Source organism: Lygodium microphyllum, chromosome 14 (assembly GCF_053477565.2).
Source record: "Lygodium microphyllum isolate KBCC chromosome 14, Lygodium_microphyllum_v1.1.10, whole genome shotgun sequence".
NCBI lineage: Eukaryota > Viridiplantae > Streptophyta > Polypodiopsida > Schizaeales > Lygodiaceae > Lygodium > Lygodium microphyllum.
In genome coordinates this window covers 89791070-89935248 of record NC_141148.1, presented here as the reverse complement: position 1 = coordinate 89935248, position 144179 = coordinate 89791070, and the positions used below count along the sequence as shown (strand labels likewise).

The 144179-nt window shown below is 41.3% G+C and overlaps 1 protein-coding gene and 1 pseudogene across 2 annotated transcripts; one reads left to right on the top strand and one right to left on the bottom strand.

Annotated features, from left to right (window-relative positions):
* Positions 1-72111: 72111 nt before the first annotated feature.
* Positions 72112-143470, top strand: LOC148025839 (exocyst complex component EXO70A1-like). Of its 2 annotated transcripts, XM_087693099.1 has the most exons (13): positions 72112-72406; positions 89672-89767; positions 89947-90152; positions 90962-91222; positions 91394-91462; positions 91644-91782; positions 91881-92093; positions 93384-93589; positions 125108-125308; positions 125415-125514; positions 125719-125822; positions 142973-143119; positions 143200-143470. In XM_087693099.1, exons 1-13 carry the CDS (start codon positions 72248-72250, stop codon positions 143315-143317), a joined length of 2019 nt encoding a protein of 672 aa, XP_087549225.1. In that variant the 5' UTR covers positions 72112-72247; the 3' UTR covers positions 143318-143470. The 2 variants fall into 2 exon arrangements, with proteins under 2 accessions (XP_087549225.1, XP_087549226.1); XM_087693100.1 differs by lacking the exon at positions 91394-91462 and having other exon boundaries at positions 72113-72406.
* On the bottom strand, positions 102264-111214 carry LOC148025840 (uncharacterized; annotated as a pseudogene).
* Positions 143471-144179: the final 709 nt, after the last annotated feature.

The following is a 144179-nucleotide window of genomic DNA, read 5'->3' as shown; positions in this document are numbered from 1 at the left end:
ACGAATCATAGTCTATGCAAGGTGAGAAATTAGGTGAGAGATCCATTCACATAGAAGAAGACATAAAACTTAGAAACAAATCTAATCCTCAAGTGTTGTTGAGAGTCTCTAGCCTTGGGTTTGCAAAAAAACATGGAAGAGAAGCACAAAGGCCCAAAGAAAGTCTCTTTGGATACCAAAGAGGTGTGCACCAATGTCATGAAATTCAACACACTAGCAATCCTTCACTAGAAAACCTCTAAGACCAATGGAGATGGCCACATGGGCATGTGACATCCCACCCATAAAGAAGCTTTGTTGATAAAATAATGTGAAGCATACTTGATTTTATTATTTTCAGCATAACTTTCATTATCAAAATATGAGTCGAATTGACTTACCCAAGAGAGAACCTTGCGATATCTTTAATATCATCATAAGTATTACATTTACAAGTATGTTTGCTTATCTTGGCCTCTTTGCGGATGAATTGTGCTTCAAGGGTGGCATTGATGGTGTAGACCATAGCATCTTTGGTAGAGAAAATTTGCGATGCATGATGCTTGAGAGATCGTAGCTTGAGTGCGTGTGAGAAGCGAGCTTTTCTGGGCAACCTCCATTTCTTGTTCCACATAGTCCACTTATTCCACCCCTTGATTTTTTTGACCTCCACCACCACCACTATAACATCTTCCTCCAGCACCATTGCCATCGCCACTACCGCCACCACCACGATGACTACCTCCACTACCACCACCACCATCATTGCCATCACCACTGTCACCACCTCCACCACCACTACCATTATCCCCACCACCTCCACGATTGTTGCACCACTACCTTCACTCTATGTACCTCTCTCTCTCTCTCTCTCTCTCTCTCTCTCTCTCTCTCTCTCTCTCTCTCTCTCTCTCTCTCTCTCTCTCTCTCTCTCTCTCTCTCTCTCTCTCATTCTCAGTTTCTCCCTCTACGTGCATATTCTCTTTTTCTCTTTCTAGCACACTTGATCAAATAGCACTCCATCTCGTGTAAACAATTTCTCTCTCTCTAGCACGTAACATGGATTCATTCATGCAATCATCCCGGAGGAATGGAACACCATGGCCTACACCTCTCTCTCTCTCTCTCTTTCTCTCTCTCTCCCACTATCTCTCTCTCACGAATTACTCCATGTCTTTACTCTCTCTCAGTTTAGGATTGTACATGCAATTTCTCCCTCTCACTCTACACATGTGTATATGTGTGTATGTATGTATGTAATAGGTGAGAGGGAGAAATTGCATGTACAATCCTAAACTGAGCATATATATATATATATGTTAGTCAATCAATCACTCTTCATATTTATCTCCCTCTCTCTCTCATGCATGTGATCAATCCACATTGTATCATAATGCCTCACATCAGATTATGGCATGTGTTATAACAAACACTTATCTTAAATCCTAAACATGCACGCGCGCGCGCGCACACACACACACACACACACACACACACACACACACACACACACATAATGTGAATGCTTGGGTAGCCACTTGGTGTTTTTAGAACTTTAATTTCAATGGATTGATAGCTCCCTCCCCTCCCCCCTCTCTCCCTTCCCCCCCTCTCCCTAACAAATATGATACAAGACAATTAATACAAGCAATCCAAATGTACATTTATATTGTGTTAACTCTAGAAAAAGTGCTTTTGCTTGTCAAATTAAGAGAGATAAGGTCACAAAAGGCTTGCTATCCGACTGGATTGTATAACGGTGACTTTCTCGGTAAAATAAAATGCGGTTGTGCTACGAGGTAGTGTTGGCATTGCATTGGTGGTCACTGTATAGGTGGTGTTGGAAACATTCTTCTGCTTCCAATTACAATGTGTAAGTTTTCTTCAATGAGTATGGGTTGGTGTATAAACATGTTGGAATTTGTATCCATCCCAAACACTTGGAGGTACACATAGTATAGGTGCTTGCATGCCAAATACGCTTTTCCTTCTACGGTACAGTCCATGAAATCCTGGCAATTACATGTTGGATTCTTTACAATGTGCACATCATAATACTCAAGCATGACACTTGAGTTAGCTGTCTCTATTTTGAAAACCTCATGCTTCAAGGGCTTCACCACTGTGTGGCCCTTCACAGCTGCATCTAGAGCCAACATTGAGTCTATCCTTTTCCCTGCAGCTTGTGAAACACCTCTTCAATATCTACACGAGCCCTCGTTAACATTTGTCTCTTGTGCCGCCTTTTGTAAAACAAACCCACCACTCTCCAACATGTGGATTTCTTCTACGGTCAAATTAGTGTCTTGTGCCACTGGCCATATTTGTGGAACCTTGGGCAATGTGTGATGAATGGAAGAACAAATGTTCCATGTATGGTCCACACTATCATTACAAAACCACATGAACTGACATCACATTCCATGTTGATTGCTAGCTTCTCCTCTTGAGCTAGACCACTCCATGATGCCCCAAAATGAAGGTGTAGGCACCCTATGTGACATATTTTTTATAGGTTTTTGGCATTTTCCCTCTCTAGCTCCCAACCATCATACATTGTGCATGGCTGCAAGCTGGAATCCTTCTTATAGCCCAAACGGTGTCATGAAGGACTATCTTCACCACCATTTCCTTCGAAAAATTTGGTGATACTGCCTTTGATTGGTCAGAAGGCAAAGGGTCCTCAAAGTTTAGTTTTCTTGTACCCTTTTTTCTAGGTATGTTTTCGGTCACATACTTAGGCCTGTGAGAGGTGTTGGCTTCCTCAGACTCCACTTTCCCATCAAACTTTCGTTTTCTTACTATAGTCACATTGTCCCCTAAAAAAACGGGATGTTTATGCGATTCAATTCCTCTTGCCACCTCCTCAACCATCCTTACCATTGCTCGAGGTGTGGGGCTAATTCCTTATTGTAGTCGACTTAAAATCTTCTTTGCACTGGGTCATGCACCATGGAACTTTCCACCAATGAATGCATGTTGTTTTGTGCTTTATAGTAGAGCATTGGCCAAATCACTGACACATGCATCGTACAAGTTGAGCATTGGCCAAATCACTGACACATGCATTGTACAAGGTGATAGATCCCTTGAATCCCTCCTCCCTGCCAACCAACTTGCATGCATTGGCTCTACCAAGTTTGTGGTTGGCATATGAGCAATGTCCTCCACCACTTGGACAAAAATACAGCACGAGAAGGTATGGAGCGTGAGAAAACAAATGCACCACACATCACATCCTACTATTATGAACTAGTATTACCCCAACAAAGTGCCGCCTCCAACGTGGATATCTAATATGCCACCAACTAAGCCAACAATCCACTGTTGGTATATTGCAATCCACAACTTTCCTTGAGGCCCACCAAGCCTGAATGAATAGATATTGCATTGTTGCATCATCTTCTGTGACTGCACATGTCCAGATGTGGTAGAAGCGTTTATGCTCATGTTGAAAAATCTTGTGCGTATACTGTGATGTGTGTATTTGGAGACTTTGTTCCCAATGAAATAAGCAAGATCTCTCCCTTCATTGCATTATGTTGTTTGGACCACCATTGAACATTGTGCGGATGGCCCTCCAATTGGCAGCTGCCTCGTCTGCCATGAATTCTCAAAAATCAGCACTTGGGTATCCACACTTCTCCATCACTTCATTTATTTTTGTCCAGAAAAGAACTTGTGCATCTATATCCTCTTCCTTCATCTCACATATTGCCAGAGTCATCAACTCTTGTACACCATGGAAACACAAGAAAGGAATGGGAGAGTAAGGAGAACTATGTTACTTAAGTTTGTGTTGTGACGGTAGAATCAAGTAAGAGAAACTACATTGGGTCATACACATGTGCTGCCATGGTGGTCCAATCATTAATTCGATGCACGTGGTTGAAGCATACCCAATTATTGTGTAGGTCCCCAGTGCCATTCCTTCACATACAATTCACTAGGTCAACCCCTGAAGCTGGCCTAGTTGTTGTTGATATTTTGAATATAAAGCACCTACTATCATTGTCAACGGCTTGCCCAAGAAATAGGCTACCATGGAAAAATCTATATGCACAACGTTGCTTTAACTTTAGAAGACGAGATTCCATTCCTTGATCACTCTCAATGGGTGTTGCACAGACCATGTGTTTGAACCTGCATGCACATTATATCGATCTTCATATGCATGGCTTTTGAATGATATTTTGGAATGTAATGTGGATGGAATAATATGTTACATGTTTCTCTGAATGAGTGGTTGGAGTTCCTCGAGCATCGTTGTCGAGAGTTTAGTGTCAGACATGGGGAAACCTTGCTCAAGAACCAAGGCACCCATCATTAGCCTTCTAGCCATAGTCATTTGCAGGTGTTGAGGTCCAGCTGCAGTAAAGTCTGTTACCATTTCCTCTACGGTCTTTTGCACCTCTTTAATATTAGCTCTACATGTGCCTCTTTGCACCTCATGGTTATGTGTGCCTTGATGAATAAATAGTCTTGGCATTGGGCTTGTTGGCATCACATAATACATTGCATACTTGCACTTGGAGAGTAGGATGGGGGGTTCTTACAATAGAAGCATCCAAGGCTTCCGAGACCATTAGCTGACATTCCAACAGTCGGTATGCTGGTATTGGGTTTACCTGCATGGCATGTATTGGGACTTGATTAGTGCGATTCACTTGCAATAGGGTACTAGAACCATGTCATGCGACTCTGCAATCATTTTAATGATAGTGGAGCGAATGAAGAATCTTGTACGTGTCCATGCCACCTTATTTGGGGAGCCAAAAATCGACCTGCCAATACAATCTCTATTGGGACACTCTAGCTCTCCGATACATTTGGTTCAACGAACAATACTGATGAATGCCATCAATGTTGACACGAACTTTGTCTAGCAATGGCCATCGTACTTTTGCTCCATACCCTCCATTGGACGCACATTGTCTACTATTGGTGGAAGCTCGTATGCCACATTGCCATCACAGAAAACTGGGATCTCCTCCATTCTCCCTATAGCACTCGTATTTTGAACCAAATGACGTGACTTGGTGTCAGCCCCTCGAATATATTATGTACTCAACCACACTTACAACATAAGAGATTGTCACATCCTCTCCTCTTCCACATCAAACATGATAGGGATGGTTTTGTTTTTCTTAATGTCCAAGGGGGGTGGTGAGGCTTCCATGGTGATTGTTGTTTTCTCAATGTTGCAAGGGCTTTAGGTGAGGTTTATGGTGGGGGAAGGCTACAATGTAGGCCCATTTCCTTGTTTGATAAGATAGTCTTGCGAGACCAAGGTATCTAGACATATACCTGGATAGTCTCATGGTCATTGTTACAATGGATCAACGTGCTTTGTATTCAACCATTTGCATGGGTGATAGCAAGAACATGGTAGCCATTGCCATTACAGATGTTTTCCTTCTTCAACATCAGGAACCGACTACTCGTGTAATGCATAATAGGTTTGGTAGAGAGGGACAATACATATATGCGGACCTCGCTATTTGGTGTAGCATTGGATGTTGGATCCATTTCCAAAGCTATCTACACATGTATAGATAATCATGTTAGATATGGGTGTCATTGAAAGACTTAGTGTGGGGGTGTATGTCATATACAAAAGAGATATATATATATATATATATATAAAGTGTGTGCATGAGAGAGAGAGATATATATATATATATATATATATATAGAGTGTGTGTGTGTGTGTGTGTGTGTGTGCATGAGAGAGAGAGAGAGAGAGAGAGAGAGCACCAAGAGGGAGCCAGGGAGAGAGACCAGGGGGTGATGGATAGAGTGAGGGGGAGGAGGGGAGAGAGAGAGAGAGAGAGAGAGAGAGAGAGAGAGAGAGAAGGAGACATGTGCCGTACGAAGAGAGAGATGTGAGAGGGGGGGTGCTAGTCATATTTTTCTACACCAAATATTGGGCCATCGGCGAACCCTTCTTTGGTAACAAAATGATCCCAGCCCACATGCACTCTCTCTCATCAGCCATCCTGGCCCACATGCACTCTCTCTCTCATACCCTGCACCCTAAACCCAAATAACTAAGATGCAGGTGCCGACAACCCCTTTCTCAGCAAGTAGAACAATCCTAATCCACATGCACTTGCACTCTCTCTTCATTCCCTCCAAAAAAAATCCCATACAACTAAGGTATTAATGTACAATCATATAAATTGATTAATTAGTATTACTATACTAACACATTGATTTATATGAAATGATTAATATTAATATATAAATTAATAAACAAGTTAAGTAATATTAATATGCAAATGGTTCACTTCATACTAATTGATTACTATAATAACTAATTTATCAATAAACTAGTTGATATACCTAAACTAAAAAACAAGCTAAGTATTATCAATTAAGAAATTAATTAATAAGTTAATTGATATAATTTGATCAATACAATAATTAATTAATCAATTTAAAAAATTGATACCATCTTCATGAATAATATTTGATTTAAATTAAATAATTAATACTTTAATTAAATATTAATATCGATTAATTTATTAATAAATAGTTTTAATTACTAAATAACTATGTGATAAAATTATTTAATATTTTTTACTAAACTAAAAATATAACATTAAAAGTAATCGTTACTACTTGAATTAAATATATTTATTAATTATTAATAACTAGTTTATAACTAATTAAATATATTTAAGTAATTTATAATTAATAAATAAAAAATAAATTATTAATTATTAGTTATTAATTTCAAATAATTATTTATTGATTTTAAGTAACTAGTTATTGGTTATTACTAATTGGTTTTTAGTTATTAGCTATTAATTTTAAGCAATTAGTTATTAATTTCAACTAATTGATCAATATGTAATTTTATTGGCTAAGTAATTGACTTAATAGCTATTAAAAAATAGTTATTTATTTAAATATTAATTTTAATAAACCAATTATTTAACTAATTAACTAATATAAAATCTAATTTTATTTGGTAATTAATAATTGATTTCTTAATTGGTTAGATCATTATTGAATTAGTTACTTGGTTTTTAATTAGATAATTAATTATTAATTGGTTATGAATAAATAAATTAATTAATTAGTTGTTCAAAAAAACTATTACTTAATTTTTATTAGTTATTAATTAATCATTAGATTGATTAGTAAGTGGATTTTATTAATAATTATTTAAATACTAAATAGGTAATTTGTTGATTTAGTTAATAGTTAATTTTGTTCTCTTATTATTTAACTCAATAGTTATTAAACTAATTAGTTACCTAATTACTATTAAATAGTAATTACTATTAATAATTACAATTACTGAATTACCAATTAATAGTAATTATTATTAGTTAATTAAATAATTTTAATTACTATTAGTAGAATAATAAGTACTAATTTATTTTATTAAATGACTACTAATTACCTAATTAATTAATAAGTTAATAGTTAATTTGGTTCGCTTATTATTTGATTGAATAGTTATTTACTATAATTAATTAATTTAATAACTCAACTAATGATTAGGTTAATTAGTTAGATTAATTAGTAATTAATTAATGAACTAACTAATTACTATTAAATAGTAAATAACTAGTTAATTAGTAAATTTATTAAATTTAATAATTACTAATTAATAGTAATTGCTATTAGTAACTACTATTAGTTATTTAACAAATTAATAATTACTTGATTAACTATTCATTGTAGAGTAATTACTATTAATTAATTTCTCAATTTAGGAGAAGAAAAAGTGTTTTTTTCTTTTTAAAATGTGTTTATATACATGTGTGAAGAGAGAGAGAGAGAGAGAGAGAGAGAGAGAGAGAGAACGCGGGCATGGGCAAACGTGGGGGCGGGCAAGCGAGCGGGCGCGGATAGGTCAGTCCAGTGCCAGGAAGGCCCCTTCCCCCCCCCCCCCCCCCAAATATCATACCTATTATATTAACATTTACTTATCCTACTGTCATTATATTAGAAAAAATGGTAGCCAAATAGATTGTCCAAACCTTGTAGCATGAATAAAAAGATAGGGTGACTTTATTTCTAAAGAGCTATTACAATTTTCTCTTTGAAGGATATCCAAGATGTGGGGGAGTGAGAGAAAGGGTGATGAGAGAGAGGACATGTGATATGTGTAAATTTTTCTCGCCAGAAAGGGATCGCTGGTAGCCCCTTATTGGACATAAATTTTTTTTGGCGAGCCATTCTTGGCAAGGGTAACTTTTCGCCCAACTAGATTTGTGGGTTTTCTTCACCCAATAAGGGGTTATTGGCGACCCCTTTTTGGCGAAAAAACAAACCACAATTCTAGGAATATACAGCATGGGAATAAGAGAGAGCAACAGAGTGTGGTTTTTCTTTTTGCCCAAGAAGGTGCTGTTAACGGCTATCCCTTCTTAGTAGAAAAAAATCCTACATGTCCAAGAATGCATGGGGAGAAGAGAGAGTAACAAAGTGATGGGAGAGGGATGTGAGAGAGAGACAACATGAAGAAAGCAATGTTTGAACGAGTGTGTATAAGCTTCTACTTTGTATGACTATCTCATTTTATGCTTCTAGGAGTGTAAAGATCTACTATTTAGAAAATTATCTCTCTCTCTCTTTTGCTCGTAAAGTTAATTAAGTAAATATTTGTTAATTAGTTGAGAAAATGGGGGAAGAGAGAGAAAGGGTGATGAGAGAGAGGGCATGTGATATGTATAATTTTTTCTCACGAGAAAGGGGTTGCCGAACAGTCCCTTACTGAACAATTTTTTTTTTCTGGCGACCCATTCCTTGTGAGAGTAACTTTTCACCCAGTTGGATTTGTGGGTTTTCTTTGCCCAATAAGAGGCTGCCGACGACCCCTTTTGGCAAAAAAACAAACCACAATTTTGAGAATAGACAACATGGGAAGAAGAGAAAGCAACGCAACATTTTTTTTTCACCCAAGAGCGGGAAAAAAACCTGTATCCTATTGGTCTCTATTCTCCCCATGCAGTATATTCTCGTAAAATTGTGGTTTGTTTTTTCGCCAAAAGGGGTCGCCAACAGCCCCTTATTGGGCGAAAATAAAACCACAAATCTAGTTGCGCCAAAATTTACTCTCTCCAAGAATGGGTCGCATCGAAAAAAAAAAACTGATAAGGGGCTGTTGGCGACTCCTTTTTTATGAGAAAAAATTACACATATCACATGCTCTCTCTCTTTCCCTCTCTCTTTCATCACTCTTTCTTCTCTCTCCCCCTATTTCCCCTCTCCTTCACTTGTAAAAGGACCCATCCCCTCCCTTTTCACATTGCAAATCGTTCCACTCTCGATATGTGACTCTCTCTCTCTCTCTCTCTATCCCTCCCTCACTCTCTCTCCTTTGTCTTTAAAAGGACCCCCCTCCTCTTATAATTCAAGTTGTTGTTTTTTGTCCCCTACTCTTAGCATGGTTCTGTCTCTCTCACACCTCTCTCTAACATAGTCACACATACTCTATCTCACTGTTCTATCTCAGGCTTTTCCCCTCTCACTCTCACTCTCACTCCCTCTCCCTCACACACACACACTCTCTCTCTCTCTCTCTCTCTCTCTCTCTCTCTCTTAATCTATCCCCACCTTCCTCCCCCCTCTCTCTGTCTCTCTCCCTCTCCCTCCCTCTCCCTCTCTCTCCTTGTCTTTCCCTCTCACTCACACTCTCTCTTTATCTCTTACTCTCTTATCCCAATGTCATCTCTCTCTCTCTCTCTCTCTCTCTCTCTCTCTCTCTCTCTCTCTCTCTCTCTCTCTCTCTCTCTCTCTCTCTCTCTCTCTCTCTCTCTCTCTCTCTCTCTCTCTCTCTCTCTCTCTCTCTCTCTCTCTCTCTCTCTCAATTGGTATTTCATTGGCAAGAAATTGAGGAAGCAATATATCTGAAGTAACCCTAAGCCCCTCTATCATGGCCAATCTGATTTCAAAATACAAGATCATGTCACCCTTTTATGAGGGCGAAGAAAGGATTGCACAAGGTTTAATTTGACAAATGTTCCCCTCATGGAGTAGCTTGCTCCCTGGAGGACGAGTGGGAGTTCTTATCACCATCGTGTATCAGAGGGGTGTGAAGGCCCATGGCAAACACAATACTGAGATTGACATTGAGGAAAACACAATTGTGCAATGGCCAATTGAACAGATGGTAAGCATCTCCTCTCTTGATTTTTGTTACGACTGCTCTATCTTCCCCTCTTACCCTATTTTGGATCATTATTTGCAAGAAAGAGAGTGACGATCGAACGAGTCTCTCGAGAACTCTAACTTGCCTCCACGATCTACATCAAGACAATATGCTATTGTCACTGGCAACATGTAATCACAAGGGGGGAGTCACCCTCTAAGAGCAAGATGGAGAGCAACACAAACACGATCATTGAATTTCGCCGAGCTATAGGCAACCATTGCAATTGCATGTGGGAAAGGAGTGGCATTAGAAGAAGGTGGGCACACTTTGATGACACATGCAAGGAAGGGCAAGAGAAAGCTTGTACTATTAGAGAGTGATAATGACGAGGAAAGTGATGACCATAAAAGCATCGAGTCCTTTAGTGCATAGCAAGGTCGTGGCCATACGCATACCAAGAAGAATCGAATGCAAAGAAACGAAAAGAAGCACATGACAGATGCTAGTGAAATGACTGGCGAGACCGCTCTCATAGTCACTTGCGATAAACGTATTGTGCAAGCATGCATAGAAGACTAGTTGGAAACATTGACGGCGATGAGTGCTTGTAAGAGATGGCAGCATGATTTAGATTATGTTTTTTATTTCTTTATGTTGATTGGACTTATTTAGATGTAGACATCCATCCCTTTGCCACCCATCCCATTATATCATTTGGTTTCCATGCCTACAATTAGACAAGTCACATTGAGGTACAAGCAACTCTCAGAAACCCTTTTTAGCAATAGGTACGTGAGAGGGATGGTTATATTCATAGTATTATTAGAGAATCCAAGACACTAGTGCAAGGAGGTTGATGATATGATTAGAAATGAGTGGGACCCCCATTGGCTAAAGAAGCATAAGGACTTTGAGGCAAAAATTAGCGGCACCAATTGGGTCTTATTGTCAAATTGCATGTTTTATGTTTGGGACAATAACCATCAGCTCACGACATGGATGAATGAGATATGCACATGTGAGTGACCCTAAACCGTCGGACCTTAACATTCTGTAATGTGTTTATTGCTTATGTCGTTAACATAATTGACTATTTGCAACAACCTTTCCAGATAACGCGAGGTAACATGTGCGTGTTGATTGTCGCCTTGTGAAAGTGACAAGTGTGGCAGGGGGAGATCTTGTCAACTTTTTCTCGTATAAACAGGTATGCAATGGACCATATTCATGAGATCCTAATATAGAATGTACAGAGGCTGGCACAAAAGGGGGTGGTCCAAACCTTGTTTATGAAGCAAGGATGCTAGGGTAGGCTAACCACGGAACTATTTTTGACAAGCTAAGTGATGAGGCAAAGGCATGGGTGCAAGCGCATAGAAAGTCGACACCCATTCCCGCATGGTACAAGGCACCATTGATTGCATTTGCCCACATTGTATGGAAGGTAGGTAGCTCTTCAAGATATCTTAACAATGTTTATGCAAGGATACTAGGGTAGGCTGACCACACAACTATTTTTTACAAGCTAACTGATGAGGCAAAGGCATGGGCGCAAGCACATAGAAAGTCAGCGCCCATGGGTAGGTTGACCATGCAACTATTTTTGACAAGCTAATTGATGAGGCAAAGGCATGGGTGCAAGCACATAGAAAGTCGGCGCCCATATCATAAGCTATCTTAACAATGGTTTTCCTGATGCATTTTTTACTAATCTAATAATATTATCCCTAATTACCAAAGTGCAGGACGAGTATGATATGATAGTGCAACCAATTGAACATAAATGGACACAGCTCTTTTTGACTCTTTGGAACTAAGTGGGGCGAGGCGCACTATAGTGTCAATGAAAAACTCGTCAAGAAAACTTGATGTTTGCTAAGAGTTGCAGACCCCAGCCTCAACCCTCGAAGAGAAGTAGTATCAGTAAGTTCCTACCTCTTTGTACTTGCCATGGCATGCCTGAATGTAGGTTATTCTTGTTCGTCTAAATTATGTGCATCATAAGTTTGACAAATTGGTATTAAATGACATAACTTTGATTCGAGTAGATGGAAATGCACCATTTCGAAGTTGGGTAAGACAAGAGACCTTTTGGGCTATGTTGTAAGATGGCGGAAAGAGATTGCCTTTGAGTTGGGAGGACTACTATAACATTCGAGTGGAATATATTTTATTCTTTCAATACACCTAGGAGATAACAAGAAAACATAGAGAGCAAATGTTTCGCATTGTCTTCCATGATTTCAAGCCAGACGAAGATATTGGTGCGCAGATCGGACGCAGGTAGCTCACGTAGTGAATTCCCAAAGGTCCCCAAGAACAAAATACTCTACTTTTTAGCACAAAGACCAATGTAAAAGCAAGCACGACATGAGACAAGAGACAAATTGGGTTGAATCTCCCCCATGCCTTGTGTGAGTGCTTCACAAAGCATGTATTTAATGTATATTTCCAATCTTTATGCTCAAAAATAGCCCAATTACAAAAATATACAAGCTTTTAGCTTTTGAGTTTGCTTTCTACCAAAAATAGGAAAATAAAGCTAATGGACGGTGCCCAAAGAGTCTGGCACGCCCAATCTCAATGTCCAAATAAAAATAACATATCCAGGCGCATAAGCGCATACAAAATAATAATAAATAGTCGATGTCTCTATAGACATAATCAAAATATAGGCGTGGCGCCTATCAAAATATAGTCCAAAGATCAGAAAACTCGCTAGACTCCAATGCTTTCCTCCGCCACTGCTGCTATCTCTACACATCAACTGAAGCATTCACAATCGTTAGTAAAATAACACAATTAAACCGACAAAAGTGAATACCTAGCAGTCTTCAGCTACATAAATAAATAAACTGGTTAGAAATAAATCCTAACCTTAATTTATTACGAGTGCGCACTCTAAACTCATAAACGTTTATTAATTTAATATGCATTTTGCGGAATCACCCGCTATGGAATCACCCATGTACACACTAAATTAATGAAACGCCCGAAAAGGACAGGCGTCCCCATCAACTTCTCGCACAAAGAATCCTCTTTGTGTATGAGCCCCGGTCATCTAAGTTTACGGAATCCACCGTAAAACCTCACGGAATCCACCGTGGAATATGCCTCCTGGCATCATACCCCCGGGGTGGGATAGCAATTGACCTCAATTGCTATTAGCTCAATGTGGAGCTAACAGAGTGGGGAAAGCATTTAGGTCTCTAGCGTGCATCCATTGTGCTTCTTCTACAGGATGGTTCTTAAATTTCACGAGATATCTAGAGTACCTTCGGCCAGTTCTAGTGGTCATGTAGTCAGTGTCTATGATGGCTTCTGGTTCAAGGATTTCAGTCTCTTCTTGTAATAAAGGTGGGTTTTCATAGACAGGGTGGATAGGTAATTGTCCTCTAAATGGTCTCAATAAACTAATATGAAAGGTATTATGAATTTTCCAATGAGATGGCAGTTCTAACTTGAATGCATTGTCATTAATCTTATGAATGATTCTAAATGGTCCGTAGAATCTAGGGGCTAATTTGACAACTGGATGTCTATCTACACTTTGCAGTCTACGCTTTTCTATTCTAAGCCAAACATAATCATCAACTTTGAAATTCATGGCTTGTCTTTTCTTGTTGGCTTGTTTGGTATATGATTGTTGGGCTTTAGCAATCATATCCTTGACCTCATCAAAAATAGTATTATGCATAACAGCAATATCATCGGCACTTTGTATTCTATTAGACAAAGAAGCAACAGGTGTAGATAATCTATATCCATAAATAACTTCAAAAGCTGCTTTCTTTGTAGATGTGTGCGGTGTATTGTTATATGCAAACTGTAATAAATGTAAATGAGTATCCCATGTCTGAGGTTTAGAGATAGTGTATGCACGTAAAAGATCTAAAATAGTGCTATTTGTGGCTTCTGTTTGTCCATTTGTTTCTGGATGAAATGCAGATGAGAAATCAATCTTTGTGCCTAGATTTGCAAACAGTGTAATCCAAAAATTATTACAAAATCTAGAATCTCTATCTGAAATAATCACTTTCGGCAATCCATGGTTAGTAAAAACAGTTTTCAAAAATAACTGTGCTGCTTGTGATGCTGTTAAAGTTTTCTTACATGCAATGAAATATGCTTGCTTACTAAATCTATCTACAATTGTCCAAATCATGTCATGGTTAGATTTAGTATTTGGTAAACCAGTAATGAAATCCATAGATATATGTTCCCAAGGTTTAGATGGAATAGATAAAGGCATTAATAATCCATACTGTTTACCATGATGTCTTTTTATTCTTTGACAAATCAAACATTCAGAAACAAAATTAGACACATCTGCATCCATATGCGGCCAATAAAAATCTTCAGTTAACATGCGTAATGTAGAAATGATACCTCTATGACCTTGATATGGGGGACAATGAATTTCATTCAAAACAAAAGATCGGAATGGAATAGTAACACACAGTCTCTTTTCAAAGAACATGAATCCATCATTATATGACAATGAATCAACAGGAATGAAATTATTTTGAACTAATTTTTGCCAATCAGAATGAAAAGTAATATCCTGGTGATATGTGTCTTTCATAGCAATCAAAGAATCAAAAGATATGATAGAAATGTTATGAATTGCAGGTCTTCTACTTAATGCATCAGCAACTACATTTTCTTTTCCAGGTTGGTATTGAATGATAGGATGGAAACTTTGAATGAATGAAGCCCATTTGATATGACGGTCAGAAATTTGGGGTTGGCTAAGTAGATGTCTAATGCTTTGCTGATCGGTCTTTATCATGAATTCTGAACCCATTAAATAATGCTTCCATTGTTTCAATGCTTGAACAACTGCTAAAAGTTCCTTGTCATAAGTGGAATATTTGAGCTCAGAGGGTTTCAGCTTAGAACTAGAATATGCTATTGGATGGTTATCTTGCATTAGCACGGCTCCTATTCCTGATCCGCTAGCATCAGTCACAACTAAAAAGAATGGTCTATTAAAGTCAGGCAATTGTAGAACAGGGGCATTGGTCAATGCACGTTTAAGTAAATCAAAGGATTTCTGCTGGTTTTCAGTCCATTGATAAACAATGCCTTTCTTAAGAAGTTTGGTCAATGGTAAAGCAAGTAATGAGAAATTACGTACAAACTTCCTATAGAAACTAGCAAGACCAAGGAATGAGCGTAATTCATGTACATTTTTAGGAATAGGCCAATGCAATATTGCGTCAATTTTCTTAGGATCAACTTTTATTCCTTCTTCTGATACAATATGACCTAGATATTCTATTTCTGTCTTAAAGAATTCACTCTTGTTAGGATTTGCAAACAATTGATTTTCTTTCAGTAATTGAAAAACTAATGATAAATGCTCATAATGCTCTTTTTCACTTTGACTGAACACTAAAATATCATCAAAGAAAACAATCACACAATACTGATATTTTAGAAAAATACGATTCATCATTCTACTGAAAGTAGCAGGTGCATTAGTTAATCCGAATGGCATAACTAAGAATTCGTAATGGCCAAACTGTGTCCTGAATGCAGTCTTAAATATGTCGGATCTATCTAACCTCACCTGATGATATCCAGACTTAAGGTCAATTTTACTAAATATAGAAGATCCTTGCAGTTTATCCATAAGGTCGTCAACTCTAGGTATAGGATACCTATTCTTTACAGTGATCTTGTTTAATGCTCGGTAGTCAATACACATCCGATAAGTATTATTCTTTTTCTTGACTAAGAGCACAGGTGCACCAAATGGGGAACTGCTAGGTCGAATTAAACCTCTATTTAGTAATTCTTCTACTTGAGTCTGGATTTCTTTTTGCTCTATTTGATTATGCCTATATGGGGCTTTGCAAGGTGGTTGTGTGCCAGGTATTAGGTCAATCTTATGGTCTTCTGGACGTGATGGTGGTAAACCTGGTGGTAAGTCTTCTGCAAAACAGTCCTTAAAATATGCAAGAAATTCCTTATGCCTAGGGTGCATATGAGTTTCTTTTGCGTGCAATTCATTCACCCAAATGAGATATGATTTAGTATTCTTGCGTAGTGCACGTTTTGCTTGAGTATGCGAAAGCAGTGGAAACATATGAGATGCATGCATACCAAATAATGTAATAGATTTTCCTTGAAAATTTATATTCATTGTGTGTGTGGAATAATCTATATTGGGATTATGTTGGTGTCTCCATGGCATTCCTAGAATAATGTCGCTAGACTGTAATGGGACAACTAAGAAATTTCTTCTTTCAATATATGGACCAATTTGAATTTCTAAATTTTGAACTTCTTGTGTGCCATTGTACCTAGTGCCTAAAAATGCAGCTTTTATGCGATAATGCGTAGGTACTGTATGCAATTTCAATTCCTTTACCAATTTTGCTGAAATAAAGTCATGCGTACTACCGTCATCATGCAATACAGTTCTTTCTTTTCCATGCACCATACATTTCATAGTCAACAATGAATGTAAAGTAGGCATACCTGGTAAAGTGTCGGAAGTAGTAGTAGGATCATCTTCTTCTTCAGTGAAGTCCGGCATATCCTCATGTTCGTCCTCGTCCATAGCTCCAAGGTAGTTGATATGTGCCGATGGCTTCTTTGAATGACAATTTGCTGCGAGATGGCCTGGCTGGTGACACTTGTAACATACGATGGGCTTGGCTTTGGTCACATTATTTGCAATGGCTGGGAGTCTGGGTATATTTGGATTTGCTTGTTGGATAGGCTTAGGATTTGGATTGACAGTGGATGGTAATGCAGGTGGTTTAGGCCAATTCTTGCGGAAAGATGGTGATGAAAAACGACCTGGATTAAACCTTCTGAAAATGGAATTGAATTGTTTAGATCCAAAATTACCGTTTGCTTGGAAAGGCTGTGGTCGTCGATCTCTTCCACGTAACTTATCTTCAGTGTCGTGAGCTAAGGAGATGGCATCTTCAAGGGTAGCAGGCTTGAACATATTCACCTCAGCGTAGTAATGTCCAAGAAGTCCAGACATGTACTTCCGCTTATGTGTCGTCTCTGGTACGTCTTCAAGCATGCGTAGCTGTAGGAGTGCATTCCAAAAACGCTCTGTATACTGTGGAATAGGCTCACGGTCGCGTTGTTGAAGTAAATCCCATTGCTTGATTGCCTTCTCATGAAATTGCGGTGGTAGGAAATTTTGCATGAACTTCTTTTTAAAATCTTCCCATGTAGCAGGACATTCTATGCTCTTGCGGACGACAGTCCACCAAAGTGATGCTCTATCTATCAGATGATTAGTAACACACTTGATTTTATCTTTCTCAAGATAAGTTTCCTCATGGAAATAGTCATCAAACTGGCTAATGAATGATAAAACAGTCTTTCCTTCTCTTATGCCATTGAAAGTGCGAAACTTGAAACTTCGTTTACTTATCTTGGATTCCTTGCGAATGGTTTGTGCTTCAAGAGTGGCGTCGATGGTACGGCGTATCAAATCTTCAGCTTGAGGTTCTTCTTTATCAGTGGACGCTCCTTGTAGCTTTGTCAATTGCGCTTGCAAGGCTTGCCTAGCTCTTCGCTCTTCGTCTAATTGCAACATGATAAGATCCAGCTTTTGCTCCATGGTAGGCTCGGGTAGGTCGTCTTCAGCCATAGGATCATCCATATGTGGGGTAGTCATCCTGTAAAACTCAACAAACCTTTCTCACTCAAAATCAGTTAGCGGGATGAGCGTAGCTCAAATTTGGGGTTACAAGGCTATGTATTTTTGGGTATTTTCTTCTTCAATTTTCAGAAATTCTGAAATATTTCTGTCTCTGTTTGCTGAAAGTACTTCAACGAACTTGCAGATAGGTAAAACAGCTTGCTGCGAACAACTTTCCAGTTCAGAGTTTTTGCAAACGAACAAGTCTTCTATGAGTTTCGAGCGTTAGTCAGTTCTGATTTAGTCTGACTTGCAGAGTTGCAGACTTATGTGACTTGCAGAGTTCCAGACTTGCAGAACTTATTCGACTTACGAGACTTGAAGAACTTGATCAGAAAATACTTGCAGAACTTGACTTCTGTGGTGTGACCTGGAGTTTATAGCTTGCAGAGGTGACTTGCCTTAGATGACTTAGGGGAGTAAGTAGCTTAGTGCTTCTCAGGAAGCGTCGCGTTTTTTAGGACAAGAGGATGTCCACGGCGGAATTCGCGGCCTTCAGAACAGCCCGCCGTCACGATTTGATTCGTTTTTTTATAGGCTTTAAGTCAATTAACTAAGCCTTTGAAACTTTGAGGTTTAAGCTTATTTAGCTATGGAAGATATGAGCTTATCTCTGATTGTCCACGACTTGATGAAGGAATTGAAGAAGTGGTCCTCCGCTGACAGAGAGTGGTCCTTCGCGATCTGAGAGTGGAAACAGGGGTTCTTGATTGCCAGAAGTCTGCCTGTATCGACGGTTCGCGACGAGATTGACTGTAGAGGCCGTTTGTTCCTGGAGCTCCGTCTTCGCCCGAGATTGGTAGCGATTGGAAGCCCTTGATCTCTGCTCCGCTCTGATACCACTGGTGCGCAGATCGGACGCAGGTAGCTCACGTAGTGAATTCCCAAAGGTCCCCAAGAACAAAATACTCTACTTTTTAGCACAAAGACCAATGTAAAAGCAAGCACGACATGAGACAAGAGACAAATTGGGTTGAATCTCCCCCATGCCTTGTGTGAGCGCTTCACAAAGCATGTATTTAATGTATATTTCCAATCTTTATGCTCAAAAATAGCCCAATTACAAAAATATACAAGCTTTTAGCTTTTGAGTTTGCTTTCTACCAAAAATAGGAAAATAAAGCTAATGGACGGTGCCCAAAGAGTCTGGCACGCCCAATCTCAATGTCCAAATAAAAATAACATATCCAGGCGCATAAGCGCATACAAAATAATAATAAATAGTCGATGTCTCTATAGACATAATCAAAATATAGGCGTGGCGCCTATCAAAATATAGTCCAAAGATCAGAAAACTCGCTAGACTCCAATGCTTTCCTCCGCCACTGCTGCTATCTCTACACATCAACTGAAGCATTCACAATCGTTAGTAAAATAACACAATTAAACCGACAAAAGTGAATACCTAGCAGTCTTCAGCTACATAAATAAATCAACTGGTTAGAAATAAATCCTAACCTTAATTTATTACGAGTGCGCACTCTAAACTCATAAACGTTTATTAATTTAATATGCATTTTGCGGAATCACCCGCTATGGAATCACCCATGTACACACTAAATTAATGAAACGCCCGAAAAGGACAGGCGTCCCCATCAACTTCTCGCACAAAGAATCCTCTTTGTGTATGAGCCCCGGTCATCTAAGTTTACGGAATCCACCGTAAAACCTCACGGAATCCACCGTGGAATATGCCTCCTGGCATCAGATATAGAGTCACAGAAGTCAACGAAGTTGGCAGCATGGAGGCTTCTATACAGGTAGTTCGCAATATCCTTATTTAGTAGAATGTTTGCAATGCTACCTTGCCAATCCATTCGGAAATTGTAATGGTGACTTTGCAAGTCAGGTTCATGAGCATAGAGAGGAGGGCTATATAAACTTTGCTAGGAGAGTGAGAGGACTCGGTAAACATGCAAGAGGTTCAGTGCATGTATGAGGATTGCGAGATAGAGCAAGAGTGGGACAAGGAGGAGGTATATCGAAGATGCCCTATTTTCCTCAAGTATTTAGAAGGTGAATACCCCTCCAATGAGAAAAGTTTATAAAAAAATACTCAAGGAAAAAACAAACACAAGAGACACAAGGATCTAGAGGCATGGTAAGTGAAATGAGTTGCATTCTTAGGAGTATATTGCACTTTGTTGTCTCTTAATGAAGAGACTATGATGGGTTTAGAGGAAACTGATACTAGTAGTGTGGTTATTGTAAAAAGAAAATAGAAGAGCAAGCACACATCCAATATTGTTGAAGAGAGGCCAAGCAAATATCGGCCCTCATCACCAATTAATTTGGTTTCTCCACATCTAAAAGGTTTGACCTTTTGAAGTACTATAGCTAAGACATACCTTGTGTCCCTCCAATGAAAATATTTCCTTGAATATGAATCATAGCCACCAAACCATGTAGGCCCCTTCGTTGATACCACTGAAGAGTAGATCACAATGGAAGGCATCACCGAGGAGGTCTGCAACATTGGCATGGATAGAAGGATACAACAAGTTCTTCTAGATATTGCAATGGAGAGTGTCACCTTACACACCGCTATAGAGAGATGCACGACAATGATGAGAACTAGTGAGGCATCACATCGAATTGACACACGTATTATAGAGCACAAAGATGGTAAGCTTGATTTTGTACAAAACTCATGATGTGAAGGCACGTAATTTTTGTTCATCACCAAAGTAACATCAAGAATACTTTTTAACGTGTAGAGGGTGGAAGAACTAAGTGTCTTGGATTTGAGGTCACATTGGATGTGGCGCATGCACAGAGAAGTAAAGAAACGATGCTCGTGAATTCCACACATGTCATGATTGGATGAAATCAGAGCTTTTAAATATTCTATCATTATATGATGTTAATAGTGATATGTATCCCTGTGTAGGGAAGGAAAGAATGTAAGAACATGGACTAGCCATGCTAGGGGACATGGCAACTACTGATAAACAAGCATGACTTGTGTTTTTATTTTTCCCACAATACAATCTCAATAAGAATGGCATGTGTTTTTGCAAAGGGAAATACAATTTTTGATTTTCAACCTATAATGCTGAAGGATGTGCCAACCACATACACTAGTGAACTAACGTGTCTCAATAATACTATCTACAATAACATTTTGAATGAAAAATATGTTTCTAATTATGAATTTATCACGCAAAGAGAGGGCCGTACTGAAAGTCACGTGGAAGCCCCCTTGCAAGACATCGTCTCCCATGAAGTTACAATGGTGCAAGATGTTCCAACCACAAATGCAGGTAAACAAACATGTAAGAAGAATATTATCTATTGTTAACATTCAGTAACAAGAATATGTTACTAATCGAGGAGTCAATGTGCAGATGTTCACAACATTGAAAGCCCCATGGAAGACCCTTTGAAAGTCACTGTCTCCCATGTTGCTATGATGGCGAAGGTGGAGTGGCGTACTTTGTTTTGTGTGACCCATTTGAGATCGTGCATGCATTGCAAAATGATCAGCCAAGTGAGGCATTCTCTCGATTGGTAGAGGCATTGGAGGAGGTCAACCAAAACAAGATGGTCGAGGTTGACGAAGAAACCATAAACACAACATGCGATATCACGGTGATTTATCTCTGTGAAGATAGTGTCGTGCATGGATTGTGGGATGGAATTCCGTCATTGAACTCCCATACTGAGGCAGAGTTAGTTGATGCCATGTATTTGACTAATCGTGTTCTCAAGGATGCAAGGATGTTACTTTTCCTTACCACAACACACTCCATGGTAGAGCTTGTCGAGCAGGTTGTGGAGGATGGACACCGATGGGGATGGAGTTAGGGCAGAAGTGTTGGGCCTTACGCATGGCACAGGTTGTTCATTGCAAGATGCCTGTATGTGTCATTGGAGGTAGAGAGGCAAGAGTTTTAAAGTCATGATATGGTCATGCTGGATAATGTTTATGTATCACACGTGTTGGCTCCGTTTAGTGAGTACAATTACTAAAATTAGTATTTCAAGCTTTAAATGCAGGTACATGTGCTATATATTCTAGCGTATATGCATTCAGATATCACTTACAATGGAATCATCCCTCCAAAGTTCACAGAAGATGACATTATTGCGAATAAAAGAAGGGGACACCATTTCAGATTGCAATGCAAGATGTAGTGACTTTGCATCGGTAGCGCTAAATTCCAATAGATATATTGCATGTTTGTATCACTTCATTGAAGATGGAAGATATTTAAGAGCAAAGGTAACATGTTTACATAAACTTGTACAATATCCGATTGTAATGTAGTGTTCTTTTTCGTCATACCAATACATGGGTGCTCACCCTTCTACATGTGCATGTACAACTACCTCCCACAACCCGAAAATTAATCGTGTTCGATATGAATAAGGTGCTTCTACATAGGTGGCCAAAGCAAAAGGGATTGTTAGCAGTGAAGACCCTAGAAGTGGGTAGGTGGGTGATTTTGCGGCCATGGCTTTGCTAGGTTTTTGAAGGAAATATCTACTTTGTTTTACATTGCTATCTGGAGCTCCATGAAGGAAGACAACTTAAGTGAGCTACTCCAATTAGTTAGAAGTGAATGTGTGAAGTTGTCAAAGCAAACACCAACCTTTGTATTCCAATATGGACAAGGAAAGTGCAGAGCAACTCCCACAACAACTTTTGCCAGAAGGGGTTGCACCAAGCCCCTTTTCATGAAATGTTTTGATGACATTGATTGGCCGCACAACAATGCTATTTGTGGATGATAGCATGGAGAAGATGCGGATGAACCTACCTAATGCCTTTATATGCCAACCCGCATTTGAGGGAAACCCCATGGACACTATCCTTCTAGAGCACATGCTTCCCTACTTGACCAAGCTATCGTGCTTCCATGGTTTAATCCTAGACATTGTTAGGGATCACCAATTCCACCCCCTAGCAATGGAACTCAATTATATTTGACGTGCATGATGAATATGTACTTTCAAAACTATTAGATTCTATTTATTTACAAGCGTAATAAAACAAGGATTAGAGGGAAGAGGAAAAAGAGAGAGGAATGTGCAAGTGAAGGATATTGTGTATAGGCATTCGCTCAATTGCAATACTACAAGATGTGTAAACAAAGCACGTGCAAAATATCTAGGGAAGGGTGGAGTGTAGAAACATGCATGCATGCGAATGTATATGTGCAAAGTGGATTGAGTAACAATGAGGTAATATTGTTGTCTTGATATTAACTATTTAAACAAAGTGGAAAACAATAGATATTGCACGCTATTGTAGTGAGTGTAACAAACTATTTGATACCCTATCCTCTTGTAGTAAGTCCACACAATAATACTCGATTGAAAGTAGCAAAAACATGTACGATGTAGTTTTACTTATGTATGCACAATGAAGTGATATATCAAGATATAATATCAAATCATGCAAATAAAAGTGAGAGGTACGTGAATGTATACATGCATGTGGGATAACAATGTGATATTCTTTTTGTCTTGATATTAATAGCTAAAAGTGTCTAAGACACTTTACCTCATGCAAACCCTTGACCCTTGTAATAATAAGAGGGTTGTAAAAAATAGATGGATGACCCTTTCAAAATTAAGAGGGGGAGAGAGAGAGAGAGTGGGTGTATATGTATTTGTGAGCAACACAAGGAGAGAGAGAGAGAGCAAGCGAGAGAGAAAGTGAGTGTAAATGAGGGAGAAGCGAGAAGTTGCCGAGAGAGAGAGAGAGAGAGAGAGAGAGAGAGAGAGAGAGAGAGAGAGAGAGAGAGAGAGAGAGAGAGAGAGAGAGAGAGAGAGAGAGAGAGAGAGAGAGAGAGAGAGATGGGGGAGGAGAGAAAATAAAGAGAGAATAATCGGTGGAAGATGGGGGATAGAGAGAGAGAGAGAGACACACACACACACACAGACTTGTACTTCAAGTAATTAACATGGGGGGAGAAACAGGGGAGGGGACGGTAGCGGTGGAAGTGGTAGTGACAGCGGCATTGGAGGCGGTGGTAGAGGTGGTGGTGGTAGTGGTGGAGATGGTGGTGGCAGTAGGGGCGGAAGTGGTGCTTGATATGTGCACAAGAGAATAGAAGGAATAAGTGGAACAAGAAATGGAGGTTGCCCAGAAAAGCTTGTTTAAATGCTTGCTCGAAAAGCTTGCTTCTTGCCCTTCCCCTCATAGCCCTTGATCCAATTGGACTCGATGTCGGCACTCTTCTTCTAGTTGCATGGCTAATAAATCCATGCATTGCTCCATGGTTGGTTTAGGAAGCGGTGATGCGGAATCAAAATTTGTAGCGCTGGATGGTCCTTCATGAGATGTGGTGATTGCTTTACGGCTTGGTGAAGATATCTGAATAATAAAGACTTCTTGTAATTAAAAAGTTTCTTCCCTCGTAATATGAAAATTTTGGGGTGTAAGCACCAAAATAAAGAGTGGCTCTTGATAAAATTAGGAGATGGAATAGGCAAGAAAGCCAAAAAATTTTGATGGTATTTTGATGAAGTTTCACAATCTTGGAGTGACCGCACATGAATCCCCTTTTGAAGACTAGAAGTCATTGGTGATTTACACAGATCAATGAAGTTTGTAGGTGACTTGGTGTAAGAGAGAATGGATTTTATTAAGTAGGAGATGATTAATCAATAAATGCCTTAATTTAAAATAAGGAACAAAATGACAAGGATGGAAAATCGCCATATGTAGTGTACAGGCGTATGGACAGTAAGTATAAGTAAATATAAGTAGTTAGACATAGGTGGCATTTAGCCAACGACAACTTTTCACTTAAAGGTGAATGTGCCTAAGTGTGAAAAAAGCAAGAAAAAAAGTGACAACATACAATGTGTGTATATAAGTATAACAGAATGAGAAATAGACCTCATCTCATCCTATGCCCATCACCTTTTTAAGGATAAATTACAATGTGTTTATATAAGTATAATAGGATGAGGAATAGATGTCATCTCATCCTACACCGATTACCTTTGTAAGACAGGCGTAACATTTTATTGGGAGAATTTTCATCAGTAGATCTATAGGATTCTCATAAGTCAAGATCTTAACAAGCTCTATTTACATGTTCACAATCACCTCTTTTTGAAGTGATAACGGATAACAATGTGGAGTTCCCACATCTTGTATCATATGAGCATCCTGCCCAATTTGCATCCGTGTATGCAATGAGTTTCAAGGGCTTATCTCTAAGCCCATACTCTACACATTATGATCCATTATCACTTCATCAAAGAGGTGATTGTGAACAAGTAAATAGAGCTTGTTAAGACCTTGACTTATGAGAATCATATAGATCTATTCATGAAAAGTCTCCTAGTGAAATGTTATGCCTTCCTTAGAAAGGTAATCAGTGTAGGATGAGATGACATCTATTTCTCATCCTATTGTGCTTATATATACACATTGTACATTGTCCTTAAGAAGGTGATGGGTGTAGGATGATATGACATCTATTTCTCATTCTATTATACTTATATATACACATTGTACATTGTCACTTTTTTTCTTGTTTTTTCCACAGTCAAGCACATTCACCATTAAGTGGGAAGTTGTCAAGGGTTAGAGGCCACATGTGTCTAACCACCTATATTTACTTGCACTTACTGCCGGCACACCTATGAACAACATGTGGCGATTCCCCATTACTGTCATTTTATTCTTCATTCTTTACATGAAAAGAGAATAAGGAAATATCCATCACACATTGTCACTGTTGGAGTTTCAACATATCATCTTGCTCTCTCTTTCTTGAACCTCCATTGCTCTTATGTCCACTCATGCTTCCACTCTTGCTCCGCCTTTTAAGAAAGAGGTTTTGAATGCTTGAGGAGATGGAGAAACATTAAATCTTTTCAAGAGAAGAGAAATCAACATTCTCTTTAGTGAAAATATTTCAAGCATTCAATTTGGAGCCATGCTATTCATTTTGAGTACACATGGAGCATGTTACAAAATTTGTGAACAACTATAGCGAATTGACAATACTTTTATATTTTAGCTAACTTTTACATACAATACCGAATTGAGGTGCTCTATACCTCAAAATGAAGAGCACAACAAGAGATAAATATTTAATCAATCACACTATTGATTTTGTGTAGTTTTTAGTTCTACACTTTATATAGAACATAATACTTCTATTTTGGATAACACTTTTGGATATCATCTTGCACTTAAAGGCTCTTAGATTACTCTCAAATTAGGATTGTACAAAAATTTTGATGGATTTATTAACTTGGAGGATTTACCATACTAGTTTATGCTCACTCTGTAGAGATAATGCGGGTTGAAATTGATTTGTGAAGACAGTTGGCATGTACTTAGTCTCCAAGTTATTCTATGATCAAAAGATAGCCAACATACTTGGGAAAGCTTAAACAAAATTCATATGCCTCTAGGAGTGCTAAAAGATCATTTTTGCATCAGTTCTATATTATTTTGATATTTGGGTAATCATTAATTGGCTTTGTAAGGCACTCCGTTGGTAGTTCATTGGTCTATTTTCAGCATGTAGTTAGATATTCCTTATTGTTTTTGGTGTGCATATATACTTAGTAAAGAATCAAGTACATACCTTGAGAGAGGAAGCCATGATGCCCTTAAAAAATAAACTGCTATAGGTATTGATATGGGCTAAAACAAGCTAAAGGGAAGCTCCTCAAACTTAGCTCTAATACCAGTTGAAGGGAGAAGTCCTGAGTGGAAGCATGCAACAAGAAGCAAGAGCTATGGTGGAAAAGAGCAGAGTAATAGATATAGAATGTGGGAACTCCACATCGTGATCCGTTATCACTTCATCAAAGAGGTGATTGCGGAGAAGTAAATAGATCTTATTAAGATCTTGACTTATGAGAATCATGTCGATCTATTCCTCATCATGTTATACTTATATATGCACATTGTACTTTGTCCTTAGGAAGGTGATGGGCGTAGGATGAGATGATGTCTATTCCTCATTTTGTTATAGCTATATTATATACACACTGTACGTTGTCACCTTTTTCTTGTTTTTTCCACACTCTGGCACATTCACCTTTAAGTGGGTAGTTGTCAGGGGTTAAAGGACATTTATGCCTAACCACCTCCATTTATTTCTACTTACTACCCACACACCTACACACGATGTTTGGTGATTGGTGATTTCCCATCACTGTCATTTTATTATTTATTCTTTACATGACAAGAGGATAAGGAAAGGTAGGTTACACATTGTCACTCTTGGAGTACCAAGCTCTATTTACTTGTTCACAATCACCTCTTTGCTGAAGTGATAACAAATCACAATGTGGAGTTCCCACATCTTGTATCTTTTGCTCTGCTCTCTTCCACCATAGCTCTTGCTTTTTCTCACATGCTTTCACTAAGGGCTTCTCCCTTCAATAGGTATTAGAGCTATGGTCAAGGAGCTTCTCTTTAGCTTATTTAAGCCCATATCAATACCTACAACAATTCAATTTTTAAGGGTAGCCATGGCTTCCCCTCTCAATGTATGTAGTTGATTCTTTACTAAGTATATATGCACATTTAAAAAAATAAGGAATATCTATCTACAAGCTGAAAATAGACCAATGAACTACAAACAAAGTGCCCTGCAAAGCCAAGTAACGATTAACTTATGAGAATCCTATAGATCTACTCATAAAAAGTCTCCGAGTGAAATGTTATGCCTATCTTAGAGAGGTAATCGGTGTAGGATGAGATGGCATCTATTTCTCATCCTGTTATACTTATGTATATACATTGTACATTGTCCTTAAGAAGGTGATGGGCATAGGATGAGATGAGGTCTATTCCTCATTCTGCTATACTTATATATACACATTGTACATTATCACTTATACATTGTACATTGTCCTTAAGAAGGTGATGTATATACTTATGTATATACATTGTACATTGTCCTTAAGAAGGTGATGTATGTACTTATGTATATATACCTTTCATATTTTAGCTAAAGTTTACATACAATATCAGATTAAGGTGCTTTATACCTCAAAATGAAGAGTGCAACAAGAGATAAAGATTTGAGGAATCACACTATTGATTTTGTGTAGTTTTTAGTTCTCCGCTTTATATGGAATAGAATAGTTCTAGTTTGAATAACACTTTGGGACATTAGCTCACACTTAAAGGCTCTTAGAGTACTCTCAAATTAGGATTGTACACAAGTTTTGATGGATTTATTAGCTTGAAGGATTTACCATACTAGTTTATGCTCACTACGTAAAGATAATGTGGCCTCAAATTGATTTGTGAAGATAGTTGGCATGTACTTAGTCTCTAAGTTGTTTTGTGATCAAAACATAGCTAGAATTCTTGGGAAAGCTTGAAAAATTTCATATTCCTTTGGGATTGCTAAAATATCGTTTTTGCATCAATTTTGTATTAGTTTGATATTCGGATAATCATGACTTGGCTTTGCATGGCACCCCGTTTGTAGTTCATTGGTCTATTTTCAGCTTGTAGATAGATATTCCTTATTGTTTTTTGTGTATATATACTTAGTAAAGAATCAACTACATACATTGAGAGAGGAAGCCATGGATGCCCTTTAAAAATGAATTGTTGTAGGTATTGATACGGGCTTAAACAAGCTATCTCTTTCTCTGCTCTCTTTCACCATAGCTTCTACTTCTGGTTGCATACTTCCACTCAAGACTTCTCCCTTCAAGTAATATTAGAGCTAAGTTTGAGGAGTTTCTCTTTCACTTGTTCCAGCCCATATCAATACCTACAACAATTCATTTTTTTAGAGTAGCCATGGCTTCCTTCCTCAAGGTATGTACTTGAATCTTTACTAAGTATACATGCACACCAAAAACAATAAGGAATATCTAACAACAATAAGTATCTATACAAGCTAAAAATAGACCAATGAACTACCAACAAAGTGCCTTGTAAAGCCAATTAACGATTAGCCAAATATCAAACTAATATAGAATTGATGCAAAAATGATATTTCAACACTCCCAAAGGCATATGAATTTTTTGTAAGCTTTCCCAAGTATCCTAAGTACATGCCAACTATCTTCAAAAATCAATTTTAGCCTGCATTATCTCTACACAATGAGCATAATCTAGTACGGTAAAAATCCTTGAAGTTAATAAATCCATCAAAATTTCTGTACAATCCTAGTTTGAGAGTAATCGAAGAGCCTTTAAGTGCGAGTTGATATTTAAAAGTGTTATCCAAACTAGAACAATCCCCCTTCTTACAAGATATACCTGGTAGTTGTAGATTGGATTTGATCAATTGATTGCTCACACTTGGCTTTGGGTTTTACTATCGTCATTAATTTTAGCTTGTTGTTATTTTAGGTTTATGCATCATTTATAAGGGCAGATGCCTTGACTTGACCATCATTCTTTGGTAGTTAGTGGATGTCCCTACTCTTTGCAGTTTTTCCTATGTTAGACACTACGTTGGCTATGCTTTTGGATTGTTTTGTTGTCATTTACAACAGCTTGTTTATCTTGGATTGTGCTTTCATTTCTTGCATTATGGTTGGTGGGTCGAATGATAGTGCTATCTTTAATATTGAGAAGTTGGATTGCATCAACTATAACTATCAAAAAGCACAAATTTCTCAAGTTCTAGTGTAGAAATTGCAAATCGAGCCATTTAGACATGAGGGTATAAACCTCGAACACGTTGATGTAGAGGATTGGTTGAATTGGATGAGTTATGTAAATCTACAATCATTTATTCACTCTCTAAGCACATTTAATAGAATGTTGTCTTTGACATGTAGACTACATGCTACTGGTAGCAGTTATGGGATTAGATTTGTAATGTTTGTAATAAGCAAAGCCATGTCTTTCAGATGTATCAGTTGAAGCAACTCATGGAGCTTTGTATGAAGGAGGGGACTTTTATGTTTGTCCACTTTAATAAGTTTTATTCTATTTTTAGCCACTTATCTTCACAGAGAATTGAATTTAAGGATAATCTTCCTCTCTTTTTTTGATAGTTATATTGCTTGAGTCATGGGACACATTACATACTACTGCGTGTGCAAATATACTTGCTGATGGGCTGAAATCACAAGATTTAGAGGGTGCACTCTTGAATGAAGAGGTTAATAAAAAAATGTAGATGCCTCCCACACCTCTCATGCTTTGACAGTTAGAGGCAATAATGGTAGGAGTGTTAAAGTTCGCTATGGGAGAGAATCTCAAAAGTCTCATTCTTAATCATGTGGACAATCTCATAGTAAGTATCATGGCCACAAGTCCACATTGACTTGTCATTATCATGGGAAGTAGGGTCATACTCAGCCACAATGCCATAAAATGTGTGATGATAAGCACAAAGAAAAGGGAAATGGTAAAGTGCAAGAAAAGAATGATAATGACAATATTATCCCTAGTAAGTTTAGTGTCAAGATTGAAGAGATTAATGTCATGTAGACTGATTTTGATGATAACTACATACTTGTAGCTTCTTCTCTTGATGTTTTACAGTCGATTGATGCCTTGTCCACCTATGCTTAGTGTTGACCGATTGATTCAGGGGCTTCATTTTATATCATCCCTCATTGAGAGTGGTTCCACTCCTATCACTGCATGACAAGATCTATCAAATTAGGCAATGATTTGCATTGGATATTGTCTATTTTGGTGATTCCTCATGGAAGCTTACCCATGAGAATCTCGTCTTGGCACAAGATGCCAAGTCTAGAACTCTTTATCCCTTACTTCTATCTAGGTCTATCAACCATGTTTTGGCAGTGTCTACGCAGTACCACATGTGTCATTATGGCATCATCACCTTGGGCACATATCATTAAAGGGAATGTAAATGCTTACTCATTTGCAGTATCTTCCACCATTTGACTATAAGTATTTTAGTATTTTGATTCCTATAATCATGGTCTTTATGGCAGGCAAACCTATAGTTCACATAAGAAATTTGGTATTACACTCATGGGTGAGAATCTGGCTCTTGTTCATTCTGATGTTTGTGGATCTATACCCTACAAGTCATTAGGTGGCGTGAAATATTTTGTTACTTTCATCATTGATGATTACTTGCATAAGGTTTGGACATACCCCACAAAGCAAAAAATAAATATATTGGCTACAACTTAGTGTTGGATTGCTTTTCTTGAGAGCCAATCTGGGCATAGGCTGAAATGCCTATGTTTTAACAATGGGGAAGAGTATGTCTCTAAAGCCTTTGAGAAGTTTTGTGATAAGAGGGGTATTAAATGATTGCCCCTTAGAATGGTATGGCAGTTGAACGTATGAATAGGACGATTTAGGAGCGAGTTCATAGTATGCTTAGCCACATAGGCTTATCGCAATATTTTTGGGCTAAGGAAATTTCTATTGCTATACACTTGATTGATTATTGTCCATGCACTGCTATTGACTATTAGGTTGTAGAGGAGGTATGGTCTATAAAACCTCCATCATATGCTAATTTACATGTCTTTGGTTGTGAGGCTTTTTGCTACATTCCCAAGGACAACTACAATAAGTTGGATCCTAAGTTCATAAAATGCATCTTTCTTGGTTATGGGGATGCAAGTGAGATGGGTTATCACCTATGGGATCCACATGCTCGGAAGGTCATTCGTAACCATGATGTTGTTTTCCTTGAAGAGAAAATGCACAAGTAGCCTAAGCATGTCATTAAGGTAGGTAGGGTGATATTTCAAGAGGAGCCTCTTGTTATTGTACAATCAACTAGATAATAGACTATAGCAGTTGATACTCCAGTGGCCTAGGACCATGTTGTTAGACAAGAGGTAAAGGTCCCACACTCTATGTTGTGGCAGTCTACTAGAGATAATCAACATGATTGGGGTTTGCACCCTCTATAGGTTATGTTATGGTGATAAATGTTGGTGAGCCTCTTACTTATGATGAGGCCATGCATAAAGGTGATAGTCACTCTTGGGAGAGGGCCATGCAATTAGAGTATGAATAACCATGTGAAGAGTAGATGAGAAGCAACATTTGATACTCTTCCATATGATCATTTCTTCCTCTATTGTTGTTGTTGGTAGTTTACTCTCCACCACCATTTTTTAAATTTTTGTTGCCCACACCCTCTTTGTTAGCTACCCTAGAATTTGATTTGCCAACCTTCACCCAAGATGACCTTGCGAGTTGTTGCATCTACTTGTTTCCCTCAATCTTCCCTAGAGGACATTCTTTGTAATAGTGACCCCATAGGGTACAATTTTACTTATACATGTAAATCTACTCCAAACCAAGTGTAGCTCGAGGCTTCCTACACAAGGGATTTCCAAATCAACAAAATTTGGTTTCTCTTCTCTAGCATCCCAAATCAAACAAATCTATTCTTGAAGGAGAAATATATAGAGAGTTTTGACTAGTCCTTTTGCAATTTCTGGAAGCATAAGCCAACAATTTAGGAGTTTTGACCCATATGGATCAATATTTTGTGATGTTGCATCTATTCCAATTCCACCAATTCCATTCCATAACATAGACAAGATCAAGTCCCCTGAAATAAAATACTTGGCTACCAGGACCTTTCGCACAATGTTAAGTTTGGTAAACATTAGTCCAAAAAACATTAAGTTTGGTAAACATTAGTCCAAAAAAGCTCCTGCCATCATAGTAAAATTGGCTAACCAATCCATCTCCTTTGAGCATAGTATTATGCAAGAGCACTAGCCGTCCTCTTATATGGGAAGCATTTTGTAAGAAGGTTCTCGCTAATTTTCTTCTTGCCCAATTCGAGTTTTGCATGCAACAACAATGGGATGTGTTTATGTAGGGAGAGCGAGAGACCATTCCTTAGTACTGTAAAATATTTTGGAGCACTTTGCTGTAACTTCAAATGGTTGAGCCTGTAGCTCAACTTTTAAAATGAAGTATATGTACAACCTTCTTCCATTTTTCCAAGCTGAAATCCACATATTTAAACCCAACACATTGGACGAGACTATCTCTTTGGCGCATGACGCCAAAAAGAAACAAACCAAAAATCGGTGATAACTTCTAGCATCCACAGGAAATAATGTGGATAACAACAACTCTCATTTTATTTATTTTTGTATCTCCAACTTTCAATTTGAAAAGAATCGTCCTAATCGTTGATCTTGGATAAGAAATTTTTATAATAATGTAGGCCAACCTACTTCAAATTCTAATCCCAAGATTTCTCATTTGCCTTCTAATTTGTCTAAGTTGTTTGAACCTAAAAATGTTAATCCAAGTGTCTCAAATAACAATTCTAAGAATGTAATTTGTTATAAATGCAATCACTCTAGCCATATTGCAAGTTGTTGTCCTCTAGGCAATACTCATGATTGGAAAAAGCCTACTGCACATTTCAATTATCTTGGAGTTGATGAAGCAACTGAAGACCTTGAAGCGACACCCGATTTTGATGAAGCCATGCTCATGGGAGAAAACATAAACAACACTAATGAACTTGTTGGCAAATTTTTTATCCATGCTTTATTGAAAATGAGATGTAAAATCCATAATAATGAAATGATTGTCTTGCGTGATGATGGCAACATGCATAACTTTGTTTCAAAAAAGATAGTAAAAAATGTACATCTTAAAACTATTCTGTCCACTTATAAATTTAAGGCTACATTTTTTGGAGCAACGATATAGTGGAACTAAAGAAGTACATGGATTAGAAATTTGCATTGGATCTTATAGAGAAAAATAAAAAATTTTAGTAGCACCATTATAATCTGCCAATGTAACTTTAGGTATGCCTTAATGGCATCAACTTAATCCTAATATTGATTATGACACACATTTGATGCATATTCAACATGAAGGTAAAATTATTTTTCTTGAAGGACTAACAGACACTGAGTTATACCCATTAATAGTTACACTCAGGAGAAGCATGTCATTTAAAAACCACCTAAAGCTTTTCTCATATTAATTAATGAAGTCAAAGCTTCTAAATCTAAGTCAACCATAAGATAGTAAAATTTTATTAATAAAATTTATACGTATTTTTTTTCTAACTTGCCTCTTCAACTTCCTCCATCACGACCCAAGGATCATCAAATCAACCTTCTACCTGGCAATCAATCTCCTTGTAAAGCTCCTTATCGCTATAATCAGGTAGAACAAAAAAATCCAAAAACAAGTTTAAAAACTATTAAATAGAGATTTAATCTGACCTAGCAATTCACCTTTTGGAGCTCCTGTTCTTATAGTAAAGAAAAAGAATCAAACCTACCGTATGTGTATAGTATACAAAGCTCTAAATAAAATTACTATTAAAAATCAATATCTAATTTCTTGTGTGGATGATCTGTTAGACAAATTGCAAGGTGCTAATGTGTTTAGCAAGATTAACCTTAAGTCCAACTATCATCAAGTCCGCATGGTTACATGTGACATTTGTGAAACTACCTTTAGGATCTAATTTGGCCATTACAAATTTTTAGTAATGCCTTTGGCCGCTTATTAATGCACCTACCACTTTCATTAGAATGATAAATCAAATATTTCTAAATTTTGAGCATTGAGTTATTATCTTTTTTTATGATATTCTTACTTTCAGTAAAACTGAAAAAGAATATGAAAACCATTTATCTTTAGTCTTTAGTTTACTAAAACAAAATTATCTTTTTGCTAACAAAAAAAGAGTACTTTGTTTCAAACAGAAACTAAATATTTAGGTGATATTGTGCCTATTAAAGAAAGACAAGTTGACCCATGTAAAATTGAGGCTATTAATACATGGCCTACACCCAAAAATGTGCATGAAGTCTACTCATTTTTAGGCCTAGCCAGTTTTTATCGTAAATTTATTAGAAACTTTTCATTACTTGCTTTGCCATTAACTTTGTTATTAAAGAAAGCTTTTGTATTTCATTGAGGTGACAACCAACAGTGATCCTTTGTTTTGCTAAAGCATGCATTAACTCACACACCTATTTTACAACTCCCTAATTTCAGTAGACCATTCTTTCTAGTCATTTATTGATGCTGGTGGTTTTGGCATTGATATTGTATTGATGCAAGATGACCATCCAATTGCATACTTTAGCTATAAATTAGAACCCTCTGAACTTAAGTATAGTACATATGACAATGAACTTTTAGCTGTAGTACATGCATTGCGAATATGAAAATATTACTTAATGGGCTAAGAATTTATGATTAAGATAGACCGACAAAGTATCAAACACCTTCTCTCTCAACCGCAAATTTTTGATAGGCATATTCGATGGGCATCTTTCATTCAGTATTTCCATCCTTTAATCCAATATCAACCCAATAAAGAAAATGTTGTAGCCGATGCATTAAGTCGTAGACCATGTGTAAATAATATGTCTATTCTTTCTACATCTTCATTAGATGCTATGAAAAATACTTATTTGCATGACTCTATATTATAATATGCTTGGTTGAATTTGTCTCAAAACCAATGGATTCTTGTTAATAATTTTTTTGTCTCTCATGGATTCCTCTTTTATGAGATATATTTGTATGTGACTCATCCCTTTCATCATTTTGTTCTCTAAGAAGTTCACGATCCACCTTATATGAGTCATTGTGGCATTACTTCTACTCTTCGTAGTTTACAATAAGATTTTTATTGGCCTCACATGAATCAATATGTTTCTGCCTTTGTTTTTTAATGTCATGTTTGCCAAATAATTAAAAGACATCATGGTAAGCAGTATGGTTTGTTAATGCCTTTACCTATGCTTCAATCACCTTGGAAACAAATCTCAATGGATTTTATTACTGGTTTGCCAATGACTTCTTTGCACAATAATATATATGCTTTGGACTATTATCAAACAATTTAGTAAGCAAGCATATTTTATTCCATGCAAGAAAACTATAACTACTTCTTCACAGGCTGCTAATCTTTTTCTTAAGCATATCTTTGTATATCATGGTCTGTCGAACATTATTGTATTTGATCATGATCCCCATTTTTGCAATAATTTTTGGATAACTCTATTCTCTAACCTTGGTACTGAATTTGATTTTAGTTTAGCCTTTCACCCTTTGGCAAAACTAAAGCTGTTAATAGTACCATTCTTGATTTAATTCATGCCTATACTGTCTCTTCACTTGGCACATGGAATCAATCTTTACATCTTTTACAATTTACCTACATTAATACACACCACTTTGCTCTACCAACAAAGCACCTTTTCAATATGTCTATGGTCACAAAATGTCAACACCAATATTTCATTTAAGTCATCAAGTACCGTCTACTGATGATTGGGTACATACTCATTTCATTATTTTTGAACAAGTTAAACAATTGATTGCTAAGTCCCAATAATCCTATGTTAAACAAGCTAATAAGAAACACCAAGCTATGCTTTTTAAAGAAGGTGATTATGTTTTTTTGCTCATTGAGAAATATAGATTGCGTAGTGTTGATCCTAATGTAAAACTTGCACCTAGATTTTATGAACCATTCAAAATTCTCTCCATTGTATCAATGATAATGCTTTTAGATTAGAATTGCTTGCCCATTGGAAAATTCATAACACCTTTCATATTAGTCTTCTCCATCCATTTAAAGGCTCATTACTTGCCCATCATGTGTATGATTCTCCACCCTTGCTTGAAGATGATCATGAACTTTTAATTCTTGAATCTATTATTGATACTGATTATATAACTACCCACACTGGCAATACTTATCCTCGCTATCTTGTAAATTTTCAAAATCATCTTATCGAGTAAGCTTAATGGATTACTGCATGTGCTTTGCATGGCTCTTCACATTTATTGACTCCATGTCTAGCCAATAGCACTTGAGGACAGTTGCTATCCTACCTCGCGGGTATGTTGCTATAGGTGGCACCTACATGAGGGGATGAGCACCTTCAATGGTTCTCCTTTTGTGTGCATATTGACAAGATGAGCGCTTTGAATGGTTCTTCGTTAGCGCAAGGCACATTCCTAAGAGTGAATTACTTTTCGTCTTGGGCAGAAGGTTGATGGGGGCGCCTATCCTTTCCGAGAGTGAGACTTGCACATGTTGTTAACCCCAAGTCAAGGTGGCGAAAAAATGAAGGAAAAAGCAAAAGGAAGATGGAAAAAGAGCAAAGACACGCAGGCGGCCTCTAAATATTAACCGGGGCAAAAACCGCAACTTTAAATGAAAAGGCGCCTCAAAAAACTCGAAAAACTCTTGTATAAGAGCGCCAGGCTCCCTCCTGTGCCAATTGTAAAATGTTAGATAGGTGTAGGCTAAAGACACAAGGCTAGAAGAGGGAAAGGGAAAAAGGACCTTGCCACAATGGCCGGTCATGTAGAAAAGGGATGGGTGCCCATGGGATTTTAGGGTTTGTATATATAAAAGTTCAAAAAGTGAATGAGAGCTCATTCTTTGGTGTGTGGCAACAAGAGTCTTCTTCTTATTCTCTCCTTCTCATCTTCTTGCTTGTGTGTGCTCTTGAGAGAGGAAGTGTGAGAGTGTGAGGGAGTGAGGGAGTGAGTGTGTGAGAGTGAGGGAACAAGAGGGTGAAGCTCTTCACCATCTCCCCTTCTCTTATTCTCTTCTCTTCTCTCTTCTTGCACGTGCGGCTATGGAGGATGGAGCTTGGAGGTGTAGGAGGCTTGAGGATGCTTGAGCTTGCATCTAGGATCATGGAGCTACCGGCATGTGTGAGAGAGGAGGCAAGTCATATCGGCACTAAGGTAAGCTCACTACACTCATAGGATCGACGGCGCGTCGGCTAGGTGAGAGATAGCCATTAGAGCTCGCTTGGAACACTTGAAACAATAAGCGGTTTGTGGGTCTTAGTGATTGAGCGAAAGCTCCCACATTTTGGTTTCGTTGTTTGCCGGGACCAACAGATTCAAGCTTGAGCACTTGCGCGCCTCATATTGAGCATCGAAATAAGGGATTCATCCCTGAAATGGAGCTTGGGATAGGTAGAAAGTTTGGGTATTTTTTATCTTCAAAACAAGTAAGTATTTTGGGTTATTTTGTTTGTTTGATGATTGGAAAACATGGAGAAATCATTTCAATGTTTTGCTTTCGATTCTTGTTGCATTTAGAGTAGGTTCGGATTTACTGTTCCAAAACAGGGCAAAACAGGGCAAAAATCGTGCAAAAAATGGCAAAAAGCTCGCTTGTGATGCCTAAGATCGGCAAGTGAGTGATTGGGGACACCAACACCATACCCGAGAAGGAGTATAAGAGCCAAGAGGCCAAGGGAAGACTCATTTGCAACCATTTCAGAGAGAGAGAGAGAGAGAGAGAGAGAGCTATTGCCCGATTTGATTCGATCGCACCAACGACGAGCCCACCACTCTATCTAGGTATATGAATCCCTTCCCTTACCCCCTTAGGTAGGATCTAGAGGTCTGTGCCTCATACGATTGAGTAAATCGCAAGGAATGATCGAAATCAAACTCGCGTTGTTGACGTGCGCCGCGCTCGGCCCATCCGAACGGTCACTTTTGGGCCGAGTCCCAGAATCGGCCCTCGACCTCTTACCATTTGGCCCACTCGGCCTAAACCCTAATCAGCATGTCCAAGTCTACCATTCGGACCGTGGACCAATTCGGCCCTCTGCCACGTGTCGAATTCGACCCTCGGCCCAATTGCCTCGGCCCATCCGAGCGACCTCATCCGAATTGACCACTCGGCCCGTCTGAGCCAATCTGTCCAAGTGACTTCATTCAAGTCCGCTCCTCGGCCCGTCCGAGTCCATCCTGTCCAAGTCCCAAATTCGGCCCTCGGCCCATGCGCCTCTGCCCATCCGAGTAACCCACTCGGACCTTGCAATTCGGACCAGTTGGGCCGCGTGTAGATTGTTACCAAATTTTCAGAAATTTGACCTGACCCGGCCAGAACTCAACAGCGTAAACTGTCGAAAGCCCTTAGGATGCTTAAAACTTGATTCTGGCACACGAAGGGGGCAAAATCGTAGGGCGCAGCCGCTTAGCAGCTAGAAGTAGGCGATTGCTAGACCCATAGGCTTAGACGCAAACTGTTGAGTTGTAAAGCCTGATTGGACCAAAAACGAACGAGGCAGCATATTAGAGAAACCCTAAACCATGCCAAGACTGCCAGAAAATTGACCAACAAGTCTATTAGGCTCGGAACAACGCAAGAGTGCGTAAGACGCCTAGAAATTGGCTGTTGCACTCACCCTGAATTTTCGCACTTGAAGTACACTTAAGGAAACTGAAAGCCTGATTGAGCACAAGTGCACAGGAAAATACACACACATTGAGTAGCCATAAATTGAGGATTGTATTCAATAACTGAAGGAACTCACCCAGATAAACCACTCAAGGAACCCACCAATAGGAGAGAACCCAAGACATAGACAAACCATCAACGCGCAAAAGTAGGACCAAGCAAGGGACGCCGACGAAGTGGATTTGACAAGTCTACTGAACCTAATCGATAGCTTGGTGGAGCACGATAACTCGACAATGGCAGAAGAAAGTTTAGACTGTAAATCTAACGAGGAATTCGACTTAGGAGCCTTTCTAGATGCTATTCAGCACTGGTCAGGAGTTACGACGCTCATGCCCGATATGAGCACCGCGGCAGGATGGCAGATGCTATCATCGCAGATCTAGAAGAGGAGAGAAAGATAGCCCGCAAAGCATTGCAAAGCATGGCTGAATACAATAGGGATCAGTAGGCTAGGAGCCAAAGGCAAAGTATGGAGTTGCAAGAGGTGCAGCGGGTGCTGAACCTGGCTGGCAGAAATCGAAGGGACCATGAGAGAGCACTAGAAGGAGACTTAACACTGAGTGAGCTTCTCATGAAGCGGCTGCTCAATAACACGGCTGCAGAGCAAAGTGCCACGGCTCTAGCGACATCACTGCTCACAGTATTAGGAGCAAACCAGGGCTCAAAGAGCCAGTCTAAAATCCCTATTGTTGCCAAGCAACTCGATAAGTACCAACCCCATAACGATCCATATAGCTTTATTCAGTAGTTTGAGCAAGTCTGCGAAGCCAACGGCCTCAATGACCTGACTCAACGCTCTCAAGCGTTCGGGCTTTGCTTGGCCGACAAGGGTAGGACGTGGTATACGAGCTTAGATAACGCAGAGCGAGCCAACTTCGATGGCCTCAAGGATCTCTTCATTAAGAGATTTACTGAACTCGGATACTCCGATAATCTACTAGTATGCTTGATGAATGTCAAGCAGAAGGAGGAGGACATTCGCAATTATGTGACCCATGTGCAGAGTCTCTTTAAGAGAATCCCTACTGGAGAACGGCCGACTGAAAGAGCAGTATCAACTGTATTCATCAACGGGATTCAGAATGAGGAACTATATAAGGCTTTGGCAGGCAACTTGAGCTTGCAGCGAGACGTGCTAGCTAGGGTCTTTGAGGAAGCCATCCGAGTTGACGATCAGCTAAAGGACTGGAGCTCTAGAAGCGCGAACCTAGAAGAGAACAAATCGTGAAGCTCAGAGAGAGCGTCAGCCTTGAGTGAGCGATCAGTCTCATCATCCCAGGATAAGGGGAAAACCATTGAGACAAACCAAGACTTGGCTGACGTTAAGATGGAACTAGCCAAGTTGCAAGACATGTTGAGACGACCAACGTGCCCACACATCCAATGCGTGTATTGTGGCGAAAACCACTTGCCAGTCGAGTGTCAAGACCCTAGGTCAAGACCTTGCGCTGACTGCAGTAGGTTCGGTCATGACGTCGCGCATTGTAGGTTGCCAAGAAGACTTCCATACTCACAACCATACGGCCAGCCTTACCTAGCGAACACGCCGCAGCCATTTTTCGGAAGGGGAGCCCCATTGGCCCTCCATGCGCCTAACGACATTAATCCGACTGTTCCTAGGATGGAAATAAATCCTACAGGCATTCCCAGACTGCCTGGTCCTTACATAACCCATCCATCGAGTGACGCTCCTGTCCACTATGTGGAAGAACCAAACGAGGAAGAAGCTTACATATGCCCTTACGTCTCGCATGACGATGAGGGCAACGTTGCCCTCATGGATTATCACCCCGTACCGGTGATGGCATTAGGAAGAGGATGAGGTAAAGGCCTAGGAGGGAAAGCGTAGGATCCAATCACCTGTTAGACTTGTGGTCACCCAGGTCATGTCTCGTCACGCTGCCCTGAAAGGGAGCAGCAAAACAGAGACAAGGATGACCAAAGGTGAACTGAGTGTGGAATCACCCATCTCATCGCCCAAAGGAAAGCCGTCTTCTAGCTCAGCCAATGTGCTATCTGTCCCATTAGATCTGTTTGGTGTCGAGAACCTCGATGGGGAGGCCACGCCCATCCCATTGCGGGTCATGACCCTTGCCCAAACGAAGGAGACCGACATCTCTCTACCATGACCTAGCAATCTTGATGCAACCTCGCTAGGGAAGAAGAGCCATAGATGGAGGAGGAAGAGGTCGGAAGCTAAAATCACACTAAAAACAGAGAGTGCCACAACTCTGCCTGCTGGAAAGAAGGTCTTTGACGCAGAGGCAGAGACGTCAGCCCCTAAGACGGTCTAAAAGGGAAGCGCTAAGGTAGGAGAATACCCGCATCCGAGGCGACTGTTAGAGGCCATAGAAAAGGTAAAGGAATGGGTGAAGGAAGCCCAAGAGCATCTAAAAGATGTTGAGCCCATCATAGAGGATGAGATCGATGATCTCTCCAGTATAAGCATGCCAACCTCACCTCCACAACCAAAGTCGGGAGAAGCAACTGCACCACAAGCAGTGCCGCTAAGGCCAAGCCTCGGCGCTACCAGGGCCGCAGTTCAGTCACGACTACTGGTCAGGACGATCCAGGTTAGGAGAGAGACGAACACCCAACGATCTCCTGACCACGTCAGTGACTACCCCTGTAACACTTAGCCTGGAAGATCTACTTAGGTAGCACCCCACCCTATGGCAAGATCTTAAGCAGTGGGTTGAAGGGTCACAAGAGTAGGTCACGGCAGACCCTCATGACCATGATGCAGAGACGCAAATACCAAGTTTGACGCTGCACTCTATGCCTAAATCCTTGCAAGTCAATGCCTTCTGGGAGGGTTCCGAGATGCATGCGATTTTACCGATTTTAGCCCTAGGCGATACAACGAGGAAGGGAATCGTGGACACGGGGGCTGGGGTTAGTGTGCTTAGTCACGCATTGCTTCAGACTTGGGGAAACCCACCCATTGAGACTGCTAGGTTTAATGTCACACTAGCAAACGATATGAGAGTCAAGCCATTCAGGGTGCTTAAGAATTGGCGAGTGAAGATTGCAGGTGTCTAGTTCTCCGTTGACTTTATAGTCATGAAGGGAGTGAACTACAACATCCTATTAGGCCGACCCTGGATGCGCAACGCTAGAGTCATTGAAGATTGGGGTAACGGCTTGATCTTCCTTGGCAATAGGACGGACACCGTGAGAGTGGAGATGGACACCTAGAAGACCTCACCAATCGACTTAGATGCCATCTCTGCTATGCTCAAGGGTAATGCCCAAGTCAAGAAGTCCTATGGGCCCTTGACCAAGTATATCCCATGCCCAGAGGACGAGCAGGATTGGATGCATGTCCTCGCTACAATTGACTTGCCGTTCTCTGATCACGAGGTGTATGAGCAAGCCATCAAAACAATTGGCAAGGCTAACGACACACCCTCCGTACCAGTCTGCATGATGGCAGGAAGCCTTCGTGGGAAACCGGAGCCCGTCAACTTCCAAGTCCCAACCAATAAAAGGAAACTCCAAGAGATACTGGAATACCTAATGGACAAGCTAGTTGGCAATCCAGCTGCAAATTTCAAACCACTCCAGGATCTCTTAGATGAATCCAAGTGGCAATGGACCAAAGTGCATGACTTAAACCTCATGTATAACTGGGCCCTGGTTCCTCACCAACTACCAGAGAGATACCAAGCCCTAGGAGACAACGAGCAGTCTGATGAAGAGAATTCTAACTATGAATACGAAGACTGCCAATCCTTCAGTGATGAAAGTGAGGGTGAGGTAGATACCGTGGAATACGACACTGAAGGACAAGAAATAGAGCAAATACGCGCAGACTCCAAGCCGCAGAAAAAGAGTATCTTCAGGATGGAGTGAGGAGTCATGCGCATGGATTGTGCTCACACCTGGTTGGAACATGTAGGAGCCATAGACCTTGAGCAAGCAGGCCTAGCCCAGTCATGAATGACATCAGTGCTTAGGATTGAATCACCATCTGAACTACGCCCACCAGGGGAGACCACCTCTTCTAGCGAAGACAAAGGGTTCGACTCTAAATCAGAGGTTAGTTCGAATAGTGATCCAGAAATCCCTATGCCGCCCATAACCAGATGCACCAAGGGGGATCTACCCTTCCACCTGAGGCGCAGACGATCAAGGCAGGAAAAGGCAAAACAACCCAGAGATACACGAGTGGAAGAACAGCGAAAACCACAGGACCTACCTAAACGATTTACGAAATTCAAAAAAGGGGATAAGGTGGTAGTTCTGTTAGGTGCCAAACGTCAAGCGTAGACGAGCGAACCAATCGAGGGACCAGCCAAGGTCAAAGAGGTGGACCTAACCCAAGAAGGGGAAACACCCCGACCAGTCTTCATTGCCGATGACTTGACTGATGAAGAAGAAACGAGTCTTGTCACTCTCTTGCGAGAGTACATAGACGTGTTCGCTTGGTCCTTAGAAGAGCTGAAGGGGGTAGATCCGAGTGTCGTGACTCACAACATACCCATGATACTAGACTCAATGCCGGTCAAGCAGCGATCATACCCTATGAATCCAAAACATGCTCATGCTGTCAAAGAAGAGATTGATAAGCTGATGAGAGTAAGATTCATTTACGAAATTGAGCACACAGACTGGGTATCGCCCATAGTCATCGTGATGAAGAAGAATGGAAAGATCTGAGTGTGTGTCAATTACAAGAAGGTGAACGTTGTTATCAAGAGGGACAACTATCTGTTGCCGTACACCGAGCACATGCTTGAGAGAGTGGCAGGCAAGGAAGCCTACAGTTTTCTAGATGGCTTCTCAGGGTACAACCAGGTGCAAGTGCATCCTGCGACGGATAGGCATAAGACTGCCTTCACCACTGAGTGGGGCGTCTTTGCTTACATAGTCATGCCCTTCGGGTTGACTAATGCCCCTACCACTTTCCAACTCCTCATGTGCACCATCTTTAAGGACATTCTTCGCAAGGAGTTAGAAGTCTTTGTCAACAACCTCTGTGTCCACTCGACCTGGATCGAACACCTAGACAAACTCCGAGCGGTCTTCGAGTGGTGTCGCTTATATCGTCTCTCCTTGAACCCCTTGAAGTGCCAATTTTGGGTGAAGCATGGATGCATCCTAGGGTATGTGGTGTCAAAGAATGGCATTGCCACTGACTTCTTGAAGGTCAAGGTTATTGTTGACCTTCCACCCCCAAACAACTACAAGGGAGTTCAATGCTTCCTAGGCCATACTGGATACTATTGGCAAATTGTACTGAATTATGCGTCGATCGCCAGACCCTTGTACAAGCTGCTTATTGTCTTCGAATGGACCGAAGCATGCCAACGGGCATACGAAGAGTTGAAGAAGGCTCTAACCACAGCACCAATCCTACGAGCCCCAGATTGGACCATTACCTTCCACGTGCATATCAATGCTTCTAAGTTTGCCATGGGAGCAGTGTTGTGCCAACCTAGCGAACACAATTTAGACTATCCAGTGAGCTTTGCTAACAGACAACTCACTAAGACAAAAATGAACTACTCGACAAAGGAAAGATAGGGATTAGCCATGGTATTCGTTGTGAAGAAATTTCGACATTATCTTTTGGCCACGCCATTTACCTTCTTCGTGGACCATCAAGCCTTGCTCTATCTAGTAAATAAACCTTGCGCTACAGGATGCATAGCTCGATGGCTCCTTCTGCTTTTAGAGTTCGACTTCTTCGTGGTGGTACGGAAGGGTAAACAACATTACATGGCTGATCACATGTCGCGCATTTCCACTGGAGAAGCCGCTGGACAAGGTGTTGTTGATGAATTACCCGATGCCCATCTATTTAACCTTTCCAACGAGAGAGATCTATTTAAGGCTGATCTAACGCCATATTGGGTAGATGACATAGTCCAAGTGCTTGAGCACGGACTGCCTGATCGACCGATAGAAAAAGCCCAACTTAGGCGATTAATCCTTAAGATCCAGCCCTATCAGCTGATTGCAGGCCAACTCTATAGGCTCGGACAAGATGGATTGCTGCATAGATGTGTGTGCGAGCATGAGATGCACGATGTGCTCTCAGAGGCACACAGCGGCATTGCTGGAGGGCACTTTAGCAGGGATATGACAGCACGAAAGGTGCTGCAGTCTCAACTGTGGTGGCCTACGCTTTTCCGCGACGCAGCATGATTTGTCAAGCACTGTGACAAGTGCCAGCGAACAAAGGTTCTAATTTGCAAGGATCAAATGGAATTAACCCCAGTTATTACTCGATAACCCTTCGAAAAATGGGAAATTGACTTCATTGGACCCATCAGTCCTGCGGCACAGTATTCACAGGCCAAGTACATCATTGTGGCCACGGATTACCTCACGAAATGGGCAGAAGCGAGAGCAACCCGAAAAAATGATGCTATAACGACTGCTAAGTTCTTGTGGAAGCAAGTGATCTCACGATTCGGCTGCCCCATCGAACTGGTCATTGACCAAGGTGCGCACTTCATTAATGAAGTGATCATGCATCTCCTGTCCACCTTCCTCATCATCCATCGCAAATCCTCGCCATACTACCCTCAGGCAAACGGCCAGGTCGAATCGACGAATAAGATTCTTGTCAATGTCCTAACCAAAGTTGTCTCTTGTTCACGCAGCAATTGGGACAACAAGCTGATGGCAACTTTGTGGGCTTACCGCACAGCTTATAAAACGGCTGTTGATCAAACCCCCTTTAGGCTGACATATGGAACTGAAGCGATTCTACCATTAGAATTCTTCGTTCCTAGCCTGAGAATAGCGCTTCACGAATGATGGCAAGGGAAGGAGGCATGGACACAATGCCTAGTTGAACTCGAATGCCTCTCGGAGACTCGTCTTCTAGCCACCCATGCGCTGATCTGTGAGAAAGCCCGATGCAAGAGCTGGTTTGACCAACACATCAAGCAGCGCGAGTTCGAACAGGGTGATTTAGTGCTCCTCTACTCAGTTAAGGGGCATAAGCAAAAAATAAAATTTAGAGGTCTTGGACCCTTAAAAGTTCGTGCAATCAGTCGAACACGCAATGTCGAACTTGAGACCCTAGATGGTGAAGGAATAGGCTTCTTCAATGGCATTCGTGTCAAGAAGTACTACCCTCCTACACATCCTTTGCATGAGCCATCGATGTTAGAACCTCCTGTCAAAGTGCGAGTAGCCACAATCACCGAAATCGACGATGAGGATGAGAAAGCCGTAGAACCCGCATACCTCCATATTACGGTCACGACAAAACAAATATGCACTTTCAACGCCTTGATCGACGAGGGAGCAGACTTCAATGTCTTAACCCACGATCATTGGACTCAACTTGGCAGATCACAACTTCAGCCCACTAATGTGAAATTAAGCCCATATGGGGCCCATTTCTACGACTCGGCAAATGCAAAGTAGCTGTTTCTATCGAGTCTGAGACTGTTCCAATGATTTTTTACGTGTTGCCAAATGCTGAAAACGCAGGCACAAAGTCACTGCTGGGGCGAACTTTCAAAAAGCAGAACCACTGCAATGTTGATTACGAGTCATAGTGCATCCACCTTGCAATAGGCAACGTTCACATTGTTACAGCTTTCAGCAAGGGCTGCGCGACCTCATCCCGGGCCACAAAGCCACCGATAGAAACATATGTAGTCAAGTCTAAGGAGGGGGTAGTGCGCGGCCGCCACTCCCCGAATTTCATAAACCGCAATCCATAGCAGCCAAAGCTAAGGCCCCGCAGCCTCACCTTCAATGGATTCCTAAACAGTCGCAACAGCCGCCTTGGAGTTGACGCTCCTACCCTCATAAGACCAGAAACTCTAAACCTAGGAGGCCCAAACGCAATTACAGGAATAGACGTGTAATCAGTCAAAGATGGGTCCCCAAAGTCCTCTTGCACGCACAAGGCTACTATGAGGGCAATGCTTGGCTATGGATACCTAAGGCCCACACGGCCAAAGGCACCACTCGTACGCCAGCCTCAAGCTTGATCATCCCAAAAACCGTAAAACCTCAAAACCACAAGCCATAGAGCTTCCCTGACCTGCAACCATCAAGTTCATCCACGCGTGAACCCAAGAGATTCGCCCAAGCATATCGACCCTACTCGACAGCCACCGTCACAAGAGTCATCACCTGCCAGAGTCGATCCGACTTCCCAAATCCATCCTGAAAGCAGCAGGCCGTCACTTAAGGTTACTGCTAACCCAGCTACAGTCCCAGCGACCCAATTGCAAGTTCAAGAACACTCACAACCGCAACTTTTTGTTGCCAAAGGCTCAAGTCCTACCAAACCCCAACCACCCGCAGGCCTTAGGCCCTCTTACGAGAGGAAATCCTTTCTCTCACTAGTAGCTGATTTAGCTGAAGAAACAGGGGATGACATGGTGGATTGCATTAAGCGACTGGACGCCACTTTTGTGTCACTAGCTTTGAGCTACGATCACCTCGACTTAGGCCTATTGGACGAATCCTTCGCAACCGAAGTTCAAACGATGCCTTGTGCTTGGGAAACATTTGAATTTACGTTCGCAAAAGCTACTATCTCTGCTATTAAACTGCTCAGCACTGAGATCTCCAAAGAGCAAGCAATCAAACAACGCCTCATCACATCGTATGATCAGCAAACCACTTCTGCCATCACTGACCAAGAAGTTGCAGAGCTGTCAAGACTTGCTGAGATGGAATCCTAGTTCTTAAGGCATTGGTACACTCTTAGGTTGCAATGGGAAGTTGAAGGATGCCGAATAATGACCAACATTGAGCAGTGCCGCGCTATCAAAACAGCAAAGTACGACCCCACATATGTCGCACCAACCTCATATCAAGTGTTAACCACTCTTTGGGGCCGTCCTATAGAAGAACACATCAAAGGACACCCCTACCTTGACCGCTTGTTGACCGAGGAAGAGTTACACATTGCTAGCCGAGTCAACTCTGGTGACTTCCTAACAGATGTTTTCACATACATCACCCAAGTGGGGATTAAGCCCTGTGATCTGGACCGCAAAGCTCAATTGGAATACAATCCCAATTTCTATACTTGGCTCCTTCACAAGTAACCCCTACACCTCCATGCTGAAAGCCCTTACCCTTCTGACCCTAAATCCTAGGAAGGATTCTTCTCAAGCTGGAAGGGGAGGGGGTAAGGTGAATCAAATCAGAATAAGTAAATCAAATCAAAGTCAGTGAAACACATAGACATATACTATGCAAAATAGATGGGGTAGAAAAAGTGCATGGAAATTTTGAAGTAAAGGGCAAAAAGTCAAAGTCTGAAAAGGAGAATATACATTGGATCTTAATGAAGTCATTCAAAAGCATAGAGTTTTTCTTTTTCAGCAAATTATTATGTCGCAAGCACTAATGAAAATTACGATTTATGACATGAACAAAAGATGTCACAGCAAGACTGCGCCCACCTACTTCCATTCACAGATGAGGAAAGAGAGCAATATCGCATCCACCTAGAAAATCGTGCCTTCGGCCAGCTTAAGTTTCGAACCGTCCGCAATATAGAAGTTGTGGTGGCTAGGGAGGAAGCAGCTAGGAGGGTGGTCGAGCAATGTAACCTCAGCAAGTACCTTGAAAAATTCTCATAGGAGTCAGACCACCTGAAGTGTGTAGAGTTCCTCAGATCATACGACCCAGACCAAGAATGCGGCACAGTGACGGTGGGTAGAGGAGAAAGTGCCAAGCAGGTGCATGTCTGTCTAGACTCAGCCTTGGTAGAGAAGGCGTTGGGGTTGGAGCCAAAGATGGAGAGAAAACAGAAGAGAGATGTCTATGCGATGCTCAAAATGAAAAAGGAGGAGGTACTCACCAATGACGGCATCAGCATCCTAGACATCCCTGATGCAGAAGCTAGCCTGCAAGCAAAGCTAGTACATGTCCTCTTCTCTAGCCAGTGCTACAACTCCCTGATGCATCGAATCAGCATGCATGTGCTGGAGAACATAGCGGCCCACACTCTGGACGAAGTTGACTAGAATAGGTATGTACGAAAGACTATCGACCAGGCAACTAGAGCATTGGCTTTAGGAAGTATGCCAACAAGTGGAGGGTCTCCAGCCTCCAAGGTTACAGAGAGGAAGAAAGCTTCATCCAAGGCCTCTTACATCGGGTATGGAGGTGTCTTAACGGCGCTTATCCAGGAAGCCGTGAAGGAGGTGTAGGAGGCAGAAGAGGGGGAGGGTAAAACACCCGAGAGATCACTTCCTCATCAACACTAGGAGAGTTCCAGTGATAGGACTAAGACCGAGGAAGAAGGGGAGGAACAGAAAAGCAAAAAGCAGGTCAAGGAGACCGAGAAGAAGGCAGCACAAAAGAAAAAGAAAAAGGATAATGAGGGTCGCAGGAAAGAGAAAGAGGACTTAGAGAAGGCCAAGAGAGAGTCCCTGGAGGCCAAAGAGAGGGAGAAGAAGAAAAAATAGGAAGAAGAAAAGGAAAGGGAGCAATTACAGAAGGCTAAGAAGGCATCGAAGCAGGAGGCAGAGGAGAGAAAAAGAAAGGAAAAGGAAGAAAAAGAGAAAAAGAAGGAAGAGCAGAGAAAAGCAGAAGAGGAAAGGCGAAGAAAGGCTGATGAAGAAGAGAAAGAACTAAGAAGGAAGGAGGAAGAGGACCTGGCTGAAGCTACACGCCGGTCCATAGGATAGCAATGCAAAGCTGATGAACTGGGGAGTTTGAGCCCACATAGAGAAGAAAGGCCTGGCACATAGGTGTCAGAGATTGTGCCGCCCGCCATCTTTGAGGGCAAGGGCAAGGCCCCAATCCACCCAATTCCTACTGTATTGGTGCCTCCCACTGAGCCGACCACCATCACTCCCAGCATCCCCACCAGTACAGACGTATCAAATCTTGTGGCATGGATGCAGTATTTCATTAACAAGGAGATAGCCCAGGGGACGAGCACTGAAACTATGGCTACAGGGCAAAAGCGGCCGACCACAGATGCAGAGCCTAGGCAAGATCCTAAACGACAAAAGGTGGAGGCCTCAACAACACCCATCCAAACAATGATGACGCCGCCAGCTAATTACGATGAATACGTCACCGAGCTATTCTCACAGTTGGAGAGAGCTAAGGAGGAGTGAAAGGTAGCGGTGGCTGAGTTGGCAGCTGAGAAGAAATCAATAGCCACCTTCCAGATTGACAAAACAAGGATGATAGCCATGCAACAAAGGGAAATCGTAGATCTCAAGCAGAAAATAAAGGCTAAGGATGACAGAGAAGAGCACTGGAGGCAGCAACTCGAGAATGAAACACAGGAGTTGGTGAAAAAGCAAAGAGAACATAAGCTCTTGATAATGCTATACCAGGAGCTCATTACAAAAACTGCTAAAGTTGAAGAGCTCATGGCTGAGCTCAACGCCAAGGATGAGAAAAGAAAGCAAGACATGGAGGAGCAGCAAGAAGAGATTGAGCACCTAACCGGTCAGTTGAACTCTGAAAGAGAAGAACAGGAGAGGCTGATCAGGGAATTGGAGGACCAAGAGCAAAGGCTTATGATACTGACCCTGAAGCAAGGGGAGAGCATGGAGGACATGAACAAGAAGGCGGAGGAGTGGGCAGTGTATAATGAAAAGAGGGTGAAGACACTGGCACGGCGCCTCGCTCTGGTAGAAAAGGAAAAGATCATTGCAGAGAGCAAGGCAGAAGCTGCCCAAGTGGCCTTCAATGCCCAACAAAAAGCCTTCCTCGACACCATCATGGACACTACCCGCCCAGAGGAGGGAGAGCCATTGGAGGTGGCACAAAGGAAGCTCAACATTGCACGCAGAGTCCTACATGCAAGACTACAATTTCCACCCCAACCTACGGAGGTTAGGCTGAGCCTGGACGAGCAACGGAAATACCTATTGCTGGCCGGCCTAACCCCCCAGGAAGTGGATGTCCTAGGATTTGAAGACAGAGTACCACAGGGAATCCGGCAAGGGGAGGAAGCCGAACTTGAAGTCGACATGAACAGATTCAGAGAAGATGTAATCCCACAACCCCCCTCGCTACACAATCAGGAATAGCAACCACTTGACCTGCCCCTGGACAGACAAGCCACGCTCAAGGAACGATGGAAAAAGTTGGTGGAAGAAGCTAGAAGGCGACTGCAGGCCAAGCCAGTCGTGCGGCCATCCACATCCCTCCCACCATGCCCCGATGACCTCCCAATGCAATTCCACGCGGAGCTAGTGGTCTAGGAACGGCAGGAAATCGAAAATGACCCTTTCTCTTTCAACTTCTTTATGCCTAACAGCCTGAGAAGGGTCCTGCCAATCAAAGTAATGGAGGAGGTGATTGCGGCTGGCAGCTGATTGGGCCAAAACATGGCAAACGAGGAAGCAGAAATTTGGCAAGATAAAGTGTACAAAGTGCCACACATCGTAAGGGGCTACAACTGCCAATCCCTTTGGAGAAGGCGAATATGCAATATTAACATGCTTGCCTGGATGGCATTTTGCAACACCCTACCCTACGAGAGGAATGACCCCACATTCATGGCGTATCCTCATAGGGTAGGCGTGGATTTTGTCGCCACCCTCCATGGGAGGCGTGACTTCCCCATCATCTACAATTCCAACGCCACCTCCTTCGAGGATGCTCTACTTTTTTATTTAGGAAGCCTAACCGACTCCATGACGTGCTTCCTCGCGGAATTCTCCTCCTGTCCCGATCCTGCTTTTATAACTACGTGTAATTACCTTAGGCTTCTTAAGCTCCTACTCAAGCAATATCTGGCACCGCAAGAAAATGGCTTGCCTCCCCTCTTTTTTGATCCCAATGCTATTGATAGCTGCGCTATGGCCCGCTTAAGGATGAGAGCTAGCCTACTACCTTCCTTTTGCCTAGCTCTCCTAGACGATATGAGTGACAGCTAATTCACTAGGTGTAATCACCCCTTCCTTTCCACCACCTCTCTCCACGTCCGCATGAACCTGAAAGGGTACATGCAAAGCCAACAATTTTTGCACAAATCCATCCGCCCTCCTTCCCCCCCTCGTTCAGACGAAGAGGATTAGGCCTCACTGTCATTCATTCCACCAAAAAAAAAAAAAAAAAAAACTGGTAAACATCACCCACTTGAGGAAGCACTTATCACCACAGAAAGCACAATCACTGCACCTAGGGATCCTTAAGTTAGGCGTGTTCGATGACTTCGGTTGGCCGGCTCCACTCCCAACCCCCTAGCCCTTTTTGCTCCCCCACTTCACGCTTAGGGCCCATCAAGGGCAGGACACACCCAGGGAGGTAACACTCACCTCGGGTTAGACCTGTCACCCTAAGCCACTGGCACCGCACCCCCCTTAGCACAAATGGGGTCTCCTCAAGTGTGGGACATCACCCAAGCTTGCCTGCGGTTAGACCCACCTCCCCATCCCACTAGCACGAGCACAAGGCACCAACACGCTGAGGACAGCACTCCCCTTAGGTAGAGCATCGCACCTTCTCCTTCAGGCACCCCAACAGCGCCAAACCACCAGCTTCAAAGGCCCTCATCCACCCATGACATCCAGTTAGCTGCTTCGACAAACATCATTCTTAAGCTTCCACAAGCACTTGAGTTTACACGTGGCCCTCACCCTTACACCAACCCAACATCGAAGTCCCATGGGACTGGCACCCGTCTAGGAGGGGGGTAATGTTAACCCCAAGTCGAGATGGCGGAAAAATGAAGGAAAAAGTAAAAGGAAGATGGAAAAATAGCAAAGACACGCAGGCGGCCTCTAAAGATGAACCGGGCAAAAAGTGCAACTTTAAATGAAAAGGCGCCTCAAAAAACTCGAAAAACTCTTTTAAAAGAGTGCCAAGCTCCCTCCTATGCTAATTGTAAAATATTAGATGGGTGTAGGCTAGAGGCACAAGGCTAGAAGAGGGAAAGGGAAAAAGGACCTTGCCACAATGGTCGGTCATGTAGAAAAGGAATGGGTGCCCATGGGATATTAGGGTTTGTATTTATAAAGTTCAAAAAGTGAATGAGAGCTCATTCTTTGGTGTGTGGCAACAAGAGTCTTCTTCTTCTTCTCTCCTTCTCATCTTCTTGCTTGTGTGAGGGAGTGCGAGAGTGCGAGGGAGTGAGTGTGTGAGAGTGAGGGAACAAGAGGGTGAAGCTCTTCACCATCTCCTCTTCTCTTCTTTTCTCTCTTCTTGCACGCGCGGCTATGGAGGATGGAGCTTGGAGGTGGAGGAGGCTTGAGGATGCTTGAGCTTGCATCTAGGATCATGGAGCTACCGACATGTGTGAGAGAGGAGGCAACTCATATCGGCACTAAGGTAAGCTCACTACACTCGTAGGATCGATGGCGCATCGGTTAGGTGAGAGATAGCCATTACAGCTTGCTTGGAACGCTTGAAACAATAAGCAGTCCGTGGGTCTTGGCAGTTGAGCGAAAGCTCCCACACATGTGAATGCGAGTGAAGCCGTACGTGGGTGATGCCACAATATTCATATCTCAAGTACTAATGTCTATGTGATTTGATTATTTAATAGAATTTCAATAATTATTTGATTTATTATGGCTAGCTATATTTATTCGATAAATTATTTTCTAACATGATTTTTTGAATTTTTGGCAGAGTTGATGTGTGGAGCAAGATGAATTGGATATACGCAGCAAGCGCAATTTATTCCATGGATTTCTTCATTGAATTATTTAAATAGACCCGTCGTTGTTTATTCTAAGGCGTGCTCACATCCTCCTTGTAAATATTTATTAATACTTGAGATTTCAGGAGACATATAGAAGATATTCTAAAAATATTTCATGGCTGTCAGTACTTGTGAGTTGTGCAACTGATTTGCAATTATTTATTCAGTTAACTCAAACTATTTTATAAAAAGAGTGATTGTAAAGGGCCTATCTTTGGGCAAAGTAAAACTCATTTTAATATTATAAATATGGCATGGAGGAGATGCCCACTCCATGTATGGGGGGAGATTGCACCTAATAGTGTGTTGCTCAATTTTTCTTTACTCTTCTTTAAGTCTATTTTGAGTTTTATGAGTTGTGCTTTCATTTTTATGAGTAAAGGAGAGTGAGCAAGAGCTTCTTCTGCTTGCTACGCACAAGTCTCGCATCCAATATGTGCAACAAATGTTGAGACAAGTTTACTCACTAAGGAGGTGAATAGAAAGAGCAATGCATGATCAAAGAGCTCCAATGCACTTGTGGTGAGAGGAAGGCCAAATGACAAGGGGAACTCTCTTAGGAAGGCAAGTTAAGAAGCAAATTATTACATATGAAAAAGAATGCAGAATGCTACTTTTGTAATAAGAAAGAACACATAAAAAGGAGAGCTCCACATGCAGGAACAAGAAAAAAGGAAAAAAGATAAATGAGGATGATGAAAAAGAGAAAAACAAGGCAAAGATTGAGCAAATATATGCATGTGGCAGTGATGATGGTGATGTTTTGTTTGTATTCTCTTTTGGTGATGCATTCTTAGTTGCCATGGATAATGGTATGTTTTAAAATTGGCTTATGGATTTTGGAGCATCATTTTATGTTACTCCACATAAGGAGTGATTCTAAAGAGGATGTTTCCGCCTTGGAAACAACTCTGTATGCAATACTATTGCCATTAGGGATACACGTTTGTCATTGCTAAACAGTTCTTCTTTTGTCTTATTGAATATATATGTGTGGAAGAATTGCAAGACATCCCTTATTGTGGCCAAAAGGCCAAAATATGATACTTTGTATTATTTACATGTTCCTAGCGTTAAAGATCATGTTATAGTTACCACGAAATAGCCATTTATTTCTTTATGGCATTATGGTTTGGGGTGTATGTCAGTCATTGGAATGAAAGCTTCGTGCTATTTAAACTATCTTTCTTACCTTACTTTTTTAAATATTGGCTTTTGTGAGCATTGTCTGTTTGAAAAGTAAACAAAAATATCACACCCACAATTTCATTAGGCGGAGGTTTGTACTTTGTCACCTTTATAGATGATGGCACAAGGTTTTGGCTTATCCTCTTCACAATAAGATTGATGTGCTAGATACATTTCAAATGTTCGTAGCATTTATAGAGAATCAGTCAGGCAAGAAGCTTAAGTGCTTGAGAATAAGTAATGGTGGAGAGTATACTCCACATGCCATTATGAAATTTTCTACCAGCCATGGTATTAAGGGAGAGTTGATAACTACTAGGAATCCTTCTCAAAATGGCATGGCTAAGAAGATAAACAAGTCTCTCCCCTTGGAGAATAATTTAGTTAAAATGCCAAAAATTCATGTAAGCTTTGGCCATGGGAGATTAATCAATAACATTCATTCATTCCACTCTTAAAGTCAAACTAACGTACAAAAAATTTGGACCTATAAGCATAAGATTACCTCATCTGCTAGAGCAGCACAATCTTGTGTGCTATTAGGAATCTCCTCACCCCATGGCTCTCTCTTTTTTGTTGGTTGTGTTTGTTCACTCTTTCATTCTGTACCTATTGTTGCTCCTAGATTATTATTCATCTTTGCACCAGCTGTGATGGGACCTGAAACGGGCCGGCACTGGCTCATGCACTAGCCGGACCTCTATCATGCGCTCAACAACCCCATGGCCTCGCGGCCAGGAGCATGGATGACACATACATCATCTTCCTAAACATCTTGCGTTTGTATCACGTCTCGTAGTCCAACTCTAACCCAATTAACACTCCTTAGAGGGAGTCCCAGCACATTGCCAAATAGCACGAAGTACAAACATAGGAGGTTCTCCCACGGCTGACTGCCACTACCTCACTGTGACTCTCCTACACCTTGGGGATTGGCCCCTCGATGCGTCGCTAAACATATATAACACACTATCGCACACATTTCCACTCAAGGTACCAATTGATCGTATCCAGGAATGTACCATACCTCACTTTCTTTCCCCTTAGGACCCACGCCTAGTCTATAGCTTAGAACAACCTTACTCACTCAACGTTGGTCATATTTCTCTAGAAAGCAATTGCCATGCATCCAAGAGGTATTGTCTGATACCTTTTAAATTTCTTTATGATTCATGCAAATGGTGAATGTCCATGTGCTCAAACAATTAAGATAATCAGCATTTGTACACATGTGGAAAACATTTCTTTCAATGATTTCGACTATTACTCGTATACGGCGCTGCATGAACCTAGCACCGAGAAACCCTCGTGCTACTAGGTTCTTAATCTTTAATTATCGACCAACCTAAATGGTATGCATAAAAACCAGCAAGCTTTTCATCATTTCATTCAGCATTTAAACACCTCTTACACACTCTACCCCCTCACCCGTTTAGGTTGTGCATAGTGCATAGGTTTAGGGTTCATTTTCCACATTTTTATTGTATAAAAAGCCATAAAAACTCACTAAAACATAAAGGTAGGGCTGAATGAGTCTAAACCTCATACTTCAAACCCCCCATACATTTACAAACATGAATCTTATTTTTCCTTAATTTTCGGCACTCAAAATCCATTTTTCTTACATTTTTCTTCATTTTTCCTATTTTTCTTGTATTTTTCCTCAATATTAAATAACTAAAAATACAGAATGAGTTGTGGGCTTTGGCCCTTAGGTTCGTTTGCAGCAAAATCACAAATTTAGTTGGTGTGTCTTACTATAATTTCCATTTATATATCAAAAACACCCAAATTCCCCATATTTCGCGTGTTTTACGGGTTTTACACTATTAATTTCATCCACAACACTTATGATTTTCTGATTTTCTGAGCATAAACAGTTGGAAGACATTGCAAACAACATTATAATGCATAATCATCCCATGGGAATAAGTATTCATAAAGCAACTTGCATAAAACATCAATTTCCTTTGTAAAAATGAGATTACCGTTCTTTACGGGTTGTGGGTTTTTATTTGCCATATCTCAGGACTGATTTCCAGCCACCATTAATTCTCATGATAGTCCACAATCAGCAATATTCCTTCCTTTTGCACCACGGAGCAATTCGGTCTTCATTGGATAAACATCCGTCATCCATTCTTCTTCTTCTTCTTCTTCACCACATGAATCTGCCCTTAGAAGAGAGAGAGGGAGGAGAGAGAAAGACTGAAATCAGAATTCTCCAACCAGGCCACCATGTCTTGGGTGAGAGGCGGCGATATGATCAGCAAGGAGAAGGTAGACAAGGGCAATGATCATTTGCATGGGTTGTTTGCAGCAGGCATGTTGCCTCCTCCCATCCCATGGCGTAAATTTCGGGCGCTCCCTGGTGTCGTTTTCTTCCTCTCCCTCCCACCACGATTTATTGCTAAGTCAAAAATTGGCATAAAATGCCCCCTAGGCCCCAAAGGTCACCACTCCTTTGGCCAAACTCATGTCCACCTTTTCAAATCTTGACCGGTTTGTGGTCATTTTCCTGTCCGGACTCCGAATCGAGCTCTGAAAAATCCTGGGCAGCCGGCTTGACATCTCGCATTGGCCGATAACTCTTGTCAACCCACAGGACAGTCTGAAAAATTATGAAAAATCAACAAGTGTCGCTCGGGCGCCTTTAAAGCACTTTGGCACTTAAAATCGTCCTAGATCGAGCTACCGCCTTCGACGTTGAATATTTTTCCCTTGATATTCATAATTTTTAGCTATTTTTAAGCACTTCTCGACACCAAAATTCCGCTCTCATTGGCAACCACGGGATAGGGCGACTCAGCCTGTCGAATCCCATACCAGATCTGCACAAAAACAACCAAAGGAAGCATGAAGCTAATACAAAACAAATACATACTAAACACAGCACAACGCTCACCCTACCCCCTGACAGAACCAAGGCATGACATCCACAAGAAGTAGGCCTAGCATAATCTGATAGAAAGTCTGAAGCTAGTCACTAACCGACTGCTCCAACACGGCCAAACTAAAAAGAACTATCAAAGAAGTTGCCCAAAGTGGTGGTCTGAACTACCTATCTAACTAAGGACAACACGACTAGGAGCTCCTACTAGGTGAGGACTCTTATAGCCTGATCGAGAAATATTTTATTTTAGCTCATTACTTCTTTTAGGGTGTCTTTTCTTATTTTATTGACATACTTGGGCATGTAAAAAGGAGGGAGCTGAGCGTAGTGACCCAAGGAGAACAAGGCATCGGCCTCAAGACCTATCTCGGTACCTATGAACCTACCAAGCCCTCGCAAGGCAACACTTAATCCTTTTTTGGCGCTCACTTTTATTTTCACTCCAACCTTCCTAATTTCTTCTTTTTCTAGCAAGATGCCACCCCTAGGAAGACAAGGCATCGGCCTCGGGTCTGACTCATCCCTAGGAACCTACCAGGCCTTCGCAAGGCAATGATCAACTACGTATACATTTTCCTTTCTTTTCTTTTCTTTGATAGGGGTTAGAACCCCTTTTTACACACTTTGTATCTATATTTATTATCTTGTCAGATATTCAGGGTTTTTTCCCTTTATTATCTTTAGTTTTCTTTTGGCAGGCTTCTCTAACTGCCTCACAACTAACAAGAACTCCTAGAATGGCCGCCTAGCAGGCTAGCAGAACAGGGTCACTAGGACTCTCTACTAAAATAGGTATTCTGATGCTTGACAATGTCTGTATAGGAGGCAACAACTACTCAGACCTCCCTCAAACATACTGAACCTAATCCTGGGACTCCATGCCTTGGACGTCGGTCCCCAATAAGAAACGAAAAACCCCCCTTAACAAGTACACAAACACATATAACATACAAACCACTGTACTCATAAAGGATAGATATCACCTGGAGAGGGCCACAAGAAGCTTCCACGCAACAAAAGGCTTCTTCCAAGCGCTTCTTCAAACCTGTCTAGCACAAGACTAAAACAAAGTACGGTTAAAAGCACCCGTACTAGACAGACAACTAGCCCTCTTGGCCTAACGAAATAAAACACTTCGCCACAAAACTTAATCGGCCATTTTGGCCTAACGAAATAAAACATTCAAAACCTCACAAAAATGGCCCTCTTGGCCTAACGAGATCAAACAGAATAACACCTACACATCCCTCCCTGGAAGAATCCAGATATACAATAATAAGCTCCTTTCCAAGGAGGAAAAACAAGCTCGTAGCCCTAAACTAAATGCATAAGATTATGACCCATCCCTCTTGCATAGATAGTAAGAGGCGTACGCATAATATGTTGTCTAATCAACCTATCGGTCCCAGATAATAACGGTAGATTGGTCTCGGCTACTCTTTGCATCACCCATATCAACCATCGTCTGCCATACATTACATGTTCGGATAACATTCCCCACAAGCGACCGGGTCCTGTTTCATCATTGATAACAATATCCAAACTAGGGCCACAATTAAAGAAAAGGTCTTCTTCATAAGCAAGATTTGCTAATGAATCCACAAACTGATTCCAGTAACGTGGAATCAGCTGAAAAGACACTCTCTCAAACTCCTCTAGTAGGTTCATAGCAGTCCGATGATACATACAAAGAATGGGATTCCGCACTGTGTATGTCCCATCTAGCTGATTCAGGATCAATTGGGAATCCCCTTTTACTAACAATCGACGAATACCACATTGTTTGGCAATATGCAGTCCCATAATCAAGGCTTTATACTCTGCCATATTGTTAGTGAATCCTACCCCGAGATAAGCAGCTAACTTCATCGTAACTCTATGTCGGGGGTCTCGGATTACTACTCCAACACTCCCTTTTTTATTAGGGCCCCTGGACGCTCCATCAAAATATAATGTATACGTCCACAATGGGTTTACACAGCCGGCCATCACAAACTCCTCTATTCATAATTATGGTAATCAAAGTTTAGCATGTTGAGAGGATGGACTGACGGCTCCATCCCACCTTCTTCATTGAACTCAACAGGGATACTCGTCAACAGTCGTAAGCAGTGATGGCAGAAGACTTTGATCTCCCACACAAAGGTTCCGTCTTCTTACTCAATCACCTTATATCCTCTGCTCCCCCAGATGAGTTTCCCCTGATTATATCTTTGCTCCAGATATGGGTGCTCCAAATAAGGGATTAACCGACCCATCAACCGACTTTTAAGCTCTTTTTCGCAGGTCTCAAATCACCCCTTGCATGGATCTGCAATGCATTTTCTTTATATTAGCATACTTAGAAGTAATAAGGTTTAATCTTATTAAGATTAACCTTATTCTTAAACTCTACTCCTTGTAGATCAGCTAATAGGGCTGTAGACCTATTCTTCCCTAACCTGACGATTTTGTAGGGACCATCCCATTTGGGTTCCAGCTTCCCTGGAAACAACTCCCTACGCGCATCATAATACAAAACCAGTTGTCCTTTCTTAAAGGTACACTTCTTCGCTTTCAGGTCATGCAACTATTTCATGCGACGTTTAGCCACCTCCTGGTGTAATAGGCTTTGCAGCTTAATTTCATTGAGGTGTGCTAAGGTCGTAAATCGCTCTAATAGGGCGTCCTCATTACCCAAAGAATGGTTTATTGCGAATCTAATGGTCGGCAACTCAATTTCTAAGGTAAAATGCACTCTTCACCATAAACTAGTTTGAACGTCGTGTGGCCAGTGGCTCGCTTGAACATGGTATTATATGCCCATACTGCCACATATAGCTTCTTGTCCCAGTCTCATTTCTTTTCGGAGACTATCTTGGACAAGATACCCACAAGCTGCTTGTTGGTACTTTCAACCTGCCCATTTGCTTGCGGATTATAAGGAGTCATTTTATTGTGCTTGATTTGCCAAGCCTCAGTCAAGCTTTTGATCACCTTATTCAGGAAATGGGTTCCACGGTCCGACACTAATTCTTTCGGGGGACCAAAACGGCATATTATATGCTCTAAAAGAAAACTAGCAGTTTCTTTAGCATCATCTTTCCTTGTTGCACGTGCTTTTGACCACTGTGTGAAGTAGTCAGTTGCTACAATAATATACCTCTTTTGCGCAGTCGACGACAGAGTAATAGGACCCACAAAGTCTATTCCCCACTTCTCAAATGGAAGTATCGCCATAATAGGGGTGAGTGGTCTTTTCCTATTCTCTCGACTATCATGTCGTTGACAAATATCGCATCTCTTAACATACGCGAACGCATCCTGGAAGATTGCAGGCCACCAGTAACCTGCTCTTAAAGCCTTTTGTGCTGTAAGCCATCCAGCAAAATGACCCCGCAAGCGGAATCATGGCACTCTTCCAAAATGAATGGCACCTCGTCAGGCATCACACATCGGCGATAGATGTCATCAACCCCTTGCCGATATAATGTATCTGCGATCAAGGCAAACTTTAACGCCTACTACTTAATTTTCCTTCTCTCAGCTTTAGACAGTTCGGATCCAGCCTCTCCTGTCAATAAATAATGCATTATTGCAGCATACCAGGAGGGAATAGATGCCATATCTATCTTAAATAATGACTCCATGTCACTACCTTCAGCCACAGATTCTTTCAGCTCCCCAAAGTCCACAAGACATTCCACAATACCCTGTAACCTTGGTGGCTTACTCCTGATCTCATAATCAAACTCCTGCAAAGTGATTAACCACTTCGCTAAACGATCAGGCGGCTGCAACTTATTCATCAATAATCGAAGCCCCTCCGCCTTCGTATAAAGCACAACTTTCTCATAAAGGATATAGTGCCTGAATTTCTTAGTCCCAAAGACCATCGCTAGACACAACTTCTCCATGTAGGTATAATTGATCTCTGAAATGCCCAATTTCCGACTAGCAAAGGCTATCGGATGATACCACTTTTCCTCCCAGATTTGGGCTAAACAGCAGCTGATACTATGCATGGTGGCTGCTGAAAATATATAGAACACCTCACCTCTTTTAGGTGCTTTTAAAACGGGAGCTTTTACTAGCTCCTGCTTCACATCCTCGAAAGCTACCTTACAAGGGTCACTCCATACAAACAAACAACTAAAGGACAATAGATTTGTAAGCGGCAACGTTCTTTCTGCCAAGGCATTTATGAATCTACGGTAATAACCAACCAAAGACAGAAAGCTATGAACTTCTTTCAGAGTGCGTGGTGGACCCATGGCAACTATGACTTTGACCTTCTCGGGGTCTGTTGCAATCCCTACCGAACTGACCACATGGCCCAGCAATAGCCCATAAGGTACACCAAAAACACACTTCCGTGGGTTTAGAGCGATGCAAAATTGCCTACACCGCTCAAAGCATTTTCTTAAAATGATCAACTGCCTTTCTCTCATGGTGGCAGCCCCTAAGTCATCAATAAACACCTTCAACTCTTCAAGGGATATGTCACCGAATGTCTTATCTGCTGTTCGTTGCCACGAACCAGGCACATTGCATAAACCAAAGGCCATTACATGGTACGCAAAAGTACCAAAGACAGTAATAAAAGTTGTTTTCAACTTGTCCTCTTCTGCAATTGCCATCTGGTTGTATCCTGCAAAGCAATCCATAAACGAATGTATCTCCCTACCCGCTAATTGATCCAAAATCTGGTCAATGAATGGCAACGGGTAGTAATCCTTAACTGTCTGCTTATTCAGCTCTCTAAAATCTACACATAATCGGATTTGATTATTTTTCTTCTTTCTGATAACAACGGGTGAACACCATTCCATGTGTTGAACAGGGAAGATTAAACCAGCTTTTCTCAGCTTCTATAACTTCTCAAACAGCCTGTCCCTCAATTCGAAAGGCATATGTCTTACTTTCTGTCGTACAGGGCGGCTTTCTTCTTTTACGGGAATAGTATGAATAGCCAGGCTGGGAGGAATGCCTCTCAGCTCATCATAACTCCAAGCAAAGATGTCGCGGAATTCTTGAATCAAGGACACATAGTCCTCCCTTTCTGCTGAGCTAAGCATAGAACCTAATTTAATTGGCCGCGAATCATTTGACGTGCCAAGGTCTAGCTCGATAAGAACTACATCTCTTATACGAACTTGGGCCTCTAACGGCTTGTTCAAAGTGATCTGATAGATGTCTTCCGTGGTAGATCCCTCTTTGGACTCATCACTCGATGATGTCTCACTGGCGGATAAATCCTCTAATGTCTCCAATTCTGTGGAAGATAGAGGAGCTCTCTCACTTTACGGGGACTCAGGATAGGCATCAATCACCATGCACTGAGCACCTCTGCCGAATATCAGCCGACCGGCGGGTATATCCACTTGGCAGTCCACTTGCAAGATCTAAGGTCGTCCAAGTAATACTTGGTAACTTAGACGCCCTGCAAACCGAATTGCCCTAAAGTCCAACAGGCATTCTACATTTGCAACAGTGACATGGACCTTAGTAATGCAGCCTTCCGGCTATCTCAAACTATTATCCGCCATTCTGAGAATTGTGGAGGTATCTTTCTGGATCGCAAGACCTAACCTTTCCATTAGTTCAGAACTCATAATGTTAACCGATGATCCCGTGTCGACAATGGCATAATCTACTAATATCCCATTGACATAGGCTGCAACCCTTGGGCAATGCTTCTCAGCATGCTCGAACCAGTCATCATCAACTCGCGCAATACCCAAAGGTTCCACGATATACTCGGTAAGCAGGATCTTTCTAAATTCCTTGCGTACTCCTGGAGAAAGCTTAATAAGCTGTAAAAGGTTCACATCCGGCTTGACTTCGCAAAGAGAGCTCGCCAAATCAAATTCACGATAGTTTGGCAGAGTTCGCTTTTCACGCCAAACCATCCGCTCTTTAGGTCACTGAATCGGCTTTATTGCCTCTTTTTTAACTTTCACCGTCTTCCTCGGTAGTTCCTTATCCTTCTTAGCATCGGCTTTACTCTCCATGGGCTTTAGAGGTCCCCTTCCATGACAGGATCCAGAACTTGCGTTCCTTTGTCGCCTTGTTTAGGGTTTCCGTCGACAGGCTTATCCTTGTCGGCCTCTCTACCCTTCTGATCTCTTGTAAGGACAGCTCGCAGATTAGAGGTTTCAGCGTCATTAACACGCACAGCCTCAATCAAACTAACCCCACTACCACTAGGCAGCTCCTCTACTGTAGTCTTTGGTCGTTGGAGTATTTGTTTAGGCCCATCCTCTCGCTGGGAATCATTTCCTTGTGCACGATGATTAACAGGCCCTGGTTGCCGACTACCTCGCTGGAGGGAACTAATCTTACTCCAGCAAGTGGGTGCTAAATGGCCGGATTTTCCACAGATGTCGCACTTGACATTTGGGCAATTTCGTGGATAATGTTGCCCACCACACCATTTGCAGCTAAACCTCGAAGGTGCACCCTCATCTGGGTATCTACTTCCTATCAAATTTTGTTGTTTTTTAAGAAAGTTGACATCAACGGCTATTTGTCGATACTGCTCCGTAATCATGTCGGTATAATGCTTCATCATGTCCTTAACCTCTCCAAGAACATTGGAAGCACTCGACTCGTAGCCTTGATCATTACCCTGTCATTCCGTAGGCCTAACAATTTGATTAGGCACTAGTTGTTGAACCACAGTCATGCTATTAGGATTAACTGCCTGGCCTCCACCATTTGGAGCCATTTGACTGCCTGTAGGCATCGATATGCTAGGGGGAGCTGGTAATAAAGGCACATTCTGCATCATGTTCCCTCTCCCATTAGGATTAGCCATCGCTATCCCTTGGCTACTACTGCCATTGGCCGTCGCCATATTATTTCCCAATGCTAGACCCATATTCGAATTGCCTCGAGAGGCATAGGCTGCTTGTAGTCGGGATTCCACTTCTTGTGCTCGTGTAATGGCAGTATCTATATCCCCCAAAGGGACACTACTCAAGTGCAACTGGATGTTAAAGTCCAAACCATGCACAAAATATTGCAATTGGGCAGCTGCGGGGATAGGAATAGAGGTGTCCAACTTACGGAAAATCTCTTTTAGTTTCTTTGCATAAGCACGAATATCCTCGTGTGGTTCTTGACGGGTCATGTTAAGTACACGCAACCAATATTGCCCACCCCGTTCAGGGGCAAACTCCCTTCGAAAAGCTCCATAAAATGAATCAATATTCAATATGGTTCCGGCTTCTAAACCATGATACCATATGGCAGCTCTTCCTTTGAGAGTCATGTTAAAGAACATCATTAAATGTCCTTCTTCTTGGATGCGACAGTTAAACATCAACTTTTGAAACTCCCTGATGTGGAGTTCTGCATCTTTCTCAACTAGCCCATTAAAAATGGGTAGTGGGTAACCTAGAGTCGGCAAATCCGTCGTTCTTGTAGGAATTGCAATGGGCTACGCCATGATGGAAATTGGATTTGCACTAGGAATAGGGAACGGTGGGGTTACACCTCCCGCACTTGATGTAGACTGGCTTATGGAAGAAAGGGGAGCACTAAAGCTTCCACCTTCTCCTAACTTACTGCTTGTGGCACCAAGACCACTAGATCCACTCCCTCGTAAGGGTTCAGCACGGCTACGCTTAGGGGAATACCCCCTAAGAATTTCAGCACGTCACCTAGCTCTTTCGTCTCTCTCTTGCTTTTGGATTTCGGCTAGACGATGCTTATCGATAAATAACGGGTCAATCTCAGTATCCTTTGGCATAAACTGCTAACTAGTACCTAGACAAAAAGGGTTCGAGGACCGCCACTTCTAAGCGGCTCCCAACAGACGCACTACTAATGGGACCTGAAACGGGCTGGCACTGGCTCATGCACTAGCCGCGGACCTCTATCATGCGCTCAACAACCCCACGGCCTCGCGGCCAGGAGCGTGGATGACACATACATCATCTTCCTAAACATCTTGTGTTTGTATCACGTCTCGTAATCCAACTCTAACCCAATTAACACTCCTCAGAGGGAGTCCCATCACATTGTCAAATAGCATGAAGTACAAACATAGAAGGTCCTCCCACGGCTGACTGCCACTACCTCACTGTGACTCTCCTACACCTTGGGGATTGGCCCCTCGATGCGTCGCTAAACATATATAACACACTATCTCACACATTTCCACTCAAGGTACCAATTGATCGTATCCAGGAATGTACCATACCTCACTTTCTTTCCCCTTAGGACCCACGCCTAGCCTACAGCTTAGAACAACCTTACTCACTCAACGTTGGTTATATTTCTCTAGAAAGCAATTGCCATGCATCCAAGAGGTATTGTCTGATACCTTTTAAATTTCTTTATGATTCATGCAAATGGTGAATGTCCATGTGCTCAAACAATTAAGACAATCAGCATTTGTACACATGTGGAAAACATTTCTTTCAATGATTTCGACTATTACTCGTATACGGCGTTGCATGAACCTAGCACCGAGAAACCCTCGTGCTACTAGGTTCTTAATCTTTAATTATCGACCAACCTAAATGGTATGCATAAAAACCAGCAAGCTTTTCATCATTTCATTCAGCATTTAAACACCTCTTACACACTCTACCCCCTCACCCGTTTAGGTTGTGCATAGTGCATAGGTTTAGGGTTCATTTTCCACATTTTTATTATATAAAAAGTCATAAAAACTCACTAAAACATAAAGGTAGGGCTGAACTGAGGCTAAACCTCACACTTCAAACCCCCCATACATTCACAAACATGAATCTTATTTTTCCTTAATTTTCGGCACTCAAAATCCATTTTTCCTGCATTTTTTTCCATTTTCCCTATTTTTCTTATATTTTTCCTCAATATTAAATAACTAAAAATACAAAATGAGTCATGGACTGTGGCCCTTAGGTTCATTTGCAGCAAAATCACAAATTTAGTTGGTGTGTCTTACTATAATTTCCATTGATATATCAAAAACACCCAATTTCCCCATATTTCGCGTGTTTTACGGGTTTTACACTATTAATTTCATCCACAACACTTATGATTTTTTGATTTTCTGAGCATAAACAATTGGAAGACATTGCAAACAACATTATAATGCATAATCATCCCATGGGAACAAGTATTCATGAAGCAACTTGCATAAAACATCAATTTCCTTTGTAAAAATGAGATTACCGTTCTTTGCGGGTTGCGGGTTTTTATTTGCTATATCTCGGGACTGATTTCCAGCCACCATTAATTCTCATGACAGTCCACAATCAGCAATCTTCCTTCCTTTTGCACCACGGAGCAATCCGGTCTTCATTGGACAAGCATCCGTCATCCATTCTTCTTCTTCTTCTTCACCACATGAATCTGCCCTTAGAAGAGAGAGAGGGAGGAGAGAGAAAGACTGAAATCAGAATTCTCCAACCAGGCCACCATGTCTCGGGCGAGAGGCGGCGATATGATCAGCAGGGAGAAGGTAGACAAGGGCAATGATCATTTGCATGGGTTGTTTGCAGCAGGCATGTTGCCTCCTCCAAAAATTGGCATAAAATGCCCCCTAGACCCCAAAGGTCACCACTCCTTTGGCCAAACTCATGTCCACCTTTTCAAATCTTGACCGGTTTGTAGCCATTTCCCCGTCCGGACTCCGAATCGAGCTCTTGAAAATCCTGGGCATCCGGCTTGACATCTCGCATTGGCCGGTAACTCTTGTCAACCCGCACGACAGTCTGAAAAAGAATGAAAAATCAACAAGTGTCACTCGGGCGCCTTTAAAGCACTTTGGCGCTTAAAATCATCCTAGATCGAGCCGCCGCCTTCGACGTTGAATATTTTTCCCTTGATATTCATAATTTTTAGCTATTTTTAAGCACTTCTCGGCACGAAAATTCCGCTCTCAAGCTGCTGCAAGGTACTCCTTTGGTGATTTGGTTGAGATCAAAATTCTCTTCTTTAAATCCTCTCTCACTAATGGATTTTGAATTGAAGCTATAAAGACAATAATGGATTTTATTAACAAGTCTCTTAGCAAGCCATTGGATGGCAAGATACCAAATGATTTTTAGTCTAGCAAGAAACCTAGTTTTGATCACTTGTGTGCTTTTAACTACTGAGGCATTTATGCATATACCTAGGGACAAGTGGAGTAAACATGGGCCTAAGTCTAAGAAATATTGGATATGAAAAGTCAAGAGAAATGGGATATTGCTTGTGGATCCTAAATCAAAGAAGGTAGTACACATCCATGATGTCATATCTAATGAGGATAAGATGAATAAGCAACCTATCCATTGAGTGATATTTCAAGAGAATGGAAAGCCAACACACGAGTAGATTGTATGACTTGTTCCACATAATAAAGGGCTTGGACAACTAGCAAATGCTGAGGTGGGAGTGCCACAGGAATGGTGGATAATCGTCTCATGTCTTATAGGATAAATAGGTGGGACAACTAGAGGGTCCTATTGAGTTAGCCTTATGCATACTCCATTTTTAGACAATGTCATGCTCACAGATTGTGGTGAGTCTTCTTATTAGATGCTATGACTATAGTTTCTATGCCTAAGGGTAAACACGCATTGCCATGTAAGTGGGCCTTCAAGCTAAAGGTATCTCCATCTAATGCATTACCTAAGTATCATGTAAGATTAGTGGCCAAAAGATTTAAGCAAGAGAAGGGGATTGACTTTGATGAGATGTTCTCGCCAATAGTCAAGATAACCACACTTCATATGGTTCTTAATTCAGTTGCTAGAGAGGATATGGAGTTGGTTTAGATGAATGTAAGTACTTCTTTTTTTTTTAAACATGGGGAGTTGCATGAGGCTATTTACGTGCAATAGGCAAAGGGGTTTGCTGTGGATGACAAGGAGTAGTTGGTGTGTAAGCTACATAAGAGCTAATATGGTTTAAAATAGGTCCCCAAGGAATGGTATCATAAGTATGATGCCTTTATGCAATCTCACGGGTACACTAGAAGTGAGACAAATTATTTAATGCCTATACACAAGGAAGGCTACAGAAGGTCACCTTATGATCTTGATTCTTTATACAATTTGACACGGGAAGTCATTCATGGATGTAGATACTTTAAAGAAAAGACGACATGAGACCTTTGACATGAAGGACTTGGGGAATGTCAGTCACATTCTTAGTATGTGCATTATGCGAGATCAAGAAAAATCTTATATTTGTCTCAATAAAAATGCATTGGAAAGGTATTGGAGCATTTCAATATGGAGAGGGGGAAGGCTGTCAATGTTCCATTGCCTTCATATTTGAAACTTAACTAAGAGAATAGCCCTGATTAGATGAGCAAAATGTTAAAATGGCCAAGGTTTGGTATGCATCCACGGTTGGTAGCTTGATATGTACCATAGTTGTTATATGTCCAAACATTACCTATATAGTGGAATAGTTAGTAGATACATTGAAAAACCATGGCAAAAAGCATTGGGAATCAATAAAGAGAAGGATTAGATACTTAAATGGCACTAGGTCTTTGTGCATATACATTGGAAGGAATAATGCATGTGTTCTTGGATATGTAGATACTGATTTTGTAGAAGGTATAGACTCTATGAGGTCTACTATAGGTTTTGTCTTCGTTTTCACACGTGGTGATGCCTCTTGGATCTCTCAATTATAACAATGTATGGCTTTATCCACCATTGAGCTAGAGGTTGTTCTAGCCATTGAGACCTATAGGAAGCTAAATGGCTTAGTTGCCTAATGGAAGGCTTGGGCATTTTAGGGGAAGTATCAACATTGCACAATGATGGTCATAGTGCCATTTAGTTAGCATGGAACCCTATCTTTTATGCAAAGGCAAAGGAGATTGAGGTGAAGTATCACTTCATTAGGGAGGTTCTTAAGGATAAGCACATTGAGCTTGTCAAGATCCATATAGATGATAATCCTGTAGATTTTCTCACGAAGACTTTACCTTCAAAGCACTTTGCACATTGTAGAGTGTTGATGGGTATTGGATAGTATCTTCACTTTCTCCTTATATTTCCATAAATGTGCATTGGCCTTTAAGTTGGAGGTTGATGGGGTAAAGGTCAAGGCCTATAGTTGAATGAGCACCCTTGTATATGTATACATTGTACAATTGTATATAAATGAAGATAACAAAGAATAAGGGTACCATCTATTTTGCATATCCACATAACTCTCTTGCGTTCACACACACACACACACACACACACACACACACACACACACACACACACACACACACACACACACACACACACACACACACACACACACACACACAATCCTCTTGCACTCCATAGTTTCTACTCGATCAGCTCAAATAAAGAGGGTTTCGGCCAAGGGGCCTATGCATGGCTAGTGGGTTGCCAAACAAACCTATAGGTCTATCCAAGTGCACCTCTACATAGCTTGGTAATGCCCATTGAAAAGCATGGGCTTGATATTGCCTCGTAGTAGTACATCTCACATCTCATCCCATGCCAACTATAAATGTATCACTAGAATCATTTGTGCATACATATTTGCATGTTGCATGCTAATCATTTTGTCATATTGAATTGTCAAGCCCAAGTTTATAATGATTTTGGATACTCACTTTTTTCTCATTAGCACACTAGCTTAGATAGTTGATCAAGTTTACTTTTTTTCCCATTAGCACGCCACCTTAAATAGGTGATTGGGTTTGCTTTTAGCAATCTAGTTTTCCAAATCGATAGTCTAGATTGCTTGGAATTCTTGCATCATAGTTCTTGATTGTGCATCAATCCCATTGCCTTCCCTTTAACAAATATCCCTATGCTCTTTAGATAAGGGGGTCTTTGGTAGAGGTTAGACCTCTACCTCACAAAGATGAAGAAGCATTAAAATCAAAATCAAAAGAAAAAAACCAAAAAAATAAAGGGAAAAGGTTTGCAATGATGGGGTGGAGGTAACATGAAAATAACAAATTTTTGGAGGGATTAAAAGCAATCATTTGTCCCTTGAATGAGAGTGTGGAGAGAAGGCAATAACAACAATTGAATGTGAAATATGAAAAGGAGATGTATAGACAAAAAGAGGCTCATGAAAAGACCTCATGTTGTCATCCTTTATAGAAGGAAAATATTGTAAGAAAATTCAGAGCCCCAAACATCTAAGTTTTGTGTAAATATTCATTTAACATGGGATTCTAACAGCTAGTTGGTAGCCGTAGAATCATTAAATGTACTTTCAATTTCTATTCCTAAAAGCAAGGGCTACTCTTCTTCTCTTTGCAAGGCTAAATTTTCCTCTACAATTCACAATGTCATTGTGCTACTACATGAGCATATACCATTGGTTCTCAATTCTAAGAAATTAACATTTGTTGTGAATATTGTGTGGCTTGTATTAGTCACATTCCAACCATAGCCCATCCTTAGACTAAGGTAGGTCTAAAGGTACATTTTCTCTAAGATGTTCATGGCATTTTGTTGAAATTCTAGCATAAGTGATCATGTGATCAAACAATTGTGATGTTAAGTGGACACTTATAAATGGCAATGGTAACAAACATGACGAACCTTTGGGCAGGCCCTTAAAAAAGCAAAAATGCTCCCAAACCTATACAGGTTGGTTTAGACAAGGCAGACATATGGCACAAAGAATGTATGTCTGCATATAATATTATGAATAATTTAATGTACAACTCTTCCTATCATCGAGTTCTTGGCAAGTACTTGGTCAACATGGATGGTGAAGGGTTGTTATACATTGACATGAGGTTCAAAGTTGAGCCATTGATATATTAATTGGAGATGCTATCGTCTCGTCCACCATCTTAGGGAGGGTTGAGACACATCCAAACATGCACTTCATGTAGGAGCGTGAGTTTGATGTGTCAAACGTAGATTGGCAATGTGAAAGGTGGATGGACATGAAAAATTTTCCACGACTTCTATGACGAGAATCACCAAGACAAATATGTGTTTGCATATGCAAAGCTTGAACCTGTGACATCTAAATGCAGATGATACACCTTTCCAATTGGCCCAAAATGATTTGTTGTACGATTGAAGTGCAAATAAAATTTTAACATGTGTCTGGTTGTGTGCGAACTTGAGTAAAATGGACATGTGTTTTTTGAGAGTTTGTCACCCTTATGATTGAATGTTCAATGCATGCGGAGGACATACTTTTTTTAAAACAGTCTATGCGTCAGTTTAGTTATGAACGCGCCCTTAGGGCTGAATGTTTAGTGCATATGGAAGACATACTTTTTCTCAATGCATGTGGAGGAAATAACTTATATCCAATTAGTGCTTGCCACGTCAGGAGGACGCCCCTGTTCCATTCTCTTTTTCCATGGCTGCCCAGTGCCGCCTAGTTCTGAATGCGACCTAAGATATCGGCAAAGCAAGATGGTGGTGCCATGTGAATATGCCCTAAAGGAGGGGGAAGAGACTATTTATGTTTTAACAGATTGATGAATCGGCAAAGCAAGATGGTGGTGCCATGTGAATATGCCCTAAAGGAGGGGGAAGAGACTATTTATGTTTTAACAGATTGATGTTGTGTCTGAAGACACTAACAACAATGAGCTAGTTATGCGAGTTTATTAAGGAATCGTTTCTCTTTCTGCCCTTCCCTTCTCCTTCTTAAGTCAGGGTTTGAGCTGCCGCTGGATACGCAGAGGAGCATAAGGAGGAGGGAAATGGTGGCTCCAGGGGAGTTCGAGGCTCTGGTGGAGCGATCGCGATTCATGCGGGAGAGCTTGACCAAGAGTCAGACCATCACCGACGGCATGATCACCATCTTAGGCTCCTTTGATCATCGCCTCTCCGACCTCGAGGCAGCAATGCGGCCTACTCAGGTCTTTCAGAGAGAGAGAGAGAGAGAGAGAGAGAGAGATCCGTTCATGTCTGCTTGTTGGCCAGAACGCCCTTTGTAAACATTTCAATTCATTAATTCGAACTTCTTCACGAGGAAAAAGAGAGAGATCCGTTCATGTAGAAACTACGCTTTCTCCGATGGCATTTCACCGATCCCGAATGCCATGCCAGATTGCTCGAAAGAAGAAATTAGCCATCTAAATTCGACTCAAACATTGAAAGACTGATAGCTCGGCAACCGATGACATTGAACCTTTGGATATACTGATAGATGACATTTCTATGAACGTTTCATGTAGAAACTACATTTTCTCCGATCCCGAATGCTACACCAGATTGCTCGAAAGAAGAAATTAGCCATCTAAAATTGACGCAAACATTGAAAGACTGATAGTTCGGTGACCGATGACATTGAACCTTTGCCTATACTGATGGATGACATTTCTATGAACGTTTGCTATCTTGATTGGGAGCCATTAGAGAAACAACAGGAAAGTTTATACTTTCTAAACCAGATCATAACTCGATCAATTGGCTATATCTGGCCATGGTATTTTAGAAACTCCATACTTGAAAAGAGCTTGAAAGATTGCAAGGGAAGGGACTTGGGTTGTGGCGTGGGTTTGAGAAGTAGAGACTGCTGAGTATGGCTTTGGAGGGAGATGTCCTACAAACAAAGCACTCAAAATGTACAGCCACATGTATACATTGTATTGCAGATCCAGCTGAGTCTGTTGACTGTTGGTTAATCAACATGCACTCCTATATTGAGGAGCTGTTTGCTAAAGGCTCCTACTCAATGACGTAAAGGATAATTGAATTTTGAAGTATTCTTGGCTTTGAGAGCTGGATTATTTTTTAGCTAAATGGTCAATTAAATCTCTCAAGGTTATCTTGGTTTGATTTAAAACCATTGACTTTCTATAGAAATTTATGGAATTTGACTTTGCTATAATACCCAAAGGCTTCCCACCTCAAAGCACCTAGGGCATTGGACAAAGGGTGTACGTTGATTGCCCAGTAGTCCACCAAGACTATAGAAGTGATGGTTATCTTACCTTGAGAGCCTAAAAAGCCATCCCAAAGAGACCAAGGCGTCAAACAAAGGGTGCTCATTAATTGCAAGTGGCCTATTAGGACTTACAAAGGCAATGTAAATCGATTTGAATTTTTTCTTTCTTTTTTTTTGCTTGTTTGTTTTTTCCTCTCAGTGTTTGTATCCTAGTAGGAGAATAAAGGATAGTTAGATCCAACATTACAAAACAAAAAGCTATTTGAACCAGTTATGGGTGTTGGTCGAGGCATTTGCAGGATGCTAGTAGGTCATATCATGGAGATTGCTATAGGAGCTATTGCGAATATGGTGGATCCAAAGTTGACTACTTCGATGAAGGAAAAGAGATAAATATATACAAATGCATGTATATAAGAATAGAATGCTAATGCATAGGGTAATACAAAGAGTTGTGCTCAAGCACAACGCTTTGCAATGGTACCTCGTGTGAAATTATTCACTTGCCCAAGTGCCCTTTTACAATTATGATTATCAAGATGCAAATTGATGATGATATTAGGTACATATTGGGACCTCTTTTTCCTATCATGTTGAACTAGAAGAGGAGGGAGAATCCATACCGAGCCGTGGAAGCAAGTATTGAAGGATTGGTCTATTGATCATGGCTTGGTAAACCAGCCTTTCTCCTCGGATAGGGTGGTAAATCCCTGATTACAACTTAATTACGGCAACAAACAATAAATGCAAATCTGAAAATACAAATTTACCTACTGATCTTGGACAATGCACACCTGATTGGCCCCAAAATTGGTGCCCCTTTCGGTATTTCTTTAGCTTTATTGAAGAAAAAGTTGACTTACAATGGGATTCATCCAATCCCTTTCGGTGTTTCAACTCCCCTTGCTGTCCAAAGTGACCACAAGTCTTCAATCTATTTTGCCCCTTGATTTGGGCACTCAATTGGCCTTCATCCACTTCATAGACGAGGGAAATGCCCCAAATTCAATGGTTGGCTAGTCCTTCATCTGAATTCAGTTGAAATTCACCTTCAACCTTGTTGAATGCAAGTCTTGGAGCTTCCAATTTCTGGCATGCTTCCCAAGGCTGCTGCTAAACCCTAATTTCAGTTGTAAATTAGGGTTTACAGTAGAGAAATTTGCAATTTCTTAGCCTCCAAGGGTCCAAATGCTGAGATCTTCGGAGCAAGGCTGTGAAATGGCTGGGAGATGAGAGGGAAAGCTGTAGAGAGAGAAAATTCAAAGTTTTGTCGCGAAGAATGACTGAAAATCAGTCAAGTGCAGCTGCTGCCATGCCACAAGAGCATATAGATGCAAAGAACTGAAGAAAATCAGTCATTTACTGCTGTTGCCCTGTCTCAACAGCCTATAGATGTTGTCTCCTGTTGTTGATTGGTTTTCTTTTGTCCCTAGCTACCTCAGAAGGTCCTTCAATGGCTGCAAATCACACCAGCAGTCTTCTTTCTCTCTCTCTTGTAGGCTGAATTTATAGAAATGACTCTCTCCAGCCTCTAAAGACGTTTTTCAGACTTGCATGGGCATTTTTCACAAGTGGTAGCCTTCCCAAATGGTTTTTTCAGCATTTTTCATAATTAAATATTAATTTTCAGCCTTAAAATACTGAAAATTAATCTAATAGTTATTTCGGTGCCCAAAAAAATAATCTGACTGGCCAATAATTAAATTGGCAGTCAACTTCCATTCCCGAGTGTCTCTGCGTCATCTTTAACCATCAGATGAGCGTTAGGTACCATTAAATGTCACTTCTCTAGTATCACCAACTGATACTTATGGCCAAATGGATGACCTAGACCAACAACTGGTACTAGATACCACCAAGTTTCTGTGCGGCATAACTTATAGCAACTTTTGGCTTTGACATCTCGTGATTTCCTTGAGTCTCAGTCTTGTACATTTACTCTAACCCTAGTGACACCTCACATGTGCAACGTTTACTTAACCATGCGATTAAAAATTAATCTACATGTTAAGTGAGGTTTCAAAAATACATGTCCTCATGACAGCCCTTCCCCTTGAAATCCTTGCAATTGTCCTCGATTGCATTGCCAAATGCGTCAAAAGCAAAGTACTACACTGGAATTTTTCATAGGGCATTATAGTCAACACAACATTGGGCACTGCTGTTCAACCATTTCATATGCCCAACATATGCTGAAAATTACCAGCCAACATTACATAACATAAGGCTCACAAAGAATCTCAAAAACATTGCTAGATTATCATGTGACATATCTATTTCTCATGAGCTCAACTCATTTGGCAAAACCAAACCATAGCATAGCATAACCAAGTATAAATCATGGCTAAAACATCAATGGCATCATAACATATGTTGTTGTCTATGTAACTAGATACAAACCATTGAAAACTGAGCATAATCTGATCATAAATTGTTCATTTGCTGATCTGAGAACTGTTCACAAACTGCTGCAAATGTGGCCCCCAAACTAATCACAAACTCATTGCAAAAACTGACCAATAATCAGTGCAAAAACTGATGCAAAACTGATCCAAAAAGTGACCATAAACGGTTCTCAAGCTGATAAAAAACTGAGCTGAATACCACTGAATATTAATGATCATATGCTGAAAACCAACATTCGATAATCAGCCCCCGATGATCATTAACTGATGCTATACCAAGCATAATCAATGCCATACCAAGCATAACTGATTACACCCCGAGCATAACGGATGCCAATGTATAGGTTTAGAGCTGTAGTGAAAACCATACTGATCTGCATACCAAACATAGTGACTAGTACACTGAATAGTGATCTCTTGGCAAATATATTGTTCAGCTACAGTACCCTGAATGCATACTGAATACATCCGAGATCCACTACATACGAGAGTTGTCCATAACTGGAGGAGTGGAAGTGCTATCTCCCCCTTGAGCATCAGGCAATACTCTGGATCCTTGCTCTGCTGAACTTGACGGAGCTTGAACTAAAGTCGGCTCTAATTGAAATGCATCTAGGTAAAGCTGCAACAACTGAGGATGGTCTGCCAAGTTATCCTCTTTCATCCATTTGGCATCCATTGGTGAATAATCGTGAAACTTCACCAAGTACCTCTTGGAAACTTTACCTTTGACCTTTCTTTCCTTGTGTGCCAAAATTAGCTTAGGTACCAGCATTTCATCAAGCTCTTCAACCTCTGGCTGAATTTCAGCAGAGACATCCTCTGGCACATCTCCATGAAAAGATCTAAGCAAGCTCACATGAAAGGTATTGTATATCCGCCAATGTGGAGGTAATTTCAGCCTATATGCCACATCGTTGATCTTCTCCAACACCTAGAAGGGCCCATAGTATCTTATACTCAACTTCGGATACAGTCTTTCTCTTCCTTTTATCTTTTTCAGCCTTGCCTTTTCAAAACGCAGCAATACATAATCACCCTTTGCAAATTGCAAAGCACATCTGTGGCGATCAACTGCCCTCTTTTGCTTCTCCTGTGATCTTTGAAGTGCATACTTAACCTTTTGATAAGCTACATCCATGCTTTCCACATAGCGATCAAACTCAGAGATCATATCTTTTGTGTGTAAAATAGGGGATACGTTCTTACCACCCTCTACCACTTCAAATGGAGCTTTGCTTGTAGAACTATGCACTGTGTTGTTGTAAGCAAACTCAACCAAGGGCAAATACTACTTCCACTGTGTCTTGTGGTCTAAAACATAGCACCTCAAAAGATCCAACACTGTGGAATTTGCTTCTTGAGACTGACTATCTGTCTGTGGATGGAAAGATGATGAGAATTTCAGTGTGGTACCCATATTCTCAAACAAGCCCTTCCAAAATAAATTGGTCATCGAGGGGTTCTGATCACTAATGATCGACTTTGACATACCATGATATTTAAAGATGTGCTGCAAAAACAATTGTGCCATATGATCAGCCTTTATTTTCTTCCTCATCGGAATGAAATGACCTTGTTTGCTAAACCTGCAAATGATAGTCCATATCCCATCATTCCTTGTAGGTGTCTTAGGAAGCTAAAAAGTAAAGTCCATTGCAATGCTTTGCCAAGGCCGATCTGGAATAGGCAAGGGCTGCAATAAACCCGACAACTTTTGCCTATCATGCTTTACCTTTTGGCATATGACGCATGTCTTAACAAACTGTTCTACATCATGCCTTAAAGCTCGCCAATAAAAGAAATACTCCACTGCCTTGACCGTGGCATCAATACCTCAGTGTCTTGCATACAGAGGAACATGACTTTCAGTTGATAACTCTAGGCTTTAACTACTTTGTGACACATAGTCGTCCATGCATCATTAGAAATCCATCTCTTAGCACAAAGTGTTCATGTCTTTGGCCATTGCAAAGCTGATCATAAACATTAGCAAAGTCCGAATCAACAATATATTGCTCTTGCATGGCATCCAACTCAATGTGATAAACCATGCTGATAGCTGAAATTTGTGGCTTACGTGGCAGTGCATTAGCCACAACATTCTTTTTACCATCAATATGTACAATCTGAAAATGAAACATAAAGAGAAAATTTACCCATCTCATTTGCTTCTGTGACAACTTTGTTTGTGTCAAAAAGTATCTCAAAGTTTGATGGCCTGTCTACACTGTAAAATCAGCCCCCAACAAATAATGTTTCCATGTAGACAGTGCATGAATTACAGCCAAGAGCTCTTTCTCATAGATCTGCAAATTCTTTTCTGCACCGTGGAGAATTCGGCTCTCATAAGCCACAACTCGGCCATCCTGCATAAGAACAGCCCGAATGCTGTTATCACATGCATCACATTGAACTATGAATGACTTCCTTAGATTGGGGGACACAAGCACGGGATCTGAAGTCATCCTTTTTTTCAACTTTTCAAATGCTGAAATTTCCACTACTGTCCATCTAAATGGCACATCCTTCTTCTGCAAGGCATGCAATGGAGATGCAATTTCAGGAAACCCGCGCACATACTTTATGGAGTAAGAATATAAATCCAAGAAGTTGCGGATCTCATGCACATTCTTCAAAGGTGGCCATGATCGTATTGCTTCAATCTTTGCAGGGTCCATGCGAATACCATCAATTGATACAATATGCCCCAAAAAGTGGATTTCATGCAAGAAGAATTTACTTTTCTTGTCATTGATAACCAGCCTATGGTCACACAATTTATTGAACACCATATCCAAGTGTTTTCTATGCTTTGCCTCGTTCTTTGAATAGACAATCATGTCATCAAAGAAAGTACCCACAAATCCTCTATGTGGCTTGAAGATACGATCCATCATTCGATTAAAAGTGGTAAGAGCATTCGTAAGTCCAAAAGGCATAACAATAAACTCATACAATCCAAAAGATGTCCTAAAAGCTGTCTTAGGCACATCTTTTGGTCTAATATATATCTGATGATACCCACTTTTCAAATCTATACGGCTAAATATGGTTGCTCCTTGCAATCTATCCATAACATCATTGATTTGAGGAATCGGAAAGCGATTCTTTATTGTGTAAAAATCTTTGGGATTATGTTAGTGGAGAAGAAGCTAGGCCTGGAGTTGTGGCTCCAACTACTTCTTCTCCAGGAGGACGTGCACAATGGGTACCTCAGCTTGCTCCACTTCAACCACTCCCACAAAGATCAGCAGCTCAAAAAGCATGGGATAACGAGATGCACACGCGTTGTCGTTGATTGCATTGGTAGTTCAACAGTCAATCATCCCCCACAGTTATTTTCCTGGCATGCCCCACAAGTTTTTGGAGCCCTCTGGGCATTTTAGCATGCAGTTGTCCAGTTTTTGACAGGTCTCACCTGCATTTATTCAGATCAGCCAGATTTAATGGTTCCACCTATGTATAGGCTGCTAGGTTCATTCACCATCACTTATACTCTTTGTCATTAACTTCCTCATTCTTTGTTGCCAGCACTCTTCCTCACATGCTACTTTCCAGTCCTACTCTGTCACTAACATGTCTCTCCAATGCCCGTGCAAGCAGGGGGCATCCCATTTTATAGTGAATTTTTGGGCATTTGTCCTACCGAATAAAGATAATGCATTTCTGACAAGCAAATCTTTTTCAAGCCTTTTTAATGAAGTAAAAGTAGCACTTTCGTGTCAATGCATGCCTTTAATTTAAGTGGCTTGCCATTCCACACATGCCATTTTGAGCTCCTTCATGAAGAAACTTCTAGTTCCCATTGGCAAGCCACAATGCGGGTGTTGTGGCATCAATTTGTATGTTCTTTGTTATATGCAGGCCGAGTATCAAGTTGTATGTTCCTTAGCATAGCAGGCTGCCTGGCTTCAACAAATGTTTGCATAGATGGGGTTCTCTAGAGACATTTGGAGCTTTGGCACTATCTACATTGATTTTTTCGCTTCAACCTAGAACTTGTTCACCTTGAGAAAAATCTTTCTCAAATTTTTGGAAGAAGGAAAAAATCCTCTTCAAATTTCTAAAAATATAGTTATATTTTTCAATTTTATGTATAAAATACAGTCTCAATAGAGGATACTTCCTTATCAAATGATGGTGAACAGGATTTACTTCCTCTTCCTCAAAATTCTTTTCCTGAACCTTGCTCTCATCTAGACCCAGCAAGAGCTAGAGATATTGAAAATGGATGAGGGTGATTCTATTCAGGATCACTTTAACAAAATTCAGGACTTGCGTGAGCAACTCATGAATATTGATGAGTACTATTTGGATGCACAGATGATATCTACCACTTTGAACTCATTACCTCTTTTGTACTTGGCTTTTCATACGGCCTTAAATCTCACCATGAGGATTGCCGCACAACCAATCACTTTTCTTCAGTTAGTCAATTTGCTTATAGAGGAGAAGCAAACAAGAAAAAATAGTGGTGTGGATGCCATAGCCTTTGAGCAGTCTTTTATGGCTAGGCAGAAAGGCAAAGGCAGCCGAGTAAAGAATGCTCCGTAGAGTTCTAGGACTTCTGGCACATCACAGGCAAGTAAAAAACAAGGGGGCACGCAAGCCAAAAAGGGCAAATGCCATTATTGCAAGAAGCTAGGCCACTACATCATTGAGTGCAAAAAGCGTATTGCCAGGGAAAAGAAGTCAGTAATGTCTGTTTCTGATGCTCCTTCCTTTGTTACTGAGTCCACGTCCTTTGTTGTAGACAGAGACTATTGCTTTTACACATGCAGTTATGACAATTCTTGGGCTGATCGAGCATTTAGTTCTATTGAGGATGCAGGTACTTGGTTTTTTGACATTGATGCTTCTAGGCATATTACATCTCACAGAGATTTATTTGCTTTTGTTGGTCCAGCTCCAGTTGGCAAGTCTGTACAGTGTGCCAATAATGCATCATATCCTGTTAGAGGTATTGGGGAGATTGTGCTCACAGCCATTAATGGCTCTATTCTCTGCCTACAGGATGCTTTATTTGTGCCAGGCATAAAGAAGAATCTGCTCTCTATTTCTTCTTTGGCACGTTGTGAATTGTAGGTCACATTTGATGATGACAGATGCATGGTGAGAGACAAAGAACACATGACTTTGGTCTTGACAGACACTTTATGTAATGGGTTATACGAGTTGGGTGCTTTTTCAGTTAATTAGTCAGCGTACTTGGCATCCACTCTTTCTCCTACTTTGATATAGGCAGAGTTATGACATGCTAGGATGGGCATGTGAACTTTGGCAACTTGATGCTCTTACAACGTACACAAATGCTAGATGGATTACCTCTACTGGAGAGATCTCCTGAGCACTTAAGTGAAGGATGTATTTTGGGGAAAATGCATCGTTTTTCGTTTCCCCGTGATGTTACTTTTAGAGCAACAGCTAGGTTGCAATTAGGGCATTTAGATGTATGTGGGCCTATGCAGACAAAGTCATTGGGAGGATGTTACTATTTTGTGACTTTTATTGATGACTTTACTCAATTTTGCTGGGTCTACTCTTTGGTCAAAAAGTCAGAAGTGTATGATGCATTCTTGGCTTCTATTGCACTTGTTGAAAACCAGTCTAGTGTAAAATTAAGACTCTCCGTTCGGACTGAGGGGGGGAATACATGTCCTCTATGTTGAACTCTTTTTTGAAGCAGAAGGGCATTGTCCATCAGTACACTACTGCTTATACTCCACAGCAGAATGGGATTGTAGAGAGGAAGAATCGGTCACTCATGGAGATGGCCAGATGTATGTTGAAAGCAAAGAGCTTGCCATAGTTTTTGAATGGAAGCTGTCATGTGTGCTTGCCATGTTCTGAATAGATGCCCCACCAAAGCATTGATGAAAATTACAGATTTTGAGGCTTGGAACAGCCGGAAACCTTATGTTGGACACTTTCGTACCTTTGGGTGCCTTGCATATGCACACGTTCCACAAGTACTCAGAAAAAAGTTGGATAACAAGGCTGTTAAATGCATTTTTGTGGGATATAGCAGTGAGAGCAAAGGCTATAGACTCTATGATCCTGTTTCTAAAAAGGTGTTTGTCAGTAGGGATGTACTATTTGATGAAAAATCAGAATTGTCCCTAGCTGGTTTAGACACATATCAGGCTGCCTGTGATGTATTAGAAGGGCTGCTACCCATTACATTTGGTGATTCAGCTGGAGTTTCAGCAAGTGAACTCAATGTTCAGCTAGTTGCTCCTTTGGAAAATGTAGAAAATCAGCCATTGGCTGATCTGAATATTCAGCAAAGTGCTGAAACTGAAATTCAGCAAGAGCTTATGCACAATAAGGAGGCAAGACAAATACTGTGATGGTATTTACAGACTATGAAAGAAAGTCATATGGATGCACCCATGGTTGGTCGTAGAAGGCAAGCTCGTATGCATGATACTGCACATACCATGGAGTTCGTTATGGCAGCAAGCACCCTTGATGATGAGGAGCCTGAATGTTTTGAGGATGCACAACAGAGTGTGCATTGGATGGCAACAATGCAAGTTGAATTGGATTCTGTCACTAAGAATCAAACATGGGATTTAGTGTCTTTGCCATTTGGGAAGAAAGCCATTGGAACAAAATGGGTCTACAAGCTGAAATAGAATGCAGATAGATCCATTGACAAATATAAGGCAAGGCTTGTAGCTAAAGGCTATGCACAGAAGAAAGCTATTGACTATGAGGAGACATTTGCTCTTACTTCTCGCATGACGACAATTAGGTCTATGGTTGCTTTGGGTGCTCATTCTGGATGGATTGTGCATCAGTTGGATATTAAAACTATATTTTTACATGGGGAACTTCATGAGGAAGTAGTATCCAATTTGGAAATCGAGATCCAAGGATATAAAGATAAGCTTGATTTCCAGATTATGAATATGAAAAGGGCCGATATCACTTTAGAGAGGGAGTGGCTATGGGGATTGGAACCATCTCTAAAGCGTAGTTATCATCATAATACATTGGAATTTAAAAGGGATGGTAAGACTTTTGTAATTCAAGGTGAACATGAAGTATCTAATAACCCTTTGATGTGTTCCCTTGAAGTACAAAAGTTGATGAAGAAGGAAGCTTGTGAGGTATACATGTTATGGTCTCTCCTTGTACAAGACACTTTTACTTCTTGTAATATGAAGTAGCAATTTTCTTATGCTTGTGAGTTGAATGTAAATAATGAATTAAGCAGTTTGTTAGATGAATTTAAATGTATGATTCCATCCGACTTACCTAGTGGCCTTCCATCAGATAGGGGTGATGTAAATCACCTAATTGACATAGATAGGGATACACGCCCTATTTCTAAACCACCTTACAGGCTAAGTGAAACACAACACCGAGAAGTCAAAAGACAAATCAAAGATTACCTAGATAAGGGGTTTATACAATCCAACAATTCACCTTGGCCTTCGCCAATTTTATTGGTGAAGAAAAAAGATGGTTCTATGTGACTTTGTGTTGATTATAGATCACTTAATAAGATAATGGTGAAGAATAAATTTCCTATGCCAAGAATGGAAGATCTTTTTGATCAATTACAAGGGGAAAAATTCGTCACAAAGATTGACTTAAGATCAGGCTATCACCAAGTTAGAATTAAGGTCCAGGATGCTCCTAAGACGGCATTTCGTACTAGATACGGGCATTATGACTTTTTGGTGATGCCTTTTGGCCTCACAAATGCACCAGCTACTTTTATGAAGCTAATGAATATTGCGTTACGGTCCTATCCAGGACGCTTTATAGTAGTCTTCTTGGATGATATCTTGATCTTTAGTAAATCAAGAGAAGAACAATTGGAATACTTACGGTTAGTGTTTCAATTGTTAAGAACCCATTCTCTTTATGTGAAGAAAACTAAATGTGAATTCTTTCAAATATTTGGGACATATTATCTCCAAAGAGGGAATCAAGATGGATCCAGAAAAAGTAAGGGCAATTATTGAATGGCCATCTCTGAGGAACTTGGAAGAGCTGCAGATCTTCCTAGGTTTATTTGAATTTTATCGTTAATTCATTCAAGATTATGCTAAGATAGCTGTTCCAATGACAGACCAACTTAAAGGGAAAGTGAAGAGTTTTAATTGGGAAACAGACCAAAATGAAACATTTGAAAAACTTAAGGTAGCTATTGCTACAGCTCCAGTACTATTAATTGTGGATCCCAATAAACCATTTGTGGTTGAAGCTGATGCCAGTGATAGGGCAGTAGGCGCGGTCTTATTACAAGAGGATTGACCGGTTGCTTTTGAAAGCAAGAAATAAGACCATGCAAAATGGAATTATTCAGTTTATGAGAGGGAGCTGTATGCAATAGTATATGCAATGAAGAAATGGAGGCACTATCTGTACGGTGCCAACCTTTTGATCTTGTCGGATCATGAAAGCATTAAGTGGCTTAATGACCAACCGGATCTACAAGGGCGTAAAGCCAGATGGGCCGAACTCCTCCAAGAGTTTGACTATGAAATAAGGTATAGAAAAGGAAAGTACAATATAGTGACTGATGCGCTTAGCAGAATGCCCATCATAAATGAATTGAGTTTTACTCAATTCTCTTCCAATTTGCTTGAATCCTTAAAAGAAAAATGCCAGGCTGTGATCTGGCATATTCCAACATATGGGATGCAATTTTTAATGGGGATCCAAATGGAAGGGGCCTGCACTGAGAAAGGAACATCTGAGGATGTTCAACAAGGAAATGGAGCATCAGGGGTTGCTCAAATGGGATTCAAATGGAAGAATTTTACCATTGATAATGGTTATTTACTCTACAAGGGTAGGGTATGTGTCCCGAAAGATGAAGAAATAAGATGCCAGATACTCTTTGAGTATCATGATACCCCTAGTGCAAGACATCCAGGAGTTAATAAGACTTATAGTCTTATTAAAAGGCAGTTCTATTGGCCTGGAATGAATAAGGACGTCCTTGACTATGTGGTCAAATGTAATAAGTGCCAGGTTAATAAAGCTGAAAGATTGAAAATGGGAGGACTTTTCCACCCATTAGAGATTCCTTCGGGAAAATGGGAGAGTATCTCCATGGACTTTATTGTCGGATTACCCAGGACACAGAGGAGGCATGACTCTGTGTGGGTGATTGTGGATAGGTTAACCAAAATGGCTAGGTTATTTTCAACTTCAATTGATGTTAAAACACCAAAATTGGCTAGATTATTCATAGAGAACATATACCGATTGTATGGCCTTTCGGCAAATATAGTTTCTGATCGGGATAGAAAATTTGATAGTCAATTTTGGCGTGCTATATTCAGGAAGTTGGATACTAAACTTAGCATGAGCATGGCGGACCACCCGCAAATTGATTGGGAAACTAAAAGGGTTAACCAAATCCTTGAAGATATGTTGAGAGCATATGTAAGTAAAAGGCAAACTAATTGGAAAGAGTATTTACCGATAGCAGAGTTTGCATATAATAGTGCTAAACACTCTTCCACTGGATATAGTCCATTTATGCTAATGTATGGGTTTCAGCCCAGAGCTCCTCATGCAGTAGGACTGCATAAGGAAAAGGTTCAAGCAGAAAAGGATTTTTTGGAGGATATGAATAGTATATTAAAATTTGCTCAAGAAAATATTTAGAAAGCTCAAGACCGGGCTAGAGCTTATGCAGATCCTCATCGAAGAGACATCTCCTTTGAGGAAGGGAAATTGGACTATCTTAAAGTGCTTGGACAAACTAAAACTATGAAAACGGGACGATGTCCAAAGCTTTCACCCATGTATTGTGGTCCTTTCACAATACTTATGAGGGTGGGGGAACAGGCTTACAAGCTCCTACTACTTGCTGGTAGTAAAACACATCCAGTTTTTCATGTAAGTAAGCTAAGGAAGAAGTTGGGTGATATGGATAATCTAGTCTTAAATGATAAGATTGAGAAGCTATTTAGTGACCAATCTATTCCACATGAACCAGAAAGAATTTTAAATGTTCGTAATAGATGAACAAGGTATACTATTTATCAAGAATGTCTAGTAAAATGGAGAGATTGTTCAGAAGAAAGCTCAATGTGGGAGCGAGTAAGTACTTTAAGAAAAAGGTTTCCCAATTTACAGTTAGACCTTCCAAGTATCGTTTTCGAGGACGAAACCGATTCTTAAGGGGGAGAAAATGTTGCATTAATGAATGCAACACTAGGGGAAACAACACGAGAGATGGCCGTCCAGGGGGCCTTGGGTGCCTGTACGGTGTCCAAGGGAGCTTAGGAAGAAAGTGAGTTAAATTAGCATAACTTACTAGAAATTGACGGCTGGCAGGGAAAGACACGTTTTGTTTTTTTCATGCCTTCCGGCATCTTCCTAAGCATGGTTGGGTGGCGACTGAAAGGTCTCTCGTGCGTCCGCCACGCTACATGCGGTATCTTTTGCTTTTGGTACATTGTAGTGCAATTGGGGATGATTGCAAGGATTTCAAGGGAGGTTTTTGTCATGGAGATGCGTATTTTTAATGCTTTGCTTAGCATTTTGCTTATTCATTCATCAAATGTGCACGTGATATGCAAGGTAGTTGAGTCACAATGATAGTCCAAGGACCCTAAGTTTGTAGTGGGTGTCAAAGGTAAAAGTTGTAATAAGCTATATTGGTCAAGTACTAGTGGGTGCTTGGTGTTAGTTTTGGCCTAGGATATTTAATTGGTCAATACATGTTAGTGGTGACATTAGGAACTAGGCATCTAGGCATGAATTAATAAATTAATACTAGTTGAAGTATCAATGAATGCATAAGACCACTTGGGGGATCAACTAGCCTAGCCAATTTAATTATGGATGGGCATTACTAAAATTTTGGGCAAGGACAAATGGCCAAATTAATTTTCAAAATTATTAATTCTAAACATCAATTAAAAGTGGATGAAAATTCATTTGGGATGATGCCAAATGGCAAAATTTTGCAAGGCTGATTCAGGGCCCTCGAGGAGACTGGCTGAGGTGGATTCCAGCCATTGTGTGCATGCATGGTGAAGGTTGGGAGAGACGAGGGAGTTGCTGCTGAACTGATTTGTAGCTACTTGGGAAGCAATTAGTAGTAGGTGGCAGCCCCAAGAGGGCCAAGGAATGCATGCGATAGCATCAACATGCATGGAAGCAACACATTACCAGCTTTGGGGCTGAAAACTGCAGCATGTGCCAGCATTCTCAAAGCTGTGGGCAGTAGAGACGACTACTGTTTGGGATAGATCTTTGTGACAAAAGCTGGAACTTTCTCTCTCCTTAGCATTATTCTCCCTTCTCCATCCAATTCTCAGAAATCTCTAGAAATTCTTAGTCATTCTCAGGTCTTGGTGAAGAGCAGCTGTGTTTTTGCTATTGTAAACCCTAACTTATAGTAGAATTTAGTTTACCAGCCATCTTGGATCTCATGCCCAAGAATTGAAGACCTAACACTTAGAATTAGTTGCTTGAAATGGGGCATTTCAACAGTTTCTAAGAGTTCAGCCCATCCCAATTGAATTTGGGCTAGATTTGATTGCCCAAGGATCAATTGAGGGCCAATCCCTTGTCAAATCAAGGGGCAAATTGTTTTCAAGACTTGCTGGTCATTTATGACAGTAAGAGTATTAAATTTCAAAGGAGATTGGAGCAATCTCAGTATACTTCTTCCAATTGCAATACAAGTTAAAAGAAAGACCACAAGGGGTGCTAGTTTTTGGGGCCAATTGGGAGTCTATTGTCCAAGATTAATCAATAATGTTTGTATTTCAGTTTATTGAGTTTATTGCTTGCTGTAATTTGCATATATTCAAGTCATTCACCACCTTTTGAAGAAGGAAGACTTGTTTCATTGACCGTGAAGATCCTTAGAAAGTTTCATAGTAGGATCAAGAGGGGTGCCATGTCTGATTGGTGCAATATTAATCCACTAAGTGAAGGGCATATTTTTTGCTGAGAGACAAAGATCCTATCCTAATGTCTAACTACCTCCATGCCCAAAAAATATGAGAGCTGATCAAGGTCAATCATTTCAAAAGTAGAGCACAGTTTGTCCTTTATATTGGCAATGATCATAGAATTTGAGCCACGACAAGATCATCTACATAGAGTAGTAGATAGTTTACCCCCTTTGAAGTATATTTAATGTACGAAATTGAGTCATAAGGGATAGAATGGTAATCATGAGTTTGAAGGAACTCATTCACTACCCTATAGATAAGTTCTAGAGGCCAGTTTCATGACTGCAAAATGTAGCCTGATTGATGACATGGCAGCTGAATGAACAGGGCAGACTGCCAAGCGCATCCTGTTTGGGCAATTCTTGTGAGACTGGCTGTCGATGGATGAAATGCAACAAGGATGGAGGCTGAATGCCTGCCTGGTTGGTGGACAGCAGCACGAACCGAGGTGTCTGCTTGGAGAGGGATGTAGATGGCAGTAGATAGGGTACCGACAATTAGGAAGGCATGATGGGTGCTGAGTGGTGGGAAGCCTTCTATTTATAAATGTGGATCCTCCCAAATTTAGTGTTTGGCTTATGGGACATAGATAATCTCTTGGAAAGTTTGGTAATTTAATGTAAAGTTTGGTAATTGCATGTTTTGGGGCTGTTTTAAAGAGGTAATTGAATGTTTTAAGTTTGTCATGCGTTCCTTAGCTCAACAATGCTGCATCAAGTTAGACCAAGTAATGAAGTTAGACCTGTTGAAAAGAGTCTTATCAATGAAAGCATTCTTGGCAGATGTAGATTCTTGAAAAGAATTCTAAGGTGTCCCATGAGTGGGGTGAGATGAGAAGGCAGAAGTAGAGCCCAATACTACATGTGGCACTGTAGGGATAGGTATGATGACATGGGCCCCCTGCTCAACTGTAGGGTGTGGTATTTGATGATAGAATGATGGCTACCTGCAAATTGTGGAACCATTTGAGCGACACTAGGGGGTTGATACTCTTGCGTAGGTAACCCTTTCAAATAGAGCCTCGAAGGTGCTTGGTTTTGGGGGTGTTACCCCCACCATTGATGCACCTCCAGCACTTGGTTTTGAAAGCATGAGATACTAGAGGATATGTGTCTAAATACTTTGTTAGCCCTGATGTATTGTGATACACCAAAAGAAACATTTCCCGAATCTTCAAATGTATTTTTTGACCATCTCTATTTATACTCACATACCGGTACAGGTCAAGGTTATCATGAATACTTATACCCATATCTTGCACATCAGCTGAAGTAAATAAACGAGGAGATGAAAATATGACTTGTTTACCTTTCACCAACTCTGATGGGTATGGAGGAGCTGAATATGGTACACAGCCCATGTCACTTCTCCATCCTTGCACTGGGAGTTCCAAATCCTTGTCAGTATAATACTTGGGCTGCTGTGCACCTCCTCCTCCAGTTGTAGACAGGATCTTTCGAATGGCTTGCCGAAGGGATAGGAGTAGTGGTAGATGTGCTCAGAGGTATGCCCATTCCTTGAGTGTGTCTCTCCTCTTCTCCTCAAGACTTTAATATATTCATCTGTTATAAGTAGATTAGATTTCTCAATGGAGTACCTGGAATGATGTTAGGAGATCTTTGCCTTTTAGGAGAATGATGCCACTCCCTCAGGATCTCCATGGAAGGTGGTATTGGCACCGAAGAGATAGGCCCTAGGGGTGACTCTTTAAGTGAGTTTCTGTACTATGTGTATGGTGTGATGTTTGCCACCACACGGCAGCATTTGGTGCTATTAATTGAAAGCCTTACTACATGAAATCAATATATTATAATAACTTTTGAGTCTGTTGCATCTGAACTTTGATCTATTAGCTAACAATTTATGATCGATTCTATCCAGATACATACTCATGCTATAAGGAAGGCGCACGAAAACATTGACAACACCCTAAAAGTTGCTGAAAAGATTCTGACCCAATTTGATGTTTCACGAAAAGTAAGGAACTGCTCAGTACAGGTGTTTTAAGGGCTTTCTCAATTTTGAGATTGCTACAATCTTGCTCTTTTGTATTTTCAAAAGCTTAAGAAAGTCATGGTGAGGAAGAAATTTGTATTGGGCTTCTTAACGAGAGTCCAGTTTGATAAGCTTGCACTATTGTTGGAACTCTTTCACAGGTTGAATCCAAAATTGTTCAAGGTCCCCGTGATGACTTAGGTGGCTACTTGGCAGCTGTAGATGAGCTTCGTAACAACATTGAATTCTTTACTTACAATAGTAGCTTCAAAAGTAGTGATGCTGCTTTGAATCATGCTCATGGTTTACTTTCCAAAGCCATGAAAAAGCTGGAGGAAGAGTTCCGAACCCTGCTAACAATGCACAGGTGAGTTAATTCCTAAGGTTTAGATGATGTGCCACTGGCATGAATACAGATAATGTAGAAAGCACTGGCTGGGCCGGGTTGATAGTGTTTACTGTTATTAAAGAAGTAATGCAGATAGAATAAAAGTTTCAAAGAGTCTAGATTGTCTTGCAGCTGAGATGATTTAGGAGCATGGAGGAAGCTTTAGACAAAGTCGAAATAGTGAAAACTTAGAATAAAATAAATTGTAATTGTAAAAGTGAAAGAAAAACATTATGCTTTCTGAGATTGATTCATTGCTGTGTGTTTCAAGACTGTATTGAATACTTAAACGGTAAGGGAAAGTCAAAGGTGCAGTCTTAGGCCAGGAAACACTTTTGCCATGCATTTTGTCTTTAGGTTCTTTAGAGTCCATTGTGTTGCTTCTTGAAAGTTGTTCAAACATGATGATCAATAACTTCTGTAATTTTTTCTCTCTTCAATCGGGGCGGGGGGGGGGGGGGGGGGCACAGGGGAGGGATTTGAATTTATGTGTTGCTGGGTGCGATGTTTTGAAGCAGACACCTGCAGTAGCTTCATGTAACCACTTCTGAATCATCACTGCTGCAAACCTTTAATTTCAATTTTTTTCATCTTCTATTGTTATTACTTCTTAAAGGTCTTGCAAACACAAAGAGCTAAAGAAAAACTCAGTTTGTTTTCTATGTTGGGTCAGGCTGCTGGAAAGGGGGGCAGGGGGGCTGGGTGAACCTGAAAGGGGTATCGCACTATGTGATATTTTGAAGAAAAAACCTATGGCTTTATCTAACTACTTCTTGGTGGTCCTACAGCAAGCCTCAAGAGCCAAGCCGTTTGCTAGCATGCCTCCCAAATCCAGTGCGGCCTTCAACTGCATCTGGTGGTGGAGCTGCCAATGAGCTTGCTGGAAAGGATAATTCTCCAAGCCCAGGTGACAGCAAAACCCTGAAGGGGTCTGAGAGTTCCACAGCAATGCCATTGCTTATTCCACCTAGGATAATTCCTCAGCTGCATGATCTTGCCGAAAGGATGATTAAGGCTGGCCACCATCAACAGTGTTGCAAAATCTATAGGTATTTATACACCATCCAACTCTGAGTCACAATGTGTTGGGCATTTTGTGGTGTTGTTTTGATCTAGTCTAAGAACTTGTTTAGTATGCAAGTTTCTAGTGCACAGAGCCTTAACTTTTCCAGATTTTGATTTCAAACTGCAATTTTCAAGATTAAACCTTGTATCTGCAGGGTGTCATGTGAATTTGTATTTAAGCTTAATGGCTGGAACAACATATCAAATTGCGTCATATGTGCTTGGTAGATTATTACAATGAATAGAAGTTTGGGTTAAAATACAAATCAGATAGTCCTTCTTTTTCAGAGTGAGGCATTACACATATTTTGATATTCAAAAGTTCGTGAGAAAACATGAAGCTAGGTTGGTCTGAAAAGATTTTGATGCAGAAGCTTGCAATTTATTTTTAAAGATTGGATACAGGGAGGTGAGAGCATCAGTCTTGGAGCAAACCTTGCAGAAACTTGGGGTTGAACCTCTTGGTAAAGAAGATGTGCAAAAATTGCCATGGGAAGTCCTGGAAAGAAAGATCACTAATTGGATTCATTTTATGAGAATAGCAGTAAGCAGTTTAGTAGTTTTTCTTTGAGCCTCGTGTATCGATGACACTTTGGTGGGAGCAATTTCCTTTTGACTGTGTTGATATTGTTTCTGTCACAGGTTAAATTGTTGTTTTCAGGAGAGAAAAAGATTTGTGATCAAGTGTTTGATGAATTGGGGCCCTACAAAGATACATGTTTCGCAGAAGTTACAAGTAACAGTGTGACCATGCTGTTAAGTTTTGGGGAGGCTATTGCTAAGAGCAGAAAATCACCTGAGAAGCTTTTCGTGTTGCTGGACATGTATGAGACGATGAGAGAGCTTTTTCCTGAGGTAAGTGATGGTTATGGCATTGACTGAAGAAGAACAGTTTCCAACTTGGCTGACATTATTATGATGCAAGCTAGAAAATTAGGTCAAAAGTGCCTGACTTGTAACATGTTTTGTTATTGCAATTGCATTTTCTGCATGCAGCTGTTTCTTGCTCCTCTTAGAAGTCTATTCATACTGATGTTACTGTATGACTCATCACCCCAAATGTGGGAAATTGGAATTAATGTCACTGTTTCTTGCTCCTCTTACAAGCCTATTCATACTGATGTTACTGTATGACTCATCACTCCAAATGTGGGAAATTGGAATTAATGTCACTGTATGTGGATGCGTGTATAGAAAATAGCCATTCTGATCAGTGTTTCAGAACTGGGGGTGAAATGTTTTAGTGTGAAACACCAGGTTTTAAGGGTGAAACATTTCATGGCTGAAATGTCTCATGGTGATGCTGATCATCTGTCACGGGGCTGGTTCACTATCACAATTTATAGGTTGTCGATTAGACTTTCCCAGGAGACAATCCATCTTGTTGTGGTGGCTTGCTGTTTAATTATAGTCAGCTTTCTACATACAAAGAACAGATCTGTTCCTGTTAGAACTTCATGCAAACTAATGACCGTTTTTGGATTGAATTTGATCCTCCGCCATGAGGAAGATACCATAGAAGGGTAATCGGAGACTATTTATTACCCCCAAGTTTTTGGACTTAAACTGTACTTTTGCTTAAACTTTTGGTTTGAGCCATGCATAGTGTAGATGAATTGGAAAAGAATCATCCTACTTGGGCCAGCTTATTTCTGATGTAGTATGGGGGTGTGTGTTGTGAAATGGGTTGCTGGGTACCGTGTAGATTATGTCTGTTGAGGGGGGCTGTTGTTGGAAATTTTATTGGAGTCCTAGAGATTGGTTACTGGGTATGGGTAGATTTCAACAATGTTCAAAATTTTTATGAGAATCCTAGTGAATTTTCGATCTTTGAGGATGATCTTAACGAAGTGGATAGAGCAGAGGTTGCCCTTTGCCTTGGGTTCTGTGGGTTGATCTCAACAAAATGGTAGAGCAGATGATGTCCATTAAACACATTTGCGTCGGGTGGATAGATCAATTTATGGAAACAAGAGGGGGAGTTGACTGGTCTCACTAATCTCAACTAGAATGTTTTTATGTACTTACTACAAAAAAGTATGCCATTTTAGCCTTGTTGTATGTTCAATTGCTTTCTCATTTCTCTTCTTCAGCTGTTGAGACAACCACTTTCTTTTAAAAGCTTGATGTATCCTGGTGTCACAGACAGAGCGTATTTTTGGAGCAAAGGCATCTGCACAAATATTAGAAGCAGCTTCAGGTTTGACACAACGGCTAGCCCTGACAGCTGAGGAAACTTTTAGTGATTTTGGTGATGCTGTTGAAAAGGATGTTACCAAGACCCCTGTCCATGATGGCACTGTACATCCTTTGACAAGCTATGTAATCAATTATGTAAAATTCCTTTTTGAGTAAGTTCTTTTCCGCTCTCTGTTTTTATTTGCACAAAATGTGTCATTTGCACCAATTTAGTCAGGTGGATATGATCTGGCAATAATATGTTAGGAGATATTACCATTTCTTGTGACTTGTACAAACATCCATCTACCCTGTGTATCATTATGTGCTGAAGTAGGTAGAAGCTCATCCCGCCATAGTTCCAAAGGATGATTTAGCACCAAAGATAAATTTCCATTTGCATGATTACCAATAGCCTAATCCACTTCCTGTCTGGAAGAACATTCAGCCTCTTCAATATATATAGCATTTCCATTACGTGTATCAAGAGCAGAAAATATTTGAATTGATTTGTCATGCAATGATTTCCCATTTAATCAAATTAAGACAAACCACCATATTTTACAAATGCCAGAAGTATAATTCATCCATCAGAACTTAATGACAAAGGAGGTTGAGACTTCATTGAGTTATTTTTGGTCCAGTCCTTTGTGTAGGTGCTCTGATCATGGCTACTGTTTTTGGGGCCTAGCAAAAGTTTTCTTCTTGTCTATCCTTCTCCTTAGAGGTAGGAGGGGAGTTATAGTTTTTTAACCCTTGCTAGAAGGCTGCCCCCATAGTAAAACCTCTGTTTACTGTCCATTTTATCACCCTGTCCCTCTTGTTAGAAAGTCATCTCCTGGTTGGGTCAGGTGGACAGCCCAGCGGGCAGGTTGGGCAGTTGGACAGGCCCATGGATGTGTAGCAGGGCAGCCAGGCAGCAGTTGGGCAGTGTGGGCAGCACAGGCAGGTTAGGCAGCAGCAGTTGGACCATCAGGTTGTTGGTTGGCAAATTTATGGCTACAGGTTGGCCATATTCAGTTGGCCGACCTGATTCATGCTATTTATAGGCTGCTGGCCACATGGTCATACCCGCTTTTTCAGTGAGAGATATTGTGAAGTCTTCTAGTGCCATACACCTGACACTCACCTATGTACATACTTTGCTTCAGATTTTGGTCCTCAGCATTCATTCTTCAGAGTTTCTCTCTTTCAACAGAAAAAGCGCCCCCCCCCGCCCCCGCTAGTAGAGTGCCGAGTATTTGAGTCTCTAGTCCAATCTGAATTGTTGCAAGCTTGTAGCTGCAAGTCTTCCCCCTTGGGAAATATTAAGGCATATGTTTGAGTACCTTGCAAATAACGGAAGATCTGCTTAATAGCTTGCCAATGAACAGTATGTGGGCTGTGCATAAATGTGCTCACTTGCAAATTGTATGTCAAGGCGTGTGTCGCAAAGTAAGGCATCCAACAGCCTGGCTGTAAATTGCAACATCAGTCATCTCAGTGCTACCATGCATAGAAAGCTTCAGCCTTGGCTCCATCGGAGTACTCATAGGTTTACAATTGTGCATGTTAAACCTATGTAGAAGCTTTTCCACATACAGTGATAGTGACACGATTATACCATGCTGATTTTGGTTCAATTGAATCCCCAAATAGTAATGTAAAAGGCCCATATCTTTGACATAGCAAATGTATCTTCAATTCAGCTTTAAAATTTGCGATTGTTCTCTTTAGGTCCAGTGAGTTGCATATGATCCACATAAAGAATGATGACCAACAAGTCACCCCTTTCATTCTTTATGTATAGAGTGGGAGTGGTTGGACTGTTCTTGAACCTTTTTTTTTGTTCAAATAAGGATCTATCTTTGAATACCATGCACAAGGGGCTTATTTAAAGCTGACAAAGCCTTGTTTAACTTGCAAACCATGTGCTCTTTGGCTTTAACCACAAACCCTAGAGGTTGTGATACATAGACATCTTCATGAAGGTCACCATTAAGAAATGCTGTTTTAATGTCTGGGCAGCCATAGCATTAACACATCTAACTATACTCATCGGATGTAGGAGCAAAAGTCTCCTCATAATCTATGCTCTTTTTCTGAGCATAGCCTTTGGCAACCAAGTGTGCCTTGTATTTGTCAATTAAGCCATTAGCCTTGTGTTTGAGTTTAAAAACCGATTTAGTGCTAATAGCCTTTTTGCCAAGTGGCAACTCAACAAGGGTCCAAGTACCATTAGTAGCACCGAAGGCCAACTCCTCTTCTATGGCATGCAACAACCGACGTGTATCCTGTTGTGCGCCATCAAATGAAGTAGGCCCATCATGGCCCCCACCCACCCACCCACCCCACACACAACCACCCACCCACCCACCCACCAAAACCACCCTTGTATTTTGAGTAGCTTGTTTAGCAACTCTCCTAATATGTTGAGAGAAAGGAGCATCAATCTTACTCTCTTGGAGGGTCTATAAAAACCTTCTCAAGCAAGGTTTGATCTGGGGCAGGTGGAGCAGCAAGAGCTTGCCATAATAGTAAATACATTTGTTTGTGCATTTACAGCAGGCTTGGATTCCAATGGAAGTGGCAAAAGACCTCAAAGACATCACCAGACTCATAGGTGGCTTGCATCTCAAACTGATCCTAAGAATAAGATGCATTTTCGCAAAAATGACATCTCTGTTGGCAAAAATCTTTTGAGTGTGAGGATCATACAAATGGTAGTCTTTGCTCTCCCAACTAGATTCAACAAAAACACATATAAGTGCTTTACCATCTAGCTTTCTTTGAAGCTGTTTAGGCACATGAGTAAATGCTTTTCTTCCTAACAATTGAAAGGAATCAATCTTCGGCTTTCTATCATGCCATGGCTCATAAGGAGTGATCGCCGTGAGTGCATTAGTTGGAGCATGATGAAGTACATGATTTGCATATTGAAGGCCCTCAAGCTAAAACTTGTGTGGTGACCCTTTGCTTTTTAGCATACATTTGGTCATTTCCATGAGTGTGCAATTTTTCTTTGCAACCACTCCATTTTGTTAAGGTGTCTTCCTCATAGTGGCCTGATTGTGTATTTCGTGGGTAGTTTCTGCATTTTCTAGTCTGCCATTACTTGTTGGACATTGTCCATCCCTATCCAGATTTTTTCTACGATGTCAACATATTGCGATTGCCTTAAATGTAGTCGGTCCATATTTTGTGTAGTGACGGGTTAGGCACGGAGATCGAGATAGTCAGTCGTTACACGTAGCGAGACAGAGAGGGTAAGAGAGAGCAGAGCAGAGAGTGAGCATGTTTATAGGTACAATGTTGAGTGTGTACCTCTAGGTTTTTAGATAGATATATATGTGTAAGTACAAGTGCTAAGGGTGTGTTCACACCCGAGTAAATTTAAAGGCATGAGGCCTTTATTTCCAACAACCTCTCACCTAAAGGCAATGTGCCTTCAGAGGATTAAAGAATCAGCTAAGTCTAGGTATGTACAAAGTTGAAATACATATATCTATCCAACTCCCATTATCTGTCGGCAATGAGCAAACCACACTGCTGGAAGACCCTTCGTGAGAAGGTCTGCAGAGTTATCATCTGTATGCACTTTGACAAGCTCAATGCTCTTGCTGTCAAGTACATCTCTAATGAAGTGGTACTTCACATGTATGTGCTTTGTCTTTGCATGAAAGACAGGATTCCGTGCTAGTATGATAGCACTCAGACTATCACAATGGAGAACAGGTAACTCTGTGATGCCAAGCTCTCCCACCAGACGTGAAAGCCATAAAGCCTCCTTGCATGCCTGAGTGGCAGCCACATACTCTGCCTCTGTAGTAGACAATGCAACACACTTTTGTAGCCTGGAGATCCAAGAGACTGCTTCTCCTCTGAAAGTAAAGACATATCCAGAAGTGGACTTCCTACAATCTGCATGACCGGTATAGTATGCATTCGTAAAGCCAACAACAGATGCCTTCTGCTTCCCAAAGCAGATGCACAACTCCTTTGTGCCTTTGAGGTATCTCATAATACCTTTCATTGTATCCCAATGCTTCTTGCTAGGGGTTGCTATGTATTTGCTAACCACTTTCATTGCAAAGGCAATGTCAGGACGTGTAGCAACCATAGCATACATCAAACTACCAACAGTTGAAGGATATGCTATATTGACCATTTCAGCCTTCTCATCATCAGATGTAGGGCTGTCCTCTATACCCAGTTTCACATATGGAGGCAATGGAACCCCAATCGTTTCCCCCCCCTCTATATTGAAACGTTGCAAAACCTTGGAGATATACACTTGCTGAGATAGATAGAGTAAGCCTTTTGATCTATCTCATAGCATTCGCATGCCAGGAATGTGATTTGCATCACCAAGATCTTTCATGTCAAAGCTTCTATGAAGACTTTGCTTCAGTGAATCCAAGGCATGAGTATCCCTATCAGCAATTAGCATGTCATCAATATACAAAACCAAGATAATCAGGCAGCCATTTGCTGCCTTCTTGGTGTACAAGTAGTGATCCACTTGACTTCTATGAAAGCCTTGAGACTGCATGAATGTATCAAACTTATGATACCATTCTCTTGGTGCTTGTTTCAGCCCATACAAACTCCTTTTGAGTTTACATACCATCTTCTCTTTCCCTTTTTTCCCCAAACCCTTCAGGCTGCTGCATATATATGTCTTCATGTAGATCACTATGTAAAAAGGGAGTCTTTACATCCATCTGTATGAGTTCCATATCCTCCACTGCAACCAAGCCCAAAATGGTTCTCAATGTAGTCATCTTGACCACACGAGAGAAAATCTCGTCAAAGTCAATTCCATGCTCTTGCTTGTACCCCTTTGCAACCAATCTTGCTTTGTCCTTAGGTGAGGAACCAGAAGTGACCTTCATCTTGTAAACCCATTTGCATGGAAGTGTTTTCTGCCCTTTAGGCAACTGCACCAAGTCCCAAGTGCCATTTTTCTTCAGAGATTCCATCTTTGACAACATGGCTTTATAACATTTCTTGCTATCCTGTCTGTCTATTGCTTCCTTGAAGCAAGACGGTTCACCACAGTCTGTTAACATGACATAATCAGCCACATTGTTTGCACCAGGAACAAATCTGTCAGGTTGTCTAGTAGCCCTAGACGATCTCCTAACCCAATGATCATTGTTTGCTGGTTGTTTGTGCAAATTTCCATTTTCAGCATGCTGTCCTGGCATTTCAGCCTGCAAATCAGCATTTACAGCTTGTTGTCTTGGCTGTTCCTGCACATGTAGTGGCTCATTATCATGGGCAATAGCTGGCTGATCATTTCCAGCATTTACAGGTTCATTTATAGCAGGTATTTGCTGCTATACAGAGGGCTCATATTGCTGTCCAAAAGATATCTCTTTCCGGAATACAATCCTACCGACCTCCTCAGTCTTTTCGGGCTGTTCATGCATGTGATCTTCCCGGAAGATAATGTCATTGCTGCATATTACTTTCCTTTTCTTGGGATCCCAGAATTTATAGCTCATTTCACCCTCGTCACCATATCCTAGGAGAATGCATTTATAGGACTTTGACTCAAGTTTGCTGTGTTTTTCTTTACGAATGTGCACAAAAGTCTCGCAGCCAAAGACTTTCAGATGAGCATATGAAGGTGGCTTGCTTGACCATGCTTCTTGGGGAACCCCACCACCACCTAAATGCATTTACAAGACTTTGACGCAAGTTTGCTGTGTTTTTCTTTACGAATGTGCACAAAAGTCTCGCAGCCAAACACTTTCAGATGAGCATATGAAGGTGGCTTGCTTGATCATGCTTCTTGGGGAACCCCCCCACACCTAAAGACCTGTTTGGTGATCGATTAATTAAATGAACGGCTGTCATAGCAGCCTCTGTCCAAAAACCATGGGGTAATGTAGCATGAGACAGCATAGTACGGACCTTATCGTGTATGGTCCTATTCATGTGCTAAGCAACTCCATTTTGGGGTGGATTATGAGGGGCAGTTAGCTCTCTCTTTATCCCTTTGCTGTCACAAAATGCGTGAAAGACCTTGGACACATATTCTCGACCATTGTCAGAGCAAAGACACTTAAGTGTCTTATCTGTTTGATTTTCAGCCAATACCAAGAATTTTCTAAGCTTGCCTAGCACTTCATTCTTTCTACAAATAGGGTAAACCCATACCTTTCGTGTAGCATCATTGACAAAGGTGACAAAATATTTCTTTCCTCCTAAAGATAATCCTGGCATTTGACATACATCCGAATATACTAACTCTAGAGGAGAAGATTTCAAAGAAAGAGACTTTTTGTGAGATGTCTGTGCATGTTTGCCATAAATAAAATGATCACAATGCTCAAAATCAGCATAACGAAGACAAGGCAAGGAACCCAAACGAGAAAGCACTTTCATTCCTGTTTAACTCATGTATCCCAACCGGCCATGCCACAAAGAAATGCTTGGCTGCTCGGTCACGGCAACAACATGGCCACGCACACTAGATGCATGAAGTGGATACAAAGTATCACTCTTGCAACCTGTGGCAATCACTCTAGATCCCTTACAGATCTTCCATTTTCCATCACCAAAGGTAGTATGAAAACCATCATCATCTAGCTGCCCTGTGCTAGTCAAGTTCTTCTTGGGCTAAGGTACATGCTGTACATGCTGAAGTGTAAAGACACAGCCATGCTGAAACTATAACTGCACGCTGCCAATACCTGCAATCCCACATGCATAGTTGTCCCCAAGATGGACAACACCATGTCAACCCCTTGTATAGGCAGAGAACCACTCACGATGAGGGGTGACATGAAAGAAAACACCTGAATCAAGAATCCACGTATGCATGTCATCATCTGTATCTGCAAGTAAAGCATGTGCACCAAAGTGTGAAGAGACAAAGAGTATGTCACTCCCACTATCACTGTCAAGAGTGACTACATTCACCTCTTCAATTTTTACACTGCTCTTCTTAGGCTGACTGTCCTTATTCTCTTCCTTGCTATCATCTGTCTTCTTGCCTTTTCCTTTCTCTTTCTTCCATTTCTAGGAGTCACGTTTAAAGTGACCCTTCTTGCCACAATGATAGCATTCAACATCTTTGCCACATGATTTTCTGTGTCCCTTGCTATCATATTTGCCTTTTTGTTGTGATCTGTCCCTAGTATGCAAAGCACTAGAAGACTTACTGGATGTATTGTTCTGCTAATTCATTTCTTCCATGAGTAGAGCGCTCTCTACATCAGTATACAAAAGGATCACATTAGAATTACTCATAGCAGTCCTGAATGTATCCCAACTCTCTGCTAGAGTGCAAAGCAAGAAAGTAGCCTTAAATTCCTCATCAATCATGAACTTCAAGGTAACCAGTTGGCTGAAAATGGAGTCGAACTCACTCAAGTGAGTAGACATTGCTGTACCCTCTTTCATACGCAAATCCATAATCTTTTTCAGCTAATACACTTTGCTTACAGCACTCTTGTGTGCATACAGTTCTTTCAATCTAGTTCATATAGCATATGTAGAATCCAAACATTCAATGTTAAACAACAAGGCATCAGAAATTGATAGCTCGATGGTTTAACGTGCAAGCTCATTTAACTCATCCCATGCAAGCTCATTTAACTCATCCCAATCGTCCTGTTCCATCACAAGGGGCAAAGCCCCTTGTGTTTTGATCGGCTTTGCCTGCTTCTTTTGCAACAGGATATTGTAGGACTGTTTTTGCCAAACTACAAAGTTATGTGCTCCTTCAAGCTTCTTTATGTGCATCAGATTATTGCTGTCATTGCTGCCAGCCATGATTTTCAGCCCAAATGTGATAAAAAAGAAGCAAATGCAGACCCAAAACTGTCACCCAAGTGACCAAGGTACGAAAAGTACCAACCAGCAATAAATGACCACGTAGGAGCACAGATTTCAGATCTGTAATTAAATTTTCAGAAGCACCAAACCATGTGCTACAGCATTCCACAACTGATTACAGCTGTTCCAAGGGCATATGCATCACATTACATGAGAAATCCCAATTTTTTAGTTGCAATTTCTGTTGTATATGTACCCATGGGCATAAAATTTGACACGAACGGTCAAAAGCCCTAAAATTTTGTGCTCAAAGCATCAAACACACATCTGCATTTTCTTTGTCATGCATAGAACATGCCAATTTTGTTAAAATAGAGCAATTTCAGCAAAATCCCCAAATTTTACCAAGTATTGATGTCCAAATTGCGTGGAATTCAACCTACATGTACAAAAACTGACCAAATGTTGCACAAATTTTGCCCAAACTGCAAAAGCGTCAAATTGCACGTGCAAAAGCGTCAAATTGCACGGGGTCCAGTGTGCATCAATGTCGAGAAATTGGGTAAATTTCAGCCCAATTTGTGCATGTACATGAAAAGCCCCAAATGTCGGGGTCAAAATGTCACAAATTCCTGCAATTTCTCAGATAGATAACAATGTTGCATCTTGCTCGCATCAAATTTGGACAAATCCTCAAATTTTCCAAGTCCTGTGTGTACTAATTTTAGTGAAATTGAAAGAATTTCACTAAAAGGTGAAAAACTCCAAAATTCCGAGGCAAATGTGCACCGACTTTGTGATTTTTGAGTCGATAGTCACTGACAATAATGAACTATGTCCAATCTTGGAAAAGCCCCAAATTTCTGGCTTGAATCCTCACGGATCTGTGATCTGTTCTTTTGGCGTGTGAACTCCTATCAAGGGAGAGGATATTTAAAAAAAAGTTTTGAAAGAACATGCTTTACGGAATGAGGGGTGGGGGGGGGGGGGGGGGTTCGTTGACCCGCGAGTATGTCGTGTGATGTTGACGCCGCCTGCTCGTGTTGGTCGCCGCTGACACGGTGTGTCACAGGTCCGTCATGCCGCCTGTCGCCCAGTTGCCCGCCTGCTGAAGCGTCGTGTCCGCTTGTCACTTGCCTGCGACTGTTGTTTGGTCCACATTCCGTTGACCTGCAGTCGCCCAGTCATGAACAGGTGCCGCCTAACTGCCTTGTCGTCGTTGGTTGGCAGTGCGGTCTCTCCACACGCTTGCCTGTTCACCTCGTGCAGTATTCTGCTCGTCTTCTGTACGGTTGCTCAGCTGTTGGACTTCTTCACGGGAAGCGTGCACAAAAGTCAGCTTTGATACCAGTGTGTAGTGACGGGTTAGGTACGGAGATTGAGACAGTCAGTCGTTACGCGCAGCGAGAGACAGAGAGAGGAAGAGAGAGCAGAGCAGAGAGTGAGCATGTTTGTAGGTACAATGTCGAGTGTGTACCTCTAGGTTTTTAGATAGATATATATGTGTAAGTACAAGTGCTAAGGGTGTGTTCACACCCAAGCACATTTAAAGGTACGAGGCCTTAATTCCCAACATTTTGGGCCCTTAGGTGCAGGTCAGCCAGCCTTTTGGGATTTGGGATTTTTATAGCCCCCAATTGGTTGGTCATTTTCATCCTTTTGTCTTTTACTTCGCAAGTGCATGCTTTGACTGCGGTTTTCTCCTCCATCTCCAATGCTGCCTTCGTCATTAGCTTGATTTGTTGTCCTCACTGACACTGTGGGCTGCGTGTAGGGACTGATTAGTCCTCTTCTTGTATTGAGCATTCTTTCCTTGTTTAGTGCATTTTTCTTTTCTTCTTTTCTTGCAAAGTTGCTCTCTCTCTCTCTCTCTCTCTCTCTGTGGAGCAGCCATTTGGGGTCCAAGCCTTTATCATACTAGACAGGTGCCTCTCATGGATTGTAATGGACTTGAAGCACAACATTATGATGGTCAGGAACATATGGAGAGACTACTGGTTATGATTATAGCACGTATGATAAGGGTGAAAGCCTCAGTACCTCAAAAGATCATTTGAGGAGAATTGGGTGCAACACCCATGGTAGTGGAGGCACTATTCTAGGCAATCACCTTTCTCTAGAGGATACGGTAGCTCCCTAAAGACCGATACCCTAAGCTAGCTCTGGAGTCTTCAAGAGAGCTTGCAGCAAAGGGAGATAGATAGTGTTGGTATGTACACATGAACATGTGGCTGAACTTGCATGGCATGAAATAGACAGATTGCCACCATTCGATTATAGTCTTAATTGTCCTACTTTGAGTCTTAGCCGTTCAGAGTTGAATAAAGTGATTAGAGCATATAGCACTAAAGTGGAGACAGAGAGGACTTGGTTCAAGCTCCCTTTCCCATTAGGCACGAAGATGGCACAATACCAATGTCACTTCTTGCAGCTTTCCAATGACGGTTTCATAGTGAACCCGAGATATATGGATGCTCAACTTTCTCACGGGCTTTGAGTTGCTATTGGATAGATTCACACCTCATCACATCAGCTGATGATTGAGATAGGTCAATGGAACTGTGTTGTAGAAAATGAGAGGATATGCCAGTTTTGTGGATAGGAGGCAAAGACGAAGGAATACTACGTTTGTAGATGCACTGTATGCTACGATATCCGAGGCCGCTACCATTGCCTTTTTAAGGGGGGCTTTGGACCATTGAGATGGGTGTTGGACTACAAGGACCAGAGATGTTTGGGCCTTTTCTTATTGGAGATCTAACTGTTGGGAATAAAGGCCCTCGTGCCTTTCAATGTGCTCGGGTGTGAACACACCCTTAGCACTTGTACTTACACATATATATCTATCTAAAAACCTAAAGTGGTACACTTGTCATTGTACCCAAAAATCGTGCATACTCTCTACTCTACTCTCTCTCACTCTCTGTCTCGCTGCTGCTAACGAACACTGATTGTCTCGATCTTCGTGTTTCCTGGTCACTACACTAATGGCATAGAGCAACATTGTTATGGTATTGGAGGCAACCCCAGTCGCATCTATCCCTCTAGCATAGTTGTTAGGTACGAAAGGTACGATATGGTACGGTACAATAAAATATGGTACTAAATGGTACCTTATGATTTTATAAGGTACGATACGATTTTAGTCTGAAAAAAAATTAAGATGATTTTTTAAATAACAAAAATCATAAATCATTACATTAAATGATAGATCATAGAATACATTTTAAAAGTGAAAATAGCCATTTCATTACAGAATAAGATGAATACGTGGAGTGACCATCGTGGTCGCATGGGCTGCGTAAAACATGTGATACAACTACAGTCTAGTATATCTGATACAAAAAAAAAGGGACCTATGTCATATGAATCTACGATGAGGCATCACTATCATCATCATCATCATTATCATCGTCATCATTAGAACCATCTGAGTGCTCATCATGAGAGTATGAAGATGACTCCTCGGCATTCGATGATGAGACACACACATACTCATCCTCAGTGATGAGGTTACCATCATCATCAAATGATGGCTTCTTAGGTGGTGGTTATGTAGGCAAGGGGGGGATGTCATCATGAGACACAGGATGTGAGCTACTAGAGCCCCGCCTTACATATGTCTCTAAGCCACTCGAACCACCACTCCTCGATGATGGAGGGTGTTGAATGACCATGCCCCTACTACCACCTACTCGAACTCCTCGCCCACGAGCATGTTGACTGCGAGTGTCGCGAGTATCTGCTGCTATAAGCTCTCTATAGAGCTCTGCAAAAATCATCTCCTTCTCCTCGTCCACCTCCTTATGTATACTCGGAAGAGCGTTGCCGGTCAACTTGAATGTATCAACATTCACCTACACAATGCAGTGATGCACGTAAGATTGATCATTGTAAATGCTAAAGTCTAAATTGTAAAGTATAAACTTCAAAGTTCAAAGTTTAAAAGTTAAAACAACAAATTTTGAAATTTAAATGTTATGGTTAAGTATTTAAACTTTACCTGCTTCGGACTACCCATGCTCATCATAGCTCTCATCACGCATAAGTTAGTGCGGCAATAGACTAGCCGCTCTAACTGCCGTGTGCTAAGCTGATTGTGAATCTTTTTGTGAATAAGAGAATAGGCACTCCAGTTTCTCTCACATGCATTCGTAGAGCAATCTTGGGCAAGGATCCTCATGGCTAAGGGCTGAAGGGTCTCGAGTGCGTATCCAAAGTTTTGCCACCAAAATAAAGGCTTCACAAGTGACTCTCTCCTCCAACAAGTGGGAGAAGCAAAAGCCACATGCCCTCTCTGATCTGCGTAGCATCCTAGCTTCTCTAGCACTGCATTATGGTCATCCATAGGAACCACATGAGTCAAATAAGCAAGTTGGTCTGAACAGAACTCTCTAGCATCTATGACCGCCGGTGACTTGTAGGCTGGATGTACCAATGCGGTAAAACCATGGATGGGTTTATGCATTCACGCCCATCTCCTCTTTGCTATCCCTAAAACATGTGCGTGCTGTGTCTCTGTGATCATTGTACAAGTATGTGCCTCCACCAATTCTCTAAAGAAGTGAACGAGAAGGCCCATGATGGACCCCTTGCAATCACTCATACGTAACACCCTATAAAAGGGAGTCGCAACAATGACAACGGCACGGACTTTTTGCCAAAACTACTCATTAAGGCACAAGCGCTGCATGGCTTTGGCCTCCTCTGTCTCATGCTCATCCCACTCATTCCATAGAGTGGACACCGCTGTCTGACGCAAGGCGACCACACCTCATAAAGGTACTCCAGGAATAACCACATGTAAGCAAAGCGAGTTGAAGAAGGCTTCTTCAACTCGAGTGTGCTATGCTCACAATACATCGCAAGCACCTTTACCTTTACTGTGAAGAATGTGACAATTGATGTAGCTTTGCGGACCACCCCCTTCACCCACTTGAGCTTTCCAATGTCCTCCATGAGCAAGTCCAAACAATGACTTGCACATGGAGTCCACACAATCGTAGGAAATTCGGACTCAACCAAACGGCCCATGCGTCGATAATCCGATGCATTGTTAGTAACAACTTGCACCACATTTGAGGGGCCCACCTACAACCACAATTTACAAATTACAAGTAAGTATACTTATTACTTAATACTAATAATACTTGGAAATTGGAGGTTAGAGAGAGAAAGAGTCTAGAGAGAGTTGAAACTTGAGCCTTGCGGCTTGGGGGGGAAAGAGAGAATCGAGATAGATCATAGATACTAGAGAGAAATTAATCATTAGAATAGGGAGATAAATAGTTATGCATATGCCATTATCCATAAAACAAATTTCAGTTATGAATCATGATATTATCATAATGAAAGAAGGTGAAACAAATTTAAAAGGCAAATTGCAATGTATACCTCAATGATAGCTTGTCGAATGTGCGGTAGATGAATGCGCCTATCATTTTTCTCCCCCTCTTGCCGGTATCTATAGCCCGCAAAAAGTAAGTGCCAAGTGGACATGAGACGAGTATGTTGATGATGCCATGTTTCTTATGATCACTCCATCTGTCAGTGAGAATGGAGCAACCATATTTTATCCATGCGGCCCGAATAGGATCAAGGGCTCTATCAATCCTCTCCTTCTCTTCATCAATCTTTTTCGTTCTCATGTCTTTGTATGTAACACCGGTCCATCCTTCACATGGACCCACATTGACAATGGCTTTTACCATCTTCTTCCATTGCTCTTGCTTTAGGACATTGAATACAAGATTGCACTCAATCACCGTGCATGCAATTTCAATGTCTGCAAGTTGTTGCCTTTCTCTGAGAAAGGCAACTGATGTTGAGAAACCCTTCACCCTTCATCCGCAGTTTGCGTTTTTGCGTTTCTGTGTTTTGCTTTTAGGGTTTGCGTTCAGGGTTTGCAGCCCCAAAAAGGGGCACCATCCTAGACTAACTGTGCCTATTTATAGGCCACTCTCTCACTCATTCTTCATGGCTGTTTCATTCAGTCCGTCGCCTCTTCTCTTCAGCCTCTCCACTATCCTCAAATCCCTTCAGGAGGACATTGTGGTTCGTGGTTGTCTTCATCATCTTCCTTGTGTTACGGCACCCTTGTTCCCTTGTATCACATTCACTCCATGATTCGGAACTTTATCATTCCATTCATCAGAGTTTCTTCTCTCTTCTCTTTCCTTCTCCATGTTTGCCGAGTTTACTCCGTGTTCCTCCTCGTAAACCCTACTGTCTCGTTGGTATGTCATCTTTTGACATGGTATCAGAGCTGGATCTGCTTAAACAACGCAAAGATCCTCCACTCCAGTGAAGGCAAAGACTGGTGGCAGGTTCGGCATCCACTTCTTCTTCCGCTGCATCAACATTTTTTTGGTGGCTGTTCTAAACTGCGTTTGCAGCCTGCAACTCAGCCAAACCAACCCAAGGCTCAGCCCAGCTTGCGTTTGCAGTTGGCTGACCTCCGCCTTCTCTGCCCAGCTCCTGGCGGCTGTTTTTCTGCCGGTGGCTTGCTCTGCCTAGCTCTTGGCAGCTGTCTTTTGCCACTGGCCTGCTCCGTCCTACATCCTGGTGGCTGTTTCTTGTTAGCCAGCAACTCAATTGCTACTGCCGGTGGCTACACCCATTCTGCCTGCATTTTTCAGGCGGCAGTTGCTGGCGGCACTGGCTGCAGATTGGCGGTTCTGCCCAGCTAGCTGGCGGTTCCTCCCTATCTCCTTGTGTTTGCACAGGTTGCTGCTGGTGGCTCAGCCAGTCAGCTGGCGGCACAACCAGCACTGTTGTTTCTCAGCCGGCGGCCTTTTCCCACAACTGGTGGCTACACCTTAACTACTGGTGGTTCTTCTTGACCATTAGTGGTTCAGCCCATTTTCAGCCCTTCCCCTACTCTCCCACCCCTTGAGCGGCGGACATTGTGGCTTGTGGTTTGTGGCTGACCCCTCCCTTCTCCAGTTTGCCACACCGGTACCATGGCGTCTCCCTCGACAGATTGCCAGTCTATTGGGTGTTCCTACTGCGGCACGAATGGTCATCCCACCGAAGACTGTCGACATCAACCTTTGCTTTCCACCCCTCCGGTGTACATGCGTCTTCCATCAGACACTCCTTGTGCCACCTCTCCTTTCTAGGCCACACAGGTCGTTTTGCATCAGCTATCGGAGTACTATGCTCAAGGCAATAAGATGTATCCGATGCGCACTAAGTCCTTTCCACATGGAGGATTGATTGGCGCTGCGACCTCCTGGAGATCGTCGCAATGCCAGCAGCAGTCTTCTCCTACTTATTTTCAGGTACAGTGGCTTCCATGACCTACGGATCTATAGTCCGCTTCATTGAGAGACAATGATTGTTTGATACCGTCTCTTCATCAGTTCGCTTCTTTGAGACAGTGGTTGCTCGACTCCTTCCTCTTCTTCGGCTACCGAGTCCGCTCCACTACTGAGAGACAACGACTGTTGCCCACCTCTTGCTCATTCTGAGCCCCACCCTTCCCCACTCTCGACTACTCAGGTTCAAGAGGCTACCTCTGGGAGCTCCTCGGCACCCCAGATACCTTCTTCGGTATGACCGGCGGTAGTTCCTTCGTCATCCGACATTTCAGAGTTCGCGATCCATGAGTTTTTGGATTCCCTATCTACTTCAGAGGGGGATGTTATTTCTTTGCCTTTAGAGGGGGCATCTACTTCTTCTTTGACTTCTGCGGGGGCCCCTCCACCTCCCACCTCAGAGGGGGAACCTACTCCACATGAAGTTCTTCACTCATCCTCTACTTTCTTGGGGTGGCTGTCTTCGACTAGTTATCTCTTCTACTAATACCCTGGATCTTCAGGTACCACCTAGATTGGGACCTCGGAGGTTTAGCCGCGACTTGGTGACGAGGCCTTCGTATTCCTTCCAGCATGGATGCACGGAGCTAGTGGCTTCTCTCCCAAGGTTGAGTTTCAGATTCTCCAGTTCACTCTGTCTACTGTTCTTTACTATAGGTTACCTTTCAGGTGGAAATCTTGGCTCTTCGGGATCCTCTATATCTTCTTCCCCCTTTTCTTCTTGCTTTTGTCCCTTGATCAGCATGGAGCCACCTCTCGAGATCGAGTCCGGGCATATCCTTATGGTTCTCGGCACCACACAAAGTCCGACATTTCTCCTATGCATTGCATGTTTTCATCATCTTTGTACTAGGGCGCTTGGGCAAGTGAACAATTTTCCCATGAGGGACATTGTCTAAGTGGCACATGTTGCATGAGCATTCTTTAGCATATAGCATTGTATCTCCACCTCACTCTTCTCTTGTTTCCCTTTTTGGGCCTGAGAGGGGGTGTTGAGAAACCCTTTACCCTTCACCCGCAGTTTGCGTTTTTGCTTTTGTGCGTTTTGCGTTTAGGGTTTGGAGCCCCAAAAAGGGGCGCCATCCTAGATTGACTATGCCTATTTATAGGCCACTCTCACTCATTCTTCACGGCTGATTCATTCAGTCCGTCACCTCTTCTCTTCAGCCTCTCCACTACCCTCAAACCCCTTCAGGAGGACATTGCGATTCATGGTTCGTGGCTGTCTTCATCATCTTTCTTGTGCTACGGCACTCTTGTTCCCTTGTATCACATTCACTCCATGATTCGGAACTTCATCATTCCATTCATCAGAGTTTCTTCTCTCTTCTCTTCTCTTCTCCATGTTTGCTGAGTTTACTTCGTGTTCCTCCTCGCAGACCCTAATGTCTCGCTTATACATCATCTTTTGACAATCGATCCATGCACATGACCGGGAGCTTGAGAGAGAGAGGATTATCTCTCCGGCACCGCATGAGCCTCCACTCTTTGTATTTACCGGAGCCGGATGTAGATGTGGAGTCCCCACCACCAATGGTAGAGGCCTCTTCCGCATCAGTTGAAGATACGCCCACATTGGATGCTTCCTTGTTAGTAGGCATAGGAGTTGGTGGTGCCGATAAGCCACTTCCTTCTCTTGTGGATCCCCCTCTTATCTTGGTAAGAATCTCCTCCGCAATGTTTTGAGGGATCTCCTTGCATGGAGCAACTTGCTCCCCCGTCTTGGAAAGATGTTGGAGAAGCCGAGTTGCACCACTTGTATAGCGCTTCTCGCAATACTTGCATGTCCAACGGTGGGAGTTGGACTTCTTTGTGTCCTTCTCCACATGGATCGCATGCAAATTGAACCTCGTGCTTCTCACAAGTCATGGTGTCGATGACGGATAAAGAGGCCTGAGAGAGAGAGAGAGAGAGAGAGAGAGAGAGAGAGAGAGAGAGAGAGAGAGAGAGAGAGAGAGAGAGAGTCTCGACTCTTGAAACTTGAAAGTTGAGTCTTGAAAGTTGAAAGAGAGGGGGACTCAAGAGGTCCGAGGGGTGGAGATGAGAGTGGCAAATGCTTTGATAGGGTGTGGGATAGTGTTGGGAATAAAGGCCCTCATGCCTTTTAATGTGCTCGGGTGTGAATACACCCTTAGCACTTGTACTTACACATATATATCTATCTAAAAACCTAAAGGTACACTCGTCATTGTACCTACAAACGTGCTCACTCTCTACTCTGCTATATCTCACTCTCTATGTCTCTCACTGCGCATAATAACTGACTATCTCGATCTTCGTGCCTAATCCGTCACTACAAAGTGGTATCAGAGCGGACAAGAGACAGCTCAAGTGTTGTAGGAGTCCCAAGTGGACTTGACGAGTGTCAGTAGGCAGTTAGGCACGAGCAGGAGTCATTGGCGGGTAACAGTCGATAGACTTAATGGGCTGCAGGCAAATGCAGCCTGCCTGACGGGACCGGTCGAGAAGTAGGTCGTCAGGTATCGTGGATAGCTGCAAGCATAGTTGACAGTCAACAGGCTGACGCAGGATCAAGGCAAGTCCAGCGTGGACCACGGCGAGAGCAGACGTAGACCAGGTGGCGTGCGACAGGATACGTTTCCTGTAGGCGACGGACTGGACTAGCAGGACGGACGGGGCTGTAGGTGTCCGGGGATGGCAAGCATCAGATGGGGACGATGACTTGGTGACAGTAGCGACAAGAGCCATACGTCAGGCAAGGCAGTTGCGGGCGATAACCAAGCAGCGACCTGCACGGGGTCAGCAGACCCCCCCTCCCCTCCCCCCCGTTACACCTGCTTTCAAAATCGCTTTAAAAATACAAAAGAAAAACAGAAAAAAAATCAACATCTACCCCCTTTCTTGATAGGGTTTTGCATGCTAGGCACAAAAGGCCAGATTTGTGCAATTTTGGCCCGGAAAATTTGGGCTTCTCCAGACTGAGTACTGTTCATGCAAAATTGAGGCATGTGCGTTAGAAATTGCAAACATTGTGTGCATTTGAATTGGGAATTTCGCCACAATTATTGAAATTTTACTGATCTGAGTGAAATTTCTCAACATTGGACCAATAGAATTTGGGGCTTTTCCTAGATTTGGGGAATTTGATGCAGGACAAGCAAAATTTTCTCAAAAATTGTAGGAATTTGTGACATTTTGACCCCGACATTTGGGGTTTTTAATGTACATGCACAAGTTGGGCTGAAATTCACCCAATTTCTCGACATTGATGCACATTGGACCTCGTGCAATTTGGGACTTTTGCAATTTGGGCAAAATCTGTGCAGCATTTTGGTCAGTTTATGTACATGCAGGCTGAATTCCACGCAATTTGGACATCAACACTTGGTAAAATTTGGGGGTTTTACTGAAATTGCTCTATTTTGGCAAGATTGGCCCGTTCTATGCATGACAGAGAAAATGCAGATGTGTGGTTGATGCTTTGAGCACAAAAATTTTGGGGCTTTTGACCGTTCGAGTCAAATTTTATGCTTGTGGGGGCAAAGGCCGCGGACATGGAATAGGACGATTGGGATGAGTTAAATGAGCTTGCGTGCTCAACCATAGAGCTATCGATTTTTGATGCCTTGCTGTTCAATGTTGAAGGTTTGGATTTTGCATATGCTATATGGACTAGACTGGAAGAACTGTATGCACAAAAGAGTGTTGCAAGCAAAGTGTATTGGCTGAAAAAGCTTATGGATTTGTGTATGAAAGAGGTACAGCAATGTCTACTCACTTGAGTGAGTTTAACTCCATTTTCAGCCAGCTGGTTGCCTTGAAGTTCATGATTGATGAGGAATTTAAGGCTACTTTCTTGCTTTGCACTCTACCAGAGAGTTGGGATACATTCAGGACTGCTATGAGCAATTCTAATGTAATCCTTTTGTATACTGATATAGAGAGTGCTTTACTTATGGAAGAGAACAATGCTTTTAATAAGTCTTCCAGTCCTTTGTATACTAGGGGCAGATCACAACAAAAGGGCAAATATGATAGCAAGGGACGCAGTAAATCATGTGGCAAAGATGTTGAATGTCATTATTGTGGCAAGAAGAGTCACTTTAAACGTGATTGCTACAAATGGAAGAAAAGAAAGAAAAAGGCAAGAAGGCAGATGATAGCAAGGAAGAGAATAAGGACAGTCAGCCTAAGAATAACAGTGTAAAAATTGAAGAGGTGAATGTAGTCACTCATGACAGTGATAGTGGGAGTGACGTACTCTTTGTCTCTTCACACTTTGGTGCACATGCTTTACTTGCAGATACAGATGATGACATGCATATGTGGATTCTTGATTCAGGTGCTTTCTTTCATGTCACCCCTCATCGTGAGTGGTTCTCCATCTATCATAGTTGTCAGGTACGAAAGGTATGACACGGTACGGTACGATAAAATACAGTACTAAATGGTACCTTAAGATTTTATAAGGTACGGTACAATATTAGTACGACAAAAAAAATAACTTGATTATTTTGGACTAAAGATAATATAATAGATATTTCAAGTCTAAATAGCAATGCTATTAGAGTATATAAGATGAGTACTCGAGGGTAACATGCCAAAACCTAATGCACAACATGTGCTACTGCTACCTATAACTTATAACTACATAGATGGGAGTGGATACATCATACATGCATGATCATACAAATAGGAGAAGTGTGGGCTTGGGAGAGAGAAGGTTGAGAGAAATTGTTTGAATCTCAAATAACCTAATCTCATGGGAGAATCATATTAATATAAGGAACATTTAGCTCGTCCCAAGGTGTTGTTCGAATGGGAAAGATACATCCATTAAGTTGGTACCTTACGGTACTAATACGTAAGATACGGTACCTAAAGTATGGTATAGTATTAAATGTTTTGTACGTGGTACTAGTACAACTAGAGAGAGGAAGAGGCTAGAGAGAGAGAGAGAGAGAGAGAGAGAGAGAGAGAGAGAGAGAGGAGGCTTGAGATTTACGAAAAAAAGAGGAGGCTTGAGAGATAGAGAGAGAGAGAGAGGCTTGGGAGAGAAATAAGAAAAAAAAAAAGAAAGGAGAAAGAAAAAAGAAAGTTGTAGACTTAAAGGAGAGTAGTTAAAAAGTGTCCATTTTTTCGTACTAAATCGTATGGATACGTACCGTACCGTACCGTACGGATCAGTCCGTACTACGTACGGAGACAACCCTACCACCTATATAGGGGGTCGACATGTTATTCATCTTGGGGATAACTATGCATGTGAGATTGTAGGTATTGGCAGTGTGCAGTTACAGTTTCAGCATGGCTCTATCTTTACACTTAAGCATGTATGACATGTACCTTAGCTCAGAAGAGCTTGATTAGCACAGGGCAGCTAGATGAAGATGATTTTCATACCATCTTTGGTGATGGAAAATGGAAGATCTGTAAGGGATCTAGGGTTATTGCCAAAGGTTGAAAAATTGATACTTTGTATCCACTTCATGTAGCTAGTGTGCGTAACCATGTTGTTGCCGTGACCGAGCAGCCAAGTGTTTCTTTATGGCATGGCCGGTTGGGACACATGAGTCAAACAGGAATGAAAGTGCTTTCTTGTTTGGGTTACTTGCCTTGTCTTCGTTATGCTGATTTTGAGCATTGTGATCATTGTATTTATGGCAAACATGCACAGACATCTCATAAAAAGTCTCTTTCTTTGAAATCTTCTCCTCTAGAGTTAGTATATTCGGATATATATCAAATGCTAGGATTATCTTTAGGGGGAAAGAAATATTTTGTCACCTTTGTCGATGATGCTACACAGAAAGCATGATTTTACCCTATTTGTAGCAAGGATAAAGTGCTTAACAAGTTTAAAAAATTCTTGGCATTGGTTGAAAATTAAACAGATAAGACATTTAAGTGTCTTTACTTTGATAATGGTGGGGAATAGGCATTTCAGGCATTTTGTGATAGCAAAGGAATAAAGAAGGAGCTCACTGCCCCTCATAATCCACCCCAAGATGGAGTTGCAAAGCGTATGAATCGGACCATACAGGATAAGGTCCGTATGATGCTGTCTCATGCTGCATTACCCCATGGTTTTTGGGCAGAGGCTGTTATGATAGCCGTTCACTTAATTAATCGGTCACCAAATAGGTCTTTTGGGGGGGAGGGGGGAGTTCCCCAAGAAGCGTGGTCGGGCAAGCCATCTTCATATGTTCACTTGAAAGTGTTTGGCTGTGAGGCTTTTATGCACATTCGTAAAGATAAACGCAGTAAACTTGAGCCAAAGTCTTATAAATGCATTTTCCTAGGATATGGTGATGAGAGTGAAATGGGGTATAAATTCTGGGATCCCAAGAAAAGGAAAGTAGTATGCAGCAATGACGTTATCTTTTAGGAAGATCGCATGCACAAACAGCCCGAAAAGACTGAGGAGGTTCATAGGGTTCTATCCGGAGAAGAAATATCTTTTGGACAGCAAAATGTGCTTCTGTACAGTAGCAAATACCTGCTGTAAATGAACCTGTAAATGCAGGAAATGATGCTGGAAATGATCAGGCAGCTATTGCCCATGATAATGAGCCACTACATGTGCAGGAACAGCCAAGACATTAAGTTGTTAATGTTGATTTGCAGGCTGAAATGCGAGGACAGCATACTGAAATTGGAAATTTGCAGGAACAGCCAGCAAACAATGACCATTGGGTTAGGAGATCGTCTAGGGCTACTAGACAACTTTACAGATTTATTTTTGGTGCAAACAATGTGGCTGATTATGTCATGTTGACCGACTGTGGTGAACCGTCTTGCTTCAAGGAAGCAATGGACAGAGAGGACAACAAGAAATGATATAAAGCCATGTTGTTAGAGATGGAATCTCTTGAGAAAAATGGCACTTGGGACTTGGTACAGTTGCCTAAGGGGCAGAAAACACTTCCATGCAAATGGGTTTATAAGATGAAGGTCACTTTTGGTTCCTCACCAAAGTACAAAGCAAGATTGGTTGCAAAGTGGTACAAGCAAGAGTATGGAATTGACTTTGATGAGATTTTCTCTCTTGTAGTCAAGATGACTACTTTGAGAACCATTTTGGGCTTGGTTGCAGTTGAGGATATGGAGCTTATACAGATGGATGTAAAGACTTCCTTTTTACATGTTGATCTGCATGAGGACATATATATGCAGCAGTTTGAAGGGTTTGTTGAACAAGAGAAAGAAAAGATGGTATGTAAACTCAAAAGGAGTTTGTATGGGCTGAAACAAGCACCAAGAGAATGGTATCGTAAGTTTGATACATTCATGCAATCCCAAGGCTTTCATAGAAGTCAAGTGGATCACTTCTTGTACACCAAGAAGGCAGTAGATGGCAGGCTGATTATCTTGGTCTTGTATGTTGATGACATGCTGATTGTTGGCAGGGATACTCATGCCTTGGACTCACTGAAGCAAAGTCTTCATGGCAGCTTTGACATGAAGGATCTTGGTGATGCAAATCACATTCTTGGCATGTGAATACTTAGAGATAGATCAAAAGGCTTACTCTATCTCAACAGGAGTATATCTCCAAGGTTTTGCAGCGTTTCAATATGGAGGGGGAGAAAACAATTGGGGTTCCATTGCCTCGATATGTGAAATTCAGTGCAGAGGAGTCCTACATCTGATGATGGGAAGGCTAAAATGGCTAAGATATCATATGCTTCAACTGTTGGCAGTTTGATGCATGCTATGGTTGCTACACGTCTTGACATTGCCTTGGCAGTGGGAGTGGTTAGCAGATACATGGCAACCCCTAGCAAGAAGCATTGGGATGCAGTGAAAGGTATTATGAGGTATCTCAAAGGCACAAAGAAGTTGTGCATCTACTTGGGAAAGCAGAAGGCATCTGTTGTTCGCTTTACGGATGCAGACTATGCTGGTCATGCAGACTGTAGGAAGTCCACTTCTGGGTATGTGTTTACTTTTAGAGGAGGACCAGTCTCTTGGATCTCTAGGCTACAAAAGTGTGTTGCATTGTCTACTATAGAGGCAAAGTATGTGGCTGCCACTGAGGCATGCAAGGAGGCTTTATGGCTTTCACGTTTGGTGGGAGAGCTTGGTATCTCAGAGTCACCTGTTCTCCATTGTGATAGTCAGAGTGCTATCATGCTAGTACGGAATCTTGTCTTTCATGCAAAGACAAAGCACATAGAGGTGAAGCATCACTTCATTAGAGATGTACTTGACAGAAAGAGCATTGAGCTTGTCAAAGTGCATACGGATGATAATCTTGCAGACTTTCTTACGAAGGGTCTTCCAGTAGAGCGGTTTGCTCATTGCGGACAGATGATGGGAGTTGGATAGATATATGTATTTCAGTTTTGTACATACATAGACTTAGCTGATTCTTTTCTCCTCTTCAGGCACATTGCCTTTAGGTGGGAGGTTGTTGGGAATAAAGGCCCTCGTGCCTTTTAATGTGCTCGGGTGTGAACACACCCTTACCACTTGTACTTACACATATATATCTATCTAAAAACGTAAAGGTACACTCTCGTCATTGTATCTACAAACGTGCTCACTCTCTACTCTGCTCTATCTCACTCTCTCTGTTTCTCACTGCGCGTAACGACTGACTGTCTCGATCTCCATGCCTAACCCGTCACTACAGATAGAGGGGATGGGAGATGAGATTTGAGAATGGCAAATGCTTCGATAGGGTGTGGAAAAGAGGGGATGGGAGGTGAGGTTCGAGAATGACAAATCACAAGTCCATTCAAGAATCAAGATCCAAGAGAGGAAGATGAGAATGGTAAGTGCTTGCTGAATTGGTGTGGAAGCATGGAGGAGAGGAGCACCTTTTGTAGATGAGAGAAGGGTCAAAGTTCAAACAGTCAAAGAGGGGTCAACGGTTAAAGAGAGGGCTGCTAGCTAGAAGGAATCCAAAGAGGGCTAGGAAGGGGAGTGCATGGCTGGAAAAGGGGGTGGGATGAGGTATCCAAGGCTTCCCACACCCCAAAAAGTGCCACGCAGGCAGGTGGAGTAAAAGGGGGGGCATAGGAAACATGTGACGCGGGACTCAGGACGTAGGACGCGCAGGCAACGTAGTCGAAACATGCCCAAAAGCACGTACGAATTTGTACGGATACGTACCGTAGGGTATCGTATGAATCGCACAATACGAATCTATCCATACGACGTACAAAGGCAACTATGCCCTCCAGAAAGCAATTATAGACTTTTTCAGTATAGCTAACCTCTCGGCCACTGCCACCTTAGACATTACATCTTCTACTGATAGGCGCCATTGAGAGACATCATTAGGTGGTATCACAATAGACAAAGGTACAATGTTATGCAGAGCACGACACCCTAGGGTTCTTGCTCGGTGACGTAAGCATGCTCATATACCACACATTCGCGTCATGATTGCTCGTTACAGACGAAGATTACCATGTCGAGTCAAGCAGGGGTAGCTTGCAAAGTCTTGATGGATTCCATAATTTGAGAGAAAGATATTTTATACTCTTTTCAGTTTCTTAGTTTTCCATATTCTCCATATTCTATTTCAATTTATCATATAGAACTAGATATAATTTTGTTTTCTTCTCTAATGAGAGATAATGATGCCAATTGTATTAGTTATGGTCTCATAGGCCATTCTGGCCTTCTAGAGACATCAATAGATCTTTCTTTCTTTCTCTCTCTCTCTTCTTGTTCCTTCATCCATTTAGATTCTCACGCCATCCTCATCCCTCGTCCCCCATTTCCCATCCCTAATGCTTGTGTGAAGGATATAAGGCTATAACAATCAGCCTCAATATGCAGCTCTATAGATTAGTGTGGGTGCTAGATGGTATGAGACATGACACAAGCATAAGTCACAATGAAAGAGGTTGGACGTCAAACTCAACTCCTAGTTGTAAAGCCAAATAGGCTTCACCCTCGAGCTTAGGAGCTAGTAACACTCCGAGTCATGACCACATCCCAAGGGTTGGCGTTTACGGATGTGTCAGCCAATGGGCCAAGAGGTCAAGAGTGATGATCACACAATGAATATGCACAATAGGGCTTCGAGTCTTATAAATAAGACTTGGCTGCCCAAAACTTGAAGTGCCCTTAGTGCATTTGCACCACTAAGTCACTTCATGAACATTATGACCAATGTTGCCAACGTCTATGCAGATGTCTAGGGATGTACCACTTCCCTCCTAGTGAGCAATTGCTGTTCTCAATGCGGTATCTTTAGGGATGAAGCAATGAAAGTGACTCTTCAATGAATATATTGACACTCAAGTAGCCTCTGTTGTCTTGAGGCGGTTTTTCACTCGACCAAATAATGGAGATAAACAGTTTGATAGGATCACTTAGTCCTAAGGTCAAGAACCAATTCGGGGTTGAGTGGTACATAATGAGCAGCATCCTTTTACATTGTTCTAATTGTTCTTTCAAACAACTCATGTGGAATGCAAGGTGAACTCCGATTTCCAAAGGTAAATCTAGCTCATAGGGTATGCTATTTATTTTTTTGGTAATCTGGAAAGGACCACAATATTAACAAGACGATTTCTAGCACTTATTGGTAGTCATTTAATCGAAGTCCTTCGGGACTTTAAGATAAACCCACATGATTTCTTAGAGCTCTCGAGAAGTACGGTGTTGATTAGTATAGAACGTGGCACAATCTTGAGCTGTTTAATGCTTTCCTTAGCAATCACTAACATTTCTTGCATATTGTGTAGAAAGTCAACTATCATTTTTATCCACTTGAGCTCCGTGGAAATCAATGATTTTGGCTCATAACCGTACACAAACATTAACAGACTACAATTGGTATAGCCAAATGCTTAGCATTAGTATAGGCAAACTGAATCTGAGGAAGATAACACTCCCTATTAGATTGCCTATGGGAGACATACGCACACAACATATCCTCCATGGTTTAATATAAACAAATTCAATTAGAGGAAGACAATGCTCCCTATTAGATTGCCTACAAGAGACATGCACACAACATATCCTCCATGGTTTGATTTGTTCTTTCAGTCTATCCATCGATTTCAGGATGTTTTGAGGATGATATGGACAATCAAGTTTCTAGATTTTGGAAAACCGTTTGCTAAAAAGAGCCAGCGAGCTTAGAATCCGAGTCATTGACTATTTCTTCGGGTAAACCATGAAGTCTATAAAGATGTTCGACAAAGAGACTAACCAACTCGTGGCTTTTCACGATCATCTTTGTAGAAATGAATTGAGCCATTTTTGTCAATCGGTCAATTGCAATCTAGATAGCGTCACGACCTCAATTTGTATGGGACAATCTTACTACAAAATTCATAGAAATGCTACTCCATTTTCTATCAGGAATTTGTAAAGGATGCAACACCTTGGTCTATCTATGCTATTCAGCTTTATTAAGCTGATAATGTGGGCATTCACGTATATAAGACTCAACAGTAGACTTAATATGTGCCCAATAAAAGTAGCGAGTAACCAAGGTCAAAGTCCGATGTATGCCGCTTTAGGGATTTGACTAAGAACATCGGCAATCATATTTGTTGCGCCCTTTTTACAATGAATTTCAAAGTCAAACTCTTATATAAGCTCTGTCCATCTTGCCTTGCTTCCATGGAGATCGAGCTGATCACAAATATATTTTAATGAATGGTGGTCTGTTTAAATAATAAACCGGACGCTATACAAATAATGATATTGTTTTTTAAGTATATGGATGACGTCAAGTAATTTCTTCTCTTGGGTGGTATAGTATGTTTGGACATTGGGGAGCTTACATCTCTCAAATGCAATAGGTCGGTCATCTTGATAAAGGACATCACCTAAATCATAACCACTCGCATTCGTATGTATCTCAAAAGGTTTTTTTGAATTGATAATGTGGCACATCGTTGCAGTGGTAATCAATCATTTCAATGTTTGAAAACATTGATCGAGCTTACTAGTCCAAACAATCGGTGGACTAACGTGTTTTTTCTTGCTTCGGATACCTTTAAGCAAACGTGTGAAAGGTTCAGCAACTTGAACATAGTTCTTTATGAGTTTTCAAAAAAATCTAGTAAAACCTAAAAAAGATTTTACTTGCCTTATGGTTCTTGAAAAATAGGTCAGCCAAGCACCACTTAAAGCTTTTTGGTTTAATCCAAATGCCATCAATGGAGATGACATGATCAAGATATAATAGCTCTGTGCGAAAAAAAGTACACTTGGATAGTTCTGTAAACAATTGCTCTCGTCTTAAAAAATGTAAGATGATGCGCAAGTGTTTAACATACTTCTCCAATGACTTACCATAAATAAGAATGTCGTCAAGGAAAATGACTATTCACTATACGAGATACGAACGAAGTAAATTATTCATTATCTGTTGGAAAGTTGTGGGAGCATTGGCAAATTCAAATGATAGGAGTAAAATTTGATAATATCCATACTGTGTTCGAAACACAGTTTTGGGATATCCTTTGAAGCTATCCGTTTCTGATGGTAATTGGATCTCAAATCAATTTTAGTAAAAAATTGTGCACCACAAAGTCAATCTATTAGGTCATCCATCCTAGATAACTAATATTTATTCTTGATGGCCACTTTATTGAGGCCTTTGTAATTGACTCAGAAAGCGCATTGTGCCATCCTTGTTTTTAGTGAAAAGGACAGGTGCTTTTCATGGGGACGTACTTGGCTCAATAAATCCCTTAGCTAAATAGTATATCTTCCTCTTTCAGGCTAAACCTATAAGGTTATTGAGAGATGGGATGGTTATTAGGCAATGTCTCAATTCTAAGGTCTAAGGTTTTGCGAGACAGCGGAAGTATATTAAGTGCACGAACAGAAAGACATCAATGTACTCATGTAATATCGAATTGAAATACTTACTCACATTTGAATTCATATTGAGTATTTTTTAAAAAGAAATTAAATTACATTGTGAATCGGACAATTAAACTTTTTCAACAAAGCAAATATAAATAGTAACACTTGAATAAAAAAACGTTCACTAAATCTCATTGTTAAAACCATATGTATATTATTTTCTATGATCTTGGAGAATAAACATCCCTTGATCACATGAAAAGGACTGTCAAGCTCAAAAGAAAGTATATGATTTTTATAGTTAATATACAAGGAGAAAAAATAGTTTGAATAAAGGAAGGCCCGGCCAACAACTGCCATACATTGTGGTTGTTGGAATTCCCATTTCTTGTCTCTCTCTTTCTTGCTCGTGCTCTCCCGCCATAGCTCTCGTATACAAGCTTCGATCCTTCTCACCTTTCAACTAGTATCAGAGCAGGTCCTTTGCAAGCACTTCTTGGCCTTCCCCGGCATCTACACGAGGTATGAGAGCTTGCTTCTCACTCAGTTCTCAGCCATTCTTTGACATGAACACCAAGGTTTCATGAAGAGACGGCCATAGCTTCCATCATTGAAGCTTGTTCTCTTTATCTCTTGCTTGGACTTGTCCTAGGCTTGTGTAAGCCTATTGTAGGCCTTCATTGGGCTCTTGCTTATCCCCTACCCACCCTGATTTGGCCCCTCAAGTACAGTAGCATGCTCATGTTGTATTTGCGCCTGTTTGCAAAAATGGCTAAAAAATCACTCTTTTTGTCATATCTCGGGCATTTGGAACCCGATTCAGGCAAGGTAAGAGTCTAAGTTGGGGTTTTGGCATGCTCCGGATACGATGGTGATGTTGGATTTGTCAAATTCTAATGACAGAATATTTTGCAATAGATTTCATGTCTGAGACAGCATGTATTTGTATGCCTATGGCTTATGTGATGTTTTTATCCCACAAGTTGATGGTATTGTTGGATCGAAAGATCCAAATCTAGTATCTATTAGCTTTATTTATCCTTGTATGTGAACACATATACAGTGTGTAAAAAAGTGCGTGTTTCGGTATTAACATATTTTTTACACCACTTAGCATTAAATAAGAGTCAAAGGTATAGGTGGATACCTTAGCCTATATATTTAGGCTCTATTACTTGTATTATCTCACTTATTAAACCTATCGTCATCGATCTATCTTCCAATTTGTACTTGACCAAGAGTACCTTCCATGCACCTGGGCAAGCAAGGAACCGATGGCATAGGTTTTTAACCGATATCTCAAAAAAGAAGCAACAACCATTGGAAATCCTTCACTTGGAAAGTGGCGAGGCAAGAGGAAGCACATCAATCAACATTCGCCAAATGAAGACCTTGGATTGAAAAGGCGTTTTGTTAAGCAGTCAGTCATTACCACAAATTTTCACCATGCTTGACTTTTTTGAAGACCCTAAGTGGTATTGCCTTTGTGGACAAGCTAGACCTGATCACGAATCAACAGGTGATGTATTTGATTTATTGAAGCATGACCCAAAAGCAACCAATCATTAATCATCCAATCTTGCAAAGGGGCCTCCTTGTCCAAAGAGAGGAGAGGTTGCATGGCCTTGTAAAGAGGTGGAGATGGCATTCCACAAGTTGCGGTAGCCTTCTTGAACATGAAAGTAGTGCCAAATCGATCTGAAGGATATAATAGCCCCATTAATAGGTATCTCTCTCTCTCTCTCCTTCTCTCTCTCAAGGAATTCCACCCGCCATAGGCTGCTGTTCACACACGTAAGCTCCAAGGCCAACAATACCACTTGATCCTAGTGATCCATGGTAGGGCCCTCCGTATATTGGACACAATAAATTTGGTCAATAAGTACCACGTGGAATTGCAACCTCCGCACCAACTTCCAAGTGAGAAGAAATAAAGTTATGAGTAGAATCATTATTGAACAAAATTGTAACCTCTCGGCCATCTATATGCCTAATGACCTTTAAAAGGTCATGCAGACCAAAGACAATATTATTAGTGGAACTATCCTCTTTGTTACTATCATTAACAAAAGAATCTTTGAATAAAATTTTAGAAGATATACTTAGAGCTTCAAGAGTGTATTGGAGTCTTAGAGGTAGATTTTACCTTTTTGTTACAGGGATACTCACAATTGCTGTGAAAGTGACTTGTTTGATGGCAAGCGAAGCAATGGGCCTTCAAGCGATCCTTGCTGCGAGTGACCTTGCGCTTACCATCCTTATGCAACTCTGAAGATGGCTGCTGAGTTGTTGTTGGGATAGCTGATTTCTTTAACATAAAAGCAAAGGCAACTCGATGGGAATTCCTCGTAGCCATAGTATTATCAAAATTCTTTGTATACCTGCATACATCCTTAGGCGAGTGAAGCAGATTGCGGAGCACCTTGTTCTGGTAGTGCGGTGGCAATCCAAAAAGGAATCGCCTGTAGAGCAGCATGTGAGGATCATCCAAGGCCTTTATTTTGTGCAACATATATTTAAACTCTTATGAATATGCATTCAAGATTTTCTTTTTCATATCTATCTTAAATAATTTTTGAAAATTTTCAATCCGATCATCAGCCATGAAACATTTCCAAAAAATGGATTGAAAATCAGCCCATGTCATGGGCTTGGGGCATAGCTCCGCCCACCAAGCATACACCTCCTGTAACATGATTTGTATCTGCCCAATGTGCTGAGCATCATCAAAATAATACAAATCAAAATACGTTGTCCATTTGGCCAACCATGAATTGGTGTTTGTCTCATCACATTCCTTATTCTTCCCTTTAAAGTGATTGGGTTGGAATTGGAGAGGCATCATCCTCATGGTTGTGGGCACAAATGGAAAATGGGGAGTGTGCAAATTGGCAATTGACTTGAGCTTGGAGAATTTCCAGCAAGGGATCTCCATTGAATTTGAAAAGAGGAGCTTGGGGATACTGGCCATGCATGTGTTTAGTAGCAATAGGTGCATTGAAAGGAGATACGTCATGAAAAGACATGGTATCGAGAAGAGAAAGAAGTGTAAAAAAGGAAGAAAGTTTGGAGCAATGGAGAGAATTTAAAAACTAGGGAGTATGGGAGAGAAGAGAAAATTATGACAAAGGCAATCTGCATTTAATGCAGAACTGAAACTAGGCCTTGTTTTTTTCTCATAGCTTGTAGGCAGGGGGCAGCTTAAGGGCGTGCTCAAAGCACCTTAGACCAAATGAATAAAAAAGATTGGAAGAGGATCCCAAGAAAGACGTAGACATGTAACTATTGAGAAGATAGTGAGAAGGACACTCCAAAGACATGCCAGCCCATCTTGAAGGACATGCCAATCCTTTGAGCAACCTGTTCATCCTCCAAACGCCACACTAGTCCATCTTGATAGTTCAAACTGCCCAATCGTTACTCTTCTTTGCCACATAAGCTCTCCCTCCAGTCCATCAATGCATTGGGACAATTTGTCACATTTTTGCGAGCTTATCCAATTGTTTTCTCAAACTATCCAATTTTCACTTTGTGGATTTACCCCTTTTTAAGGGAACTGGATCAGTACTCTGCTTTGTCTTGAAAGTCTCAATGCTAGAATGTCTTCTTTGAGTTCTGTGTATTTTGAGATGTTTCATATCACTTCACAAATGCCAAACTGCTGCACCTCACTTATATGTGTGGTTTGAAACTGCTGAAAAACTATAATACACTGGGATTTTTCAGATAGAAATCTATATATTTACTTGAGCATATTTTAAGTGTTTTAACACTTTAAGATTACTTTGCCATTGTAGTGAATACTGAGCTGTATGTGACACAGTGACCCATTTTGTTCTGATGACACAGCTATCAATCAACCTTGAGGCAATTATTTGGTGAGGACGAGACAGTGGAACCTGCAAACTCTCGGCTGACTAAAGCTACCATGCGGATAATGTCAGCGCTCCAAACAAACTTGGATGGGAAATCCAAGCTATATAGGGATCCTGCATTGGCACATGTTTTTCTGATGAACAACATACATTACATGGTTAAATCAGTGCGGAGGTCAGGAAATCTGATGCCATTCCTACAGTCATTAAGGTTCAATTTTTCTATTGCTGTGGTTCACTCTCCAGAAGTGGTGGTTTCATTGCTAGATGTTTAATTTCAGGTCAGAGGCCAAGGACATGCTGGGGGAGGATTGGGTCCAGCGTCACCGGCGCATAGTGCAACAGAATGCACAGAACTATAGGCGTGTTGCCTGGGCCAAGGTTGGAAATCATACAATTGATGGTTATTGTAACCCTAATGTATTAAGCTTCTTTACAAATTGGCATAAGGGTTTAGTTTATTTCATACCATTGTAGCATGTGTTGTCTCAAATTCATTTTGAAGATCTATTTATTTATGCTCATAGTGGACATTTTGTTTCTGTAAAGACAATAGTTTTCTTAAATGAAGGTTGTACTTGCCAGGTTCTTCAAAGCCTCAGTGTCCAAGGCTTGACCTCCTCTGGAAGTGGTGGTTTGAACGATGGCAGCATGAGTACGGGAGTTTCTAGGACTATACTAAAAGAAAGGTGAAAATTTCTGGATCAGAGGTTATTGCCAAATTGAAAACACACTAGAGTGAACTGTTTGATTTAACATTATAAATTGCATTTCTGTGGAGCAAAAATCATTGCAATCCAAAAAACCTAAACAGTCTCTGATTTGAAATCTCCTAGTGTGCCTATAAACTAATCATGTTTGAATTGGAAAGCATTAACTAGCAAGGTTATTGGCTATTGCACAGTTGAGTAAACTGCATCTTGACTTACTGTCCATCTATGTTGAGACGAAGTTAAGGTTTGTGTTTCAGTTTTGCAGGTGGCAGTTTTTCCTGTCTGGAGATGTTTCTATTCATATAAGAATAATGTGTGAGATAAATATTGGTTTGATGTTGGTTTTGAACTCTTGTTCCCAGTCACATATTCATGTGCACACTTGCTATTGTTTTTGCATCTAAAATTGATCAAAATGACATTATTTGTCATGAAAAAATGTTATTTGACCACGATGATGCCCAGGGGCCTCTTTTCAGCTTCCAATTCTCAGATAAATTTTTGGAGAAAGTATAGAATTCAGGAGGGGGAGATCCTATTTTACATTAGTAATTGTTTTGGTTTTTTGGTCATTTGGACGTTTATACTTTGATATTGTTGGGATTTGGTATTATTAGTTACATTGTTTATACTTTTTCTCTTTGGCTATTTAGGCATGGTATATGTTATGATTAGTATTGGAGTTTTCGGATTTATTGTTTGGGCTCATCATATGTTTACCATAGGGTTAGATGTGGGCAAGTGTGCTTACTTTATAGTGGCCATTATGATTATTGCTGTGCCTATTTGAGTGTGAATTTTTAGTTGGATTGCTTTTATGTGGGGAGCTTCAATATAATATAAAAAATCCATGTTGTTTGCAGTAGGTTTTTTTTTTGGGTTCACTGTAGGAGCACTTGCTGGTATAGTTTTGGCTAATTCTGGGATATACATTTTCCAGACAGAGAATTGTTTAGTTTACTGACTGATTTTAGTTAAATCAGAATAGTGGAAACAGAAAAAGAGTGATTCAGAAATTCAACAAAAAATTTCAACAGATTCTATGATCATTTGATCCTCCAACCAAGAACCTTACATTAACTCCATGCATTTACTCTTTTAGAGGAAATTTATTTGCAAACTATCAACATTACTAATTGTGACTGTGAAACCAGCATTATCACAACTTTCTGCCCCATAAGTTGCATAGTGTGGTCATATCAAAAGATTGAAGACAGCTTCTTTGTAGGGATAGATACAAAAACTTGTGGTTATTTTCTACAAAGTGCTCTTGGAGTTCTGATTTTTTTGGCACCCAGTTATGCAATGGCAGAATTGGAAGGAGATACTTCAGCTACTTCAGCTCAATTGTGTAGGGAAGCTAATCCATTCCTTCTACCTCCTATGAAAAGCCAAAAGACCAAAAATACAAACTAAGAAAAACTTAACCGTTCCTCTATAAGATGCCCTCCATACTGTCATCCTAGATTTTAGAGCCATGCTCGTCAGTGTGCAGATTGAGCTATGCTCATGATGAGCGTGGAAAGGTGAAGATATCCAACCAAATGAAGCTGTTGAGCCTCCATAATTAAACCTTTTGTAATGAAGCATCTGAGAAGAGTGGATTTTAATATTTGGCACAAGGATATTCTCTCTCAGTTGATATTCGGTTTATCGTGTAATGCACCACAGTGCAAATGTGTGCTGGATCCTTTTGGTTAAAAGATTATATACATTTCATAATGGCATAAATGACCATTTGAAGGAATGCTGAATCATTAAGTTGCCTTCCAGGCCCAAAGCCATACCGTGCTGCATGCAGTTGATTGTCATTCAAAATTAGTTGAAAAGATGGAGGGTGAGAAACTGTATGTGGACACCACAATGACCTGGAATGGCCACATCTGTTCCTCCAAAAATATCAAAATTTCCTCCAGAGCTGTTTCAAAATATGTGGGCTTTTTAAATTGGTGTAATGTGAACTTGTCGCAGTTTGATGCCCTGTGTGTCACTGACCTACCTGACAACCACCATCCTCAAACATCCAACATCATCTACCTGCCGCTCGACAAGAACTGTCCAGGGCTGTTGCTAAGCCGCTGCCTGTTTTGCTGACATGCCACCCCTACTTCGTGTTTGCATGTCGACTATCCTCTGCCTCCCATGCAGTCCACATACCTCACGTGCAGCTTCCTCATCATCACCTCCATTTTTGACCTGTCCACACACTTAATGTGTGGTCCATATTCCTCCTGTCAAACACCATCAATGTTTTGGAATTTAAGGTTTGAAAGAGGCATTTCGCATGTGCAAAGGATTTTTTCACACATCTGGGTCTAAAAATTGCACATTGGCCTTGTAAAATGTCGGGCTTTTTAAATCCAAGTTTGTTGCCATCAAATTGAAGCCTTTGACAACAAATTGAAAGTTGACCGAGTTCTTTGCCTTCGTCATTGGACATAAGGTGATATGCAGAGTGGCATTCACTCAACATGAACACTGCAAGCAGGTGATATCCTCAACATTGGGGGGGAATTTTTGTCGTGTTAAAAATGTTAAAAATCATAATTATTTTTAACTCATATTTAAAGAAAATCATATATTACAAAAATATTATTGAAACTAGACCCTAGCCATGCACATGGATTTACTAAGACCTTTCCCTCATGTACCTCATTTTATATAACGACTAAAATTAAATGTGCTATAATGGCATATGGTGTGGGGTACTCTGCTCGAATTCTATTGCGAAACGATTTGTGCTTTTTTTTGTATTTTCTGTCTTTTAGAGTCTTAGAGGAGTTATATCTTTTAGGGGGGTTTGTAACTAGTTCCCATGGCCTTTGAGTTGAGTCCCAAGGCCATAGTTGGGTTTAGGGGTCTTGCTCATGTGCATTGTGCCTTCTTGGAGCTGTGCTGGCCTTTGATCAGCCTCTAAGACATGCACATGCATCTTTGAACCATGCCCAACTATGGGTCCTTGTGCTTGTTTGTAGAACATGCTATGTTCTAGCTCCAGTTACCAAAAAGAAGCAAGCAACAAAGACCCAAGGCTAATGACTCGCACACATGGCTTGAAACAATGACTAACAAAGAGCAACCATGTGAGTCTTAGCCTCTGAGACAGCCCCTCCACCCCTGCTCTTTAGAGTATAGAAATGGCCCTAGGATAACATGCATTGAATCTTTTTTCGATAGCATGAAATGTATATGCTTACAATCGTTCAAGTGCTTGGGCCAAGGTTAAAGAGACAAATAATAAGTAAGCATGGGCAGTGTAATAGCCTAAGCTACTTTTAGGCGGACATGAAAAGGCTAGGCTTGAGATCTCCAATATAGAAACTTGGCATCCAACTTTTGAGAAATCCATTGCAGCAATTGTTTAGGCTGCACATCAACACCCAAAGGGTAGCCCGAATGCCAGGCTCCAGCGAATATGGCCACGTGGAACTACTTCACCTTGTCACCCCAAATTGTGTAAATTTGATTGAGTGCAACTAATCAATGACGATTTGGTGGCATTAATCCAAAGGCCCAAAGCATGGTCAAGCAAGTCCCAAACGTCCAATGCTTTATGGAGTTTGTCCCTATCAAACTTGAATATCATAAACATATCATCAGCCAATGCTTGCCCAATAAATGTTGATTTTAAGAAAGGGACAAATGAGCAATTTAGGGACAAATGGGCCAATTGCTCAATCTCCACAAGATGGGACAACATAGTGAGAATCAGATGGGTAGCAAGGGCAAAAAACAAAGGGCTGAGAGGACAACCTTGTTGGACTGAGCTTGCCAGAGTAAAGGGCTAACTAACACCACTGCTCAACATACGGAGAGGTATTGCTGCTAATAATGTATATTAGATGCGATATACATAGCCCAAACCCCATGTTGTACATAAGTTCCACAAGAAAAGACCATTCCAAGTAATCAAACGTCTTCTCCAAATCTAATTGGACAAGAACCACCTCTTGGTTGGAGTGTTGCGCATAATCAATACCCATTTGGACATTTAGTATATTATGCAAAATATTCCTCCCCTTAATGAACCCATACTAATGGGGATGCACAATGAAAGGGAGGTGCTCATGAGGATGATTAGTTAGGACCTTTGAATATATCTTGTACATAGTACCCATCAAGGAAATCCAATCAATCCGATAGCTCAAACCTCTTGACACATGGTTGTCAAAGGCTTTGCTAAACAACATCCATAGCCTCATCCTCACGAATGTCAGCCTCTAAAACAACATGAATGTTTAGGGTGACCCGGTCCTTGGTCAATCCTTGGTTAAAGCATAAGATACCAAATGAGCATGGGCAACCTTATCAGAATGAGTTTGTCACAAGCCAAGGAGATCCTGAAAATATTTCCTACACATACGAACAATAGAGTGAGGGTTTGTGACCATATGACCATCAACATTTTGCAATCTCATCATGTTTTCTCAACCACGGGATGCATTAAACAACAAAAGAATCTATGGGACTGATAAGAGTGATCTTGCAAATCCTCAGTGAAGGCTTTCAGCTTGGCTTTTTGATAAGAAAGTAGTTGAAAGTGCTTAGCAAGATCAACCAATCGCATTGATAAGAAAGGCAAGAAATCATCGTCTGTAGACTCAAGCAACAAAGAATGAATTAAGGCCAACAATTCCTTTGTAGCATGCATACGCTGCCTACAAAGAGAAGCTTGGTAAATTTCTATTGCTTGGGAGTCCTTTGCACGTTTTGTATCAACTGCTCAAAAGAGGCATTGCCCAAAAAAGTTGATACAGCGTAGCCAAAGCTATGAAGATGACTGCATTGTCTTGTTTGAACCAAGCAGCAACACTTGAAGGGAAATTGTGTTTGAATCAGGTGGTAGCACTTGAAGGGAAATTGTAGTATGAAGGGAGTGAAACACAGTTCTTCGAGCTTGCTCAACAGAGGCATTGCCCAAAAAAAGTTGATACAACGTAGCCAAAGCTATGAAGATGATTGCAGTGTCTTGTCTGAATCAAGCAGCAGCACTTGAAGGGAAATTGCACTGGGAAGGGGGTGCAATGCAGTCCTCTGAGTAGTAGGCTATCGAAGTAATCACTTGAAGGTGAAGGATAGTTGTCAAGGGAGCGGAACACAATCCTGTAATGCCGTTAGGGATGAAGATGATCACTACCTATCGAGGGAGCAAAGCATGATCCTTAGATGCTAGGAAGAGGACTAGGTTGCTAAACAATGCAGTAGAATGTGGCAATAGAATGTTGTAATAGAACATAGAAGTGAGACACTGTAGTAGAACACAATAAAATGCTAGGTGGAGATAGATAGAGAAGCCACAAACGGTAATGTCCTCCTCGTAGAGTGTGAACGGCAGTGGTGGTGGAGAAAGAAGAGAATAATATGAAAGAGACTGTCAGAAGGAATGAATGTGTGGGATGGTGATATAGGCCTTGGCTATCTAGGGTGGTGCACCACTGTGTGGGCGCCCATTGATAAAGTGCCCAAAATAAGGGAGCCAATTATTTTTGGGATTGTCAATGCGAAACCCTATTTGAGGTGAAAAAACTGAAGAAGTGGTTTGTAAACATCCCATAGTATGGGAAAGTTTCAGAAACAAGGAAAACAAAATCGGGAAAAACTAGAGTTCCAGAGTTTTAGCCAAATGAATGGGGAAACGACGTTGCAGATTGTACACTAAAATAGATATGCTGTTACATGAATATGTAAATATATCAATTCTACCACAATATGTATCCAAATTTTATACCAAACTTTTGAGTCTTCATGTCATATAATCAAAATCATGATTCATTACATATGTCAAGACTCAATGATTAAGATAGTTTAACACAATTAAAACACAATTTTTAAAACTTTAAACAATAAAATAAATTATAATTTATGACTCATGAATCATCTAAAGACTAATATCAAGAACAGTGGAATCAAGATGTATAATAAGTAAAATCAAGATTCATGTAATTGTGTGATGTGAATAATTTTTCAAAAGTCTAATCGATACTGAGTACGAGTAACTATTGAGTAATAACTATTAATATCAATGAATAATCATGATATCAACATGTGCACATGATATGTGTAATGCCACTGGTGAAGTGGTAACTAGCAATTGCAATGCTAAACTGACTCGTGAGATATGATAAGTCTAGTCTCTAGAGTCCATGAGTCATGACTCGTCGGGTATTTGAGGATTCATGCACTCTCCTTATCCAACTGTGAGGACCCTTACATCCCTTGATTGGATTGATGTTGTCAGAGGGGTTTTAGTCAAAAGGTCGTATCCATTGGGGATCAAAGATAGAAGAAAGTAGAGAAAAGGAGTTAGAAGAGAAGAAAAATAATAGACAAGAGGTACACAAGATAAAGACAAAGCACAATGAATCAAAGTACTATGTATTGATAGAACGTGAGAAGATAAACAAATTCCTTGTTTGGCACTACTCAGAAGTAATCTCCAAGCATTAGATCTCCTGGAGCTTCCTTGTAGACCAAAAACGTGTATCAAAGCATTAGATCTCCTGGCACTATTCAGAAGTTGGCTCTGAAAGGGAGGTAAAATACTAGGATGCCTGGTCAAGGTACTTTCAGAACACTCCTTCTTCTTCTCCCCAGTTCGGAGTGCTGTCTATTACCTATAAACTGTGATTTTGCGTCACGCGATTTCGGCTTTCTTTTTTTATGCATGAAATCTCCCTAAACTGGCTGAAAAAGCAACTTGCTTTGTACATGTCACCCTATTCTAAAAGTTTTCTATTGCTTTTTAGGATATTTACAGTAAATAATATCCAAAATATCAAAAATAGGCTAAACTTGTCCAAAAATCTCGTATTTTGGAACTAACTATACTATGGATACTAACACTAATGACTAATATGGCATTGACTCTCTAGATTAATAAGAAAACCGAATGATGATATGCTCCAGGGTTTTTCACTACGTGTCCGCATAGCGACACGACAATGTGCCTCCAAAAAACAGATCTAGCGCCATGATAAGGTAATGCCAAATAGGAATTCCCAAAGAAGTTAAGAAATAAAAGAAGATTGAAGAAAAAAGAGGAGGAGGAGGAAAAGGAAAAGAACCCAGAAGGAGGAGGAAAGAAGAAGAAGGAAAGGAAGAAAGAAGAAAGGAAGAGAAGGAGGAGGAGGTGGAATCGAGAGTTGCGGGAGGTAATTTGCTTGAGTAAGAGGAGACAGTTGTATAGAAGACGGGTGAAATCGAAAAATGGTTTGCCCATCTGCTGTAGGGTGCCAAAACAACATCTCCCCATTTTCGTTTTGATTGGAAATGGCCATTCCATTTTGGGGGACCATAAGACGCCGTTTCGGCCTACTATGAGCCATCGAAACCACATCCACATTATGCTACACTCAAACTAGAAGGAAGAGCCAAAAAAATGAGGCAGAGGATCCATCAAGTATTATCCAACAAAAACTCAAGCTAGTTAGTAGTCCACCCAAGAGTCTAAAATCTCCTAAATCTAAATCTTCATCATCTAAGCAAAAGTAAGAAATCTAGTAGCAATATGCAACACCCCCTCTCAGGCCCCAAAAGGGATGAAGAAAGAGAAGTGAAGAGATGTAAGGAGAAAGATGTCGAGGATTTCTAAGATCCAAGATTTCCACATGAAAGATAACCTTTAGTAAGAAATAGTATACCGGATAAATTGTAGAATCCAACTCCACCTCGAGAGAGAAGCCACTAGCTCCATAAGTCCATGCTAGAAGGAATTTGAAGGCCTCATCATCAAGTCGCGGCTGAACCTCCAAGGGCACAATCTAGGTGGTACCTAAAGATCCTAGGAATCAATAGGGGAAATGACTACTGGAAGATCACCATTCCCAAAGTGTAAATGGTGGGGGAAGAGCTTCATGATGAGGAGGTACCCCCTCTGAGGTTGAGATGCAGGGGCCCCCTCTAAAGTTGAACAAAAAGTAGAAGATGTCGCCATGTAATGTTGAAGGAAGTGTCGCTGGTTGAGCCAAAGAAGGTATTTGGGTGCGAAAGATATGGAAGAACTCCCAAAAGTGGCTTGTTAAACCTGAGAAGTCGAGGGTGGGAAAAGAAGATCCTAATGCTGTGGGCAACTGTTACAATCTCTCAATGAAGCGGATTGCGGAGCTAAAGTAATGGAAGGTGTCAAACAGCCACTATCTCACGAAGGAGCAGATTGACGAGCAATCGATATCCATCACTGTCTCTTGGTGGAGGAGATTGCAGAATTGTGGATTGTTTTGGGGCCAACTGCTGAATCCTAGTAGTAGTAGAAGAAACCTTCATAGCACATGGCGATGGTCTCAAGGAGGTCGAGGTACTAGGTGATCCTCGTTTGGCTTGAAGGACTTAGTGTACATCGGATGTGTCTTATTGCCTTGAGCATAAAAATTTGAAAGTTGGTGCAAAATAAACTCTATGGCTTAGAAGTGAGTGTTGGGACGAGTGTGTGGGTAGACGCATATACTCTAGTGGTGTAGGGAGCAAAGGTCGATGTCAACAAGCATTAGTGGTGTGTCTGGTGATACCACAATAGGAGCACCCAATGATCTGTCCATCTATCTGTGGAGAAGTCATAGCACCAAAGTGTGAACCTGTTAAATGGAGCGTGGGAGGGAGAAGAAGAGAAAGGTATTTGTCGATGATGCAATGGAAATAGGGAGGAAATCGGTAGATGATGCTGAACTTGCAACTTGTCTTTGCCTTATTTGATGCAAAGGATATTCATGACTCTTTGAGTGCCTCTGGCTCTAATACCATGTCAAACCAAAGAGACAATAGGGATGTACGCCAAACACTAAGAGAGAAGAGAAACTCGGAAAACACAAAAGAACAAGATGATGAAGCACTGAATCATGCTATGTGAAGAAAAGCTGATAGGCTCCACTTTGAAGATGATTGCACTGTCCTTTTTGAATCAGGCGGCAGCACTTGGAAGGGAAATTGCACTGTGAAGGGAGCACAACACAATCCTCCGGGTAGTGGGCTATTGAAGTAATTATTGGAAGGTAAAGGACAATTGTTGAGGGAGCGACATGCAATCATTTAGTGCCGTTAAGGATGAAGAAGGTGATCACTAGCTGTCAAGGGAGCAAAGCGCAGTCCTCAGATGCCAAGAAGAGGACTAGCCTGCGAAACACAGCAATAAAACGCTGCAGTAAAACGTCGCGGTAGAATGCAACAATAGAATGCCTCATGGGGTGTGAACGGCTTTCTTCCTCTCCTATAGGGACCAGGCTGAGTAATTTTTGTGGTAGTCTCCCCTTTAGCCTTTTACAAGAGTGTTAGAAGGAATGAATGTGTGGGATGGTGGTGTGTAAAGGAGGGGAGAGGTGCCTATATATAGGCCCTAGCTGTCTAGGGTGGTGCACCACTATGTGGGCGTCCACTGATAAAGTGCCCAAAATGAGTGTGCCAACTTGTTTTATGGCTGTCAGTGCAAAACCCTATAAGAGGTGAATAAACTAAAGAAGTGGTTTCTCACAAAGGAAGCCTATCCAAAAACTGTGCAAAGGGAGCAATAGGCTGATTGAGCATCTAAAACTGCAAAATTGATCCAATACCTTCATCTCCAAAACCTCTTGCACGAAAGTATCATCTTGCATAACATACATGTGATTCAAATGACTGTGTGTCGCAATATGTTGTTCTAAATGAAAGGTAAATCCTGGACCAAATGGGCAAAGCCAAGAGTAGAGGTCATGCTTAAGAACGGGTGATGTAAAATCATCCCAAGCATTGCGTTCTGATGCATCCACAACTAAGTGCTCAAAGGTAGACTGCAAAGAAGCAACACACATTAAAATCACACATCATCAAATCCGGTCTACAAGGGACAAGTGTGCTTTCAAATGAGCCCACAAATCACAATGATGTGAGGAATCATTTTGTCCAAAGACCCATTAACCATAAAATCTCTCCATCAACCATAATTTCAATCACCAAGAAACGTCCAAATACATTAATTTTCACAAGAACTAGTTGAAATCTCTCTTGAACAATCATGAGGACATCAAAATAGTGGATTGCAGCATTCCTCGCATAAAACAATTGATATCCATGACATTCGATAGTTTTTCCTGCATCATCATGTCTCTTGTGTTCAATAGGACATAAGCCATCCCATTTATTGTCATGCAAATCACGCCACATGCCATGTTGTTTGCTACGAGAGCAAGTCCCACAAACATTCCAAGTGGCAGTCTTCATATAGTATCAAAGCAAGATGAAATTTATATTCGAGACTGATCTTGCCTCAATTTGACTTTTTCAGCCAACTTTTCAAGTACATCATCTTCCAAAAAGTCAGCTAGTATTGCAAAAGCATTTTTTGCCCTTGATGGTAAGCCTTGGAGGAAGAGGGCTTATCCTCATTTTTGGAACATGAGTGGGGATATCTACAATCCCATGGGGTGATCACTTTGTTGAGAAACCACTTCTTCAATTTACATACTAGAGTTAGGGTTTCTCACTGACAGCCCCAAAAAGAGTTGGTATCCACATTTTGGTCATTTCGTCAATGGGCGCCAACTCAGTGGTGCGCCACCCTAGACAACTCATGCCTGTAAATAGATCATCACTTCATTCATTCTTCACTTACTTCAATCATTCTTCACCTCTTCCTTCGTCATTCAATCACCATTCCCTTCTCTCTCTAGCCCTTCCATTGCCCTCACACCCCTTGCAACTGACATTGCGGTTCGTGGTTCGTGGCTGCCTACTTCATCTTCACCCTCCCGCTATCAAGCGCTAGTCTTCACCATCTTTAGGCTTGCGTTTTGGTGGTAGTTATCCTTCTCTTCAATTGGTGCATCTTCCTTATAGTTGACAATAGCACTCCTACCTTCGCGTCAGTCCTACATAGTTGGTAACATCATCCACTTCCTTCAGGCTTCACCAAATTTGTGTTTGGCTGCCTAGAGACCTCCTCCACGCCTAGTGTCACCTTCCCCAGCTTGGTGCCAACATCTTCATGCCTAGTGTCGCCCCACATTTGGCATCAAATTTTGCAGCCCTAGGTACCTGCGTTTTTGGATTAACTAGCCTTCACAGGTTGTGTTGACCTTGCGGTGGCTGTCCCTTCATTTGGTGTCATCATCCATCCCTTGGCATCAACATCTGGGCTGCTCTCCTTGTGTTTGACAGCTCTGACACACTCTAGGATTTGTGTTTGCTGCCTAGGCCATCTTCCTAGCATTTGAGGATTGTGCTTTGCTCCTTTGATTGCTAATGATCATCTTCTCGATCTTCGATGGCATCAGAGGACTACATTTCACTCTTGCTTCACCTTCTAGTGATTACTTCGATAGTCCACTGCTCGGAGGACTACATTTCACTCCCTTCACTCTGTAGATTTCCCATAGGTGCTACTGCTTGAGTCGTCGGCTTCGCCGTATCAGCTTTTCTTCTCATAGCATGATTTAGTGCATCATCACTGTATTCTTATGTTTCTGAGGTTTTCTTCTCTCTCAATGTTTGTCGTACACACTCTGTCTTTCTCCCCTCAAACTCTATTCTCTCTCTGGTTCCTTAGTCATTTTTGACATGGTATTAGAGCCTTCTTCTGTTAGTCATTTCTAACACGATATCAAAGCTAGAGGTGCTCAGTGAGCCATGAAGATCCTTCTACATTAGAGAAGGGAAAGACAGGTTGTGGGTTCGGCATCATCTACTAATTTTCCCTCTTTTGTTGCATCACCGAGAGATAGAGATACCCTTCTCTTCCTCTCCCTCCCACCCTTCCTTTTATAGGTTGGCACTCCAATGTTGTGTTCTCGACAAGCAGATGGACAAACCACTAGGTGCTCCTCTTCCTGCATCATTGGACCCTCCACCGATGCTTGCCGACAAGGATCTTTGCTTCCCACACTGCCGGAGTATATGTATTTATTCCCTGGCACTCGTCGTGCCACCTCTCCCTTTTGGGTTACAAAGTTTACTCTGCACCGACTTTTAGATTTTTCATGCTCCAAGCAGTAAGACACATCTGATGCTCAATAAGCCCTCTCGAGCACAAGGAGGATTATCAAGTGCCACAGCCTCCTCGCGATCGCCACAATGCTCTACGGAGATTGCTTCTACTTCTTCTAGGATTTCAAGAGTGCCACCTCAACAACCCACGGTTCTGCAGTCCACTCCCTCGAGAGACAGTGATTGTTGGATATCGTCTCCTTGCTAGTCGGCTCCTTCGAGAGATAGTGGCTGTTGGACACATTCCATTACTTGGCTCGGCAATCCTCTCCATTGAGAGACACCAACTATTGCTCGCCCTTGGCTCTGCATGGGCCTTATCTTTTCCCACCCTCAACCACTCAAGTTCGAGAGGCCACCTTTGGGAGTTCTTTGACATCTTTGACACCCCAGATACCTTCTTTGGCACGATTGGCAGCACTTCCTTCATCATCAAATGATTCAGAGTCTGTGATCAATGAGTTTTTAGATTCCCTATCTCTCGCAAAGGGTGATGTACTTTCTTTGCCCTCAGCGAGGGCTTCTACTTATTCTTCAGCTTCAGAGGGGAGCCCTACTTCTTCACCCTCAGAGGGAGCTTCTATTTTTTCAACTTTAGAGGGGGCCCCTCCCTCCCAACTGTTTCCGGGGCCACCTACTCATCATGAAGTTCTTTACCCGCCATTTACTCTTTGGGGATGGTTGTCTTTGAGCAGTCATTTCTCCCATTGATTCCTAGGATCTTCAGGTACCACCTAGGCCATGGCCTTGGAGGTTCAGCCACGACTTGGTGACGAGGCCTTTGAATTCCTGCCAACATGCATAGTTGATTTGAGTTGCCCGCTTCGATACTTGGGGGTACTTAACAAGGCCAATGGCTGCCATTGCATCCCTTAATAGATTCCAATGCACTGCATGAAAGTTTTCCACCTCAATCCACACGGGACATTCTTGCTTAAGCAAGCATTGGAAATCAACCATGGGTCTCCACGGCACCACATGCACCAATTCTTATCAAAGAAGAAGGGCAGCCTGCCCAAAAGGTTGTCTTGATCCTTGACTAATGTAAGCATTACCTCATAAAATCCCCTAGGGCCCACAAAAATCTCCTCTTCACAATCACACTGTAAAATGGAAGTCAACTGATGGATCCAAGGTAGCACTGAAATCTTGGTTGTGAAAAAAAGGATGACTCCACACTCATAAAAATGGAGGAGGAGCCAAGCTCTTTCTGTGTGTCAACATGAGCATCCACAATGTCCTCTTCATCACAATTCAGAATATTGCTACAATTATGTTGAGCATATTCTCCCAACAAAGACCTAGCAAATTGTAGCAAATGAGCCCAATCCAAGTCCTGGGAATCCTCAGAGGGATTAGTAGCCTGCGCATACAAGCACGGGGAGACTCAAAAGGGATAGAGCTTCAGAGATCATCATGGAATTGTCTGCATCATGTTTGCTGCATTTCACAGCTGTCTGTGTATTGGGGCATGGAGCCATCTCCTTAATACATGCCACCATTTCATCTTCCGCCTTAGAATCCAGTCCCAAGACTTCCATCATGTAATCTATGAAAGCTGTATTGAGCTCAGACATTTTCTTCCTTTTTCTTTTCGTGAAGAAGTTTAAATTAATATATAGAAATATAACTCAGGCATATTATCCCCCACCCAACCCCCCCTCCCCCCCCCCCCCCCCAAAACCTTCTTTGTGTGTGTGCATGTGCATCAGGTTGCTGCCTGCACAGAGATGTTGCCCTGCTTCAGGTCACTGCATGCAATCACTGAAGGTTGTCCCACTCCTGTTTTTGCTGCCCACATGGAGGCATTGCCCTGGTGCAAGTGCCTGCATGGACAGCACTCTGCTTGGACTGCAACCCTCTCTGCAGGTCTCTTCACCTTGCAGGTCACTGAATCACTCCACAGTCCAGTTGCTTCACCTTGGAGGTTGCTCTGCCCAGACTGCACAGATCATGGTCTTCCTACTGGTTGCTGGACTTTTCTCATCTGCAAGTATGCACAGGTTCACGCATTGGATTTCTCTGGTCTGCAAGTCTGCGCAGCAGTCTGCACAGGTTCATGCGCCTGTCTGCGGCAATTCCTCAGACCTGCATGAGGCACCGGGCTGCAATAATTCCCCTAGGGCTGTGTGACAGTAAGATGCAGAACGCATGGAAACAGATCTAGTGGACAAAAGAATTGTTGGTCGTATATCTTTTTTTTTCCCCGTAATGAGTTGATTGTTCATCTCTCTCTCTCTCTCTCTCGGGTTTTTTTCCACATAAAAGTTAATTGTATTAATTACCAACACATAATCTCAAAAGTACAGCATGAACAAGAGTACAAAGACACAATATAACCTAAAGTGCAAAGGAACTAGTTGTGGAGGGAGAATATCGGCCACCTCAATCATGTCAAGTTGTCCACCAATCCTTTTCCACCAATCCTGAGATTTGCACAAGCCCCAGATAGTATTGGCCTTAGTGACCACCAGCCAACGGTGGTTCTTAATCATAATATGCTATAATTGATTAGCCAAGGCCTTTTCTAGATGGAGAGACAATTTGCAAGGTCTTGATCCTCTCAAGGATGATCAGAAACGGGGGTAGGGAAGGGCTGTCTAGGTTGCAGTGTCATCAAAAGGCACACCCACAAGTCCCTATAACCTCGAGGGATATGAAAAAGTCTTGTGGTGGTGCGGAAAGACATCAATCCCTAGCAAGTTACCAATGCAGAAATTGAAGATAAGCCTAGGTGTGCCATGCAATTAAATTTAGGACTAGCCTCTCGCTTCCCATTCCACAAATTAGGTTGGACGTTGCTAGCAATTCCATTTGGAAAGAGTTAGTGGCCAAGCGATCCTCCACAAGGTGCAATTGGGTCTTTTGAAGAACCAACTTCCACAAGCAAACAAGTTGAACAAGCAAGAAGGAAGAGTCTAAGGAAAAGGGAGCATCCATTAGAAGTGGATGCAGCAATGGAAGTGTAGAAAATTGTTGTCACAGATTGGGTAACACGAGAGAAAATAGAAAAGAGAAACTTTGCAAAGGAAAGAAGAACACTGCACAAGAACTTAGAAAGAAAAAGATGTTTGGGAGATGGAATTCATATACCAAGACGAGAGAATATAGAAACAACATGAGTCATCAATTGTATGGACAATGGTACTAGCTTCCTCTCTCCACCGGTCCATACCATGGAAATATGCAGTGATACAATGAATGACATAAGAGGGAGCACCTGAATAAATAGGCCAGAAATATGCCATCAATATGATCAGGTTGGCCAGTAATAAATGTCTAAATCACCATGAAAATGACAAATAAAAAATGCCTAAAATATCTGATTGTGCCCAGCCTATCAAATAGCCAATCATGAATGTGGAAGTCAATCCCAACTCCAGGATTTGAAAAGCTACTAGACGTCAATCGATGCGTCAAGTCTTGCTCTAGAACCTATGCTTTTGTATATATTAATATAGACGAGGCTTACCTGTTCCACCTCTCCACCCTCTCACACCTTGGAGAGTCATGGAGGGATGACCTGCATCACCTATACTAGCAACCTGGAAGGAAGGCTCTGGTAGCCATTACTAGGCTACAAGGCTAAAGCCTAAACCTAGACCTATAGATGATGAAGACTCACCAGCAGAGTCGTTACCCTCTGTCACTTCCGCTCTTGCTCTTACAAACCTGCTAATGTATTGCAATCCTTCTAGGGATGTCCCTTCTTGACACAATAATAGCATTGAGACAACTTCTTCATCTATATGTTACCCCTCTCTGAAACTAGAACAACTAGAGCACCAAGAGATAGTATGCTCGCCGAAACTTGTATTTGAACACAACAAGTCTCCAACATATCACTCATAGATGAGTAAACAATGTCTACATGCGGCTCATCAGTATGAGAAGCCATAGGAGCCATGTTGAGGGACACACAGGGAAGATGAGTAGAGGCAAGGAAACTTCAGGGATGGAGATGTGCCAACAAAAATAGACTCACTGTAGTTTCAAGAGTTCAAGCAGGAAAGAAAGCACATAGAGAAAGGATCAACCGTAACCAAAGTGTAGCGAAAGAACAGGACAACGGATACAAAAGAACTCTCTAGAGTTGAGTAGTGGATCACAAAGAAGTTGATAAAAAAAGAAGATACTGCTGCAAAAACATATAAATCTCAACCAAGAAAGGGCAAAATACAAAGCTGGCAGCTACCACAGCCTGAAAACACTATCGCCCAGCCTTGCGTAGAATCAAAAGAGCAAGACACAGATGCTGATCAGTAAAATGCAACGTGAGCAGGCATAACAGGTCCCCTCAACCTGCAAACACAAAATGCAGATGCTGCCGGGGAAAATGCAGAGTGAAGAGAGTCAATAACAAGTCCCCAACCCTGAAACAATCATGAAAACGGTAAACATAGATGGCAGGCTGCAAAAAACAGATTACAACATCAGAAAACAGACCATTTTGGCAACAGAGAAGGTCACCCAAGCTGTAGACACGGTTGCAGCAGTCCAAAAAATCCAATCAGCATCAGAAAACTCAAAACACAGATCTGCAACAGAAAAAATCAGCACCAGCACACCTCAAATGGGCTGATCACCAGGCAGGAGCAAAGCCCAACCTAAAATTTGATATCATGACAAAAGTGGATGTAGCAATGGAAGCGTAGAAAACTGCTGTCATAGACTGTGTAACACAAGAGAAAAGAGAAAATAGAAACATTGCAAAGGAAAGAAGAACACTACACAAAAAGATGCTTTTCAAAAATGGAATCCATATACCAAGACCTTATAGAATCCATAAGCAACATGAGTCACTGACTATATGGGCATTGGCACTGGCTCCCTCTTTCCACTAGTCCCTCCTATGGAAGTACGCAAAGTGATACAATGAATGACACAAGATGAGGGAGTGCTTGAATAAATAGGCCAAAAATATGCCATCAATATGATCAGGTCAGCCAGCATTAAATGTTTGTCGGCCAGCAATAAATTCCTAAATCACTATGAAAATGAGAAATGAATAAGTACCTAAAATATCTGAGTGTGCCCAGCCTTTGGAACATGCACAGGCTCACACATGAACTAACATATCTGCTAACAACATTAGCATTAAGAACCTACCACCATGAACCTTGAATGATCGTGTTACCATGAACCAAGTTTATCAGTGGCATTTTTTTGTTTTGAAACAGATTCAAGAATTTCAATGGTCAATTTGATGAGTTACATCAACGGCAGTCTCAGTGGTTTGTTCCAGACATTGAGCTTCGTGAGTCCCTCCGCTTGAGTGTTGCTGAAGTTCTGTTGCCTGCTTACCGTTCATTCTTAAAACGGTTTGGGTAAGTGCCCTACCAACTTAAACTTCAGTATGTTTTAATCATTTTATTGGTTTTATTCTAATGGCACGCTTATGCTGAAGCTCTTTGATGGAGAGTGGTAAAAATCCCCAGAAATATGTAAGGTATAGTCCTGAAGAGCTGGAAGCCTTACTTGGAGAATTTTTTGAAGGGAAGACGAGGGCAGAGCCACGGCGCTGATCTTGTCCATCTCCCTGTACAATATATACAGTTGAACCATGTATAGTAAGGCCTGGACATTGATGAACACAGAGTATATGTGTGTAAGTACACAGGTGATTAATATGTAATGGAGCAGGAGATGCCAATCCAATTTAAGTTGTCCTTTTTTTCACCCTTGCTTCTCTGTGAAAGCTACACTGCATCTGTTACAAGGGTTGTCAAGTCAATCCCAGTAGGGAAAGGTAGTCTATGTCCGTGGAAGGGTTCCAGTGTTTTTGAGTTCTTTTGGTTTCACAAGTTTGATATGGTGCTACTGAAAGTTTGTCAGTGCACATTCACATGCACCCAAAGCTTTGCAGATAACAATGCATCTTGAGCAACATCTCTTTACATGCAAGGGCTAGAATCCTCTCTCGTAACAAGAAAGTGATGCGAGTGTTCAAATTGCCAGTATTGATGCCATAGTGATAACATTATAGCACAAATCACTTGAAAGTCTGTAATTGGCATTCAGGGATTGGAAATAGTAATTGCCATGTAAGTGATGAATTATCCCTGTAGTGTACTGAGAATGGTGATCTAGGTACATAAGTTAAATCGGTGATAAGGAACAGAACTTCAAGTAGTTTGAAAAAAGAGCTCTCAGAACAATGTAGGTTTTTTAAAAATTCCGGATATGTCAAAAATATGATTTTCATGTTACACTTTTACGTAAGGGAGAGCAATAGTTTTTGAAATTGTGATATTCAATTATCCATGAAGGAAAGTAGCAATGCTTTGTATAAAATCACACACACGCGCACACATGCGTGCACACACAGGGGAAAGGTTATTTAATGTCCTTTTAGACACCTCAAAGGCATATAGGATGAGAGATACA

Excerpts from the sequence above, each read along its gene's own strand:
- LOC148025839 (XM_087693099.1), top strand. The coding sequence starts at position 72,248 with ATGGTGGCTCCAGGGGAGTTCGAGGCTCTGGTGGAGCGATCGCGATTC. Across the intron at positions 91,223-91,393 it reads CAGTGTTGCAAAATCTATAG|GGTGTCATGTGAATTTGTAT; the intron begins GTATTTATACAC and ends TTGTATCTGCAG. Across the intron at positions 91,783-91,880 it reads TTCATTTTATGAGAATAGCA|GTTAAATTGTTGTTTTCAGG; the intron begins GTAAGCAGTTTA and ends TTTCTGTCACAG.